At 42.1% G+C, this 144179-nt stretch overlaps 3 protein-coding genes across 4 annotated transcripts; 2 read left to right on the plus strand and 1 right to left on the minus strand.

Moving 5' to 3' along the window:
- Positions 1 to 23669: 23669 nt before the first annotated feature.
- On the plus strand, positions 23670 to 73705 carry OGT (O-linked N-acetylglucosamine (GlcNAc) transferase). Of its 2 annotated transcripts, none has more exons than XM_036411523.2 (22): positions 23670 to 23931; positions 26653 to 26833; positions 27677 to 27920; positions 39854 to 39922; positions 43187 to 43303; positions 45787 to 45866; positions 46875 to 47070; positions 47319 to 47459; positions 48034 to 48134; positions 48525 to 48678; positions 48764 to 48865; positions 49062 to 49241; positions 50289 to 50447; positions 50841 to 50930; positions 59224 to 59349; positions 59738 to 59908; positions 60023 to 60139; positions 60231 to 60401; positions 62096 to 62248; positions 67706 to 67958; positions 68201 to 68324; positions 71437 to 73705. In XM_036411523.2, exons 1-22 carry the CDS (start codon positions 23895 to 23897, stop codon positions 71609 to 71611), a joined length of 3141 nt encoding a protein of 1046 aa, XP_036267416.1. In that variant the 5' UTR covers positions 23670 to 23894; the 3' UTR covers positions 71612 to 73705. The 2 variants fall into 2 exon arrangements, with proteins under 2 accessions (XP_036267416.1, XP_036267417.1); XM_036411524.2 differs by having other exon boundaries at positions 26683 to 26833.
- Positions 73706 to 90044: 16339 nt separating this feature from the next.
- Positions 90045 to 107744, plus strand: GCNA (germ cell nuclear acidic peptidase). The gene is given in 8 exon segments (XM_036411534.2): positions 90045 to 90756; positions 93137 to 93460; positions 100644 to 100719; positions 103751 to 103895; positions 105288 to 105423; positions 106730 to 106934; positions 107227 to 107411; positions 107414 to 107744. Coding segments are annotated over 8 exon segments (1242 nt in total). The 5' UTR covers positions 90045 to 90647; the 3' UTR covers positions 107476 to 107744.
- Positions 107745 to 109988: 2244 nt separating this feature from the next.
- On the minus strand, positions 109989 to 112611 carry CXCR3 (C-X-C motif chemokine receptor 3). The gene is given in 3 exon segments (XM_045571926.1): positions 109989 to 111506; positions 112449 to 112581; positions 112583 to 112611. Coding segments are annotated over 3 exon segments (1236 nt in total). The 3' UTR covers positions 109989 to 110432.
- Between the last annotated feature and the right edge of the window lie 31568 nt (positions 112612 to 144179).

Here is a 144179-nt window from a genome sequence, read left to right on the forward strand (position 1 = left end):
TCTGATTTGCAGTTTAGGTTTTCTAAGGCCAAGTGTGGAAAATTAAAGTCAGAAAGGACTAGAGATCAGTTAGAGGGCTGTTGCAATTGCCCAGGCCAGTACCAGAGGAGTGACACTGACTATGGAGGTAGATTCCAAAACTATTTTATTTAAAGGGCTAGTATGATATATAATATGAAAGTTGAACTCGACATGGTAAAACTGACAGGCCCAGTTGGCAATCTCCCTTCTTTTTAAGGGTTACTTCACTACCATATGTGATAGGCAACTCTAACATGGCACCAAAGTTTTCTGCCTTCCAACCCATGAACACACACCTTCTCCCAGTTTTTATAAAACTAATCTGGACACAGCTGTGAAGGGATTTTGCAGGTATAATTAAAACCCCAAATCAATTAACTTTAAGAAATAGATATTATCCTAAGTGCACTGACCCAATCAGGCAAGCTCTAAAAGGAATTGGTCTCTTCATTTACAAAAGGACAAATACTGTATGATTCAACTTATTGGAGATAATCTAAAGTAGTCAATCTCATAGAAACAGAAAGTGAAATGGTGGTTACCAAGGGCTGGGGGATGGAGAAATGGGGATCTGTTGTGTAATGAATATTAAGTTTCACTTTTGCAAGATGAAAAGTTCTGGAAATTTGTTGCACAACAATGTGAATGTACTTAACACTACTGAAATAGTTAAGATAGTGGTGAATTTTGTGTTATGACTGTGTTTTTTTAAATCACAATCTTTATAAAAGTGGGGAGGACTGGGCCCTTTCTGGTGAGATTCAAAGTATGAGAGGAGTTTGACACGAGGAAGGTTCTCCATTGCTGATTCTAAAGATGGAAGGGGCCAAGTGCCTCTAAGAACTGAGGGTGGCCTCCAACTGACTACCATGAAGGATATGGGAACCTCAATCCTTTGACCTCAAGAAAGTAAATCCTGCCACAACCACATGAGTTTGGAAGAGGTCCCTAAGAGTCAGATGAGTTTATGGCCTATATGACACCTTAATTTTAGCCTGTGAGACCTTGAGCAGAGAACCCAGTTAACCTGGATTCCTAATCCATGGAAACTAAGAAAATAAGTGTTTTGTGCACACGTGTGTGTGTTTGTTTGTATATGTGTGTGTGTCTGTTATAATGAAACTTTTATTTATACACTGTATCTAGAAGCCGATACATAAATTATTATACAGTCTATTTCCAGAAATGTACAAAAAATTACTATTATTTGTTTATAAATCAAATGACATATTACAATCAATGGACTTGGAACAAATGGTACACACCTGCCTTGAAACATACAGGAAAAGTATAAACTATAGTAGTCTGAATTGCAAGGGTTAATTCCATCACACTTCTACATGACTTAAAAAACTTCCATAACCCAACATGCACACTTACTAAAAATTCTATACGAATTTTTTATCATCTGTAGATGTAGAGTTCGTAACACTTTTCAGAAATAGCAACTACATATTTTGCTATGCCATGGTTGCTTAATAAAAAAGGTGTTTACAAAAAACTCTCTTTGCAGGATTAAAAAGACACTAAATTTGTGATTACTAGTATACCAACACTTTATGAGAGAACTTTGGGAAACACTGTTCTAGGCCATGGCAATTCCATTTCATACTGGCTATCCTTCTTCCTCTTCTTAACGAATACCTTTTGGTATTTCATATAATACTGGTTTGGTGGTGATGAACTCCTTGAGTTTTTTCTTGTCTGTGAAGCTCTTTATGACCTTCCATTCTAAATGATAGCTTTGCTGGGTAGAGTAATCTTGGTTGTAGGTTCTTGCTATTCATCACTTTGAATATTTCTTGCCACTCCCTTCTGGCCTGCATGGTTTCTGTTGAGAAAACAGCTGACTGTTGTATGAGCACTCCCTTGTAGGTAACTATGTTTTTCTTGCTGCTTTTAAGATTCTTTGTTTTTTGCCCTTGGCCTTTTAATTATGATGTGTCTTGGTGTGGTCCTCTTTGGATTCCTTTTGTTTGGAGATCTCTGTGCTTCCTGGACTTGTAAGTCTATTTATTTCACCAGGTGGGAGAAGTTTTCAGTCATTATTTCTTCAAATTGGTTTTAAGTATCATGCTCTCTCTGGCACCCCCATAATTCAGATGTTGGTACACTTGAAGTTGTCCCAGAGGCTCCTTACACTATCTTCATATTTTTGGATTCTTTTTGCTTTTCCAGTTGGGTGTTTTTTGCTTCTTTGTATTTCAAAACTTTGACTTGATTCTTGTGATCCTCTAGTCTGCTGTTGGATCTCTGTATCTTATTTTTTATTTCAGCCAGTGTATGCTTAATTTCTCATTGGCCCTTTTTTATATCCTCTAGGGTCTTGCTAAATTTATTGACCTTTTCTAGAAAATTCTTAAACCTTATAACTGTGGTTTTGAACTCTATATCCAGGAGTTTGCTTTTCTCCATTTCTTTCATTTGTGATCTGTTTATTTCTCTCCGCATTTTGGCTGCTTCCCTTAGTTGATAGAGTTACTTTGTGTGCTAGGTGTCCTATAGGGCCCAGTGGCTCAGCCTCCCCAGTTAACTGAGGTGGACACCCTTGGTGAAACCCTGGGTGGGCAGTGTGCACAGTCTTGTTGTAGTTAAGACTTGATTGTTGTTGGGTTCACTGGGGGGATTTGACTTCCAGGCCAATTGGCTGTGAGGATCAGCTGTGTCTACGATGGGAGAACTTCTGTGCTGGAGACACCCTTATGAGACAAGAATTGCTTCAGTTGGGCTTTGGTCCTTACTGAGTCTGCCCCCTGGGTATGTCCCTTATGGATCTGAGGAGTTGTAATATGGATGGTCCCACTGTGACCCCTGGGTACACTGACTCTTGGATCTCCAAAGATGAGCTAATTTAGCCTTTGCCTGAAGCCACACAGCAGGAGCTATGGAGAGATCTGAAGATTCCTGTTCTTTTTAAAAAATATATATTTTATTGATATTTTACAGAGAGGAAGGGAGAGGGATAGAGAGCTAGAAACATCCATGAGAGAGAAACATCGATCAGCTGCCTCCTGCACACCCCCTACTGGGGATGTGCCCACAACCAAGGTACATGCCCCTGACCAGAATTGAACCTGGGACCCTACAGTCCGCAGGCCAACGATCTATCTACTGAGACAAACCAGTCTCGGCAGATTCCTGTTCTTTGTTTGGGTTTTGGAGGTGCCCAGATGAGGCCCAGCTGTGAGGCAATGCAAGCTTATGTGGGGCCTTGGGCCTTCTTTTGGATGTTCTGGGTCTCACTGATTCATTTGCAGTTTGTTAGGTAAGTTTAGAATTCAAAGGACTGGGCCATTCATATACAAATGCTTCTGCACTCAGCTTGAATTGGATGAAGTCAGGGCAGAGCAAACAACAATGGCTTCATGAGGTGGGATCTCAGGGCGGAGCAAACAATAATGGCTTCCCATCAGTCTTGTCCTTAGAGGCCTCTGGGTCTCAGTGTCCCTCAGTAATTGCTGCAAGCACCTCTAAGAGAAAGCCACCCTCGAGTTTCATCCATTGCCAGACTGTCCAGTTTCTCCCTGAATGAGTCTTGGTTCCCAGTGTCTCGCCCAGAACTGGAATTCAGAGCAGTCAGGAGCTTGTGTCTCCCTCTGGCTTGAAAAAGCCAGCTGTGTACTTAGTTGCCAGCCCTCTCTGCATGTCTCTCCATACCTCTGCCTTCCACAGCTCCTGTGAGTCTTAAGTGTGCTTTTCTCTTTCCTTGTAGTTGTAAAATTTCCACTCAGCCAGCCTTCCTGTGGTTCTGGATGATGTTTGTTTTGTCTTTTAGTTGTAGTTCTGAAATTGCTGTGCAGTTTAGGTGTTTACCTATGCCTCCATCATGCAGCAGAGGAGGTCAGCAGCCCTCCCAGCTCCCAGCTTGAAATCTATTTCTATGTCTTCTCTCTTTATTTCTAATATTTCTCAATCCCTGGGCACCTCCACTTAGAACCGGTTCATTCATCTCTCTTTCCATGCGGGACATGAAAAAGGGAGATCCCCGCAGCTTCAGGCTCCCTGCATTCTGGTGCCCAACGTGGGCCATGCGCCGAAAGAGGCAACAAGAGGTAAGGTAAGGGATCGCTCCCTAGAATTGCGCGCCACAGATTTAAGGAACTGTAAGGAAGAGGGAGTGTATTGTTGTGAAATTGAATTAGCTGGGAGTAAAACATGGGTAATCCTTCTAAATGTTTTAAACTACGCCCATGGCTCAAAGAGATTCTGTTAAGCGTAGTCAGATTCTTTATTTCTTTCTTAACGTTTGTTGATGAAACCTGGGAAAAGGCTAGAAAGCAGTTGCGTGACCAATACTCAGCAGAAAGTCCAGAGAAAATTCCTAATCCTACTTTATTTTTTGATTCAGCACAGGAGAGTTTAAGAATATTTAAGTGGGGTGCAGCCACAACCTTACAGCCTGGAGTGGAAGGGTGCGAATCTTTAAGAATACCATCTGCACCTCCACTGCCTCCACGTGTAAACTACTTGTAACCAAGTAAAAAAGATTAAAGGAATTTCTTAGCATCTGCCAATAATTCTTTATCTTAAAATCTTTTTATTTCCTTAAAAATAAAATAAATAAAAATTGAAAAAATAACAAAATAAAAAACAAGATAAACGACGCCATTCCCCAAAAAAGCCACTTTAAGAGGCCTCATATTCACCATCTTTTTTTCCAGCTAATGACTTAAAGCTTTTACGAATTCATAAATGCATTGGGGATTTCTGTGCACATGTAAAGGGGAAAAGCCAGCTTAAAATGAGTGCACATAGTTTTGAGCTGGGCTTAACCTCTTTGCTGGGTACAGAATAAAAACCCAAGAGGCTGTTTTTAGCCTTATAAGTGGTGGAGATGAATACAGGCTAGTTTCTCAAGGCATTTAAAGCAGCACTTGAGATTCCTGCCCAAAGGCAAGTAAACACGAGAAAGGAGATAGCAAGTTTACTATGAATGGCTGAGAGTTTATCTCTTGACTTCCCCAGCAGAAAAATTGTGACCATTTTGAAAATCAAAGGCTGGGCCAGACCAATTGGCTGGAAATTTAAAAGAATTTGGAAGTTACTAAATCAAATGATAAAAACTGAAATCTAAATTTATTGAATTGTTATAATTCTGAAATGTTGATCTAAGTATGCTTTGCATGAGGTCTAGAGAATTGAAGTTAGTCTATTAATTAAATATGCCTTATATTTTATTTGAAATGTATCTTTAAAAATATAGAAGTATTATTGATTTGCGAAATGTTAAGTATTTGATTTTGCTACCTGAAAAATTTTAAAGTTCTGAAAGTTTAAAGTCTTTTTTTTTTGCCATGATGCCTGAAACAAATCAGTTTCACTAAAAGAGATGTTGACAGGAAGCCAGAAAGGCTGGTCAGCAACCTTAATTGTTCTAACCACTCTCCCAGTAAGCTAAGGAAGATGGTAATTTGCATTGAATGGCTACAAACTTCCTCCAAACTCTTGTAGCAAAAAATCTTTTTTTGGAATTGGCTCTTAATTATATAAATAAAAAAGTAAAGTTTAAATTTGCCTCATAAAAAAAATCTAGAGAACAGAATTGAAGCTCTTAATTATGTCTTGTATTTTTCTTAGAAATGTAAAGTGTTATTAATCTAGGACATGCAAAATATATTTGACTTGCCAGCTTCAAAGTTCAAAGTGCAGCCGAGACCGGTTTGGCTCAATGGATAGAGCGTCGGCTTGGGGACTGAAGGGTCCTGGGTTCGATTCCGGTCAAGGGCATGTACCTTGGTTGCGGGCATATCCCCAGTAGGGGGTGTGCAAGAGGCAGCTGATCGATGACTCTCTCATCGATGTTTCTAACTCTCTATCTCTCTTCCTTCCTCTCTGTACAAAATCAATAAAATATATTTAAAAAAAAAAAAAAAAAAAGTTCAAAGTGCAAATTTAATGGGGAGAAATTATATAGTTAAAATATATTTTCTCTTATATAATTAGAAATTCAAAATATGTTACTTGTTTCGTCTGATTTAAAAGAAAGAGGATTATTTCATTGATCCAAATTAAATGTAATTGATATTCTCTAAGATAATTTAGGTATATAATCTTTAAATCATATATATATATATATATATATATATATATATATATATATAAATATATTGTATATTATATATTTAATCTTTCCAAGAGTATTTCAAGGTTTTTTAAGAATAACTTTTGCATATTTCATGGGCCCCGAAATGTTCAAAAGTCTATTCTCTCTTAAAATAAATATTTTTTAAGTAAGCAGATCGATACTTGAAATCACATGGAAAGCTTTATCAAATAAAAATTATATACTATATATTAAATGTTATGAAAGTTTTCGCCTGTAAGAAAAGCAAAAACAATATACTTCTTAAATATAACCAAAATTTTCAACAGCAGTAGAATTTCAAGAAAGACAAAAAGGCCTCATGCAGCCTGCATTTTTGAATTGGCTGTAGGTGGGACACTGTTTATTCTTTTGGATCAGACCAATAAAGTATCAAACCTACAAGTTTTACTGAATAAGTTCCTTTGCCTTTTTTAAAAAAAAAAATTAAAGATACCTACTTAAATTACTTTATAAATTAGCTTTTACAATATAATCAATGTCATATAAATTAAGTCACATGAAAAACCAATGTTTTTATAAGTAATTGAATCCTAACTTTATGTAGCCACCTGCATTTTTTAATTATGCTAGAGGCAGGGCAAAATTTGTGGCTTGTGAATTCAGAAGTAAATTTGCTTTATTTTTAAAATGAAGATACCTACTTTATTTTTTTTATTTTTATTTTTAGAGCTGTTTTTTCTTTTTATTTTTTTAAAATATATTTTATTGATTTTTAACAGAGAGAAAGGGAGAGAGATAGAGAGCTAGAAACGTTGATGTTTCTCTCTCATCGACCAGCTGCCTCTTGCACACCCCCTACTGGGGATGTGCCTGCAACCAAAGTACATGCCCTGGACTGGAATCGAACCTGGGACCTTTCAGTTCGCAGACCGACGCTCTACCACTGAGCCAAACTGGTTTCGGCTGAAGATACCTACTTTAATTACTTAAATAAATTAGATTATCAAATTATAATAAAAGTTTTCAGCTAAATGAAAATCCAATAATTTTATAAACAATTCTAATAAAGACCAGAAACAGCTAGTGATTTCTTTATCAAATATATACATATATTTTAAATTTTATGAAGATTTTGGCCTCTTTATAAGGGCAAAATGAAGTAACTAAATATTTCTTCCAGATTGAAATTGAATTATCATGGATTAAAGCAAAAAATATCCTTACATGATATTATTCTACAATATCATTATAATTTTGGTATTTCATAATAGCATATATCAAACAAACTTAAAACTAATTTTTTGAATATTTGGCAGCCATTTAAAAAGCACATGAAAGGATTTAATCCCTTCCACTGTGTGAAAGGCCCCTTGAGAAGGCACTTAAGCATTCTATATCGGCCCTTCTTGCTCTTTTTGCCAAGAGGGACCCTCTTCTCACAATCCAATTGCCCACAGCTGTTGCCTGAGTTTTCAGTTAATGCTGAGGTTGAAGCCTCGTGGTGGATGGTACCATGGATCTGTCTCTTGCCCAAGGGCATGAGCTGAGCCCTCCCTGGAGAAGAAATCTGGGTTCCCAAAAATATGTGATCAATGCCAGGGCCCCGCCAGCAGGCGAAGGGATCCCAAGGCACTTGGTGGGCATGGAGGCCATAGGGGCATAGGCTACCAAGGAGACAGAACTGAACCTCACATCACCCTGCTTGGCCCCGGAGGATGGCTGGTTAGCCAATGACGGGTAAGATTCCTCACGGGAGGGACAACCTAAGACAGATACAGCCGCAGAGGGCCATCAGGAGAGAACTTGGGGGTCAACAGAGGTGGGGCACAGATCCTCCCCCAGCTCCCCGCAACGTTGCAAGGGCTTGAACCTTCTCCCCTTCTGAGGGAGGTCTCCTGCCCCATGGCTGCTTCGTGCTTCCCATGCCCAGCTCAGATCGGACCCAGGCAACAAACAGAGACTTGTCCAGCTCAGATTGAGACCCAGGCAACAGAGAAGTGGCTGATGTCAGCTGCCCTATATCTAAGTCTAGCCTAAATACAAGAATACTTAGAGCTTTCTCAAGGATGCATATAATCCTTTTCATTAATATTTGCAGGGTAAACTAAGACTGTTGTTAAAGTATTAAATTTGACAGTGAAATAGTCAAGTTTTCAGATTAATTTAAATTGGCTAAATTGAAATAAATATTTAAGAAAATTTCATTGTGCAAAAGTTGTTTCTAAAGTATTAACTAAAATTTCTATTGGTAGTTCATTTCATGATAAAATTACTTAACATGCAATTAACCCTAAAGCAGTCATATTTTTTTTGCAAAAAAGGGTAAAATTATCAAAACTGTGTTATAAAAGTTTCCCAAAAGCATCCTAATAATTAAATAAAAAAGGGGGGATAGTGGAAAAATATTATGTAAGGAAACATATTCAGAAATTTTTTTCTTTAAAAAAACTAAGCAGAAATACACACATGATGTCAGAATAAGGCAAAGGAAAATCGTTTGGGCAAAAAATAAAAAGGATCCCAAGTCTAATTTATAGAAAAGGTTTCTTTATTAACCTTTGGTTGAGAATATGCTTATATTTCCAGAAAAACTCCAAGGCTGTATGGATTCCTGCAACAACGGATCCCAGAGAGGACCTGATAGGGCTGTTCCAGCCATAGAATAAGTAGGAGCTCACAAGAATGGAGGAGAAATAGTCCAGAAATAAAGATAGTGAAGATGCCTTGCCATGATAGCAGTCAGCACCTGTGCAATGCTGCAGGTTGCCCAGGACCAAGGGCAAGGAAGGACTGAGAGTTATCCGTTGACAGCAAAGTTGAAGGAGAAGAAAACTGAAAGCTATACAAGGGACTGTGGTGCCAACATATCGATAGAATCATTTGAAGAAGTTAAAGACTGAAGTGGAAGCTACTTCTTCAACCATGTATCTACCTGCTCATGCTAGCATGAATAGCTTCCAGTCTTCTGCAAAGTCTTGCACAGCCAAGTCCAAGGACTCTGAGTAAATATACACCACCAGCAAAAGAGACTTTCTTTTATTTGGTAGCTAAAAATGTTAATATGTCCATAGTTCTGATTTATCATATTGTTGTTTTGCATTGTTTTGTTATTATTTAATAGCCAGAGTTTTGCTCTTAACATTCAAGTTTTGAAAATGATAACATGTGTGTAGTTTAGTTTTGCATTGGCATTATTTGCAATTGTTTTAATTTAGAGTTTTATTCTTAATGTTTAAATTTAAAAAAAGAAAGGGTGAGATGTAGAGGGCCAAATGGGAAGACACCTGGACATTCTTTAGATTGTTGTGGACTGGCCCGGGATATTGACACAATCATGTCAGTTGCACTCCCGCCCTGGGAGTGCGCAGATGTTCTTAGTCCCTGACTATTGTGTTTGTTCAGGAGGAAGGAGTGGGTGGAACCTGGGCTCTCCCAGGCTCCTTGTTTTCCTGTGAAACCCCTTGTTGGATTGGAGTATAAATAGATGTGCTGCATGGCTTAGGAGGTTGTCAGTCTGTCTCTCCAGCAGAGGAGGTCAGCGGCCCTCCCAGCTCCCGGCTTGAAATCTATTTCTATGTCTTCTCTCTTTATTTCTAATATTTCTCAATCCTTGGGCACCTCCACTTAGAACCGGTTCATTCATCTCTCTTTCCATGCGGGACATGGAAAAGGGAGATCCCCGCAGCTTCAGGTCCCCCGCATAATAACATACTATTTAGCCTCCATGTGCTTGAATGGTTTGGGGTGTTTTTACTGTAGTTGATTTCTAATTTCATGCTACTATGATCTGAGAAGATGCTTGATATAATTTCAATCTTCTTGAACTTGTAGAGCCTTGTTTTGAGTCCTAACATGTGGTCTATCTTTGTAAATGATCCATGGCACTTGAGAAGAATGTATATTCTGAGACTTTGAGGTGAAATCTTCTATAAATGTCAATTAAATCCAGTGTGTCTTTAGAGTCACTGTTTCTTTTTTTTTCTTTTTTTAATTAAGGTATTATATGTGTACATATTTTACTATTGCCCCACCCACCCACTCCCATACATGTTCTCATCCCCCAGCATTTTGCATCCATTGGTTATGCTTATATGCATGCATACAAGTCCTTCAGTTGATCTCTTATCTCCCCCACCTCTCCCTAACCTTCCCGCTATAATTTGACAGTCTGTTTGATGCTTTACTGTCTATGTATCTAACTTTTTGGTCATCAGTTTATAATGTTCTATATTATCCATAAATGAGTGAGATCATGTGATATTTTTCTTTCATTGACTGGCTTATTTCACTTAGTATTATGTTCTCCAGTTCCATCCAGGTTGCTGCAAATGGTAAGAATTCCTCCTTTTTGTGGCAGCATAGTATTCTATTGTGTAGATGTACCATAGTTTTCTGATCCAGTCATCTGCTGATGGGCACCTACACTGTTTCCAAATCTTAGCTATTGTAGATTGTGCTGCTATGAACATAGGGGTGCATATATCCTTTCTGATTGGTGTTTCTAGTTTTTAGGATATATTCCGAGGAGTGGGTTTACTGGGTCAAATGGGAGTTCCATTTTCAGTTTTTTGAGGAAACTCCATATTGTTCTCCACAGTGGCTATACCTGTCTGCATTCCCACCAGCAGTGAATGATGGTTCCCTTTTCTCTGCATCCTCATCAACACTTGTCATTTGTTGATTTGTTGATGATAGCCATTCTGACAGGTGTGAGATGGTACTGCATTGTCATTTTGATTTGCATCTCTCAGATAATTAGTGACTTTGAGCATGTTTTCATGTGTCTCTTGGCCTTCCTTCTGTCTTCTTTTGAAAAGATTCAATTTATGTCCGTTGCCCATTTTTTTTATTGGATCATTTATCTTCCTTTTATTAAGTTGTATAAGGTGCCTGTAGATGTTGGAGATTAAACATTTATTAGTGATATCATTTGCAAATATGTTTTCCCATACAGTGAGCTTTCTTGTTGTTTTGTTGATGGTTTCTTTTGCTATAAAAAAGCTTTTTATTTTTATTTTGATGTAGTCCCATTTGTTTATTTTCTCTTTAGCTTCCATTGCCCTAGGGGCAGTGTCAGTGAAGAAGTTCTTTAGGCATATGTCAGATTTTGCTGCCTGTGGATTCCTCTAGTATTTTTATGATCTCCTGTCTTATGTTTAAGTCCTGTATCCATTTTGAGTTTATTTTTGTGTATGGTGTAAGTTGGTGATCTAGTTTCATTTTTTTTTTGCATGTATCTGTCCAATTTTCCCAACACCATTTGTTGAAGAGACTATCTTGACTCCATTGTATATTTCATGCCTCCTTTGTGAAATAGTAATTGAGCATAGTGGTTTGAGTTGATATCTAGATTCTCTAGTCTATCCCATTGATCTATGTCTGTTCTTGTGCCAGTACCAGACTGTTTTGAGAACAGTGGCTTTGTAATACAGTTTGAAATCTGGTATTGAGATCCCTCCTACTTTATTCTCCTTTCCCAGGATTTATGTGGCTATTCGGGGTCTTTTTTTATTCCAGATGAATTTTTGGAGAGTTTTCTCTAGGTCTGTGAAATATGCTGTTGGTATTTTAATGGGGAGTACATTGAATCTATAGATTGCTTTGGGTAGTATGGACATTTTAATGATGTTGATTCTACCAATCCATGAACATGGTATGTTCTTTCATCTGTTTATGTCTTTTTCTATCTCTTTTTTCAGTGTCCTATAGTTTTCTGTGTATAGGCCTTTTACCTTCTTAGTTAAGTTTATTCCTAGATATCTTAATTTTTTTGGTGCGATGGTAAATGGGATTTGTTTTTTAGTCTCTCTTTCTGTAAGTTCACTATTGGTGTATAGAAAGGCCATAGATTACTTGGAGTTAATTTTGTTTATTTATTTATTTATTTATTTATTTATATTTATTTTTTATTTTTTGGAGTTAATTTTGTATCCTGCCTCATTGTCAAATTCATTTATTAAGTCTATTAGTTTTTTTCATGGAGTCTTTCAGGTTTTTTATGTACAATATGATGTCATCTGCAAATAAGGACAGCTTTACTTCCTCTTTTCCAATTTGGATGCCTTTTATTTCTTCTTCTTGTCTAATTGCAATGGCTAATACTTCCAGTACTATGTCAAACAGGAGTGGTGAGAGTGGACATCCCTGTCTTGTTCTTGTTCATATGGGAAATGGTTTTACTTTTTGCCCATTGAGTATGATGTTTGCTGTGGGTTTATGATATATAGCTTTTATTATGTTGAGGTATGATCCTTCTATTCCCACCTTGTTGAGAGTTTTTATTATGAAAGGATGTTGGATTTTGTCAAATGCTTTTTCTGCATCAATTGATATGACTATGTGATTTTTATCTCTCAATTTGTTTATGTGATGTATCACATTTATTGAATTGCAGATTTTGTACCATCCTCGCATTCCTGGGAGAAATCCTTCTTGGTCATGGTATATGATCTTTCTGATGTGCTGCTGGAGCCGATTTGCTAGAATTTTGTTGAGGATTTTGGTATCTATGTTCATGAGGGGTATTGGCCTGCAATTCTCTTTCATTGTACTGTCTTTATCTGGTTTTGGTATTAGGGTGATGCTGGCTTCATAGAAAGAGCTTGGAAGTGTTCCTTCTTCTTAAATTTTTTGGAATAGTCTGAGGAGGATAGATTTTAATTCTTCCTTGAATGTTTGGTAAAACTCTCATGTGAAGCTGTTTGGTCCTGGGCTGTTGTTTACAGGAATCTTTTTGATGACTGCTTCAATTTATTCCATAATTACTGGCCTATTGAGCTATTTAGATTTTTCCTGATTGAGTTTTGGAAGGTTATATTTTTCCAGGAATCTGTCCATTTCCTCCAGGTTGTCCAGTTTGTTGGAATAGAGTTTTTTTTGTAGTATTTTTTTTAACCATCCTTTGTATTTCAGCGGGGTCTGTTGTTATTTCACCTCTTTCATTTCTGATTTTGTTCATTTGGGTACTCTCTCTTTGCTTCTTGGTGAACCTGGCTAGAGGTTCATCAATCTTGTTTATCCTGTCAAAGAACCAACTCTCGATTTTATTGATTTTTTTGTATTGTTTCTTTGGTCTCTATGTCATTTATCTCCACTCAGATATTTATTATTTCCTTCCTTCTCCTTGCACTGGGCTTTTCTTATTGCTCTTTTTCTAACTATTTGAGTTGTAGGTTTAGGTAATTTATTACCATTGTTTCTTGTTTTTTCCAGTAGGCTTGTAGACCTATGAACTTCCCTTTCAAGACTGCTTTCGCTGTGTCCCATAGATTTTGGATTGTTGTGTTTTCATTGTCATTTGTTGCCATGATGTTTTTTATTTCTTTTTTTAAAAAATATTTTTTGTATATTTTATTGATTTTTTACAGTGAGGAAGAGAGAGGGATAGAGAGTTAGAAACATTGATGAGAGAGAAACATAGATCAGCTGCCTCCTGCACACCCCCTACTGGGGATGTTGCCGCAACCAAGGTACATGACCCTGATTGGAATCGAACCCTGGACCTTTCAGTCTGCAGGCTGACGCTCTTATCCACTGAGCCAAACCAGTTTCAGCATGTTTTTTATTTTTTTCTTGATCTCTCTGGTAACCCAGTCATTGTTTAATAGCATGCTGTTTAGTCTCCATGTGTTTGATTTCTTTGGATTGTTTTTACTGTAGTTGATTTACAGTTTTATGCCACTGTGATCTGAGAAGATGCTTGGTATGATTTCTATCTTCTTAAATTGGAAGAGACTTTGCCTATGTCCCAACATATGGTCTGTCTTTGAAAATGACACATGTGCTCTTGAGAAGAATGTATATTCTGTGGCTTTTGGGTGCAATGTTCTGAAGATGTCAATTAATTCCATCTGGTCTAATGAGTCATTTAGGATTGATGTTTCTTTGCTGATTTTTTGTGTAGAGGATTTGTCCAATGGTGATCATGGGTATTAAAGTCTCCTGCTATGATCGTATTGCTATTAATCTCTCCTTTGATATCCTCCCGTATTTTTTAAAAAAATGTATTTGGGTGCTCCTGTATTGTGTGTATATATGTTTACCAGACTTATTTCTTCTTGTTGGATTGTTCCCTTTAGTAGTATGAAGTTGCCTTCCTTATCTCTTATGTCCTTTACTTTGAGAACTAATTTGTCAGATATCAGTATTGTTATCCCAGCTTTTTTTTTTTCTTCATTTCCATTCGCCTGGAAAACCTTTTTCCATCCCTTCACCCTCAGTATGTGTGTGTCTTTTTTTTCTGAGGTGGGTTTCTTGTAGACAGCAGATTTATGGGTCTTGTTTTCTTATCCAATCTGTTACCCTATGTCTTTTGATTGAGGCATTTAATCCATTTACATTTAAAGTTATTATTGATAGGTACTTATTTGTTGTCATTTTTATTCTTTATCCATGTGTTCCTTCTTTACTTCCTATTTCTTTTTTTTTCTTCTTTTTTTTTTTTTTTTTTTTTTTTTTTCATTTCTTGCATTGCTGGCTTGGTGGTGATAAATTCCCTTAATCCTTTTTTGTCTGTGAAGCTCCTGATTTCACCCTCAATTTTGATTGATAACCTTGCTGGATACAGTATTCTTTGATTCAGACTCTTCCTTTGCATTACTTTATATATTTTATTCAATTCCCTTCTGGCCTGATGAGTTTCTGTTGAGAAATCAGTTACTAGTCTGTTGGGGGGTTCCTTTGTATGTAACTTTCTGTCTGTCTCTGGCTGCTTTTAAGATTTTTACTTTTTTGTTGGTGTTTGCCAATTTAATTATAATGTGCCTTACAGACCCTTACCACCACCCGCCCCCTGCAATGTGGCAGGCTCCTGAACCTTCTCCCATTCTGAGGGAGGTCTCCTGCACCCATGGCTGCTTCGCTTTCCATGTACAGCTCAAAGTGGGACCCAGGTAACAGACAGAGACTTGGCTGATAGCAGCTGCCCTCTCACTGCAACAAGACTTATTTGAGAGGTCTTGTACCCATAGTGTGGGCAAATGGGTTTTTAATATTCAAGTCCAGCCTAGTAGCAGGAATGCTCAGGCCCTTCTCAAGAAGGCAAATAATCAATCCCACTAATACACACATGATAAATAAGAATGTTGCTAGAGTGTCGAGTTTGACAGATGAATAGTAGCCAATTTATCAGAGGAAATTAATGTGGCTAATGGAAATAAATGAATATTCTAGAAAAACTGATTGTTCTGTACAAAACGCTGTTCCTAAAGTGTTAACAAAAATTCTTATTGGCAGAGTGTCTCATGGTAAAATTGCATAACCATGAGATATGAACCTAAAGCAGTCATAGTGTAGCGCAAATAATTAAAATGTAAAAGCTATCAAGATTACATTATAAAATTTCCAAAAGTCTCCTATTATTTAAATTTAAAAAATGGGGGACAGTGTAAAAATATTATGTAAAGAAAAATATCCTGAGAATAATTTACATCTAAAAAATTTGTACTCTAGAAAATTAACCTTCATTCGAAACGCTAACAGCAAGATACCCATGAAAATAGACACATGGTGTAAAAAACAAGCCAGAGAAAAATTTTGGGGGGGGAAAAAATGAAAAATAACCCAAGTCAAATTTAAAGAAAATATCCCTTTATTAACTTTTCGTCGAGAATATGTTTGTATATTTTCAGAAAACAACTCTGAGACCATCTGGAATCCTGTAACAGAGAGGAATAGACAGAAGTGCTCCAGCCATGACGAAAGAGACACAATTCAGAGATGGAAGATGCTGACAACATCTCACCATACCAGCAGACAGCACTTGTGTGTTACTGAAGGATGCCCAGGACCAAACCAGAGACAGTCGGACCTGCATCACCACCATTTGCCCACCAACTAGATCTGAAATATCATGGCTGAGATGTACACATAAGGAACTGTTTGACATTGAAATTGGGACTCAAAAGAACTGTTGGACCAGAAAGGAACTCACTACAGACTGATTCATTGGCCTCTCAGCATAACCATTTTGGCTTGTTGCAGTTTAGGTTCTTACAAGGGTATTTCTTGAATCACATGATCTCACACATCTAGAGGAAATAATGAACAACATAAACTGATGAACAAAAACAGACCCAGAGAAAGAGAAGCAGCGATCAGACTCTCAAACCTCAGAGGGAAAGTATGGGAGGGTGGGGGTAAGGGGAAGAGATCCAACCAAAGGACTTGTGTGCATGCATATGGGCCTAGCCAGTGGCCATCGACAACAGGGGGGTGAGGGCATATGTAGGGAGGAGTTTGGGATGGGAATGGGAGGATGAGGACAATTATGTGATACCATAATCAATAAAAAAAAATAATTATAATGTGTGTCGGCATCAGTCTTTTGGGGTTCATTTTGCTTGGGACTCTGTGAGCTTCTTGGATTTGTGTGGGCTTTTCTTCCCTATATCAGGGAAGTATAAGGTCATTATTTCTTCAAAAAGTTTTTCTATTCCTTGCTCAGTTTTCTTTCCTTCTGGAACCCCTATTATGTGGAAGGTGTTTTGTTTTGTGTTGTCCCAAAATTCCCTTAGGCGCTCCTGCTTTTTAATTTTTTTTTTGCTAGAAGCTGCTCTACTTGGGTATTTCTTTCCATCTTGTCTTTTAGCTCACTGATGTGGTCCTCTGCTTCTTCTAGTCTACTCTTTATGCTTTTTAATGAGCTCTTTCAGCAGCAATGTCAGTTTTCATTTCTTCTTGGTTCTTCTTCATTTCCTCTTGGTTCTTACTCATATTGTCGAATTTGTCTTCCATTCTTTTCATCCACCTTATGAACATTTCTCTGAATTCGTGCTCTGATAGGTTGCTTGCCTCTATATCATTTACTTCCTTTTCTGGTGATGCCTGCTTTTCTTTCATATGTGAGCTGTTTCTTTGTCTCCTTATGGTCTCTCTTTTCAGGATGTCTGGTTATGTAGTTCTCTCTCTCCTCAGTGGGTCGGTGGGAGTTTCTAGCCTCCTCCTTTTTCTCGCTGATGCTTAGCAGCTGGAAGGGTAATCATGGAAGGGCTGGATAAGTGATGGCAAGCACAAGAGCAGCAGCTGCAGTAGATTCCTCCTGCTCCCCTCGCCAGCTTGGGTCTCCGCTTCCTTGAGTCACTGTTTGTTAAGTTTTTGCTGGAAGATCTATCCAGTGAAGTCAGCATGGTGTTAAAGTCCCCTACTATGACTCCATTAAAATCCTTGATGTTGATGTCTCCATTGTTGTTGATGTCTCCATTAAAATCCTCTCTCTATCTCTATCTCTATCTCTATCTCTATCTCTATCTCTATCTCTATCTCTATCTATATCTATATCTATATCTATATCATCTATATCTATATCATCTATATCTATATTTATCTGCTTCTATATTGGGTGCATATATATTTACCAGGGTTTATATCTTCTTGAATTGATTCCTTTAGTGTTATGTAGTGACTTTTGTTGTCTCTTGTGATGGCCTTCATTTTGAAGTCCATTTTGCTATAAATGGGTATTGCTACTCCAGATTTTTTTCTTTATATTGTAATTTGCATAGAAAAATTTTCCCCAACCCTTCACTCTCATCCTGTGTGTGTGTTTTGTTCTGAGGTGTGTCTCTTGTAGACAGCATATAGTTGAGTACTCTTTTTGTATCCATTCAGCTACCCTATGCTTTTTAATGGGAGCATTTAATTTTTAGGTTATTTACATTTAAGGTTATTTTAAATATGTTTTTTATTGATTTCAGAGAGGAAGGGAAAGTGAGAGAGATAGAGATAGAAACATCAATGATGATAATCATTGATTGGCTGCCTCTTACTGGGGATTGAGCCAGCAACCGAGGCATGTGCCCTTGGAATGAAATCTAGGACCCTTCAGTCCACAGGCAAACACTTTATCACTGAGCCAAATTAGCTAGGGCAAAAATCTTTGAAAAAAAATATACATTTTTTTATTTCATAAAGGAATGCGAGGGAGAGAGATAGAAATATCAATGATGAGAGAGATCATTGATTGGCTACCTCCTTCCCCTTACTGGGGATGGATCCCAGAACTTGGCCATGTGCCCTTGTTGGGAATGGAGGCTGTCATTCCTCAGTCCAACACTCTATCCACTGAGGCATACCAGCTAGTCTTAAGGTTATAATTGATAGGTACTTATCTCTTGCCATTTAAATTCTGTATGCCTATGCCAAAACCGGTTTGGCTCAGTGGATAGAGCGTCAGTCTGCAGGGTTCCAGGTTCAATTCCAGTCAAGGGCATGTACATTGTTTGCGGGCATATCCTTGGTAGGGGGTGTGCAGGAGGTGGCTGGTTGATGTTTCTCTCTCATAGATGTATGCCTAGTTTTCTGTATTTCTTCTCATTACAGCAGTCCCTTTAGCATTTCTTTTAATGCTGGCTTGGTGGTAATGTACTCCTTTAGCTTTTTTTTTTTTTTTTTTTCCCCAGGAAGCTCTTTATTTGACTGTCTATTTTGAATTATAGCCTTGCTGGATACAGTAATCTTGGTATCAGATCCTTGTTTTACATTACCTTGAGTACTTCTTGCCATTCCTTTCTGTCCTGTAGAGTTTCTGCTGAGAAATCAAGTATGAGCCTTATTGGAGCTCCTGTGTAGCTAAAGCGCTTTTCTCTTGCTGCCTTTAATAACCTTTCTTTGTCTTAATTCTTGGCATTTCATTATGATGTGTCTGGGAGTGTGCCTGTTTGGGTTCTTCTTGCTTGGGGCTCTCTGTGCTCTCTGGATTTTTCCTTTACCAGGTCAGGGAAGTTTTCTGCCATTATTTCTTCAAACACTTTCTCTACCCCATTTCCCTTTCTTTCTCTTCTGGCACACCTGCTATTTGAATATTGTTATGTTTCATTGTCCCACAGCTCCCTTAAGCTGTCCTCCTGTTTTTTAATTGTTTTTTTTTTTTCTTTTTGGTTCTCGGATTGAGTGATTTTTCTCAAGCCTGTCTTCTAATTTACTGATTTGATCCTCAGCTTCCCCTAATCTGTGATGTATTCCTTCCAATGTGTTCTTTATTTGTGCTATGTCATTCTTTATTTCTGTTTTCATAGTTACTATAACTTTTCTCACACTGTTGAGCATCTTTACCATCATTATTCTGAACTCTGTTATCAGATAAATGCCTCATCTCCATTTCATTTATTTCTTCTTCTGCAGAAATCTCTTGTTCTTTCATTTGCAGGTTGTTTTTTTGTCTCCTCATTTTGGCTGCCTATTTGGGTTTGTTGCTGTATTAGATCTACCATGCCTCTCAATCTCTAGTGCAGGGCAGTGCCGAATGCTGTTTCTTATTAATTAGATCAGGCAAAGATTCAAAGCCTCCAGACACCACCTGTTTCTACAGACTGATAGGATTTGTCTTGAATTGCCCTCAAGCAATCATCCACAGGTGTGGCAAGAGTTCTTTTCAACACGGTGGTGCAATTTCTTCTGCCTCAAATTCTTTTTTTATTTTTATTTTTAAAATATATTTTATTGATTTTTTACAGAGAGGAAGGGAGAGAGACAGAAAGTTAGAAACATCGATCAGCTGCCTCCTGAACAATCCCTACTGGGGATGTGCCCGCAACCAAGGCACATGCTCTTGACCGGAATCGAACCCAGGACCTTTCAGTCCGCAGGCCGATGTTCTATCCACTGAGCCAAACCGGTTTTGGCATGCCTCAAATTCTTATTCTCAGTCTCTTATTGGGCCTGAGCAACTCCACACAGTGTGGCTAGGTGTTTTCCAATTGGGTGGATCAATTATCTCCCCTCCAATTTACGTCGCCTGGATAGCAAATGCTTGCATGAGAAAGATGACACCTCAGTACAGGATACCTGGGTGTCTGCCTTCTGAGCTCTAACCCCAGAAACCCTGATCCTGCCTTCTGCTCACACAGCTCCAGTTCACTCTTCTCTCCCTCTGCAGGAGCACAAGGTGAGTGGGTAGCTTCATAGGGAATTTTGTGTGTTGGCCCTTTAAGAGGGTGCCTGAATTTCCAGCCACCTCTCCCTGGCAGACAGCAACCCTGCTGCTTTTCACAGCCAGATGTTATGTGGGTACCCTTCTCAGTTCTGGTGCTCTCCACTGGAGGGCCCAGCTTGAGGATTAGACCCCAGAGTTCTTAGTGGCCACCTCCACAGCTGAGATATCTTTCCATAACTTCAGTTGCTACCTGTGGGAGCCTGGCCAGCCCTTTTGTGCCTTTGTCCCTCCTACCAGTTTCTCTCCACTTTTGGTCCTAGGTTATCAGGTTTCTCTCCAGCGAGTCTTCTGTTGATTATTCAGGAAGTGTTTCTGTATTTTAGTTGTAATTCCAGTTGGTTCCTGGGAGCATGTCTGAGCAGCATCCACTTATTCCACAGTCACCATTTTTAATCTCAAAATCTCTTTCCTCTTTACTTTTATTCAGGTTCAAAGATTTCTGGAATGTTTGAAGACTAAATTCCTTTGTTAAGTCTAGTTATCTAATCGAAAGGTATGAATCTCTCTCTGGGATACTGTCTCCAAACATCTGGAGAGACTGGTGCTACAAGCACATATTTCTTCCAGCTTCATTTAACCTTCGGGGTCATTTTCGGGTGGTGGTGGTGACAGCGGCCAGAGCTTGTCTCTGCTCCCTGTCTTGCCCAGCAGGGCTGACTACTGACCAATCTGGTTTTTTTTTTTTAAATATATTTTTTATTGATTTTACACAGAGAGGAATTGAGAGGGATAGAGAGTTAGAAACGTCCATGAGAGAGAAACAGCGATCAGCTGCCTCCTGCCCACCCCCGACCAGGGATGTGCTCGCAACCAAGGTACATGCCCCCGACCGGAATCGAACCCGGGAACTTTCAGTCCGCAGGCTGAAGCTCTATTCATTGAGCCAAACCGGTTTTGGCCCATCTGCGTTGTTTTAAGCCACTACATTTGTGGTAATTCCTTATACCTTAACAGAAAGTGAATACACCACTGTGGTGGCAAGCTTTGGGACTGTAGTTGAAGCAATGGCTAATTTATTGCAGGTGAGTCTGAATTTTGAAAGGGGCTGGGGTGGGGGAATAGAATAGGTGGTAAAGAGAACACACAAAAGCATCTCCTTCAATGCTCAGGTCAGGTCTTCTTTGTCAAAGTTCCTCCAGCCTGAAAGGACTCTTCCCTCCCCAGATATTAATAGACAGTGATGTACTTTATCACTTAAATGATATTCTTCTATTTTATGCTCTAGTGGCTTTTTGAACCTAATTGATTTTGTGTCCTCCACAGTACCTTGCACATACAGAAGTGAATAGTACTGATTGGCTAAAGAAGGTGTATTGTCTTGATGAGTAAGTTCTTCAAATTACACGCTCTAGCCGAAGCCAGTTTGGCTCAGCGGTAGAGCATCGGTCTGTGGACTAAAAGGTCCACAGGTTTGATTCCAGTCAAAGGGATGTACATTGGTCGCGGGCACATCCCCGGTAGGGGGTGTGCAAGAGGCAGCTGGTCGAGGTTTCTCTCTCATCGATGTTTCTAGCTCTCTATCTCCCTTCCTCTCTGAAAAAAAAAAAATCAATAAAATATATATTTTTAAAAATTACACGCTCTTCAGGGGTCCTCAAACTTTTTAAAGTGGGGGCTAGATCACGGTCCCTCAGAGAGCTGGAGGGCCGGACTATATGAACTACTAATTCCTACTGTAACACCTCGGCTGCGCTCACTGCCCAAAAAACCTGGCGGGCCGGATCAGACTCCTCTGCGGGCCGCATGTGGCCCGCGGGCCATAGTTTTAAGACGCCTGCGAGTCTAGGTGCTATTCCTGGAAGGAAACTGGAGATGGTTCATGAGACTCCAACAGGGGCTTTTCCTTATTATCCACTCTGAGCTCCACCACCCAGATTTCCACAGCAGCAAAATGTGTCATAACATTCTCCAACTCTTCTCTCAGGACAAGGACCACAAATATGGATAACCCAAATAGCCTGCCTGACTGGGAACATCACCTGGTATTAAACCACAGTTTAACTTAATTAGCTAGCACCTATTAATCAATATGGCCTAAGCATCTGCCAGTGGAATCTGAGAAGCCTGTTCTAAAAGAAAAGCTGAGTTTATTCACCACAGATGGGGCGCTTGTGAGGAGGTGAGAGAGGGAATGCTTTACCAGTTAAATGAAATCAAGAGAAGAGGCTGGTGCCCAATTTCCAGGAGTTTGTGTACTGTATGTGATTGAAAAAAAAATCATTATTAGGAATTTTCTCTGTGCTCATATCCATTATTAACAGTTTGCGAACTGTCTCAAAGAAACTGAAGCAGAACTTAAGGACTTAGGTATTTTTTAATGTGGTCACATGGCTAGGTAATATAAACGTTTTGAATAATGTAACTGACTTTGCTTCCTAATCAAGGATTTTTTTTTTGAAACAAAAAGGCTCTGAGAAATCCAAGTTGTTGCCTCCCTTGGTTTATAATAATTTCTTTTTTAAAAATACGTTTATTGATTTCAGAGAGGAAGGAAGAAGGAGCGAGAGAGATAGAAACATCAACGACGAGAGAGAATCATTGATTGGCTGCCTCCTGCACACCCCACACTGGGACTGAGCCCACAACCTGGGCATGTGCCCTTGACCAGAATCAAACCCGGGACCCTTCAGTCCATAAGCTGACACTCTATCCAATGAGCCAAACTGGCTAGGGTGGTTTATAATAATTTCTTGCTGATCTGGCAAGTTATCAGAACAAGAGATGAGGCATAAATACTAATCTGACAAAATGTCACAGTAGACTTGAAACTGCAGGAGGATCATAAGAGCTAATTTGTTCAAGGAACTTGTGAGGGCAATTGCAATTCAACCTAGAGGTGTGGTTTAGGTAGATAAGCAAGTGAATTCATTTATCATTGTTGCACTGCCTTGAGCTAAATGAAATCATCAATTGTGAGGATTTGCAAAGCTATTTGATGGAAATGAAGTCACAACTCAGAAAAAAGTCATGAATTTTGAGGAATATGAATCACCCTTAATATTGTTATGATTGCCTTTGGAGTGCAAATTCTCAGCATGTCAGTGAGTTAGGAAGCAGTCTGCCTCAATACTGTGGGCAGAATTATCTAAATACCAAAATGACTTTGAAGTTTTGGGCTGAATGACCGAAATCTGAGATGTGTGCCTTCGTTTGGCCAGTGAAAGGACCAGTCTTTTTTTCAAGTACTTCAATCAATGGCTGAAATCAGAATTAAGACGTGTTCAAATATGAACCTTTACTCTCCATTGTTTTGAACAGTTCAGTCTTTGAAATATAATCAATTTTATATTGACTTGCTCTCTCAGGCTTGTAACTGTCCGTTTTTGTAGGAATCAAGTTGATTAAACTTTTGCAGATTCCTTTGGCATTCATGTTATCGTCTACATTCTCGGCTGAGTAAATAGACTAGACCGCTTTGGCCAAAATTTAGTCACGTGAATTGCTTCTTAACCTTCCGCCTCACGGTGAAAAAACTTGGGCACTCCTGCAGCAGACAGTGCCCTAACCCCTAGTCGAAACGAAAGGGTTACTCCATGGCGCCCTGGATACAATCTCGTTTGTCGCAATGGACTCCGCGCGGAAGGTTACCCGGGCTCTCACAGTTCGGTGAAGGTGCACTGCCGCCCGCTCCTTCCGCGCTGGCACTTGATTGTAACCAGAAAGTAGTTCCGGCCCGTGTTGTTTCGGTGGAGGAGCCGTCGCCGCCATTTCAAGACCGTGAGAGTAGATGGCTAGGCAGAGTTCCTAAGGTTCGGAGACTGGAAGTGCTGCCTCCGCTCGAGCCTCCCAGAGTACCGGTGCGGGAGCTGCTCCCTCACTCCTACCTCCAGAAACCTCGTAAGCAGTGGTGGCATTGCGGGACTCAGTCACACCCTGCTCGCTCTCCAGAAGCTCCAGATGGCGTCTTCTGTGGGCAACGTGGCCGACAGCACAGGTACCGGTGTCCGTCCTACCTCGGCAGACGCCCTGTTGTTGTCTCGCGCCGTTCTCTGCCTCTCATCCCCTCCCTTCCCTCCAGCCATCCCCATGACATCAGTGCATTGCCGAGCTTGCCGTCGTTTGCCGGCACCTAATGGGGGTTTCCGCCGTCTGCTCCGCAAACATTTCCTCTCGCTTCCCCGCTCTTTGCTTCCTTTCTTGCTTTTCAGTCTCACAAAGGTCCTAGCTTTCCGCTGTGTCGGGACGCTCCTGTCGGCCGTGCACGCTTAGAATATTTTGGAATGGACCGCGTTTGGAATCCCCGTCCTTTCACTCCCCGTCGCTACCGTTTTCTTCCCACATTTAGCTCACGGCCCTTCCTCTTCCCCCTTTTCACAGCCCTCTTCGCCCCCCTGCCGCCCTTTCTCCTTAGCCCGATTTGGTTCTCTTGTCAATCAATGGCGGGGGTACTGTTCTGTGTAATCACACCCCCACTTTGCATCACCCGAGGATGAGCAAAAGCTGCCCGGTGTGCTGCGCGTCACCTCGACAAGAGGGACGTGGAAAGCACCCCGCCGGCAGTGCCTTCCTGGTGTTCTTTCAGTCGAGCAGCCCCGATTTAGATTGGAAATTTCCAGGGGTTCCTTTTGCCAGCGCGCAATTCCACCAGCTGCCCCGGCCTGGATTTCCCACCCCGCGGGCCCCCCCCCCTCCCGCGGGGAGCCACACCCTTTTCCTTCGTGCGGAGGCCACCCCGCGCCCGCTTCCTACCCCGGGGACCCCCCGGGGAGAAACCCCCCGGGGCCGGCTCTCTGGCGATGACCACCCCGCGGGCCGAATTCTCGCTTTGTGTTACTTTCTCCGTGTATTCCTCCGCCGCCTCGGGGTCTTCCATTCCCATTCTTGAGCTCGGTACCTCTTTATTCATAGGGTGCGTGTTTTTTTTTTTGTTTTTTTTTTAAGTTTTCATCCTGCTTGAAGAGTTTGTAAAGCAACTGGAGTGTTAGCTGCACAAGTGCAAAGCGGTTGCCCTTCTCGACAATTCAGTCGAGTGCATTTGGTTCTAAAAATAAGAAAACAACCAAATTATAGGAGTGTCCTTCAGCTGCCTTTCCCTATTGAGGCTGTTTGGGGCGGGCGGGGGAGGGTGTGGGGATTGGGCTACAGTTAGAAGCTTTGCCATGAGGTTCTTTTTTATTTGTGTGGTTTTCTGTTTTTCTCAATTGAGATCTGTCCAGGACTTTAGGTAGTGAAATTAATAGTGTTCCCCTCCCTCCCAGGGATTTTTAAGATTTCAGGTTGTGCTGGTTTTTAATGTGTGTATTTTATTTGAGGGAGTTATCATTTTCAGTGTTAAGTGGCTTTGAAAAGTTGATAATTGTTGAAATAAGGAGCTGAGACTGAAATGTAATTTTCTAGTTTTGTTAGAGCTATAAGCTCCTCCAGATTTGGATGCAAGTTTCTGGTTTGTGTTGTGGTCAGCTGTATATTCTCTTCAGGAAATTGATTTTGCTTTCCTGTTTACAGATCACTTGTCAGCTCTAATCATTGGGAGAGCTTGTCTCTAATTTGAACTGGTTACTGTGACCTTGGTAAAATTTAAAGATTTTGTAAATGGTTTCCCATTGTAACCATCTAGTGAAATTCCAGCAGTGTGTCACTGTTTAAATTAAAGTATTAAGTTGAGACTTAGGTGTTTTTGTGGTATTTTGTTTTGTTTGTTTTTTTATCATCATCTGGGTTTTATCATTATATATCTGAATCCAGTCACTTAGGCACAGCAGAGTGCTTTAATTTATTATTCATTCTGTTGCACTTTGTCAAATGGTTTTATATTTTGTTTTCCCATTCTTTAAAAAAATCATTGCAGTGTTAGGTAACTACTTGATTTATATAGCGTTTTTTTTTGCAATGTATTAATCCTTTAATGTCAGGGCTCTTTGGAAAATGCCAGAGTTAAATCAGTGTGGATGGGATTTAGCTAATTTGGTTCCATCACGAGTATGGAATGGTAGAGGAGCAATATAATCTTGGTTTCTTTATTTAAAATGTTTGATGGCCCCTTTAAATATATTTGCTCTTGACAGATGAATTCCTCTTGTTTATCAGCTGTTTTAAAAATAGCACCTTGACTTTTAGGTTTTTCCCCCCCTTATGCTTGTTTCTGGTATTGCCCTTAATTTAAACAAATTAAGTTGTGAAGTATACAAAAACGTCAATAAAATTGTGAGTTTAAAACACATCTTGTGTCCCCCACCAAGTTAAGAGATAGAATGTTAGCAATACTACCTCCTCCCTGAAATCCCACCTAAAAAGTATTAAGTTTCCCAGTATGTTATTCTGACATAACTAAACGGTTGTGACCTTGCAAATCATGTTTTGTATTTGTTTCTATATGTTAACTGTAAGGAATAATGTTTAGTGAATCTTTAGATGCTATTTCTGATTTGTAACTTAAAAATGCAAAGTATTTATACCATTAAATTTAATCTTACTTGGAAGCAAATATTTCTATGCACTCTGGGAAAGAAAGTTAATAGATCAATTCTAAAATGTCACTTCTGCACCTGATGTTAATTCGGGAGTATAAATAATGTGCAGAACACTCTAGTGCTTTACATAGTTTCAAGCGTTTTCATCTTTAAGTTTAAAAGACCATATTTTTACATTTTTTGTTTGCATTTCTAACTTTTTGTTTTCCCCCCTCCTTCCCTCAAATGTTTTGATGATTCTCCAGAACCAACGAAACGTATGCTTTCCTTCCAAGGGTTAGCTGAGTTGGCACATCGAGAATATCAGGCAGGAGATTTTGAGGCAGCTGAGAGACACTGCATGCAGCTCTGGAGACAAGAGCCAGACAATACTGGTGTGCTTTTATTACTTTCGTCCATACACTTCCAGTGTCGAAGGCTGGACAGGTAGGAGATGTGGGGGTACCTTCTGGTGATTGCTGCCTCTAGGTTCTGAGCTTGAAAAATAATACTTAAATATTTGAACTTAAAATGTTTCCAATACTGGGTTTCAACTGAGCCACCAACGCACATCTGTCTTGTCCACTTGTGACATGCTCAGCTGCCAGTTTTTCTCCCTCCTTTTGTGGTGGTGGCTATATTATCAGTATGACTACAGACCTTTTCTAGATTTTTCCACCTAACTCTGCTGCTTTCTTAACCCTGTTCAAATAATAAATATTCTTAGTATACATCTGACCTTCAACTTTGTAAGAGGTATCATCTTGAGGGACAGAATACTACTCAGAAATGATGGTGTATATGCTGTGGTAGGAGGTTATTAGTTGTAAAGACAGTCATTAAGTTATGATATGCTACTTTAGATAATCAGTTGAATTAATCAGTTCTCATATCCTTTTAATAAATTGTCATTCTGGTTTATTTAGACATTAAAAGATGTGTACCAACAAATGGAAAGTGAGACTCATGCACATAGCATTTTCATTCTTGATCTCTTAATGATCATGGTTTACAATTCAGCAGTTTGGTAATACTCTAGTAAGAATTTTATCTTATAAGGAACAACAGCATTCCAATTTGAAATCTCGAATACCTTCACTTTAGAAAAAAGTTCATTTCCAAAAATTTTCCTGTGTGCTAGTTTAAAGATAATGTTTTTATTACATAACTAGCAATAGCACAGGGTCTTCAAAAACGGTGTTTTTTTTTTTTTTTTTTGAGTTGTGTATGGGCCATACCTTCTTTCTCTAACGTGCATACCCCTGCATCAATACTTTTCGCCTTTTTCAGATCTGCTCATTTTAGCACTCTGGCAATTAAACAGAACCCCCTTCTGGCTGAAGCCTATTCGAATTTGGGGAATGTGTACAAGGAAAGAGGACAGTTGCAGGAAGCAATTGAGCATTACCGGCATGCATTGCGCCTCAAGCCCGATTTCATCGATGGTTATATTAACCTGGCAGCCGCATTGGTAGCAGCAGGTGACATGGAAGGGGCAGTACAAGCTTACGTATCTGCTCTTCAGTACAATCCTGTGAGTACAATTTTAACACTTATTATTTTCCCTTCACAAAAGCCCAGAAAGAAATATCGTTTGATATCTCAGACACTAACATAGGTTTTTGTGTGGAATAAAATCAAGAGTTTAGAAATGTGTCTACTCAGAATGGTGAAATTGCTTTGATCAGATCTGCATCATGTTTTAAAAATTTTGTTTTATCTAGCAAATTATATTACAAAGCATAAAATTATCCCTATTGCAAGAAATTCTATTTTTATAGTGCCTGTAATAGTACAGAACATATGACATTGTTTTTGGGGTTGTTTTGATTAAATTTGGATAAATTCTGATAGGTAATTGGTTTTCAAGGAATAGTGAATGAAGGGTTTTAATCTGTAATATAAAATAGTTACAACAAGATGCCAATATATGGATCAGTGATATGAAAACTAGGCTGCAAAATTCGTTCCTCAATATCCTATACTCTTCTTTCAGCACAATAAGTGGTAGAGTTAAGGTGATAGTGTACATCCCAGGCTTTTGAATAGTTCTTAAATTCTTTTTTTTTTACAGAGAGGAAGGGAAAGGGATAGAGAGGTAGGTAGTTCTTAAATTCTTAAAAAAAAAAATTGCAGGTGTTTTCTGGGGACACAAGAGTAAGACTTGCCCTCAGAACTTTGGATGTGGTTAAGGATAGAAGATAGATAGAAACTTAAGAGGTAAGTGATAAAGAGAGGAATGGAAGGAATCCAGAAAATTTTAAGAATACATTTCCAAGCTATGTTGTCAGCATTTAGTTTAGCAGCAACCCTGGGAATGGTTTATAATGAACTGTTATAGCTACCATTTATTGAAATTCTACTCTGTGCTCAAGACACTACCAATTACTTCAGACATCAGACATTGTTGATCTTACATAATGCTCACAGTGAGTATTCAAAATAGGTTATGTTCAATTTTACCAATTTAAGAAATCCAGACTTGGGTTATGCAATTTTGGGGGAAGTACACAGCTAGTAGTGGTGAAGGGAATATTAAAACCTGAGCCTGAATAAAGCAAACATTCAAGAGAGAAGAAATAAAAGATAAAAAGGGGATGATGTGCCCAGAGGACATGCACCCCTCAAGGCAGCCCCAGTTGAGGACAGTTTAAAATTCATTGATTATATCCTGCTCTCCCTTAACCCCTATTTTACAGGTCAGGAAACTGAAGCTTGATTTAGTAGTTTGCACAAAAATCTGAAATCACTTTTTCTCATGACATCTATTAAGTTATTTTTTCAGTTTATTTTGAGTGTAAAATTACTTTTTTTTTTTTATTCGCCCAGCTGGTGTTAGTGGTTGAGCGTTGACCTATAAACCAGGAGGTCACAGATCAGTCAGGGCACATGCTGGAGTCATGGGCTCAGTGTTGTTCAGTAGTCAGCTGTTCAATGATTCTTATCATCGATGTTTTTCTCTCCCCCTTTCCTTCCTCTTTGAAATCAATAAAAATATGTCTTAAAAATTCATTGCTTTTTTTGTATGGATACAATGAAGTCTCTCAGCCTTCCCTTCTTGGAGGTAGCCAATGAAACCAATTTCTTACATATTCTTTCAGAGATATTCAGTGCATATATATGTAAATTTGAGTGCATTTTGTAATTTTTTAAAAGGATAATTCGCATTTTATTTGTCTGCCTTTGACACGTTCAAAAACTCTCAGCCCCCACCCCCTGCATTTTGTAATTTTTATTACAGTACTATCCAGCTAGTTACCCACCAAAAATGTTGGAGAACCCTGTTGTATATGCTGCTACTGAGGCTTGGACCCTGTTCTTGCCAAGGCTCAGAGCTCACTTGTGCACCTCGTTGTCACAGTTAAGTTCTTTATTAATCAGGGTTGGTTTCACCCTTCACTTGTTTATTGAGTGTAAGCTCACGTGTGCCCTCTACACAGCTGTGGCTCCAAACATCTTGAACTTTGATCTCCTTGGCTCCAGTTTCCAGTTACCTAAGTGTGTAGCAGAGCTTTGCTGCTCACAGAATACTAGACTGGAGTATGACGAGGAGGGAAAACTGAAGTGAGAGACAGAACCATGCTTTTCAATATCTAACTTGTTAATAGGGAGCTTATCATTATGCCCTTCCAAAGAAGTAAGATATAGCATTAAATCATGGGACTGCCCATTGAAGGATTGAAGGGGAAGGCATTGAATAGTTAAGCATTCCCATCTGGTCCAGTTTCTACTAGTGGGAAGTGTTGCTTTATTTCTGTCTTTGCCAGAAAGAATGAAAAAGAGATTGTGCAAAATGCCTTGATTTCACCTAAATATACCATAGTGATCGTGTTTTAATGCATTTCAAGATATCTAGTCTCAACTAGATTTACTGTCAAATGCCTTTGTCATTTCAGTACTGACAGAACCTTGAGTCTCTTCCTAAATTGTATTCTTATTGGCAGTGCATTGTTGGCCTGAGTCATAGATGTATTTGGCATTCTATGGAAAATATTTGAAGAAACTCAGGTTATTTTGGTTTGGAAAAGTAAAATGTTAAAAGTAGTAATCTTGGTAGCTTGTTTTCAGCAGTGTTTATCTTTTTTTTAAATTTTAATTTTGGTTAATTCACACCTGAGGGTATTTTTCCATACTTTTAAAATTTTAATTTAAAATTATTGATTTCAGAGAGGAAGGGAGAAGGAGAGGGAGAGGGAGAGAGGGAGAGAGGGAGAGAGGGAGAGAGGGAGAGAGGGAGAGGGAGAGAGAGAGAAACATCAGTGATGAAAGAGAATCATTGGTTGGTTGCCTCCTTGCTTGCCCCCTAATGGGGATTGAGCCCACAAGCCAGGCATGTACACGTGACTGGAATTGAACCAACTGTTCTATACACTAAGCCAAACCAGGTAGGGCTTCATTGCTTTTATTAGAGAGTAGAAGGGAGGGAGAAATGGAGGGAGAGATGGGGAGAGGGATAGAGGGGCAGGGAGAGAAACAGAGAAACATCGATGTGAGAGACACATCAATTGGTTGCCTACCACATGCAGCTCTGAGACCTGGCCTGGGATTGAACCTGCAACCCAGGTATGTGCCCTTGACTTGGAATTGAACTTAAAAAACCCTTTGTTATAAGGATTGACACTCTTAACCACTGAGAACACTGGCCAGGGCAGTGTTTATCTTTTTAAGTTAATAGTATGTCTGTTTAGAAGTTATTATGTGACTTGATTATCGAAATTAGTTTTAAGAAAGCTGTTTTATATTTTTGCAGTTTGAATTATCTCTTGTAATGTTGGATGATTGAATAATTTCACTAAAATTTTAGTCTATTGTATATGAAGGTGCTATTGTAGCTGATGACTTTTCACATGATGGCTCACTAAAGCTGCCCATACCTTGTGATCCTTTTTATGAATTATGTGTAAAATTGTCCGTTGTAACGTGACTATCTATAATCCTGAGTTGCTCTAAGTAGCTGTTTCCGAGTCTATTGGTTGTTAAACCATTGCTGCTTATTTGATTGTGGATGCATAACACCGAGAGCTACAAGCATACTGACCATCATATGTTACTAGCTACACTGTAGGAAACTATATATTTCTATTCCTCTCTGCTCTGCTGTTTAAATTTGCCATGCAAGTGTCATATTTAAACAGCAGTGTGGTGCATGCCAGAGGATTGGGGGTGAGGGGTGAAGGGGAACTAATATATGGTGATGGAAGATGATTTGACTTGGGTGGTGTGTGGAACACAGATTTTTGTAATATAGAAATCTGCACCTGAAACTTATATGATCCTATTAACCAATGTCACTCCAATAAATTTAATTAAAAAAATTAAGTATTTGAGTGCTTATTGTTTGTACAATGCTTTGTTAGGAATTGGGGAGATGTGTTGTGAGGAAAGTTGTGGATTATACTATAAGAGAATATCTGACCCATAAAAGATAAAAGGTGTGAGCTCCTTGAATGATTATCATTAGAGAGTACTAATCAGAAGATTTTCTTGAGTGGGTGCTTAATCCTAAGCATTCTGTAGGAAGGAAGGTAAAATAGCAGTAGACTTCCTTAGCTGAAGTGGTGAGTCAAATATTACGAAGTGAGTGAGGTAGAGGAAAGTCAATTGGAAGATTTAGAATGAGTAGAGAGGCGGAGGAGTTTGAATTTAATTTGATAGGCAGTTGAGAACTGTGGATTTTTATCAGCCTGATTTTACTTCATGTGTATATGTGTATATAAATGGTGGGGGTGGAGTGAGGTCCTAGGAGGAAATAGATGTTATCTTAGGAGGGGTGGATATGCAGGACATTTTTACTCATTTCCATTTCCTTAACATTCATACTATTTTCCCTTGATACAGTGCTCTCCTCCTTTGTCCATTAAAGTCCTACTCATTCATTCTTTAAGGCCCAGCTTAGATTTCTTTTTGAATTCATTTACTTCTCTAAAATTCTTTACCATCTTGTGGGTGTTTAATATGCCTTGTCTTTCCATATAAGATTGCAATCCTGTCTAGGGTAAAGATTCTATTTTATTTTCCCTACAATTCCAGGCATATTATTGAATTGAATAAAGATTTGCATAAGAGATAATAACCTGGGAATGGATAGAATTGGCTGGGTCTGAGAAATGTATTCTTTTAGCAGACACTTTTGATTTAATAAATGAAGCAGAATTGATGTCTTAGATTTTAAACATTTTGGAGAATAGTGGTATCCTTGACTTTTCTAGAAATTAACTGTTCTTGCATAAGGTTTAGATCCTCAAATAGGAGTATCAGATTTCACTGTTATATTTAATATGATATGTTTTACCTTTTTCTAAAACTGCCTTATAGTAATCTTGAAGATAATCTATTTTTAACTATGATTACTGTGCTAATGATTTAGTATGCTGCAATGAATCTAGATGATATTACTAAATATAGATAGATACACTTTCAGGACTTGGATGGCAATTATCCAAGAGTTAATAGAAACTAAAGGGTAAAATTATGCAACAGTTGGCTATAATATACAGCCCATTAGAGTCATTGTTAGAGAATTATTGCAAGACTTATTATTATTACTCAGAAAACACATAGGAATTGGTAAAAGTCCAAAGCTGTATATAACCATAATAATCTGGTGTAGTAGGAAACTGTATGAACAGATCAGATTGTTCAGTCATGGTTTGCAAAAACAGGATAACCTTAAAGTTTAGGGGGAAAATCATACAAAGTAGATAAAGGAAGTTATAGAATTTGTTACTTCTGAGAGTATACTAACTAGTAAATAGGGTTATAAATTCTTAGACTGGCCTTAACCAGTTTGGCTCAGTGGATAGCGTCAGCCTGTGGACTGAAGGGTCCCAGGTTCAATTCCGGTCATGGGCATGTACCTTTCGGGCACATCCCCAGTAGGGGGTGTGCAGGAGGCAGCTGATCAATGTTTCTCATTGATGCTTCTAACTCTCCCTCTCCCTTCCTCTCTAAAAAAATCAACAAAATATATTTTTTTAAAAAAAGTTCTTAGACTGCCCTGGTCAGGTTGCTCAGTTGGTTGGAACATTGTCCTCTACAGGAAAAAATTTTTTTTTTGCAGGTTTGATTTCTAGCCAGGGCACATACCTAGTTTGCAGGTTTGAGCCCTGGTCAGAGTACTTATGAGTGGTAACTGATGTGTGTTTCTCACATCAGTGTCTCTCCCCCTCCTCTCTTTTCTCTCCTCCCTCCCCCTCAAATCAGTAAAAATATGTCCTTGGGTGAAGATTTAAAAAAAGTGCTTAAACTCATTAGGGGAGGATAAGTCTGTAATAAGATCAATGATATGTATAATATTTTGAGAATTAGTATCTGCCTTTTTGTGCCTGAGGTCACTGGAGGCAATTCTCTTCCCAAACACCAATCATTGCTTGATGGGCAGATGGGTCAGGGCCGTGGTTGGCAAACTGTGGCTCCCAAGCCACATGCGGCTCTTTGGCCCCTTGAGTGTGGCTCTTCCACAAAATATCACGGCCAGAACGAGTCTTTTCGAAGAATTGGCATTAGAATAAGTTTAAGTCTAAAAAATTTGGCTCTCAAAAGAAATTTCATTCGTTGTACTGTTGATATTGGGCTCTGTTGACTAATGAGTTTGCAGACCATAAGAGTTTTGTAGCAAGCTATTCTTTGCTGGCTGATTTTTGGTTAACTTGATGGATGATAACAAACAACTGTTGGATGATAATAAACAACTGTATCAGTAAAATTAATCACTTTATTCTAATCATTTGCATATAGAATGATATATGTGATGATACTTTAACACAGTTGACAAAATTTCACTTTCTAGGATTTAATTTAAGGCTCTTCCACCCATGGAACAGTTTGGAATAATAAACCTACTTTCTATTGCCAGTGTCTCTGCTTATTGATGGATAGATTTGATTGACAAAGACAAACGAGGACATATAGAAATTTAAACTCACTGTTCTGATGTTTCCTTTCATACAATGAATGGACTGGTGAGGCAAATGACTAGCAACACAATTAATGCTGATAATAAAAAGCAGAGTCAACTGCTTTTCACTAATTCACCCATTCAACTCTGATGGCACTTAATACTAATGAGTAATCTAGTGGCAGGTGCTAGGATTGAAGCTTTGATTGGATGATAATCCTTTTTTTCTAACAGTGAAATGAAGGCAGGGTTTCAAAATATGTCTGATAGCATAGGGGTAGATTAGCTCAGCGTTTTTCAACCGCTGTTCCGCGGCACACTAGTGTGCCGCGAGATGTTGCCTGGTGTGCCTTAGGTGCAGACAAGACAAGAATTTTATAATTTTTCACTATTTTGTTTACTTAATATTTCATAATAAAGTAATTATAAAATACTTTCTTTGTGTTTATTTGATTCCTATTCAAGAGAATTACTTTATATATAGTCAATATAGGCACAGAGTTAAATTTTTTAACATTTTCTAATGGTGGTGTGCCTCGTGATTTTTTTCATGAAACAAGTGTGCCTTTGCCCAAAAAAGGTTGAAAAACACTGGATTAGCTGATAGCTAATCATGTCTAAAGACTCTTTTTACTAGGGAAAATTTTTGGTCTTTAATATACACTGAGTGGCCAGATTATTATGACCACCTGACATTTGTAGACAAATTAGCTATAATTCGTGGTGAAGTTGCTACTTAGTGCTCTGTATATAAAAATCTGTCTTAGAGCACTAGTTAAGTATACAATTTTACCTATATGTTCCCAAAAATTCTAGTTTAGCACTTCTTAGTTGGGATTCAGGAATCTGTATTTTAACAACTCCACCAGGTGATTCTCATCATGAGAGAAGGTTGGGAAACACTGTCTAAACCTTCATAATGTCTCGACCCTTTAATAACAGTTCCTCATGTTGTGGTGACCCCCTACCATAAAATTATTTTTGTTACTACTTCATAACTGTAATTTTGCTACTGCTAATATTTACATTACGATTCATAACAGTAGCAAAATTACAGTTATGAAGTAGCAACAAATAATTTTATGGTTGGGGGTCACCACAACATGAGGAGCTATATTAAAGGGTCGAGACATTAGGAAGGTTGAGAACCACTGTGTTAAATGTTCAATAGCAGCTGTTAAAGTATTTAAAGACTGGACTGTCAGCTGAAAATCTGGGCCTGAACGTGCAAATTGTGGCCGTCAGTGGCTAGTCAATGTTAGGGAAGTACAGAGAGTGGCAAGACTGGTACAAGACAACAGAAGGGCAACAGTGCATCAGATTACTGTAGATCTTTTTTTATTTTATTTAAAAAATATATTTTATTGATTTTTTACAGAGAGGAAGAGAGAGGGATAGAGAGTTAGAAACATCGATGAGAGAGAATCATTGATCAACTGCCTCTTGCACCCCCCACTGGGGATGTGCCCGCAACCAAGGTACATGCCCTTTGACTGGAATCGAACCCGGGACCTTTCAGTCCGCAGGCCAACGCTCTATCCACTGAGCCAAACCAGTTTCAGCAGATTACTGTAGATCTTAATCAGGGATCCTTTCAAATGATCTCTGAATGCACTGTTTGTCGTACATTGCATCGTATGGGATATGGAAGCCCAAGGCCTGTTCGAACATCTTTACTGTCTGCAGTTACCAAGGTAAAAGTCTCCAATTCTCACAGGAACACAAGGATTGGACAGTCGAGCTTTGGAAAAAAGTCATGTGGTCCAATGAATCACGTTTCCAGTTGCATCATGTAGATGGCAGAGTGAGAATTTGGAAGAAACAGTATGAAAGCATGCACCCCACATGCATGAGTACAACCCTTCAAGCTGGTGGGGACAGTGTTATGGTTTGGGGTATGTTTTCCTGGCATGATTTGGGCCCTTTAATTCATATGGAACAAGGTCTGAGTAGCACAACATACCTAAGTATTGTTGCTGATCAAGTTCATCCTTATCATGTTGATGGTGTATCTCAATGGAGATGGCTTCTTTCAACAAGACAATGCACCATGCCACAATGCTCATATTGTGTAGGAGTGGTTTCAAGAACATGAGGGAGACTTTACCTTGCTTAGGTGGCCCCCACAATTGCCAGATCTCAATCCAATTAAGCATTTGTGGTAAGAAGTAAATAGAACCATCAGGCAGCTGGTTCCACAACCATCAAATCTCACAGAATTGGACAGTGCTATTCATCAGGCATGGTGTCAGATCTTTCAACATCTCGTGGAGTCAATGCCAAGAAGAATCCCCGCAGTATTGAAGGCAAAAGGTGGCCCAACGAAGTACTGTGAGGTGGTCAAAATAATCTGGCGACTCAGTGTATAGGAGTGATTCATTATACCGTATTTTTCGGACCATAAGACGCACTTTTTCCCCCCCAGAAGTGGGGGGAAAAAGTCCCTACGTCTTATGGTCCAAATATAGCCTACACATATACTTTAAAAAAAAAGTTGTTTTTACTTGCCCGGCTCTGTGTGGTCTCTGTGTGCTTGCCCGGCTCTAAAATGGTTCTAAATGCTGCTGTTTACTTTACAGGGTTGATTATGACTGTGATGTTGGATTTTAATGCACATAAAATATTTTAGGACACTATTTGTTTCAGAATCTTTTTTTCTTCATTTCCCGTCTCTAAAAACTGGTGCGTCTTATGGTCTGGAGCGTCTTATGGTCCGAAAAATACGGTAACTGTGAATAAAATACTTGAGCAAACATTTGATTAAAAAATGTTTTTATTGATTTCAGAAAGAGAGAAGGAAAAGGGGGGAGATAGAAACAAAAATGAGAGAGAATTGGCTGCCTCCTGTACCCCCCTACTGGGGATTGAGCCTACAGCCCAGGCATATGCATGTGCTCTGACCGTGAATCAAACCATAACCTCCTTGTTTATAGGTCAACATTCAACCACTGAGCCACGTGGACCAGGCTGATTTTCTTTTTAACATGTCTGACATTTGGGGAGAGGAGAAGCTATATAATAAGGCCTACAATTTTTTATCTGAAACTGTTGGGATCAAATGTATTTCAAAAATCAGAATTTTTTGAGAAACTAAGATGGAAGCATAAGGTAAACACCTAAATGCAGCCTACCACAACAATTTTAAAATTACACCTGGAAAACAGAGCAGACATCACCCTGAACCACCAGAATTCTGGCTGAGTGGAAGCTCTACCAAACTAGGAAGGGAAGAGAAAGGACGCTGAGCCTCAGGAGCTGTGGAGGTGTGGAGATCTATGTGCGCGGAAAGGGCGGCTGCTGAATAGGCTGCTGGCTTACTTGTGGCTCGCGTGGAGAGGGTGGGCAGCTAACGCGCGGCTAGCTTCCTTGTTCAGGAGGAAAACAAAACCTCCCTATTGCACTGATAGCTAGTTCCAGTCAAGGAGAAATTGGACTGTCGGATAGTGGACAAAACTCAGGTGTGTGTGGCCAGCAGCCATTACTGTGGGACTCAGGAGCAGAACCCTCTTAGGCCGAGGCTGACAGGAAACCAAAGTTTGTCTGCGCCACCACAAGACTCCACCTCATCCAAGCGGAGCACAGAAGCCCTTCCAGTGGCTAGCTTTCTCGTTCGGGAGAAAAACAAAACCTCCCAAATGCACTGATAGCCAGCTCTGGTCCGAGAAACTTGACTGTCAGGGAGCAGGCTAACCTCGAGAACAGCTTTCCCCCAAGTAGTGCGCATGCTAACAGCCAGTGTTGTGGGACTTGGCGAATACGACTTTCTTAAGGCGGGGCTGATGGGAAACCAAAGCTTGTCTGTGCCACTCTGAGACTCGACCCCATCCAAGCTGAGCACAGAAGCCCTCCTAGCTGAGACATTGCTGATCCTCACAACCAATTGGCTTGGAGATCAACTCTCCCCAGTGAAACCAACAACAAGCAAGGCTTAGCAAGATTGCACACACAGCCCACAAAGGGTTGCACCAAGACTGTCCACCTCAGGTAACTGGGAAGGCTGAGCTACTAGGCCCTGCTAGGACACCTACCTCACAAAGCTACTCCATCAACTCAGGGAAGCAGCTAAAATGCAGAGAAGAGGCAGGCCACAAAGGAAGGAAATGGAGGAAAGCAAAAAAATGGACATAGAGTTCAAAACCACAGTTATAAGGTTTTTCAAGAATTTCCTAGAAGAGGCCGATAAAATAAATGAGACCTTTGAGGATATGAAAGGGATCAACTAGAAAATAAAGCAAACACTGACTGAAATAAATATTATACAGAGTCCGATTTGGAACACAAAAAGCCAGAGGACACTCCTCCACAGAAATAAGAAGAGAAGAGAATCTAGAAAGTTGAAGATAGTGTAAGAAGCCTCTGGGACAACTTCAAGCGAACCAACATCAGAATTATGGGGTCCCAGAAGAAGACAGAGAGCAAGATACTGAAAACATACTGGAAAAAATAGTGACAGAAAACTTCCCCTATCTGGTGAAAGAAATAGACTTACAAGTCCAGGAAGCACACAGAACCCCAAATAAAAGGAATCCAAAGAGGACCACACCAAGACACATCATAATGAAAATGCCAAGAGCAAAAGACAGAGAATATTAAAAGCAAGAGAAAAGCAGTTACTTCTAAGGGAGCACCCATACGATTGTCAGCTGATTTCTCAACAGAAACCATGCAGGCCAGACAGGAATGGCAAGAAATATTCAAAGTGATGAATAGCAAGAACCTCTACAACCAAGATTACTCTACCCAGCAAAGCTATCACTCAGAATTAAAGGCCAGATAAAGAGCTTCACAAATCAAAAGCTAAAGGAGTTCATCACCGCCAAACCAGTATTATATGAAATGCTGAAAGATACTCTTTAAGAAGAGGAGGAAGATAAAGATAAAAATTATGAACAACAAACATGTAACTATCAACAAGTGAATCTAAAAACCAAGGGAATTAAAAAATCTGATGAACAATATTAACTGGTGAATATAATAGAATTAGAGGTATGGAAGGGAAGTAGGCTGATGATTCTCAGGGAAAGGGGGTGTGCTGGAAGAGACTGAACAAAAATTGTACACCTATGGATGAGGAGAGTTGGGGGTGAGGAAAGGCCAGAGGGTGAGGTAGGAACCTGGTGGAGGGGAGCAATGGAGGGAAAAAAGAGGAACAATTGTAATAATCTGAACAGTAAAGATTTATTTAAAATAATAAAAAATAAAAAAACAGAATTTTTAGGATTTTAGAAAGATAATACCATACATAAACCTCCTAGGTGGGTCTGGAATAGCATCTTGTAGTAGTAAAACACATTTATATTTCTGCAGCAAAAGATATGAGTATTCACACTTAAGTGGGATCGATACATTCTGTAAATAAATTTGTGCCAATTTTTGTCAGGCTTAATAATCAAATGAGTTTTGGAAGGTCTTGGAATTTGAAATTGAGGATGAGGGATTGTGGTTCTGTACTTATATTTGTTAACCAGTAGATTTAGTTGACAATAGACTGGAAGCTAGATGCATAAAAGTTATTTCAAGATATTTTTTAGTTGAGCAAATATAATTAATTACTGTCTCTGGGTTTCTAGGATTTGTACTGTGTTCGCAGTGACCTGGGGAACCTGCTCAAAGCCCTGGGTCGCTTGGAAGAAGCCAAGGTAGGTGTTTGATAGAGCACATTTAAACATCAGTGTTATGAAAACTTGTACTTTTTGCCAAGTCTTCAACTCTTCATTGAGCTGTCTTCACAAAACAGTCCTAAGAAACTGAGGAAAACTGACGGCATGAATCGCCTCAGACTAGAGCAGGGCCAGGCTTTGGCATATCTGTTCTAAATCTGGGGGTAAAGCAAGAACCTGAACATCTTGGAGCCTTTCTGCTGAGCTAGATCATCTTTATAACAATGGGCTCCGACATGATCTTTTGTGGGAATAAATAACATTCCTTCAAATCTGAGGCTTGCCTGCTGGTGACAAGCAGAGCGCCTGTGATTTGGCTCAAGACTCCTTATGATGCAGGTGCCATTGAAAATGCTGCTCTTCTAAGTCCTTTGTGGCTTGTAAGTGGAGAAGAACTTCATCCAAATGTTACCCTGTAATACTGGCATTTAAAATCTTGTTTAACCTTCCTCCCTCCATCTTCCTCACCCTTTTTACAGTGGAAGAAAGGCTGTTAAGATGATTGCAAATTAGTAATTGGAACATCCTGCCCCTTCTTGTCCCCATTCCTTCCTCCAAGTTCCTTTTCCCTCTTTTCCAATCCTAGTTGTCTACCTTTTCCCCCCCTCTTTACTTCTTTTATTCCTCCCTACCTCACCTCCTTAAAAAACAACAACAACAACAACACAAAAAACAAAACACGTCAGGACAAAGCTGGTTTGTTTGGGAAATGGACTGATCGAAAGAAAACTTGCCGAAGTGGAAAGGTGGCTTTTAGCATTCTGTGTTACCAAATAATGAATTTGAACACCAGGTTGGGTTATTAAAGCATTTGGTATAATTTTAAATTAAATTTATAAATGAAATTGTCTTGTTACAAGCCACCTTACGCAACCGCGCTGCAGGGGTGAGGAGTGGGGAGAAACCAGAATGCTTCTGAAACTCCCACCTGTTGCTCTGAGCCCCACGCGCATGCTAATGCGTGGAGTGTATGCGCAGCGTAGCTGTCTGTTTGCCTGCTTTATCCAGGGAGGGCAAAGGCTTTTTAGTATCTCATGTTCAAAGGCACTAGTTTTAAGTGCATAGTTCATAAATTCTGCTGACACTTTGGATTAACCTTATGGAGGTTAATGAATTATAATTGATTTCAGTCTTAGCTGATAAATCCAATTGGTAATTTATATAACAAATTTTTGATAAGCTCCTATTAATTATTACACCACCAAGCGGACAGCTAACATGAATTGCACTTCACTGCAGCTTTAGAGATCGGTTTAGGCTGAGACATTGCGCCTGCCTTAGGTTGCTGACTTCTTTATTTCAGAGCTCTGGAGACACCTAGTTTGAAAAATGTTATTCTGTTTTTGTGAGAACTAGTGAACAAGAAAATACTCTTGAGTGAAATGCAATGTATTTCTTTTGTAATCAGTGCATTTGAAAATTCAAGCCAGCATATTCCTAGTAGATGGAAGCAAATTGAAGTGTCTTTGTAGAAAATGAAGAGCCTTTCTTCCAGTAAAAATCCCTGCCGTATGCAATAGCCCTGATTAACCCTCTCCCTTCTGCATGTTTCCCATGTTACAGACTTGAGACTGTCCTCATTCCCATATGTAATAGACATCCAAAGAATTTCAATTGCTTTGTTGAACTTTTACTAATGATCTTGTTTTTATTTTCTCTCTTGTTTTTGGTTTTTCACCATTGATATTGTATTTAGAAGGTTTCAGGTGGGTGAAACCTCCTATTCCATGCGTAAGGTGCCTCGCTGAAGGGAGCTCGAGGCCTGGATCTAGGGCAGACACACACCTCCTCCTCTTCCAGCAAGGAACGCACCGAAAAGTCACATGATGAGAAATATGGTAACGGGTTTGTAACTGCCACAGCAAAACAATTTGCCTCCATGCCTGAATCTTCTGTCTTGTGGCTTCAGAAACAGCTTAAAATAATTTTATTTACAAGCAAGTTATGTAAGAGAATGTTTTAAATTATAGCCACAATTCTGTCAAAGATAAGTAAAAGTTAATTGATATTAAAAATTATTAGATAATTTACTAGTAAAAGCTTCTAACTCTTCTTGTTGTTCATTTTTTTCCTTTTTTCTTCTTTGTTTGGATTGCAGCATTCTGCTCTTCTGATGATGCGCTGTGACCCTGCAGTAGCGCAAAGGCTGCGCAGCGTTAATGCGCAATGCGTGCAAATGAGCCCCTGTGAACGGTTGACTAGATGAGTAATCTGATTGACTGGCTCCCTCAGTCCTATTCTGTAGCCTTTTTGGATAAAATTGGGTTTTAACATATCTCAAGTCCAACTAATCACATTAAACAAATATTCTCCATGGGCCTGTCTAGTAGATTAATGGATCTGGTTGGCCGTTTGCTGCGTCTAGGGGTGTTCTATGTAGCGCAGCAGTTCGCAGCGATTGCGCAGTGCGATGCTGTTAGGTTGCGCAAGCGATGTTTGCGCTCGCATTACAGGGACCTCAACCTAGGTGCAATCCTGTCATATGAGGTTTCAGCTTCAGTCCCTCTTGGGAGATAGGGACATTGCAAGGATGTAACTTATACCCTGGGTTATAGCTAACTTGGCAGAAAAACATTTTTCTTCCCAGTAGCATAGCTTTAATGTTAGAGAAGAACATAATTGTTTAGAGCAGCATTTCCCAAATTGTGTTTTATAGTATACTAATAAAATGAAAGAAGAGGTCTAGGATCAGCTGAGATCAGGAAACCATGTATATATCCTACTAAAGGCTTAGGGAAGTCCTGTTGTAAAGAAACCTATTTTTCTAATTTATTTGATCATGAAATACTTTTTCCATTGAAACCTATTAAGACCTCAGAGAACTAACTTTGGGAAACGGATAGGGTTAGGGGCCTTGGCCTTAATTAAACGTGCCCTCTAGATATCTCTTGAAAAGATAACAAGCCCTTAGGTGCTCAGTTAAGAGAAGTCTAGCATAGATTCTTAAGGCAACTGACTTCCCGGATAAGTCCCATTGTAAGGGTTGGTCATGGTTGGCAGAACTGAACATGGTGGTTTGCACTTGGGTTCTGGTGGCGCAGGCGCAGGAGCAGCCAGCTGTGGCAGCGCATTAGTTTTGGCGCAAGCGAGCCTATGCTGCAGGGTCACTTTTGGCTGGTTAGAGAAGGAATAATGATATCACCTTCTTCCCTTCCCCCCCCAATCTTTTTTTTCCCTGTACAAATTTTCCCCTTTCCCTTTACCTCCTTTCCCTCCCATCTTCTTTCATTAACCCCTCCTAAGGCATGTTATTTGAAAGCAATTGAGACGCAACCGAACTTTGCAGTAGCTTGGAGTAATCTTGGCTGTGTTTTCAATGCACAAGGGGAAATTTGGCTTGCAATTCATCACTTTGAAAAGGTTAGTCATTAAATTAATAATTGGTATTTATGATGTGCTCATGTGCGCAAAGTGTTTTTAAATAGAACTACATAATATGCCTTTACTTAACCAATCACACAATATCTTTGTTCCCTGACAGTATTATAGCATTTGCTGGTATGCGATATGGTAGTTTCCAGTTTTGCATTGAAAATATATTTTTAGTAATAAAAAACCCTTAAAAAATACAAGCAGCTTTACTGTAAAGAAGCAGGGCTTCTTGGTAAAAAGGCTGATTCTCAATCCAGGGCAAGAAATGTACAAATTTACCTGGAGTGCCTTGTCATACCAGAAAGCAAGGAAACTTTGTGTCTAAAAAGACTCAGGAGGCTTTTTAGACACAAAGAGGAGAGTAGGACACAAAAAGACTGGAAGAGGCTCCTATTGGCTAAAGATGGGACTTGAGCATCAGTAGGAAAAATAACTGAAATATATTAAAACTTGTCAGATATGTTTAAATCCATGAATTCATAATTCTACTCAGAAGAAATTCATTGGTCACCTTTGAAAGATAAGGAGCAACTCATTTTGAAAACTGGTTGAAAAGGGAAGAATGAAACATAGATCCTTTCTCCATTGTGTGAACTGGACCTCAGGGTAACAGTAGTTGATATGGGAAAGTTTCTGTTTATAGAAATATTTCAGCTAATTAGTGAAGAAGGAATGATAGAATCAGAGTATCACCATTAATAGATTTAGGAATTTATCAGTGACATAAAAGAGACAGTCAGAGATTGTGTACTTTGTGATGGAAGTAAATAATTGCGCTAGGGAAGTAGCCTTGCAAAACAAGGAAAGAACCCAAATCTGATTAAGCTTCTAGTTTTAACTACCAATTTATAGGAAATACATTGGACAGAGAAACATGTTAAAGGACACTGTAGGGGTGCAATCAGCAAAATCCAATCCATGAGAAGCTGTATAGGACAGTGATCTGATTTCTTGAACCAATTACAGGAATAAAAATGGTTATTTAAATTAAATCTTTAAAAGATTAAAAGAACCTGACAAAGTCATGTTGACAAATTGGATGGGTCTTATTTGGATCCTGAATCAAAACTGATGAGGAATTGTACCAATGAATTGATATTTGATATTAAGGAATTAATGTCAGTTTTGTAGTTGTGATATTGATATTACAGTTATGTTGGGAGGAAAAAGTATTCCATCTAGTCCCTGAGGTACATTTTGGAATATTTTAAGATGGACTGATATGTCTTGGGTTAGCTTCAAAGTGATCTGGGAAGAGGGAAAGGTAGGTTGGAATCTAGACCAAATAAGAACATGATTAGCCGTGGCTAGATATCTCAGTTGTTGGAGCCTCGTCCTGATACACCAAGGTTGTGGGTTTGATCCCCTGTCAGGGTACATACAAGAAGCAACCAGTGAATGCATAAATAAGTGGAAGAACAAATTGATGTTTCTCTCTCCCCTCTCTGAAATCAATTTAAAAAGAGGATTGGACATGATTAATTGTTGAAGCTGGGTAATAGAGACCTGGGAGTTGGTTATATTCCTCTGCTTTTGTATATGTTTGAAATTTTTCATAGTAAAAAGTTAAGAGTTTTGGAGGTGAGCATCTTATCACTAGAGACAATCTTAAGTGCATCACTTTACTATATAGTTGGCATTTAAGTGAAAAGGAAGTGTTCTTTATGAATCTTTAATGTATTCACAGTTACTACCTTTTCAGTGTTTCAGTTAAGGTTTGCAATTAATTACGCCTCTCTTGCTCAGTGATTCCTACCTTGGTTGCACATGAGGAGCTTATAAAAGATATGGATGACCTGGCCCTATCCTCAGAGGGTCTGATTTAACTGGCCTGTGATGAACTCCAAACACCTTTTAGGTGAATTCTTAATATACTAGGAAAGGGAAATTATTCCCAGGTTGAGAATCACTGCTCTAGATATATAGGGCATATTTTAAGACAATTTCAGAATTATCTGGATGAAATGATTTAATGGTTTCTTCTTTAAGTAGTGTATCTTATTGAGTATACAACTCTAATTACATAGCTTGCTAAGGTCTTACTGAACACATAATTGCAGTTACTGAGATACATATATTCTTTTTCAGTTAGAGTTTGTTGCTTCTTCCTGCCTTTTTTTTTTTTTTTTTTTTTTTTTTAAGATTTAGGCTGATTAATCATTAATAAAATAGGGCCAACCATTAGAAGTATTCAGAAAAATGAAATCGGAGTAGTCCCAATTAAAAAATTTTCCCTTCAGGATATACTAGTATACCTTTTATATTACATGAGAAGTTATTTGATAACATTGAGATTTGTGAATAGTAGTAGGTAATGAGTAGGTACTAAAATAATTGGGTTTTAAAAATAAATAAGATTTAATGCACTAGAAAATATAGAGGTCTCACATGTTCTCAATAAAAATTCTTAATTGGGAAATGAATCTGAAATCCTAACTTGCTTTGAGTAACTACTGTCTTGTAACTTTCAGGCTGTCACCCTTGATCCCAATTTTCTGGATGCTTATATCAATTTAGGAAATGTCTTGAAAGAGGCACGGATTTTTGACAGGTGAGAGTATGTTCTATTTGATAATCTTGAGTTTTTGTAGTATTGACACTTGAGAGTTTAGACTGAAATTATGACAGTCTTCCATTGAAATAATTTTCCTTTCCTAGTATAATGTTTTTCCCTGATCAGGTCTGCTGATTACCTTCCTTTTTTTCCTTTAAAAAAAAAATATATATATATATATTTAAAAAAATATATATTTTATTGATTTTTCACAGAGAGGAAGGGAGAAAGATAGAGAGCTAGAAACATCGATGAGAGAGAAACATCGATCAGCTGCCTCTTGCACACCCCCTACCAGGGATGCTCCCGCAACCAACGTACATGCCCCTGACTGGAATCGAACCTGGGACCTTTCAGTCCGCAGACCGACGCTCTACCACTGAGCCAAACCGGTCTCGGCTAAAATATATTTTTTATTGATTTTTTACAGAGAGGAAGAGAAAGGGATAGAGAGTTAGAAACATCGATGAGAGAGAGTTATCGATCAGCTGCCTTTGGCACACCTTCTACTGGGAATGTGCCCTTGATCAGAATCTAATCCGGGACCTTTCAGTCCCCAAGCAGACGCTCTATCCATTGAGCCAAACTGGTCCGGCGGTTACCTTTCATTTATAGGTGTTGTTGCCTGACTTCATTGTTGGCTTTCCACAAAGCCATTATCCTCACTTTAGAGTTCAGTTGAAATTTTATTTATTGTAAAAATATTGAAATGGTTATCTAACTTAGTCCTTTGATCTGATTCAGAAAGCTAAGTAAATTCTGACTTTTTTGGTTGTCAAAGGAAAGCCTATTTCTTAGGTGGTTATAGAAAACTTTTCAGTGTAAAAATATATTTTATAAAGGTGCAGTTTTGATTTAAGGTTAATTATAGTATATAGCATGAATGAATTGTAACTAATTACAATTAATTGACATACTTATGTATAGTATAGCATGAATTAATTGTAACAAAGCATCCATTAAAAGTTAGTCGCATTTTGTGTGTGTGTGTGTTTTTATTTACAGAGCTGTGGCAGCTTACCTTCGTGCTCTAAGCTTGAGTCCAAATCATGCAGTGGTGCACGGCAACCTGGCTTGTGTATACTATGAGCAAGGCCTAATAGATCTGGCAATAGACACCTACAGGCGAGCTATTGAACTGCAACCACATTTCCCTGATGCTTACTGCAACCTAGCCAATGCTCTCAAAGAGAAGGGCAGTGTAAGGATTTTTATTCAGTCTATTTCTTTGTTATGTGGTATGATTATAAAAGTCTTTTTTTGTACATTGTATTAAGAATTGTGATAAATTGTTTTCATTCAGAGTTTTGGTTGAGAGGAAGAACAAAAAAAATATTTTCTGGAATCTTTACCAGCCATTAGGCTTAACTAAGCAATTGTTAGAATCATATCATTGGTAGTTCTGCGATTCCTCTGTATTGGTTTTGAATAGTTTGCTTTGTTTTCTAGGTTGCTGAAGCAGAAGATTGTTATAATACAGCTCTCCGGCTGTGTCCCACCCATGCAGACTCACTGAATAACTTAGCCAATATCAAACGAGAACAGGGAAATATCGAAGAGGCAGTTCGCTTGTATCGTAAAGCATTAGAAGTATGTTGAGGGTGTTGTGGCTGGGTATTTTGTCAATGTGATAGTAGAGGGAGGGCTGTTAAGTTTGCCATGTTAAACACCTCTTTTGTAAAAATAGTGGTGGAATCATTCATTGAACCAGTACTTGAAAACCTAAGGTATGAGTGAGGTACTGTGTGACATTTAAGAAAATCCCTACATTGAGTTTATTTTAGATGAAATCTGCACAGAAAAATAGAAGAGTAAGTTTCATTTCAAGAGGCATTACCACTTAAGTATATAATTTCAGTGCCTGATTGCTGTAATGGTGGTTAGTAGGTGTGGTAGGAGTTTGTAGCTGAGAAATTTTAGAAGAGAGAGATGCTGGAGTGATCATCATAAACTAAGATGAAGAAAGGCCTATCTCATGTTTTGAAACAAGGAGAGGTATAAAATAAAGGAAGAGGTAGAATTTGAGCTACTTGGCTTTAGAGTATGACAAGGCTTGGAGAAGCTGGAGAGAAGTGCAGGGATATAGACTTGAACAAAGTTCCTGTGGTAAGTCATCACTGTTTAAGCAGGTTTTTTGAACTTCAGTTTTCTTGCTTCTTTCTAGGTCTTCCCAGAGTTTGCTGCTGCCCATTCCAATTTAGCAAGTGTACTGCAGCAACAGGGAAAACTGCAGGAAGCTTTGATGCATTATAAGGAAGCCATTCGGTAAGATAACAGCCTTTTTTTTTTTTTTTTTTTAAAGAGGGATATTGTTTATGGAGGGTATTTGTCGTACCATTTTTTTTAAACTATATTTTATTGATTTTGTAAAGAGAGGAAGGGAGAGAGATAGAGAATTAGAAACATCGATGAGAGAGAGTCATCGATCAGCTGCCTCTTGCACACCCCCTACTGGGGATATGCCCGCAACCAAGGTACATGCCCTTGACTGGAATCGAACCCGGGACCCTTTAGTCCCCAAGCTGACGCTCTATCCATTGAGCCAAACCGGTCCCGAGTTTTGGCATTTGACTTGTGCTAAAATAAGAGACTAAATTCACATTACAGGGGATTATAGGGGTTTGTACCTGATAAAACCTGTATCCTCTTCTTTAGAATCAGTCCTACCTTTGCCGATGCCTACTCTAACATGGGAAACACCCTAAAGGAGATGCAGGATGTCCAGGGAGCCTTGCAGTGTTACACCCGTGCCATTCAGATTAACCCTGCATTTGCAGATGCCCACAGCAATCTGGCTTCCATTCACAAGGTACTCCTGTTTGTTGTAATATGTACATCTTGGCACGTAATGTTTGATTGTAGGACAAAATTTAGCCATTTCACTCTATTTGCAGGATTCGGGAAATATTCCAGAAGCAATAGCTTCTTACCGCACTGCTCTGAAACTTAAACCTGATTTTCCTGATGCTTATTGCAACTTGGCTCATTGCCTGCAGGTAAAGAATAACAAGCCAGTAATTGGCTTTCCATGTTGTAATCACTTTTGTATTGTTATGGACCATATTAATCAAAGCGTGCCTGGAGACTTTTTTTTTTTTCTTTTTTAAAGGTTATTTGCCATTAGGCTAAAGACATATAAAATGTTAAATCTTGGAAAAGGGTTTTCTGTATAACATTTTTTTTTGTCTCTAGATTGTCTGTGATTGGACAGACTATGATGAGCGAATGAAGAAGTTGGTCAGCATTGTGGCTGACCAGTTAGAGAAGAATAGGTTGCCTTCTGTGCATCCTCATCATAGTATGCTGTATCCTCTTTCTCATGGCTTTAGGAAGGCCATTGCTGAGAGGCATGGGAACCTCTGCTTGGATAAGGTGCGCCTCTTTTGTTTTAATCTTTTTGTTATAAAACACATACAGAAACTACATCAATCACACGTGTTGCTTGATGAGTTACCATAAGGTGAACACTACCCAAGTTGAGAAATGAAACTTTGTCAGCCACCCCAGAAGCCCCTTCTATTGTGTTCTGTTTCAGTTAGAACTCAGTCCATCCCACAAGGTGGGATTCTTAAATGAAATAGGTTCAATAAATTGTTGGTGTTTTCTTTAATTTGAAAATCGTAATGTTCATTAGATTTCACTTAGCATGATATTCTGCAATGGACAAAATAAACAAGCAAAATAGAAACAAGCTCATAGATACAGAGAACAGACTGACAGGTGTCAGAGGGGAGGGAGATTGGGGGATGGATGAAATAGGAGAAGGGATTAAGCAAAAGAAATCCAAACTAATAGGCAACAGTATGGTGATTACCAGAGGGTAAGGGGGTGTGGGGAAGGTAGAAGAAGGTAAAGGGGGGCATAAATGGTGACAGAAGGAGACTTGACTTTAGATGGTGAACACACAATACAATATACACTTGATGTGTACATTTGTACACTTGAAACCTATATAAATTTATTAAATGTCACCCAAATATTTCAGTAATAAAAGAAAAAGCCATAATGTTTAATAAAGTGTTGATATTTTATACTCACTTTTGAGAATTAGTGCACTACATACTTGATCAAAGGTGAGAATTTGCTTGGTAGAATATATTGGACTGCAAAGTATAATTCTGTTTGTTTTTTTAAAATACTTCCCTACGCAATTTTCTAAAATGCAGGGTTTGTCATGCTCTGTCTACACTGCCTCCTTCCTGTAAATTTTAGATTTCCTCGGGCTGTTTCTGAGGGAACAGCTGAAAGTATGAAGCATATTATATAAATGGGTAAGGTTGCATTAAACTAGCTATATGAGTTAAATGAAGTACTGTTTGTAAACCATTCCCAAAAGGAGGTGCAGATTTAGTGGTGTGTTTTTAGTCATTTTTTTCTAGATGAAAATTTCTAACAAGTATTATTGGATTCCATTGGTAGATTAATGTCCTTCATAAACCACCATATGAACATCCAAAAGATTTGAAGCTCAGTGATGGTCGACTGCGTGTAGGATATGTGAGTTCTGACTTTGGGAATCATCCTACTTCTCACCTTATGCAGTCTATTCCAGGCATGCACAATCCTGATAAATTTGAGGTAAGATGATTGCTTCCCTAGCGTCACTATCTATATAAAAGTCCAGCAACTGAACAGTGTAACAACCAGAACGACTGGTTGACCAGTCGCTATGATGTGCGCTGACCACCAAGGGGAAGTCGCTCAACACATAGGAGTGCCCCCCTGGTGGTCAGTGCGAGTCCACAGCTGCTCAGCTGACTGGGATGAGCTGAGCAGCGCTCCCACGGGGGCCAATCCCCGCAGGCCACGCCCCCCACTAATGCACGAATCCATGCACTGGGCCTCTAGTTTGTTTATAAAATAAATAAAACAAATCCCACAGTGGGCTTTGTTACCATTAGATGTTAAGCCCAGTGTTTTTTGGAAAAATTGGACACAAAGTTATTAAATATGCTGTGTGCTGTCTTTCAGGTATTCTGTTATGCCCTGAGCCCTGATGATGGCACAAACTTCCGAGTGAAGGTAATGGCAGAAGCCAATCACTTCATTGACCTTTCTCAGGTAGGTGAAATGCTTACACTTCTTTTTGTCTTGAGTAAATAGTGAATAAAACTATTGGCAGATAGCTTGTATTTTTCATGACAAGTATTTAACCTCAGCTACTACCTATGGGCAATTGCTTTCATCTTTTTAAAAAAATATATTTTATTAATTTTTTACAGAGAGGAAGGGAGAGGGAAAAAGGGTTAAAATCATTGATCAGCTGCCTCCTGTACACCCCTACTGGGGATGTGCCCATAACCAAGGTACATGCCCTTGACCAGAATTGAACTTGGGACCCTTAGTCTGCAGGCTGATGCTCTATCCACTGAGCAAACCAGTCAGGGCAATTGCTTTGATCTTATTTCCTTAACCTGTTAACCGAGCGGGACCTATAAATACGTCAAACATAAACACTATCGGGAACAGGTAGGACATATGAATACGTCTTTGAAACATATGTTGTGCCTTGAGAGGGATGGTATATATTTTTTGTAATTTAAAAAAAATATATATTTTATTGATTTTCTTACAGAGAGGAAGGGAGAGAGAGAGAGAGCTAGAAACATCGATGAGAGAGAAACATCGATCAGCTGCCTCCTGCACACCCCCCACCAGGGATGTGCCCGCAACCAATGTACATGCCCTTGTCCGGAATCGAACCTGGGACCTTTCAGTCCGCAGACCGACGCTCTACCGCTGAGCCAAACCGGCTTCGGCTGTAATCTTTATAATAGTTTGTAAAATTTATAGTTTTTTAATTCGATGATTCCATTTTTTTGTTGGTATTCTTTTCTATTTGTTTGTAATTTTGTATTTTCCTTTGTGCTTTATATATAAACGAAAAAATATATATTTCATTTATTTTAATTAAGTATAAATAAAAAAAATATATATAAAATTACGTCCGCTGGGTGTGATGTACTGACACGTACTAGTGAAAGAGTATGCGCCCGTTGTACGTTGCGTAATTAAAAAGGGAACTCCCCAGTTAACAGGTTAATCTTATTTCCTTTTAATCAACATGTATTTTGCTGAGGTTGCAAATGAAATGTAGGATATTTGTGCTTGGACATAAAACTTTTCTGGGGATTCAGTCAGCACTTGTGACAGTAAATACTTAATAACTGAATGAATTGAACATAATGGTGGCTTGGAAGAAGAATAAATAGGTCATTTTAAAAATGGTTCATTTGGCCTTGGCCGGTGTTCTCTGTGGTTAGAACGTTGGCCCTTGTACCAAAGGATCACAGGTTCAATTCCCAGACAAGCGCAAGTACCTGGGTTGCAGGTTAGATTTCTGAGCCCCCCAGGTCGGAATCATAGGAAGCAATTCTCACATTGTTGTTTGTTTCTTCTCTTTTTCTCCCTTCACCTTCCTCCTCCCTTCTATTCTCTAAAATCAATGGAAAAAATATCCTTATCCTTAGGTGAGGATTAACAACCACAAAAAAAGATTGAAACCTGTGAGGGAATTAATTTACCGAGGTGTAGACAAGAGTTATTTTTTATTTATTTATTTTAAAAATATATTTTATTGATTTTTCACAGGAAGAGAGAGGGATAGAGAGAAACACCGATGAGAGAGAATCATCGATCAGCTGCCCTTGCACACCCCCTAATGGGGAGTGCCCGCAACCAAGGTACATGCCCTCAACCGGAATCGAACCCGGGACCTTTCAGTCTGCAGGCCGACGTTCTATCCACTGAGCCAAACCGGTCCCGGCAAGAGTTATTTTTTTATAGACTTTATTGACCACATTGGTGACTAAAAGTGATACCCAATATATAGTATATGTAGTAATTTGTATATGAGTCTTTTAAGTCTTAGCAAGAGGGTTGTGAGACCTGTCATTTAATACATAATATTTACTAACATCTTTCGCAAGATAGCTGTTGCTTTGAAAGTGACTGAAAATCATACTGCCCTCCACCTCGATGAGTTCTAAAGAGACTCACTGCTTATTCTGAAGTCTGAACTCTTCAACGTGGCCTTCACAACCTTGTTTGCCAATACTTTTCACCCGCCATTCACCCTTATGTATACCCTATATCCGTGGTTGGCAAACTGCGGCTTGCGAGCCACATGTGGCTCTTTGACCCCTGAAGTGTGGCTCTTCCATAAAATATCACGGCCTGGACGAGTCTATTTTGAAGAAGTGGCATTAGAAGAAGTTTAAGTTTAAAAAATTTGGCTCTCAAAAGAAATTTCAATTGTCGTACTGCTTATATATATTTGTCTCTGTTGACTAATGAGTTTGCCGACCACTGTCCTATACCAATTGGAAGTGATCTACTCACTATTAAAATTTTTTCCCCTCACCCAAGGCTATTTCACCCCCCCCCATTGCTTTTTAGAGAGTGTGTAAGGGGTGAGAGAGAGAGAAACATCAATGTGAGAGAGACACATTGATTGGTTGCCTCCTGCTGGATCCCAACTGTAGCTGGGAATCTTAACTGCAACCCAGGTATATGCCCTTGACAGAATTGAACCTATGACCTTTTGGTGTGCGGCCGATGCTCTGACCACTGAACAGCACTGGCAAGGGCTCACCATTTTTTAAATTTGCCATACACTTTACTCTGGTTCTTAATTCATCCTGTTCTCTATTGAGATTGTATTCTATCCAGCTTTTTCAAGCTCCTATCCAACTTTTAAGTCCCATTTTAAATACCATCTTCTCTATGGAGCCTTGTTATTCATACATTCAATCTATAAGTAAACTCTTTTTCCTCTGTTCAGTTCACCTTTGAACAGTGCAGGGGTTAGGGATGCTGACCTCATGCAGTTGAAAGCTGTGTAACTTTTGACTCCCTCAAAACTTAACTCCTAATAGCCTACTGTTGACAGGAAGTGTTATTGATAACAGATATGACAGTTAATATATTTTGTATGTCATATGTACTGTATTCTTTCAATAACTAAGCTAGAGAAGATAAAATGTTAATATCATAATGGAGACAAAATACATTTATAGTACTGTACTATACTGTATATCAGTACCATAACATTTTCTGTTTATAAGGTGAATCATCTGTCTGTCAGAACCTACGTCAGTATTGTTTGACTTGATGGAAAACACTGTTCTATGTATTACTAACACTAGACATCAAAAATGAAAAAAATGTGAAAAAGAAATATACACTTATTTACAGGTATAATGATTCATGCATTGATAATGAAGAAGTAGTGTGATTGTTTTATTTTAGCCTAGTGTATTCAACATGATTGCTTCATGGTAGCTTAGCCTGTCCTATCTAATAAAAGAGAAACATGCAAAACAACCATCACTCTACTACGCCCACCAGCCAATCAGAGTGAGTATGCAAATTAACCAAAGATGGCAGTTAATTTGCATATGCAGGTGCTGAGCAGCCTGAGTCCCGGGAACATCCTCCAGACCCAGGTAGCTCCTAGCCTGTAGGCCCACGCATAGGCCCTGAGTGGCAGGGGTCTCAGAACACCCCCTGGCCACTCCAAGCCTATGGGTGCAGTTGCCAAGTGGTGGCGGTTTAGGTCCATGCCCCTAGCCCAGCGCCCTCAACTGTGTGTGTGTGTGGGTGGGGGGGATAGTTGTTGGTCTCTGGGCTGTGTGGAGACCCTGGCAGCCACCACTAGGTGGCAGGGACATGCCCCTAGCATGAGCTGCTGAGGAAACACCTTCTTTAAAAACTAATAGATTTTGATTTTTTTTTTTACAGAGAAGAGGGGAGCGGGGTTGGACAGTCGGAAATATCAATGACAGGGAAACATTGATTAGCTGCCTCCTGCACACTCCCCACTGGGGATGTGCCTCCAACCAAGGTACATATCCACGGGAATCCAACCTGGAACCCTTCAGTCAGGTCTATCCACTGAGTCAAACCAGTTTGAGAGTAAATACTTTTTCTGACAGCTCATTGGCTAAGCTCTGTAGGCCGCCACTTCCAATGTTCTTGGTAACTTGGGTAATAAAAATTCAAGAAGGTGATCTAGGGTATTTCTACCACACTCCTGAAGGAAAAAACAAAGGTCTGCTATTGCCCTAGCTGGTTTGGCTCAGTGTATAGAGCCTTGGCCTGTAGACAGCAGAGTCCATGTTGGATTCTGGTCAGGGGCATGTACCTAGGTTGAAGGCTCTTCCCTGGCCGGGGCCCAGGGCAGGGCTCATGCAGGAGGCAACCAAAGTGTCCCTCTCACATTGATGTTTCTGTCTCTCCCCCTCTCTTCCACACACTCTAAAATAATCAATGGAAACATATCCTCAGGTGAGGATAATAAAAAGAGAAATGGCATATCCTATGAAAGATACATCTTGAAAATGCCTAAAGGAAGTTGTCATTTTTTCACAGTGAAGAGTCCGTGTTGATGAAAACACCTTGGCAGCTGCAGTGGCTGGCAATGGCTGTAGCAGCTGGGTAATGGGGCTGGTGCCTTCCCTTGATCAGCCTGGTCGTCTGAGATCCATCAAGGGGCCCCAAATTGGGGAGAGTGCAGGCTGGGTTGAGGGGGACCCCCCCCCCCTTGTGCATGAATTTCGTGCATCGGGCCTCTAGTGTATGCATAAATGAATAGTTACAAAATTTTTGTGGTATGCAGTATTAAAGTCATATATCAAGATTGGAAACATTTACATTGTTAAAAAACCACTTACCTGAATTATAGACTGCTAGGCATATGGTAATGTAATTCTTTGAAAGCAAAGTTATAAAACAGTAAAAAAAACATACATTTTTTTTTAAATTATAGTCTATTGATTTTTACAGAGAGGAAGGGGGAGGGATAGAGAGTTAGAAACATCGATCAGAAACATGATCAGCTGCCTCCTGCACACCTCCTACTGGGCATGTGCTTGCAACCAAGGTACATACCCTTGGCCGGAATCGAACCTGGGACCCTTGAGTCTGCAGGCCGTCGCCCTAACCACTGAACAAAACCCGTCAGTGCGAAAACATACATTCTTAATATTAAATATTTGTGGATAGACTATCCACTTCCATACAAATCTTGCACACCATGTTCTACGTTGATGGATATGTAGGTGATAATGACACAAAAATATCTCATGCAGTTTTTGCCATTATTAACTATATGGCAAGATAATTTACTATTCATTAAGTGGAAGTGGAACCATAAAGGCCTTCATCCTCATATTCACATTGAGTGGGCGCTGGTGGAGGAGGAACAGGATGGGTTGGTTTCTCTGTCTCCAGGGGTAGAGGTAGAAGCGGTAGTAGGAGAGGCAGGCATACTTGTAATTTTTGAGAAATATATTTGTAATTTCTATTTACAGTTTTCCTTTTTCATTTTGCTAAAAATGTGTTACATTTACATGGTGCCCAACCCTTCCACTGTTTGCTTTAGTTTTAGTGCCTGTATCATAAAAGGGCTAATGTAAAAAGTCAAAAGCAGTCCTGAATAAGTAGAACCCAGATTGCCTGATGTCAATTTGTTTACTGGCACTGGTTTGGAAGCACTCATATCTATCAGATCATCTTTTATTTATTCTGGTTTGGTGCCTGTTAGCTGATTAATTTCTCTAATATCCATATCTTGAAATCTTTCAGTTCCCTGTCCCCCCCCCCCCTTTTTTTTTTTTTTTTGCCATATTCACAATCTTTTATGATTTCCTTGATTGGCTCTGTCATGAATCCTGGTAAGTCATGCACAACATCTGAACTCAGTTTTCTCCAGCAGGGATTTATTGTTTCAGGCTTGATGGCTTTATGGCTTTTTCTGTGGCAGTGGCATTTTAATGATGTAATCCTTCCAGGCATTCACAGTGTTCTCTCAATCAGGGTCTCTTCCACAGAGTTGATAAATTTTTCCGTAGAGTACCATGTTTAATGAGCCTTAAAGGTCTTCATGACTCCCTTATTTAGAGGCTGAATTAGAGACATTATGTTTGGGGGCAAGTGGTCCATTTTGATGCCTTTGGTATTGAATTTATGGGGTTCTGCATGGCCAGGGGCATTGTCCATATCAAAAGAACCTAAAAGGGAGTCCCATACTGAGCAATGTACTTAGGATTCTCATTATTCAGGTCTTCTTGTAAAACCAAAACACTGGCAGCTAGTGTTTTATCTTTTTGCTTCAGGCTTGGGGTAAAGGGGTGGGGATGGGTGGGAGGGTAGCAGCTTTATAGATAAGGGCATTCCTGATCTTATACACTACTACATTTGCACAAAACAGAGTTAGCCTATCCCTTCGTGCTTTTTAAATTCTGGTACTCGCTTTTCTTTCTTACTAATAAATGTCCTTTGTAGTACCCCCAAATAAATAAATGAATGAATGAATGAATGAATGAACCTTCATCTGCATTATAAATCTGTTCAGGCAGCCGTCTTTTCCCCCCAATGATTTTAATGGCACCTGGGAAATTCTGGTACTCCCTTTTTTTCCTTACTAATAAATGTCCTTTGTGTTTCCCCCAAATAAATAAATAAATAAATAAATAAATAAATAAATGTACCTTCATCTGCATTATAAATCTGTTCAGGCAGCTGTCTTTTTTCCTCCAATGATTTTAATGGCACCTGGGAACTTATCTGTTGCCTCTTGGTTGACAGAAGCTACTTCTCCCATTGTTTTGACAATTTTTAATTTTTTTAAATTGATTTTAGAGAGGAAAGGAGGGGGAGAGAGAGATAGAAACATCAATGATGAGAAAGAACCATTGATCGGCTGCCTCCTGCACACCCCACAATGGGGATGGAGTCTTCAAGCTAGGCATGTGCCTAGACTGGAAATTGAACTGTGACCTCCTGGTTTATAGGTCAGTGCTCAACCACTGAGCAACACAGGGTGGGCTGTTTTGACATTTTTAAGCCAAACCTCTTTCTAAAATTATCAAACCATCCTTTGTTAGCATTACTTTCTTCTACTTTAGACCCTTCACCTTCCTTTTGCTTTAAGTTGTCATAGAATGACTTCTTTTTCTTGAGTCATATAAGTCTATAAGTATGCCTTTCTTACAGCAGTTTGGCACCCACATCAAAGCTGCATTTGCAGTACAAAATAGAAAGGTACTTCACAAAAGTGCAAGATTTTTGAGTCTGCTGGTATAGCTACAGATATGCTTCACGAATTTTCCTTTTTTTATAATGGAACTTACACTGGATTCAATTATCTTGAAACTACCGCTCTAAACCTCAATATATGGTGGAATATACCAAGCAGTTCAACTTTTTCTTGTAGTGTCATGACTGCTTCTTGGGAGCACTTTCAGTATCACTAGTGGCACTTTCTGTGGGTCCCATGTGTTATTCAAGGTTTATGGCATTGTATTAAACACCATGAAAAGTATGGAAGGACCATGAGAGATCACTTTTGACTGCCATACACTGTTTACTGGAGAGATGAACTCGCACAGAGATGATTAACATCACATGGCATTTTAAGCAGATACAGCAGTTGATCTCACTGCAATAGCAACAGGAGGGGGCTATGAAATTATTACAGTAGTACAGTATGTACTACAGTTAATTTTATGAAGTTATAATATAATACCACATCTTTATGTTTATTTACATTTCTCTCAACTGCAAATGGAGTCATACACTGAGTGTCCAGATTATTATGATCTTTGAACACATTAATCTGGCCACTCAATGTATATCCTATATAATAAAAGGCTAATATGCAAATTGTCCCTTCGACCAGGAGTTAGACCAGCAGGCAGGCTGGCTAACCCCCCATGTCCCCTCCCCCTGGCCAGGCTGGCCAGACCCCACCCATGCACAAATTCATGCACTGGGCCTCTAATACGCGTGAGAACACACACACACACACACACACTCACTCTCACACTCTGAGTGGCCAGATTATTATGCGTTCAGAGGTCATAATTATCTGGCCACTCAGTGTATGGTCTGGAAATATTACAGTTTTGATCCATTTTAACTTTTATACTAGATTTTTGTACATTTTTTATGGTAGTAAATGATGAAAAAGAATAGCTAGTATCTGTATATGTTTTATGGATTCATAGCATAACTTTTTTGTGGCATGTTTTTTTTTCAATAGTTCTAGGCTATGTAATTCATTTGTGAGTATTTTCAAACTGTCACGGGAAATTTTTGTCTCCAAAAAATTTTGCAGTATATTTATTGGAAAAAAACTGCACTGTCAAACTTGTATTGTGCAAGAGTTAAATATATTCTGTTTCTGTAATGCTTTGGGCCCATTTTAATGACACTTAATCATATTTTTACCTTGCATTAATATGTGTTCTTACTTTTGCATCTAGGAATCTGAATTGTATTTAATGCCAATAAAATGAATTGAATTAATCTGAGATTATACCTAATGAGTTCTTATATTTTTATTCCACAGATTCCATGCAATGGAAAAGCAGCTGATCGCATCCATCAGGATGGTATACACATCCTTGTAAATATGAATGGTTATACCAAGGGTGCTCGAAATGAACTCTTTGCTCTCAGGCCAGCTCCTATTCAGGTAAAGGAATTAATAATTGCTCACAATGTTTATTGGGCTAAAAAGATAGTAATGTCATTTTCCCCCCTCTGGTTACCTGGCATTGGAAACAATATTGCAGACATACCTGACTTAAGGGAAAAAAAGTATAGTTCTCGAAAGGCCCAGGGACAACGAATTTTGAGTGTAGAATACAATGCCCACAGTACATGTATACAGAGATATGCATTTCATAGTTGAGTATAAATAGTTCTTTTGTCTTGTAAATTGGAAAAACACTTCAGCACTTACGTTAGTCTAAAATACTATTTGATTGCTCTTGGCTGAGTCAATCCTCCCTGTTTGTTTGTTTACTTAATTTTGGACCCTTTGGAGGAAGGTTCTCAGTCTGTTTTTTCCCCCCCCTTAGGCAATGTGGCTCGGATACCCTGGGACTAGTGGGGCGCTTTTCATGGATTATATCATCACTGATCAGGAAACTTCACCAGCTGAAGTTGCTGAACAGTATTCTGAAAAACTGGCTTATATGCCACATACCTTCTTCATTGGTGATCATGCTAATATGTTTCCTCATCTGAAGGTAGGTAGAAAAACAGTGCTATGGGGAATTGCAAAGAACTGTAGTCATTTATTTTCTTGCTAGTGTCCTTATGCATCCTAAAAGACATGTCTGAAACTTTTTTCTTCTGATTAGAAAAAGGCAGTCATCGATTTTAAGTCCAATGGGCACATTTATGACAATCGGATTGTTCTGAATGGCATCGACCTGAAAGCATTTCTTGATAGTTTACCGGATGTGAAAATTGTCAAGGTCAGAACCTGGTCAATATTGTCATTGAAATAAAGTTATCTGCGTTTGGAATCTTTTCCCTAATGATATATTTTGTGCCATTTTTTTAAAGATGAAATGTCCTGATGGAGGAGATAATGCAGACAGCAGTAATACAGCTCTTAATATGCCAGTTATTCCTATGAATACTATTGCAGAAGCAGTCATTGAAATGATTAACAGAGGACAAATTCAGATAACAATTAATGGATTCAGTATTAGCAACGGACTGGCAACTACCCAGGTGAGAAGAGATTAATAGTGCATAATATGTACTACTAGGTATACATTCACCTCATTGAAATCTCATAACTCTACCAGGTAAGTATAATTATCTCTATTTTATAGATGAGGAGATGAATTCAGTGGAAATTGGCATTTTAAATAGGTTTGTTCGATTTTAAAATTGTCTGGATTCAGCCAGTAGGTTATACTAGTGAGAATCTGTTGTGTTCATATCTTGTTATATCCTTCTGTGGCTTTATTCTTTAAGAATGATAAACTTGGTTCTATAACTAATTTATCCTTTCCCTTTGGAGGAAGGTTAATTCTTACTCCTCTTTTAAGACTTTCAGTTCAAAGAGCTCCAAGAATCTGTTCCTGTCTTTATCCTCAGATTTCTTTGGATAAATATCCAGAAGAAGGATTGCTGGGTCTTATGGTAGTTCTATTTTTAATTTTTTGAGGGGCCTCCATACTGTTTTCCACAGTGGGTACACAAATTTCCAATTCTACCAACAGTGTATGCGTGTTCCCTTTTCTCTACATCTTCGCCCACACTTGTTTATTTATTGATACTAGCCCTCTGGCAGGTGTGAGGTGATCTCTCATTTTGGTTTTAATTTGTACTTCCCTGATCCCATGGTATACTGTAACTTCTGTAATATCTGGATATATCTTTATATATCCAATGTGACACCTAATTCCCTAGTTTTGTGTTCTCCACTGAATTGAAGACTTGTGTCTTAGCACAATAATGCAATATGTGCTCAATAAATATATAATGCATACTTGAATAAGGGAATATGGAGTTCTGTCACAAGATCATAAGCAAAGATCTCTGACCTCTTAGTTCAAAATTTTATTTGTACATCATTTTATACCAAGGTTGCTCAAAATGAACTCTTTGCTTATAGGCCAGCTCCTTAATAGGAAGTAAAGAAATTAATAATCACTCACTGTGGAAAACAGTATGGAGGATCCTCAGAAAGTTAAAAATATTGGGCTAAAAAGACAGTGTTGTGTTCTTTTTCCCTCTGGTTACCTGATATTGGAAACACTGGAGCAGACATGTTTGACTTAAAGTATAGGGTTGTTTTTTTTTGTATTTCATTTCCCCCCATAACCATTTATCCCTTCTAATCACTCTTCCATCTCCATCCCCCTTGCAGTCACCACACTAAAATGCACAGAGAAGAGTTTTGAGTATAGAACACAATGCCCATATGTATGAAATGACCTTACACACAAGGAATAAGTTACATAACAACGTCAGTAACTCACATGTGGGAATTCAAGATAAGATGATAGTTGGGTATATAGGTACCCAGTAATGATCAATGTGGGGAGAGGCAGTCTTAGTAGAAAATGTTTGGAGGAATTATTTAAGTTTAGTCTTAAAGGGAATATTTCATTTAGAAAAGGACATTTCATTCATGAAGAAAAAAAATAAGCAAAAATGGTTGTTGGATTAATAGGGCTTTGAAGGTAACTTTTTAACCAGAATGAAAAGTTTTTATAGTGCATTACTCCCCCACCCCCACACACAGACCAAATTAAGATAATGTTATAACTTTTTTCTTTTTAACTTAATATGTCCTGAATATTTTGTAGTTCTTGACTGCTATACCATTTTCCACATTAATTCTTCATTGATTAAAAAAATATCGGTCTGTGTTGACTTTAAGTATAATCATTGTATTCTTTTTCTTGTCCTAGATCAACAATAAGGCTGCCACTGGAGAGGAGGTTCCCCGTACCATTATTGTAACTACACGTTCTCAATATGGTTTACCAGAAGATGCCATTGTCTATTGTAACTTCAATCAGTTATATAAAATTGACCCTTCTACTTTGCAAATGTGGGCAAATGTGAGTTTATGTAGATTTGTCATTAATATGTAGAGACTGGGAAAAATTTGGTATACAGGTCATCTTGCTGAGACTGCCTCTGACCCCCATTCATGAATTGGTGTGCTCATTTCTTCTTTAAAAAAAAAATTATTTCCAGTTACAGTTGGCATGCAATATTATTTCAGGTGTAAAACATGGTAATAAGTTGTTTATATACTTTACAAAGTGATTTCCCCAATAAGTTGAGTACTCATCTATTGACTATATTCCCTGTGCTGTGATTTACACCCACATGGCTATTTTTGTAACTGGCAATTTGTACTACTTAACGCCTTTCACAATTAATTTTTCACCCATTCCCCAACCCCCATCTGGGGGAATATCTGGTGACCATCAACTTGTTCTCTGTATCTATGAGTTTGTTTCTGTTTTCATTTATTTTGTTCTTTAGATTCCACATATAAGTGAAGTCATATGAAATTCCCTGACTTATTTTACTTAGCATAATACTCTCTAGTTCTAGCAATGTTGTCACAAATGGTAAGATTGCATTCCTTTTTAATGGCTGGGTAACATTCCATTTTAGATATGTATGGTGTCTTTATCCAGTCATCATTGATGGGCACTTAGGCTGATTCCATATCTTGGATATTAGTGCTGCAGTGAACATAGGGGTACATATATATTTTCAAGTTAGTGTTTTGGATTTCTTCTAATAAATACCCAGAAGTGGAATTGCTGAGTCATATGATAAAAATTTTTAAGGAACCTCCATGCTATTTTTTATTTATTTATTTATTTATTTTTAAAATATATTTTATTGATTTTTATTTATTTTTAATATCTTTTACTGATTTTACATAGAGAGGAATTGAGAGGGATAGAGCTAGAAACGTTGATGAGAGAGAAACATCGACCAGCTGCCTCTTGCACACCCCACACTGGGGATGTGCCACCAACCAAGGTACATGCCCTTAACCGAATTGAACCCGGGACCCTTCAGTCCGCAGGCCGATGCTCTATCCACTGAGCCAAACCGGTTTCGGCCATGCTATTTTTTATAATGACTGCACACCAATTTGTAATCCTACCACAGTGCACCAGGGTTCCCTTTTCTCCACATCTTGCCAACACTTGTTAGTTGATCTATTGATGTAGCCATTATAACAGGTGTAAGATGATAACTCATTGTGGTTTTAATTTGCATTTCCCCAATGATTAATGATGTTGAGCATCTTTATGTGTTTGTTGGCCATCTGTATGTTCTCTTTGAAGAAATACCTGTTTAGGTTCAGTTTTCAATTGGATTTCTTGTTTTTTGGTGTTAAATTATATGAGTTCCTTATATATTTTAGATATTAACTTTTTAAAAAAATATATTTTATTGTTTTTTACAGAGAGGAAGAGAGGAATAGAGAGTTAGAAACATTGATGAGAGAGAATCATTGATCAGCTGCCTCTTGCACACCCCCTACTGGGGATGTGCCCGCAACCAAGGTACATGCTCTTGACCGGAATCAAACCTGGGACCTTTCAGTCTGCAGACCGATGCTCTACCGCTGAGCCAAACCAGCTTCAGCTGTAATCTTTATAATTGTTTATAAAATTTATAATTTTTTAATTTGATGTTTCCATTTTTTTGTTGGTATTCTTTTCTATTTGTAATTTTGTATTTTCCTTTGTGCTTTATATATAAATAAATGAAAAAATATATATTTCATTTATTTTAATTAAGTATAAATAAAAAAATAATAATATAAAATTACGTCCGCTGGGTGTGACATACTGACACGTCCTAGTGAAAGAGTATGCGCCCGTTGTACGTTGCGTAATTAAAAATGGAACTTCCCGGTTAACAGGTTAAAAAAAAAAATACAAGCCTTACCCGGTTTGGCTCAATGGATAGAGCATCTGCTCACAGATTGATGGGTCCTGGGTTAGATTCCCGTCAAGGGCACGTACCTTGATTGCAGGTTCCCAGCCCTTGTTAGGGTGGGTGTGGGGGACAACCAATCATTGTGTGTCTCTCACATCAATGTTTCACTCTGTCTCTCCCTCTCCCTTCCACTCTCTCTCAAAATCAATGGGAAACATATCCTTGGGTGAGAATTAACAAAAAATACAACAACAAAAAAGTTTATTCCTAGGTATTGTATTCTTTATGCAATTGTAAATGGGATTATCTTAATTTCTCCTTCTGATAGTTTGTTATTGGTGCATGAAAATGCAACTGATTTCTGAATATTAACTTTTGTATCCTGCTATTTTACTGCATTCATCAATTCCAATAGTTTTTTGGTGGACTCTTTAGGGATCTCTCCATATAGTATCATCTTATCTGAAAGTAATGAGTTTTGCATCTTCCTTTGCAATTTGGATGCCTTTATTTTTTTTTCTTACGCTGAATGCAGGAGCTGCCCCCTGGTGGTCATTGCGCTCCCACAGGGGGAGCACCACTCAGCCAGAAGCAGGGCTCATGGCTGGAGAGCACAGTGGTGGTAGCGGGAGCTTCTCTTGCCTCCTCAGCAGTCAGACATCCTTAGAGGGCTCCTGGACTGCAAGAGGGTGCAGGCTGGGCTGAGGGACACTCTCCCCCACCATGCATGAATTTTGTGCACTGGGCCTCTAGTATTGAATAAAAGTGGTGAAACTGGGCATTCTTGTCTTGTTCTTGATCTTAAAGAAAAAGCTTTCAGCTTTTTACCTTTGAGTATAATGTTATCTGTGGCTTTGTCATATATGCCTTTGTTATGTTGAGGAATGTTCACTCTATTCCTACCTTGTATCTATTGATATGATCGTATAATTTTTACCTTTATTTTATGTGTTGTGTCGCAATTGATTTGTAGTATTGTATCAACTTCGTGTACTGGGAATAAATCCCATTTGATCATGGACTTTGATCTTTTTAATGGATCATTGAATTCAGTTGCTAATATTTTGTCAAAGATTTTTACATCTATGTTCATCAGGGATATTGGCCCATTATTTTTTTTTGTAGTATCTTTGTTTGGTTTTGATATTAGAGTAATGCTGGCCTTGTAAAAATTGTGGGAAGCCATCCTTTCTTTAGAATAGTTTGAGAAGCATAGGTGTTAAGAAATGTTTAGTAAAATTTACATCCAAAGTCATCTGGTCTAGGGTTTTGTTTGCGGAGAGGTTTTTTGAGATACTTAACTTTGTTTTGTTAGTAGTTATTGGTATGCTCAGATTTTCTGTTTATTCTGGATTCAGCCTTGGACGATTTTATGTTTCTAGGAATTTATCCATTTCTTCCAGGTTATCCAATTTGTTGGCATTTATATATTTAAAAGCCTAAGCGACTATCCGACTGTTTAACCTGCTATGATGTGCACTGACACCAGGGGGCAGATGCTTAACGTACAGGCATGGATGAATCTCAGGGGGGAGGGCGGGAAAAGGTTAACTAAAGATCTTATATGCATACTAGAGGCCCGTGCACCGGTAGGGTCCCTTTAATACAGTTCCTCGTGTTGTGGTGACCCCCAATCATAAAATTATTTTCGTTGCTACTTCATAACTCTAATTTTGCTACTGTTATGAATCGTAATGTAAATATCTGTGTTTTCAGGAGATGGAACAGATTGACCTCATACATAGGAACAAACACAAGGAGGCGGCCAAAGTGAGGATTAAAGATAAAGAGAGAACCTTAAAAGTAGCAAGAGAAAATGAGTAATGTAAATATCTTAGGCTCTTCAACAGCGGTTCTCAACCGCTAGCAGGGTCACCTAAGACCATTGGAAAACACAGATATTTACATGAAAATTCATAACAGTAGCAAAATTATAGTTATGAAGTAGCAATGAAAATAATTTTATGGTCTAAATGAATAACAGACTTCATGCTTATTCACCCATGTCAAACATTCTTGCAATATTGTAGAGATATAACCAGGAAGGAATCAGTTTAGGCCATTACCTTTTAGTCAACTTATCAGACCAGTTTGCATAAGGAGGGTTTCTGAAGGTTCCAACCTTTGTTATCTATAATTCGATATATTTTTTTCTTCTTTTTTGTTAATCCTCACCCAAGGATATTATAAGGGAGAGGGAGAGACAGAGAGAAACATTGATGTGAGAGAGACACATTGATGGATTGCCTCCTGCACGCTCCCCGACCAGGGCTGAGGGTCAAGCCTGCAACCAAGGTATGTGTCCTTGACTGGAATAGAACCCAGGACCCTTCAGTCTGCAGCTGACGTTCTATCCACTGAGTCAAACCAGCTAGGGCATTTTATTATTATTTTTTAAATTAACTTTGAGAGAGGAGAGAGATATATATACTGATTTGTTGTTCTATTTATTTATGCATTCATTAGTTAATTCTTAAATGTGCTTGTGGGGATGGAGCTCACAACCTTGGCATATTGGACAACGTTCTAACCAACTGAGCTACTCGACCAGGGCCTTTCATAATTTGTTCTTATTCCATGGAGCTAAAATGGAGATGATTCTTGGTTGCTTTCTTTTCTGATTAATATCTATTTTTCCTCCCTTTGGAGAGGGGAGGGTGGAGGAGAAGAGGAAGCAGATGAGTACAGGTTTACTATTCCTTAATCTTCACTTCCCAATATTAAAAAAAAAATAAGTTTTGTCATATGTTTGTGGTAAATTTATTTGGCATCACATTTACCTGAACTACTCTATTAATGGTCTCTTACCCATTTAATGTGAATATTCTGACATCTTGATGCAGAGATGCTGGTGTGTTTACAGGAAGTTGCTGCTGAGACTAATGTACAAGCATTGTACACTTTTTAAAATTTGTAATACTCTGAATTCTGAAACTCATCTCTTCCTATGGCATTCAGAGAGGGGATGGTCAACTAGTAAGGTACATTGAGTAGATGCAGATTTAAATCGGGCATTGGCAAATTGGCCTGTGGGTAAATTCAACCCACTGCCTGCTTTTGTAAATAAAATTTTATCAACACACAGTCATATCTACTTATTTACATATTGTCTGTGGCTGCTTTCCAGTGACGAGGGAGAATTGAGCCTAAAGTTAGGACAGAGTCCATGTGGTTGCAAAGTCCAAAATATTTGCTCTCTGAACCTTTACAAAAAGTCTGCTGACATCTGATCTAGATTAGGTAAATAAAGTTAGGCAAGTGTGAATTAACTGTTGTGTCATGGTGGGAGATTTAAAATTTGAAGTGGGAAATTGTTATCTCTACAAAATCACTGCCTGAAATTTTGCCAGTTAGTATCTTGTTTTGTATCTTCTAACATCAGTCTCCTCTTTAAACTCTCCTTGGGGACAGCTTAGCAGAACAGGAACCTATAGTTCAGTTGATCTAATTCATCTATGTGAAGGAAAGACTTATAAGTTCACAGTAGGCTGTTATCTGGATGAAAAGGGTAGAGTGTGGTTGAATTATTAGAGCTCTACAGGAACCTTTCTGGAGAAGGGAGGAGCTGCTATTAATAATTACTATTTTCCCTATTTTAGATTCTGAAGCGTGTTCCCAATAGTGTGCTGTGGCTGTTGCGTTTTCCAGCAGTAGGAGAACCTAATATTCAACAGTATGCACAAAACATGGGTCTTCCCCAGAACCGTATAATTTTTTCACCTGTTGCTCCTAAAGAAGAACATGTCAGGAGAGGCCAGCTGGCTGATGTCTGTCTGGACACTCCACTCTGTAATGGACACACCACAGGAATGGATGTCCTGTGGGCTGGGACACCAATGGTGACTATGCCAGGTAAGCTACTTATAAATCATTGGATTCTTGTTCTTTTTAAGATCCCTTTTATGGAAGATAATTCCGGGTGAAATTGTGTATACTAGAAGCAACATTTAGGGGAGGGTGGTAAAAAAACAGGACTTGTTCTGAGCACTTATCTCTATTCTCTGTCTGTGTAGTGTAGATACTTAACATAAATAACATTAATAACCTGATGCTAGTTGCATTCTTGTGAGTAATTGTTATCTTTCTTATTACAGGAGAGACTCTTGCTTCTCGAGTTGCGGCCTCCCAGCTCACTTGTTTAGGTTGTCTTGAGCTTATTGCTAAAAATAGACAGGAATATGAAGATATAGCTGTGAAACTGGGAACTGATCTAGAATAGTAAGTAAACTTTTCTATGAATAAATCATGATAGAGTGAAAGGAATCAGGAAAATTTAGAGAGAATACTGGTATAGGTGCTATAAAATGAAATAATACAATAAGGGTATTATAAAATAGGTGGATTAGTTGTATTATCTCTGGAATGGAGAGGAACTTTCTAAACTTTCATAAATGAAGTGGTTGATAGATTTTATTACGCAGAGAGTAAATGGCTGAATGAAAGTAAGTAAAATAAATTAAAAGACGAATAAGAGGGGAAAAATCCTAATATTAATAGCCTGGCTATATAAAGACTGAAGCATATTTACATTTTAAGTCCCTTAATAAAGACATAAACTGGGAAATGACCAGACAACTCACTGAAGTAGAATTAAAATGGTTAATAAGACAAAGTTTCAACCTCCGTAGTAGAAATATAAATTAAAATAACGAGGCATAACCATTATTTGCCTATAAAACAAAAGACCTTTTTTTTTTAACCTTACTCTACTTTCTTTAAAAAATATATATACTTTTATTGATTTCAGAGAGAAAGGGAGAGGGAGAGAGAGAGAAACATCAATGATGAGAGAGGATCATTGATTGACTGCCTCCTGCGGATTGAGCCCACAACCCAGGCATGTGCCCTTGAACAAATTGGAACCTGGGGCCCTTCAGTCTACAGGCTGACACTCTATCCACTGAGGCAAACCGGCTAGGGCTAAAACAAAAGCTTTTAAAAACACATTTTTATTGGTTTCAGAGAGGAAGGGAGAGGAAGAGAGAGAGAGAGAAATATCAATGATAAGAGTGAACAATCATTTATCAGCTGTCTCCTGCACACCCCATACTGGGGATCGAGCTTGCAGGCTGGGCATGTGCCCTGACCCGGAATCGAATCCTGACCAGGTTCATAGGTCGATGCTCAACCACTGAGCCACGCAGGTGGGGCAAACAAAAGATTTATATGATACCCATGATGAGGGAGTATTGAGGTGCTGGCCTTTTCATATATTGGTGAGTAAATTGGTACAACCATTCCTCAAAGTTATAAGATCCTTAAAAACAACAATACCCAGAGCTTTGACCCTAATGCCACATCTTCACTAGAGCATAAGAAAAAGACAACACCATAACTTAAATGTCCCAATAGGTGGGAATTAGAGGAGTGATGCTTAGATAAGTGATTCTTACAATGAAAAAGTGTTTATCTCTTAACTGTGGTTTTTCTTTGTGCATTATGGGATATTTTTTTTTCCTTTGTATTTTTCTAAGAAGTAGCATTAAATGGAAGTTTAAAGAGGCTACCTCTTTGAGTCAGATTGCCTGGGTTTGAATCCAGGCTCTCCTGTGACTTTAGGCAAATTAGTTTCTATGTGCCTTGGTTTTTCCATTGGCAAAAACAGGGATGACTGATAGTGCTTACTTTGCAGAGCTGTTGTGAAAATTAAAAATAGGTGTTCTGGCCCTGACCAGTTTGGCTCAGTGGATAGATAGTGCATCGGCCTACAGACTCAAGGGTCCCAGGTTCGATTCTGGTTAAAGGCATGTACCTTGGTTGTGGGCACATCCCCAGTAGGGGGTGTGCAGGAGGCAGCTGATTATTGTTTTTCTCTCATCGATGTTTCTAATTCTCTATCCCTCTCCCTTTCGCTCTATAAAAAAATCAATAAGATATATTTAAAAGAAAAAAAGGTGTTCTGGCCTGTCCAGCATGGCTCAGTGGTTGAGCAACAACCTATGAACCAGAAGGTCATGGTTCAATTCCTGATTGGGACACATTTCCAGGTTTGAGGCTAGGTCCCCACTGTAGGGCGTGCAGGTGGCAGCCAATCAATGATTCTCATCATTGATGTTTTTATTTCTCTCTCCCTCTTCCTTCTCCTTTGAAATCAATAAAAGTATATTTTTAAAAAAAGGAAAAGAAAGGTGTTCTGTGTAAAACACAACAGTTCTTGGTATATAGTAAGCATTCAACAGTGGTTAAGTATTTTCATAATTTTATCCATTAAATATCATATATATCTAAGGAAAATGAGTGAAAATTTTTAGTCCTGGCATTAAAAAAATTAATATTCATGTCCATCATCCCAGAGATAACCACAGCAAATAATTTAGTGTCTTTTTTCTTTTTTTTACTCTTTGGAACTTAGTTGATTTCTTACAGTGTATTGTAATGAAAACTTAATTTTATAATGAACACTTACATACCTGTGATCTAGATTTCACCACTAAATTTATTATGCTTGATATCTGTCCATCTGTTTATTCCTCTAGCATCTAGCAATTCATCTTATTTGATAAATTTTGAAGTAAATTGCAGATATCCGTACTCTTCTCCTTAAACACTTTAGATGTGGACATTATTAATTAGTTTAATGTTTCTTATTTTTTATTTTTCTTAAATATTTGTATTTCAGAGAGGAAGAGAGAGGGATATATATATATAGAGAGAAACATCAATGCTAGAGAATCATTGATCTGCTGCCTCCTGCATTGGCAATTGAGCCTGCAACCTGGGCATGCGCCCTGACTGGGAATTGAACTGAGACCTCCTGGTTCCTAGGTTGATACTCGACCACTGAGTCAAGCCGGCTGGGCCTGTTGGTTCTTTAAAAACATTTTTTTCAATTATAGTTTACATTTAGTATTATGTATGTGCCTTAGCTATTGTAAGTGGTGCTTCAATGAATGAATATCTTTGCATGATTAGGTTTGCCTGCATCTCTGATTTCTTTTGAATAGATTTTAAAGTGTTTCTGATTGCCAGAGGGTAATAAACATTTAAAGTTCTTAATGTACACATTGCTAAATAAGCAGTTTATATTCTAACCAGTGGTATGTAGGAATATACAGGTGTCATATTTTAAAGGTGAAAATGAGATGGAATGGAGAAAGCATGGTATCTTGGATATATTTGTTTAAGAACTAATTTTTTTTAAAGGATGTGAATTTGATTATAAGTGTTAGCGTTATGTTAGATGTGACCTTTTTTAGCATTGAGGGAAGGTGAAGTTTCATCATGTGTTTTATCAAAGATGACTAGGTATTTAGGTAGGGGGGGAGGCTAGTTCTGAGTTCCTGCTCTGTTTGTAAACTTAGCTCTCTTTTTCTCTTTTTTTAAAAATTAGCTTGAAGAAAATTCGTGGCAAAGTCTGGAAGCAGAGAATATCTAGCCCTCTGTTCAACACCAAACAATACACAATGGAACTAGAGCGGCTCTATCTACAGATGTGGGAGCATTATGCAGCTGGCAACAAACCTGATCACATGATTAAGCCTGTAGAAGTCACTGAGTCAGCCTAAATAAAGACTCTGCATAGGAGGATTACCCCTGTACCTGAGCCTCAACCTTCAGGGGAAAGGGAACTAGATAATGTACTTTTTACTTATCTGTATAGTGTCATATTACAGATGGGTGACAAATAAGGATAATAGAATAAATAGCACAGCCAGAGTTGCTTTGTGCATGATAGGAAGAGACACAAGAGAAGGGAAACTGCTGTTCTACAAGGAATCTCCATAGGATTTTACAAGGAATCTCCATAGGATTTTGCAGCAACCAGGTGGTGCATAGATTTGGAAGGTCTGCTCTCCCTTGGTCTTCCGTTAGTGGAGGGGAGATCTAGATTGTCCAGCCGTTTTGTGATTCCATTGCTTGATAGTCTTCTGAATTAATTTTTTCTTTATATTTTTGGTATTGGAGCTTTTAAAAATGTTTGGTTTCAGGTGATTTTATTCATGTGAAGTGTGTATGATTCTCTTGCGATAAGGTTTTAAACTAAAATGTTGCTTGTTTTAGTTTCTGAACTCTACAGATTAATGGGAACTTTGCTGGTGTAGTCTTTTTATAGGTTTTATAAACCACTTAAGCCTATATCAGTCATTTGAGTGTCTGACCTAATGAATGGAGCTATCAGTGCTTTTTGATTTAGGTGATTCAGAATTTTCTTTTTCTGGCCCATTTCCCTTTCCCCCTACTTTAAATTTTCTCCTGTAACTCAACTAACAAAACTAAGTCTGTTTCAAAACATCCCAGAGTGTTTTCTCTAAAACACATCATCTAGTGCCAAATGAAACTTCTTAGGAATGATTATTAATTATGAAGGGCACAGTTGTGATACTATCATTGATGATGATATTGATTTTTTTTTGGCCTAGTTTTCATCTATTTCATCAGTGTTTTATCTTCAACTGCTCCTCTATGCTGCTTCCCGAAGTAATAGTGTGTGATAAGATTTTTACCTTCCTTTCTAAGGTTTTTTTTTTAGTCCTGTTCTTCCTATTTCTGTCAGCAGAGATGAAATCCCAGGTAAGTATAAGTATTCAAATATTTGATCACTAAGTTAAACTTATTACGAATACATTAAATAACTTTCATCAAAAACATGTTATGGGTGAAAAGCTCTGAAGGACCAGCTATGTATATGAGTAATTATTTTTCAGACCTTTTAGGGTATTATGTAGGAACTGTCTTCTGGACTTGAAGTCTCTGTGGATTCAGCCATAGTAGCAAACTGTACTGCTATTTGGTTTGGAGTTACAAATTAGACTTTAGGCCACCTGGAGCTTGAGTTCTTGGTATTAAAAACCATAGGAATAAAATTATTGAATTTCAACAAATGATTGAGGACTTGAGGCTTAAACCAACCAACATATGAATATATGTTTTTGTCTTGCTATACTGCACTTATGCTATTCAGTAACAGTAACAGATAATTTTTTGTCTGCTAGTAGTGTTCTAGATTATTGTGTCTTTTCAAAGCACTAAGGCAGTGTACCTATTCTGTAGTTGCAGCTGATGCCTGAATGTATCCTAGCTGACAAATTATTGATTAATAAGAACTTGAATTCCTGAAAGTCTTACTGTTAACCAAAATCTGAGCAGTCTCAAATATAATTTTTAGCCAGGTTACATGTGAATGAACTGTATCTTTTAACAGTGTAAATCAAGGAACATCAGTTTAGGGATTTCTTAATTTATTTTTTACATGATTGAAATATTAAAGGTTGCCAGCATGGTTGCAGATAAACTGATGTTTGAAATTCACCAAACTACTTAATGTGGAATAAGATGATATACTTCTAGTGCCCTCAAGGTTGTGACCTTACAGTCATTTTACATAGCACATCATTTCTCCTATAGGGATGAACTTTCTCCTGGCACGACAGTAGCCGCTCTGGTTAAAGCTTTGCTTATTGTAACAGGCTTTGGTTTCCAGGTAATATGTCTGTGGAAGACTTAATTATGAATAGAGATATAGAGATCACTGGAAACAAATTGTTTTTTCTATTATGCTCTGCTTTATGAAAAAAGTAAAACATTGAAATTGTGCTACAGAACTCAGATGTTGTCTTGTGATCTTTAAAATAATTAATAAATGAATGATTTGTCCTTAATATGGCTGATGTAGTTCGTGTTCTGTTAGATTGAGTGTTGGACAGAATAATTTGGTCATCCAATGATGAAACCTAAATTTGAACAGATGACAAAGCATTCATCTCCCAGCACATCCATTCATATTTGTTCCTGTTTTGCTTAGGACTGCTGTGGCTTCAGTACACTTGTGGTTCATTCTTTTTGTGGACTCTTCCTTTCTGCTCTGAAGGGTGGTATGAGGGAGGGACCAAAACAAATAGCAATGCATCAGGGACCAGAACATGTTGCTTAGCTGCCGGCTTTCTCAGAGATATAAATGAGAATCTTTTGCAATAAGATTTCAGGTAATTTACCTCATAACTTCTGTGGGTTGTGACCCTCAAAGCCCTAATGTGGATTAGTTTGTTTCCTAAAAGATAGTGGGGGAAGAAGCCTCCTCATAAAAGTTCTCATTCCCACCCTTTCCTATTTGTTAGAAATACACATCAATTATTAAAAGAAGTGCTTGTGCACCTCGAATAAACTTGTGTAACTTAACATTTGATTCCACTTCTAACCCACTTGTCAACTTGAAGCATATGGCTTTTAATATTAACTACAGCTAACATTCAGGTTCTTCTCCCAGACCAGTGGTCGGCAAACTCATTAGTCAACAGAGCCAAATATCAACAATACGACGATTGAAATTTCTTTTGAGAGCCAATTTTTTAAAAACAAACTGTGTAGGTAGGTACATTGTTACTAACTTAATTGGGGTACTCCGAAGCTGGCCTTTGCTAAAAACTCAAGGGGCCAAAAGAGCCGCATGTGGCTCTCAAGCCACAATTTCCCGACCACCGCCCCAAACCTGAGGCACCCAGTTCCATAACTACACCCCCATTTAAAAAAAAAAGAGGCTTGTAAAGCAGTAAACTTACAGTTTGTTATAGAGATAAGACTATAATGATAAATGTCTTTTATCCAATTCCCTATCAACTCAAAGTACCTTTATAGACAGATGAGCAAAAGTAGGTTTGCAGTTGTGAGTACTCAAAATAGTTTATTCTTATATTTTAATTATTGCATTTTCATATGAACAACTGTAAACCTACTTTTTAAAAAAAAAAAGATATTTTATTGATTTTTCACAGAGAGGAAGGAAGAGAGCCAGAAACATCGATGAGAGAGAAACATTGACCAGCCGCCTCCTGCACACCCCCCACCGGGGATGTGCTCACAACCAAGATACATGCCCTTGACCGGAATCGAACCCGGGACTCTCCAGTCCGCAGACTGACGCTCTACCATTGAGCCAAACCAGCTTTGGCTGTAAACCTACTTTTGCTTATCCTTGTATGTAGACAGTTTGGTGCTTAAGAGTTTAGGTTTTGGAACTAGTGCTTCTGGAGTTTAATCCCAGTTCTGCCACTTTATAGCCACGTATGTGATCGCTGTTCAGTGAGTGCCAACATTGCCTACTTTTTAAAGTGTTATAAGGAATAAATGTACATAAAACAATTGGAACAGTGCCTTGCATGAAATAAACTTAGTGCTATTAATATATTTACACGCAGGGACGTGTTATTTGTATTGTTTGCCAAATAGTTAAATTATGTATAGAGAAATAGGCACAATCTAGAAAGCATTTGTTTCCCCCATTTTTCTCGGGGTGTTTGGAGTGAGTGCCAAAAAGCTTCAAGTAACCAGCCCCTTTTATCTCCCTGGTTTGAAGGGTTTTGGAAGCGAACGTCAGTCAGTGTTGCCAAGCACTATCTGGTTGCTGCTTCGCTCTTATCTAGGGGACTAGGTGCCGCCCTCCCCTTTGGAGGGCAGGGAAATAGCCTTAGAGGATTGGGCAGTTTAAATCAAGGAATGCACAGGGAACAGAGCTCGCTTATCCAAGTCCTTACAAGGATGGAGCATTGGGAGGATTCAGCTCAGTTTTTGTCCGGTCACCCAAAAAGTTAATTTAGGGATTGCTAAACTATGAATTCTGCAGGAAATGGTGCTTTCAGGACAGATAAGCAATGCACCGTGGAAGCGATTTGATTCCAGAAGCACTAAGGCTGGACGCTAAGTTTCGGTTCATACCTGCAAAATATAAATCCTCCTCTCAACCAAGCTGTGATAGGTGGGTATAGAGAGGGCTGGAACACTTTAGGTCCCACCTTCCACTGAGCCTGGACTCTGTAAAAGCTGGTCCGTACCTACCAGCGAACCTCACAGTTGCTCAGGATCTCGCCTTCCAACCTTCGTGGAGCTGAGCGGCGGCTTTCAGCTGCTACAGAAGCAGGTAGGTTACTGAAGGGGCTGTGATGGGTTCTGAAGTGGGCACAGTTTTGAAAGCTCATTCTAGTTGAGCAGACAATTCAGGACGCTCTATGCCCTGGATACTTGTCCACGAACTTTGGGACTGAGATTCTGGTAAAATATTTTGCCTGTTTCCACTTTTCAAAAAGGACTTTTCAGAAGAAAGGATTTTTGTTTTGTTTTGTTAGTGATATTAACTGCTAAATCAAAGATGGGGAATGAAGGTGGGGCATGGAGGTTTCAGTGGGAGTATGAGGGAGTCGAGGTTAGGGAGGTGGCATGAGTTTTTGGGGAGGGTCTAGGGCTGAATGGTGGAAGAACAGCTGGGGGAGTGAGGCGTGAGTGAGGGTGAAGGAGGGTGTGTGTGGGGGGTGTGTGATTGATGCCTGATCTGTGGAAGGCTGGCTGGCTGGTTAAGGGGACTAGGGGATAGAAGTGGAGATGGGGGTTGATGCCTGATTTGGTTGGGGATAAGAGGTTGAGTGTGAGGAGGAGGATAAGTGCAGGAGTCAAGGCCTGAATGGTGCAAGACTAGCTGGAGGCTGGAGGCAGGATGTGGGTATGGGGGAAAGGGGTGTTGGTCTGCTGGAGTAAGACATCTTGAGAAGAGGTGGCAGCAGGAGCAGGAGGGGTGTGTGTGTGTGGGGGGGGGGGGGTTAGTGGAAGAGTTGAGGCCTGATTGGCTGGAGGCCAGGTTGGAGGCAGGAAGCAGTTGTGGTGGGAAGGATGTAGACCTGCTGGAATAAGACATTCTGAGGAGAATACGGAGTGGGGTGGTGAGGAGAGGAGTCGAAGCCTGATTAGTTGGAGGCAGGAAGTGGGAGTGGGGGAGGGGGACGCCTGCCAGAATAAGACATCCTGAGAAGAGGTAGTAGTGGGGGCAATGAGAAGAGGAATGGAGGCCCGATTGGCTGGAGGCAGGAAGTGGGGGAGGGGTATAGGCCTGGAGGCAGGAAGCCGGAGTGCAGGGAGGGATGTAGACCTGCTGGAAAAAGATATCCTGAGAAGAGGGTGCAGGAAGTAGGTGTGGGGGAAGGCGTGTAGGCCTGCCTGTGTTAAGACCTGAGGAGAAGAGGCGAAAGTGGGAGAGGGGGTGAGTGGTGACCTCGAGGCCTGATTGGCTGAAAGTGGGTGTGTGTGGAGGAATGTAGACCTGCCAGTGAATAAGACATCCTGAGGAGAAGAGGGGGCAAGGGGAATGAAGGGTGGGTGGAGGATTAGTGACCTGATTGGATGGAAGCAGGAAGCGGAAGTCTGAGGAAAAGGGGGGGGGTGAGTAGAGGAGTCGAGGCCTGATTGGCTGTAGGCAGAAAGTGGGAGTGGGGACAGGGCTTTAGGCCTGCTGGTATAAGACCTCCTAAGGAGAAGAAGCTGTAAGATCTGAGAAAAAGAGGAGTGAGGCCCATAGGACATGCATGGTGTGTGTGTGTATGAATGAATGGAGTTCAGGCCAGATTGGTTGAAGTTGGAGTGTGGGGAGGGATATAGGCCTGCTTGAGTAAGACCTGAGAAGAGGAGGGAGGGGAATGGAGGGTGAATGAAGGAGTTGAGGCCTGATTGACTGGAGGTGGGAAGCAGGAATAGAGGGAGGGCTTTATGCCTGCTGGTATAACACCTCCTGAGAAGAGGCTGTAAGATCTCCTGAGGAGAAGAGGTGGGATTGGGGGCACAGGACATGGGGGACATGTGTGAGTGGAGGAGTCCAGGCCTAATTGCCTGGAGGTGGGAAGCAGGTATAGGGAGGGGTGTAGGCCTACCAGAGTAAGACATCCTGAAGAGAAGAGGGGGCAGGGGGAATAGGAGGTGATTGGAGTCGAGCCCTGATTGGCTGGAGGCAGGAAGCAGGAGTGGTGGGAAGGGTATAGGCCTGCTGGTGTAAGTCCTGAGGAAGAGAGAAGGTTGAGTGGAAGAGTTGAGGCCTGATTGGCTGGAGGCTGGAAGCTGGTGTGGGGGGAGTGGAATAACCCTGCTGGAAGTAGGAAGCTGGTGTGGGGCCTGATGGATGCCAGCCAATATAAGACCTCCTGAGGAGAAGAGGGAGGGGGGGGATGAGTGGAGGAGCCACGATCTGATTTGCTGCAGAAGAGGTGGGAGGAGGGTACAGGGGTATGGAAGGGATGGATGTTGGGTGCAGATGTGAGTGGACAAGTTGAACCTTGATTGGCTGGAGGTGGGAGAGGGGGGCAAGGGTATAGGTCAGCCAGTGTAAGACCTGAGGAGGAGAGGCAGAGGGAGAAGGAGTGGCATGGGCCGGGCAAGTGAAGGAGTAGTGGCCTGATTGGCTGGAGGAAGCAGGAGTAGGGGGAGGGCTCTAGGCTTGTCAGTGTAAAGACTTGAGGAGGAGTGGTGAGATGGGGAAAAGGGGGCAAGAGTGGAGTCAGTGGAAGAGTGGAGGCCTGACTGGTTGGGGCAGAAGGCAGGAAGATGGAAGTGTGGAGTGAGGGTGGCCTGATTGGTATAAGACCAGCAGGAGGTGGGGTGGGGGATTGGGAGGGTGGTGGTTGGATAGAGGTATGTGGTGGCCTGGTCTGTGTAAGACTGGCAGGGAGCAGCAGTAGAGAGGTGGAGAGATCTGGGGAGACAGAGGGTTTGAAGCCTGGTAGGTAGACTACCTTGAGATGTGAGGTGGAAGTAAGGTGCTTTGGGTTTTCTGACTCATCAGGGCAAAGTGGGAATAGTTTTCTACATCGAAGCAGTATGCAATAAGGAAATTTAAATACTTCTCATTTCACAGCACTTCTCATTGCCTTTAAATTAGGGTGAAGAAGCTGCTGCAAAATTAATGCACAATGAAGAAATGTGTTATTGGTTCTGGCTTCTTGTTTTCTTAAAATGCATATCTTTGTCTTGACTATAGGTGAGGACATGTCCAAAGAAAAGGCTGGCCAATCGAAGAAGATTCATGATGATGATTGGTGAGATTTGAAAAATTCTATTTTCTCTTAGGTTAGCCCTACTTTGTTGGCAAAACAACTTTCTCCAAAAGTCCATTTGCTTTATTTAGAGTCTTCAGAGTGCTTAACTTGGTTAGTTATAAAATAAGTATAAAAATGGATCTTAGAATCATTGGAGTCCAGCCTCCTACCCAATACACTTATCCTCTATATAACATCTCTGGTAGTGGCCAGGAACATACAAGCCCTACACAATTGTATTGTTGAATATGTGTATATGGTAATTACTAGAATGTTCTGCATTCTGAAGGACTTCAAACCTATCTTTACTTCCACCCGGTTTATAGTGCTGCCCTCTAGAAGTAACACATGTATTTTTCTTCTCCGTGATGAGGTACTTTAAGGTAGTTCTCTTATCTCTCAGTCTTTCTTGGGACACTGCCCTGATTTCCTCCTTCACAGACAAGCATGTACAAAGTGGATATGGAAGAGTGTAGAAACCATAGAACACAAAGTTTGGAAATAGACCTGAGTACATAAAAAAAAATTAGTTCATGATTAAAAACAACATTTCAAATCAGTGTGAAACAGATATACTACCAAATCCTTGCATAGCTTACCATCCGGGATGGAAGGTAGAAACATAAACAGTCAATTACAGTATAGTGTGATAAGTGCTGTGATGGGGAAGAAGTACACGATCCTATAGGAAGGCAGACATTATCTTGTTTAATTTTCACAATAGTCCTATGGGATAAATAGTTCTTTTACAACAAAGGCATGAGAACTAGATTTGCAGAAGTTTGGTGAGAAGTGATGATAACTTAGAATAGGGTAGTAATAGTGCAGTGGGAGAGAGTTGGATGAATATTGTAGAATATAAATTCTTTTTTTAATTCTAAATTTTTTTTATTAATGTATTATATGTGTACATATCTTACCATTGACCCCTCCCCACTGACATCCATGACCTCACCCCCCAGAATTTTACATCCATTGGTTATTCTTATATGCATGCATACAAGTCCTTAGGTTGATCTCTTATCTCGCCCACCTCTCCCTAACCTTCCTGCTATAATTTGACAGTCTGTTTGATGCTTTACTGTCTCTGTATCTATCTTTTTGTTAATCAGTCTATAATGTTCTTTATTATCCATAAATGAGTAAGGTCATGTGGTATTTTTCTTTTATTGCCTGGCTTATTTCACTTAGCATAACGTTCTCAAATTCCATCCAGGTTGCTGCAAATGATGAGAATTCCTTCTTTTTTATGGCAGCATAGTATTCCATTGTGTAGATGTACTATAGTTTTCTGATCCACTCATCTGCTGATGGGCACCTAGGCTGTTTCCAAATCTTAGCTATTATAAATTGTGCTGCTATGAACATAGGGGTGCATATAACCTTTCTGATAGGTGTTTCAAGTTTCTTGAGATATATTCCTAGAAGTGGGATTACTGGGTCAAAAGTGGGAGTTCCATTTTCAGTTTTTTTGAGGAAACTCCATACTGTTCTCCACAGTGGCTTCACCAGTCTGCATTCCCATTAGCAGTGCATGAGTGTTCCCTTTTCTCCACATCCTCGCCAGCACTTGTCATTTATTGATTTGATGATAGCTATTCTGATGGTACTGCATTGTCATTTTGATTTGCATCTCTCGGATAATTAGTGACTTAAAGCATGTTTTCATGTGTCTCTTGGCCTTCCTTCTGTCTTCTTTTGAAAAGATTCTATGTAGATCCCTTGCTCATTTTTTTTATTGGATCATTTATCTTCCGTTTATTAATGTCTAAGATTTTGCTGCCTGTAGATTTCTCTACTGTATTTATGTTTTCCTGTCTTATGTTTAAGTCCTGTATTTTTGTGTATGATGTAAGTTGGTGATCTAGTTTCATTTTTTTTTTTTTTTTTTGTATCTGTTCAGTTTTCCCAACACCATTTGTTGAAGAGACTGTCTTGACTCCATTGTATGTTCATGACTCCTTTGTCAAATAGTAATTGAGCATAGTGGTTTGGGTCGATATCTGGATTCTCTATTCTATTCCATTGATCTATATGTCTGTTCTTGTGCCAGTACCAGGCTGTTTTGAGAACAGTGGCTTTGTAATACAGCTTTAAATCTGGTATTGAGATCCCTTCTACTTTATTTTTCTTTCTCAGGATTGCTGTGGCTATTCGGGGTCTTTTTTTTTTTATTTCAGATGAATTTTTGGAGAGTTTTTCTAGGTCTGTGAAATATGCTGTTGGTATTTTAATGGGGAGTACATTGAATCTATAGATTGCTTTGGGTAGTATGGACATTTTAATGATGTTGATTCTACCAATCCATGATGAACATGGTATGTCCTTCCATCTGTTTACATTAGGGGTGTCGAACTCAATCAGAGAAGGGGCCAAAATCTAAAATCCAGCCTAAATTGCGGGCCGAATGGTTTACTGAACGGTCATAAACTGTCATTGTGATGGAAACGCAGCGGAGTGCAGTGATGACAGCGCGGTGCGGGCCACATTGCAAGGCCTGGCGGGACGGATTTGGCCCACGGGCCTTGTGTTTGACACATGTGGTTTACATCTTCCTTTATCTTTTTTTTCAGTTTCCTGTAGTTTTCTGCATATAGTTCTTTTACCTCCTTAGTTTATTTCTAGATATCTTAATTTTTTTGGTGCAATGGAAAATGGGATTGCTTTTTTAGTCTCTCTTTCTGTAAGTTCACTATTGGTGTATAGAAAGGCCATAGGTTTCTTGGCATTAATTTGAATCCTGCTACATTGCTGAATTCATTTATTAAGTCAATTAGGTTTTTCATGGAGTCTTTCGGTGTTTTTTATGTACAATATCATGTCATCTGCAAATAAGGATAGCTTTACTTCCTCTTTTCCAGTTTGGATGCCTTTTATTTCTTCTTGTTGTCTAATTGCAATGGCTAATACTTCCAGTACTATGTCAAACGGGAGTAGGCATCCCTGTCTTGTTCCTATTCTTAGGGGAAATGGTTTTAGTTTTTGCTCATTGAGTATGATGTTTGCTGTGGGTTTATCATATACTACAGGCCCAGTGCAAGAAATTCGTGCATGAGGGAGTTGGGGGGTCCATCATCCCAGCCTGCACCCTCTCCAATCTGGGACCCCTTGTGGGATGTCCAACTGCCCATTTAGGCCAGTTGGACATCCCTCTCACCATTCAGGACAGATGGCTCCAAACTGCTCGCTTGCCTGCCTTCCTGATTGCCCCTAACCACTTTTGCGTGCCAGCCTGATTGCCCCCTAACCACTTCCATGTCAGCCTAATTGATGTCTAAGTGCTCCCCTGCCAGCCTGTTTGCCCCTATCTGCCCTCCCCTACGGGCCTGGTCACCCCTAACTGCCCACCCCTGCAGGCCTGGTCCCCCTAACTGCTCTCCCCTGCAGGCCCAGTTGCCCCCTACTTTCCTCCTCTGCCAGCCTGGTCACCCCTAACTGCCCTCCCCTGAGGCTTGATCACCTCAACTGCCCTCCCTTGCAGGGCCAGTCCTTCCCAACTGCCCTTTCCTGATCCCCCACAACTGCCCTCTCATGCAGGTTTGGTCCCTCCCAACTGCCCTCTTCTCCTGGCCATCTTGTGGTGGCTATCTTGTGTCCACATGGGGGCAGCCATCTTTGACCACATGGGCGAAGCCATTTTGTGTATTGAAGTGATGGTCAATTTGCATATTACTCTCTTATTAGATAGGATAGCTTTTATTATGTTGGGGTATGTTCCTTCTATTTCCACCTTGTTGAGAGATTTTATCAAGAAAGAGTGTTGGGGGAGTGGCAGTGACCAGACCTGGAGCAGCGACTGCCAGGCTGGGAGCGGCCAGGCCCGGAGCAGCCGGGTCTGGTGCGGCCAGGCCCGGAGCAGTGGCTGCCAGGCTGGGAGTGGCCAGGCTCGGAGCAGCGGCTGCCAGGCTGGGAGCGGCCAGGCCCGGAGCAGCCGGGTCTGGTGCGGCCAGGCCAGGAGCAGCGGCTGACAGGCTGGGAGCAGCCAGGCCCGGAGTGGCCGGGCCCGGAGCAACCGGGCCCAGAGCAGCCGGGTCGGGTGTGGCCAGGTCTGTAGCAGCAACAGCCAAGTCCAGAGCAACTAGGTCGGGAGTGGCAGTGACCAGGCCCGGAGCAGCAACTGCCAGGCTGGGAGCGGCCAGGCCCGGAGCAGCCGGGTCTGGTGCGGCCAGGCCCGGAGCAGTGGCTGCCAGGCTGGGAGTGGCCAGGCTCGGAGCAGCGGCTGACAGGCTGGGAGCAGCCAGGCCCGGAACGGCCGGGCCCGGAGCAACCGGGCCCAGAGCAGCCGGGTCGGGTGTGGCCAGGCCTGTAGCAGTAACAGCCAAGTCCAGAGCAACTAGGTGGGGAGTGGCAGTGACCAGACCCGGAGCAGCGACTGCCAGGCTGGGAGCGGCCAGGCCCGGAGCAGCCGGGTCTGGTGCGGCCAGGCCCGGAGCAGTGGCTGCCAGGCTGGGAGTGGCCAGGCTCGAAGCAGCGGCTGCCAGGCTGGGAGCGGCCAGGCCCGGAGCAGACGGGTCTGGTGCGGCCAGGCCAGGAGCAGCGGCTGACAGGCTGGGAGCAGCCAGGCCCGGAGTGGCCGGGCCCGGAGCAACCGGGCCCAGAGCAGCCGGGTCGGGGGTGGCCAGGTCTGTAGCAGCAACAGCCAAGTCCAGAGCAACTAGGTCGGGAGTGGCAGTGACCAGACCCGGAGCAGCAACTGCCAGGCTGGGAGCGGCCAGGCCCGGAGCAGCCGGGTCTGGTGCGGCCAGGCCCGGAGCAGTGGCTGCCAGGCTGGGAGTGGCCAGGCTCGGAGCAGCGGCTGACAGGCTGGGAGCAGCCAGGCCCGGAACGGCCGGGCCCGGAGCAACCGGGCCCAGAGCAGCCGGGTCGGGTGTGGCCAGGCCTGTAGCAGTAACAGCCAAGTCCAGAGCAACTAGGTGGGGAGTGGCAGTGACCAGACCCAGAGCAGCGACTGCCAGGCTGGGAGCGGCCAGGCCCGGAGCAGCCGGGTCTGGTGCGGCCAGGCCCGGAGCAGTGGCTGCCAGGCTGGGAGTGGCCAGGCCCGGAGCAGCGGCTGCCAGGCTGGGAGCGGCCAGGCCCGGAACAGCCGGGTCTGGTGCGGCCAGGCCAGGAGCAGCGGCTGACAGGCTGGGAGCAGCCAGGCCCGGAGTGGCCGGGCCCGGAGCAACCGGGCCCAGAGCAGCCGGGTCGGGTGTGGCCAGGTCTGTAGCAGCAACAGCCAAGTCCAGAGCAACTAGGTCGGGAGTGGCAGTGACCAGACCCGGAGCAGCAACTGCCAGGCTGGGAGCGGCCAGGCCCGGAGCAGCCGGGTCTGGTGCGGCCAGGCCCAGAGCAGTGGCTGCCAGGCTGGGAGTGGCCAGGCTCGGAGCAGCGGCTGACAGGCTGGGAGCAGCCAGGCCCGGAGCGGCCGGGCCCGGAGCAATTGGGCCCAGAGCAGCCGAGTCGGGTGTGGCCAGGCCTATAGCAGCAACAGCCAAGTCCAGAGCAACTGGGTCAGGAGCGGCAGTGACCAGACACGGAGCAGCTGGTTGTGGAACAAACCAGAGCAACAGAGGCCAGGCCCGGAGCAGCCTGGCCCAAAACAGCTCGCTCCTCACCTGCCCCTGCCCCACGGCTGCCTCTCAGACATGGCTGGAAACTTTTGCGGGAACTTGAGGGTCTGCTGAATCAAGTGATGAAGGCTTATATCTGGATGTGTTGAGTTAGTATAGTCCTGGGGTGTTGATCTGTGAGTGCCTTGAGTGGGGCCTGGATGAGGCTGGTTGTCCTATTAGGAAATGTCTTTTGTGTGAAGTGTATCATTGGGCATGTGGAGGTATTATTGATATGAGAGAATGCTAAGTAACAGATTTGCTATCTGAAAAGGGATTTACTATCGGGGAAAGGGAGGGAGGAAGAGACTGAACATAAACTGTGCACCAATGGATGAGGATGAGGGGGCAGAGGGTGGGGTGGGAACCTGGTGGAGGGGGGAAGAAACGAGGAACCTGTGTAATAATATGAACAATAAAGATTGATTTAAAAAAAAAAAATCAATGGAAAAAAAAAAAATTAAAAAAAAGAAAAAAAAAAAGAAAGAGTGTTGGATTTTGTCAAATGCTTTCTCTGCATCAATTGATATGACTGTGATTTTTATCTCTCAATTTGTTTACGTGATGTATCATGTTTATTGACTTGCAGATATTGTACCATCCTTGTATCCCAGGGATAAATCCTACTTGGTGATGATGTATGATCTTTCTGATGTACTGCTGGAGCCAATTTGCTAGAATTTTATTGAGGATTTTGGCATCTATGTTCATGAGGGATATTGGCCTGTAATTCTCTTTCACTGTGTTATCTTTATCTGGTTTTGGTATTAGGGTGATGCTGGTTTCATAGAATGAGCTTGGAAGTGTTTCTTCCTCTTGAATTTTTTGGAATAGTCTGAGAAGGATAGGTTTTAGTTCTTCCTTGAATGTTTGATAAAACTTCCCTGTGAACCCATCTGGCCCCAGGCTTTTGTTTGCTGGAAGCTTTTTGATGACTGCTTCAATTTCTTCCATAGTTATTGGCCTAATGAGCTGTTCAGATTCTTCATGACTGAGTTTTGGAAGGTTGTATTTTTTCTAGGAATATGTCCATTTCCTCCAGGTTGTCCAGTTTGTTGGGATAGAGTTGTTCATAGTATTTTTTTAAACAATCCTTTGTGTTTCTGAGGGGTCTGTTATTATTTCACCTCTTTTGTTTCTGATTTTGTTTATTTGAGTCCTCTCTCTTTGCTTCTTGGTGAGCCTGGCAAGAGGCTCATAAATCTTGTTTATCCTTTCTGAGAACCAGCACTTTGTTTTGTTGAACTTTTGTAGTGTTATTTTGGTCTCTATGTTGCTTATCTCTGCTCTGATCTTGATTATTTTCTTCCTTCTGCTTATACTGGGATTTTCGTTTTGCTTTTTTATAACTCTTTGAGTTGTAGGGTTAGGTAATTTATTACCATTGTTTCTTGTTTCTGTTTTTTTTTTTTTTTCCTCTTTTCTTTTTTTTTCTTTCATTAAGCTTGTAGAGCTTTGAATTTCCCTCAAAACTGCTTTTGCTGTGTCCCAAAGATTTTGGATTGTGTATTCATTGTCATATTTTTCCAGGATGTTTTTTTTTTAGTTCTTCTTTGATCTCTCTAGTAACCCAGTCAATATTTAATAGCATGCTATTTAGTCTCCACGTGTTTGATTTTTTTTGGATTGTTTTTATTGTAGTTGATTTCTAGTTTTATGCCACTGTGATATAAGAAGATGCTTGATATGATTTCTATCTTCTTGAGTTTGAAGAGACTTTGCCTGTGACCCAATATATGGTCTATTTTTGAAAATAATCCATGTGCACTTGAGTAGAATGTATATTCTGTAACTTTGGGGTGCAATGTTCTAAAGATGTCAATTAATTCCATCTGGTCTAGTGAGTCATTTAGGGTTGATGTTTCTTTGCTGATTTTTTTTTAAATATATTTTATTGATTTTGTACAGAGAGGAAGAGAGAGAGAGAGTTAGAAACATTGATGAGAGTCATCGATCAGCTGCCTCTTGCACACCCCCTACTGGGGATGTGCCCACTACCAAGGTACATGCTCTTGACCGGAATCGAACCCGGGACCCTTCAGTCCCCAAGCCAACGCTCTATCCATTGAACCAAACCGGTCCCGGCTCTTTGCTGATTTTTTGTTTAGAGGATTTGTTCAATGGTAATAGTGGGGTATTAAAGTCCCCTACTATGACTGTATTGCTGTCAATCTCTCCATTGATATCCTCCAGAAGTTTTTTTATTTTTTTATTTTTTTTAATGTATTTGGGTGCTCCTGTATTGGGTGCATATATGTTTACCAGAGTTATTTCTTCTTGTTGGATCACTCCCTTTAGTGTTATGGAGTGGACTTCCTTATCTCTTTTTATGTCCTTCTCTTTGAGATCTTATTTGTCATATAAAAGTATTGCTACCCCAGCTTTTCTTTCATTACCATTGGCTTGAAAGACCTTTTTCCATCCCTTCACCATCAGTCTGTGTGCATCTTTTTTTTCTGAGGTGAGTTTTCTGTAGACAGCAGATATATAGGTCATGTTTTCTTATTCAATCCGTTACCCTATGTCTTTTGATTGGGGCATTTATTCCATTTAAATGTAATGTTATTATTGATTGGTACTTGTTTGTCGCCATTTTTATTCTTTACCCCTGTGTTCCTTCTTTGCTTCCTATTTCTTCTTTTTACAGCAGACCCTTTAGCATTTCTTACATTGCTGGTTTGTTGGTAATAATATTCCTTAGTCCATTTTTGTCTGTGAAGCTCCTGATTTTACCTTCAATTTTGATTGATAGCCTTGCTGGGTACAGTATTCTTGGATTCAGACCCTTCCTTTGCATGACTTTGTATATTTCATTTCATTCCCTTCTGGCCTAATGTGTTTCTGTTGAGAAATAAGTCGCTAGTCTGATGGGTGATTCTTTGTAGGTAACTTTCTGTCTGTCTCTGGCCGCTTTTAAGATTCTTACTTTGTTGTTGGTGTTTGCCAATGTAATTATAATGTGCCTTGAACTTTTGGGGTTCATTTTGCTTGGGTCTCTGTGAGCTTCTTGGATTTGTGTGAGTTTTTTCTTCACTATATCAGGGAAGTTTTCTGTCATTATTTTTTCAAACAGGTTTTCTATTCCTTGCTCAGTTTCATTTCCTTCTGGCACCCCTATTATGTGGATTTTGTTTCGTTTCGTGTTGTCCCAAAATTCCCTTAGACTCTCCTTATGTTTAAAAAATTTTTTTTTCTATAATAGATGCTGTTCTCCTTGGGTATTTTTTCCTACCTTGTCTTATAGCTCACTGATGCGATCCTCTGCTTCTTCTATTAGGAGGAGGAGGAGGAGGAGGAGGAGGAGGAGGAGAAGAGGAAGAGGAGAAGGAGAAGGAGAAGGAGAAGAAGAAGAAGAAGAGGAGGAGAAGAAGGAGAAGGAGAAGAAGAAGAAAAGGAGGAGGAGGAGAAGGAGAGGAGGAGGAGGAGGAGGAGAAGGAGGAGAAGGAGGAGAAGAAGGAGGAGGAGGAGGAGGAGATGAGGAGGAGGAGAAGAATGGGGAAAGGACAAAGGGTGGGGTGGGAACCTGGTGGAGGGGTGCAATTGAGGGGGGGCGGGAGAAGAGGAACATATTTGTAATAATCTGAACAATAAAGATTTATTAAAAAAATAGAGAATTCAGACAAACTAAAAGAAAAGAAAAGAAAGGAAAATATTAGATTCCTTAATTCTGGTCCATTATCTAATTAGTCAAATTCTTCTTCAGAATGTCACTGTGTACCATCTCTTAACTTCCCGTATCCACTTCACAGTCCCTGATCAGTTTTCACTGTTGTGTTAGTGTAAGAGTGTTTTTTAAGTGGCTCATCCTCTTATCCAGTATGCATCCCACTTCCAGATTCATCTCCAGAGATATTGTTTTGGCCATATTGATCCCCTATTTCAATTGCTTGTCATAGGAAAATCAAGCTGTCCAGTTGAGTAGTTAAAAGACCTCTGTGGTCCGACCCTCTTCCATCTTTCAGCATTATCTTCTATTTCTATTAAGGAGTCTTCTAATCTAGCCAGAGCTAGATGAACAGGTGATGCCATTGTGCCAAACTATAGGAGATGTTACAATTATTGTAATAAATCTGAAATATTGTACTAGTTGACTATGGTTTCCACATATACTCCTTACACCTCTGTAGAAATGCCAATTAGTCATTTCTGCCTCTTTCTCCCCCCCACCCCATCCAAATATTAATAGTTCTGTCAAGTGGGAAATTTTTTTCTAGTTATCTCTGATTTATCTCTGTTGATTATTTTGCAATATGTAAACCATAAAGCCTGCCACCAGTGTGTGAAAAGTGATTTAAAGTCAGCAGTTGCAGTCAGATTTAATTCTGGAACCAAATAATGCATTATATAAAGCTATTTATTGGAAACAATCAGTTTTATTATTTATACTTAAGGCAGGTTTTTGAGGTTTGATTTACACACAGAAAAATTCACACTTTTTCAATGTACAGTTTGATGAATTTTGACAAAACTCATATACTGTTGTGTAACCATCACCACAATCAAAGATGCAGAATATTTCCATTACTGTAATTTTCATTTTAAATGGTTTATCATGGATTCTTAAAAGTAGTCTGGTCTATAATCCTAATATATAAAAACCTTCGGTCTTAACAACCAGTAAAGACTGAGGCTCAACTAACCAGAAGTTAGTTTTGCAGTCAGCTCTGAGTTGCTACCAACCCAGTGCTGACTGCCGCTACAGGTGTGGTGCCCCAGCACTGACTGCTGTGGGGGCTGCGAATCAGGGCCAGAGAAAGGCCTAAAGAGAGAAGCAGGGACTGATTCGTTGCCTCTGTGGCAGCTTTTGATCATCACTTGCCTCTCTCTTTCTCTCCCAGTCTAGCCAGCAGCCGTGCCTCCATTTCTCTCCAGACCTCCACTGGGGCTGCTGATCAGCCCCACTTTTCTGATCAGGCCCCATTGATAGGCCCAGAGATGCTGACTGGCATAGGAAGTGACCAATCAGAAACAAATATGGGTGCTGTGGGGAGCCAATGGCTGCCTAGGAGGTAGAGTTTCTGATGCTGACTGGCATAGAAACTGACCAATCAGAAACAAATTGGCAAGCAGAGGAGGGCAGTTGGGGGCAAGATCAGGCGAGCAGGGGAGGGCATTGGACGTGAGATCAGGCTTGCAGGGGGGGGCTGTTGGGGATGAGATCCAACTGGCAGGGGTGGGCAGTTGGGGCAAGCAGTCTGAAAGGGGAGGGCAGTTAGGGGTGATCAGGCAGGCAGGCAGAGGCAGTTAGTGGCAACCAGGCTGGCACGGGAGTACAGTTAGGGGTGATCAGCCTGGCAGGCAGAGGCAATTAGGGGCAATCAGGCAGGCAGGCAGGCAGGCAGATGAGCAGTTAGGAGCTAGCATTCCCAGATTGTGGGATCGGGCCTATACTGGCAGTCAGACATCCCCCAAGGGGTCCCCAATTGGAGAGGGTGCAGCCTGGGCTGAGGGAACCCCCCCTGCTTCTATGCACAAATTTCATGTACCGGGCCCCTAATATTATACATAATAAAATCTTTATTTGATAAATTAAAACTGTTTAATTTTTAAATATAAAAATCAGTTTCTTCCTGCCTCTGATAGACTGAACATGTAAAGAAAATCCATTTTAAGGGGCCTGTCAGGAGTGCTCATAGATCCTGGTTCAGTGCCAGGTGGTCTCTCTCTGTGGGATACTGTAGGTAGGGTGGATTTGGGGACGAAAGTGATAAGTTTAGTTTGGGGCATGTTGAAATTAAGGGGCCAGTAACCAGGGCTGATATTTAAAACATTTAACGACCATTTGAGTACAGATAGGAATTAGCATGGCTGCCTATTTTTATGCATGCTGACTAAAAATTGGCTCTCCACACAGGACATTCAGGCAGGAATTTGGAATTGAGGAGACAGAAATCAGAGGCAAAATCAGACTGGATAGAATGGATTGGGTGGGCAGATAGATAATGCTTACTCAGTCCCAAGGAATTGATTAGATTGGTAGGAAAGGGCTATTAGATAAACTCTGGGAACGTGATGAGGTTAAGTAGTGAGTGAGGAGTAGATGGAAAAGTTAGAAGAGAATGGAAACAGAACAGTATCCTGGAAATCAAGAAACAAGATAATTTTAAGGATGGAATGGTCAAGGGGATAACAAAGTGAACCTGTTCATTGTAGAAAAGATCGAAAATGTCATGGAAATAATGTGTTCACACTTTTCTTTGGTGTTTCCCTATCTTACATTCAGTTACGTAGTGATTTACTCGGATTCTGATGACGAATACTTCCCTGAGAAAGATGGAAGTAAGGACTCCAAAAGTGGCAGAGGCAAGTATACCACAAACTTAGAGAAGCAGCTGAGCTCTGCAAGCTCATCACACAAGCATTGCAGGTAAGTCAGCCAAAGTTCTATTCTGAGTTACTAGTAGTGAATGCTACCATTTCTTTCCTAATATGTGCCAGATGTGGATATGGCTGGATTCCCTACACCTCTTGGTAGGGTTCCTAACACAGCAACTGCTCCTGCTGCTGCCTGAGACTCTAGGCATTTCTCTCAATGGAGTTCTCACCTACGTAGCACTGCTTTAAGGGAGCAGAGGGAAGCAAGCCAAAGACACCCTTCTTCCTTCTCGCTATGTGGGAGTAACAAAGAGGAATAAGAGAGGCATGGGCTCCTTCTTTCTGCCTGATGGAGTGGGTGATGATCATGAGCCTGCAGGGGAATCAGTGCTTTCTTCATCTAGCTCTTTGCCTTTGCCTTTTGCTGCTCTCTGTATGTTTTCTAGAGATTCCTGTTTTTCTTACCACCTATTTCCTGCAGTAAGACCTTACCTCTTTAGAATCAGAGGCCCTTTTAACCTTGTGGGAGGGTGGAGCTTTACTCCCAGGTTAGAACCTGCTCAGTGGGTGTGAAATGCAGGAAGACTAGGAGCTTCTTAAGATCTGGGGTGGTATTTTTTTATTTTTGTTTGCTTAGTACAAGGTGTAGGGCATGATACATAGGTGCTTAGTTAAGGTACTGGTTACTAGCATTTCCTAGCTAACATGGGATATGAGAGCAGGGAAAAGAGGTGGCTTAGAGTCCTAGTCTCCTGTTCCACCACCTGTCCACAGGGGTCCAGGTACTGTAATGCAAAGGGGTCCCTGGGAGGTAGCTGCAGAGTAGAGAATGAGTGACAGAGCCCATAGGCCACTAGCTGCTGACTACTTGAGTCAGAAGATCTGTAGTCTTTTGAGGGTGAACTTTCAACTCAGGCTGCTCTTACCTGACCTATGGCTGTAACTATGGGCATCCATTTTAGTCATGGAGGGATGAAGAAGTCTCCAAAGGACTGGCTTTGTCTCTTTACTATTCTCCACATGAATCTTGGTAATTTTACAGAAAAATAGGCCAGAGGAATTTTAAAACTCTTCCAACCTCACTTCTAACCTTTGTCAATGGACGGGGTCATGCTTTATGGATTTTGAGCAGTGTGTCCCCACTGTTTTGTTTTAAAAATTTTAATTGAAGTGGGAAATCTTCAAATTTTCTGGGAAACATGCTTTTTACAATAGGAATGTCTACTCCTTTCTCTTTCCTTATTGCACATCTAAAGTTCTTTGGGCCAAAGCCGGTTTGGCTCAGTGGTAGAGCGTCGGTCTGCGGACTGAAAGGTCCCGGGTTCGATTCCGGTCAGGGGCATGTACATTGGTTGCAGGCTCATCCCCGGTAGGGGATGTGCAGGAGGCAGCCGGTCGATGTTTCTCTCTCATCGACTTTTCTAGCTCTCTGTCTTTCTCCCTTCCTCTCTGTAAAAAATCAATAAAATATATTTTAAAAAAAGTTGTTTGGTAATTAATTGAAATAATAGATGAGAGTCTCAATATACATTCTCCCAAATCTAAAATTTTATGATAAAGATTTTTTTTGTGCCATGAATTTGTTTCACATCCTGCCTCTGCTCTGGTTTACATTTTTACATCCAGAATCAGAAACCAGAAGCTGAGCTCTGAACAGACTGCAGAGAGCATGTGGTGTTAGACATGCCATCCTTCAAATCAGGTGAAGGTCTCCTTCAACTGAAGGTGATGACATTCCGAATGCTCACAAGGCCTCTCAGTGCTGACATCAGGACTTAACTCCTCACTCTTACATCAGTGGATAGAAAATTAAATTTTGGTGGCTAGTATAGAATTGCCAATTTTTAATTTGTCTGGTGATGGAAATACACTCCAACTACTATCTGCTATCACCATATTTCATAAAGTAAAAAGTCCCAAAAGTTTAGTGAGAACATAATTTCAAAATAAAGGACAGTCTTTTAAATTATAGAAATTGAACTTGATGGGAAAAAACCAACTGTATTATTCTATTGTCTCTTATTTGTCTATGGACCAGTGAGAATAAACAAGTCTATAGACCTGTATTTGGGAACTGCTGATCTCCTACATCATGTTATTTAGAGAATGTGATTTGAAGATTTCCACTGGACTTGGATTGGTTTTATCTGTAACTGTTCTCTATAAAGTAAAAAAGTAATAGAGGGAAAATAATCTAGAATAACTGATTCTTAACTGTGATTCATAATGTCACAGTTTCCTGCTTGCTTAATTTCTGCTCAATAATTGGAAGTTGAGTGTCTCAGGGTGGGAGCATAGGGTGGAGAAAGTCTGCTTATATGTGAATGTGCCTCTTGAATTTCAGATGAGATTCTGGAAGTGTTATCTGATATTGATGACATTATGATCCACGAGTTTCCAATAATTATCAGTGATGATGATGATAGTAATGTGGAGGGCCCTGTGACAACAGAAGAGGATGCAGCTGATGAAATGGCCTCAATTGAAAAGAAGATGGACCAGTGTGCTCTCTCTCCATGCAATTCATCTCATGAAAATCTCTGCCAACTACCAAATGCTGCCAAGGTTGAAGTAGACATTTCAGATATAAATATGTTAACTGATGGAGAGCTTGTACCTGTACCAAGGAAAAGGAAATGTAAAACCAAAAATATATGTGTGACACCTGGTAAGCCAGTCAAGCCAAGTACTCCCTATTCCCCCAAGTGGCTCTTCAAGTGTGCCAGCCGTGCCTGCCCTGCCCTTTCCCCTGGATATATGGATATATGTCTTGTTGGGTCTGCCTTTCCTACCTGCAAACCCTGTGCCTTCTTTCTTTCTTTCTTTCTTTCTTTCTTTCTTTCTTTCTTTCTTTCTTTCTTTCTTTCTTTCTTTCTTTCGTCCTTCCTTCCTTCCTTCCTTCCTTCCTTCCTTCCTTCCTTCCTTCCTTCCTTCCTTCCTCCCTCCCTCCCTCCCTCCCTCCCTCCCTCCCTTCCTTTCTTTTTTTATCTCTACCCTTTAAAAAAACTTCATTGTTCAGATTATTACAGATGGTCCTCTTTTTCCCCCACCATAGCACCCCTCCACCCAGTTCTAACCTCACTATAGGCTTCCCTCCTGCTGACCTCATCTATAGGTGTAAACTCTTTGTCCAATCTCTTCCCGTACCCCTCACATCCCCTTCCTGATGAGAATTGTCATTCTGCTCGCTTTCCATACCCCTTATTCTATTACATTCACCAGTCTGTTTTGTTCATCAGGGTTTTTATTCATTTGACTTTTAGATTCACTTGTTGATAGATTTGTATTTGATGTCACTTTGTTGTTCATAATATTTTTATCTTTACCTTTTCTTCATCCTCTTCTTAGAGAATACCCTAGCATTTCATATAATACAGCTTTGGTGGTAATGAAATCCTTTAGCTTTTTCTTGTCTGTGAAGCTCTTTATCTGACCTTCAATTCTAAATGATAGCTTTTCTTGGTAAAGTAATCTTGGTTGTAGGTTCTTGCTATTCATCACTTTGAATATTTCTTGCCACTCCTATCTGGCCTGCATAATTTCTGTTGTGAAATCGGTTGACAGTACTCCCTTGTAAGTAACTAACTTTTTCTCTTGCTGCTTTTAAGATTCTCTCTTTGTCTTTTGCCCTTGGTATTTTAATTATTATATGATGTGTCTTGGTGTGGTCCTCTTTAGATTCCTTTTGTTTGGGGATCCCTGGGCTTCATGGACTTATAAGTCTATTTCTTTCACCAGGTGGGGGAAGTTTCCAGTCATTATTTCTTCAAATAGGTTTCCAGTGTCTTGCTCTCTCTCTCTTCTTCTGAAACCCCCATAATTCAGATGTTGGTACGCTTGAAATTGTCCCAAAGGCTATTTACACCATCTTTATATTTTGGATTCTTTTTTCTTTTTGCTTTTCTAGTTGGGTGTTTTTTGCTTCCTCGTATTTCAATTTTTTTACTTGATTGTTGGGAATCCTCTAGTCTGCTGTGGATCTCTATATTATTCTTTATTCCAGTCAATGTATGCTTCATTTCTGATTGGTCCTTTTCCATATCCTTGAAGGTCTCACTAAATTTCTCAGAGGTTTCTAGAAGATTCTTGAGTGACCTTATAACCGTGGTTTTGAACTCTATATCCAGTATTTTGCTTTCATCCATTCTTTAATTTGTGGCTTGTTTCTTTGTCTCCGCATTTTGGTTGCTTCCCTGTGTTTGTTTCTATGTACTGGGTAGCTGATAAGTTGCCTTGAGTTGATAGAGTGGCCTTGTGTGGTAGGTGTCCTATAGGGTCCAGTGGCTTAGCTTCCCCAGGCACCTGAGGTGGATGCTCTTGGTGGGCTGTGTTCACAGTCTTGTTGTAGTTAACCCTTGATTGCTGTTAGTATCCCTGGAAGGATTTGACCTCTAGGCCAACTGGCTGTGATGACCAGCTGTGTCTACACTGGAAGATCTGCTGTGCAGGAGACACCCTTATGGGGCAGGAGTTGATTCAGTGGGGCTTTGGTGCTCACTGAGTCTGCTCTTTGAGTGTGTCACTTATGGATATAAAGAGTTTTAATCCGGTATGGTCTCATTCTGTCCTCTGGCTACACTGGTTCTTGGGTCTCCAAGGAAGTACAAGATCAGCCACTGTCTGGGGTCACCCAGCAGGAGCTATAGAGAGATCTTCAGATTCCTCCTCTTTGTATGGAGTTTGAAAGTGCCAGACAAGGCCCAGCTGTGAAGCAAGACAGGCTGCTGTTGCCAGGCCTTGGGCATTTTATTGATAGCTTTGGGGCTCTCTGACCCAGCTACAGCTTGTTTGACAGGTTTTAAGCTGATAAAGGACAGGTCATTCATATGCAAAATTCACACTGCACAGCTTGGGCGGGGTTGTAAATTGGGTGGGGCGGGATCTCTGGGAATCACCAGGGGAGAGCAAATAGCAATGGCTGCCAGTCAGCCCTGTACCAGAGAGGTTCCTGGGTCTGTGAATCCCACACCCCTGTCTAGGAACAATGATTGCTGTGAGCACTTTTCAGAGAAAACCTTCCTCATGTTCCTGTCCCAATGCCAGACAGTCTAGTTTCTCTCCATATGTGTCTGGGTCCCCCAGAGTCTCACCTGGAACTGGAGTTCAGAGCAAGTGGAAGCTTGTATCTGCCTCCCAATTAAAAGAGCACAAGGGAGAAACCAAGATGACAGCATAGGTAAACACCTAAACTGCTGCCTCGCACAATTTCAAAACTACAACTAAAAGACAAAACGTCTATCACCCAGAACCATGGGAAAGCTGGCTGAATGGAAGTTCTACAACTAGAAGGAAAGAGAAAAGAGCATTGAGACGTGCACAAGCACTGAAAAGCTGAGGTATGGAGACATGCAAATAGGGCTGGCAGCAGGCGACTACGTGCCCTGCTGTTTTCAACCCAAAGGGAGACATGCTCCCAATTATTCTGAACTCCAGTTTCTGGGGAGCCCCTGGGGACCTAAACTCCTACTGGGAGAAGCTGGGCTGTCTGATATTGGGTCAGAAAGTGAGGGTGACTTTCTTGCAGAGGTTCACCCAGCAATCATTGTTTACTGTGCTGGGGCACAGAACACAGGGACTTGGAAATGCAGAAACACAGAGATGGCTGACTGGCAGCCATCACTGTTTGCCACGCCCTAGCCTACTGACTCCCTAAGACCCCACCCCACACAATCTACAAACCCACCCAAGTTCCACGCAGCAGCTTTTGCATATAAATGGCCTGCCCTATCACAACTTAACCTAACAAACTGCAGATCTGGTCAGACGGCTCCAAAACCTCCAAACTCCAAGCAAAGAGGAGAAAACTGTAGTTCTTGCTGTAGCTCCTGCTGGGTGGACTCAGACAGTAGCTGACCTGCACCCCATTGGAGATCCAGAAGCTAGTGTATCTAGTGGTCAGTGTGAGACAACACCAGATTTCCACTACTCACATCCATAATTGACACATTCAAGAGGCAGAATCAGTGAGCACCAAAGCCCCACTGAAACAAGTCCTGCCCCATAAGCATGTCTCCAGCACAGCAGTTCTTCCATTATAGACACAGCAGGTCCTCATAGCCAATTGGCCTGGAGGTCAATTCCTCCCAGTGACACCAATAACAATCAAGACTTAACTATTGATACAACAAGGCTGTACACAGTGTCCATAAAGGGGTGCACCAAGAGTGTCCACCTCAGCCCAAACCGGTTTGGCCCAGTGGATAGAGCATTGGCCTGTGGACTGGGGGGTCCTGGATTTGATTCTGATAAAGGGAATGTATGTTGGTTGCAGGCAGGCAACTGTGGGGGGTGTGCAGGAGGCAACTGACTGATGTTTCTAATTCTCTATCCCTCTCTCTTCCTTTTTGTAAAAAATAAATAAAATATATATATTTTTAAAAAGAGTGTCTACCTCTGGTAACTGGGAGGCCTACCCACTGGCCCATACAGGACACCTAGCACACAAAGCCACCATACCAACTCAGGGAAGCAGTGAAAATGCAGAGACAAAGAATCAGATCACTAATGAAACAAATGGAGGAAAACAAATGACTGGATATAGAGTTCAAAAGCACGGTTATAAGGTTCTTCAAGAATTTCCTAGAAAAGGCCGATAAATTTAGCAAGACCCTCGAGGATATGAAAAAGGACCAACTAGAAATTAAATATATACTGACTGAAATAAAAATATTATACAGAAACCCAACAGCAGACTAAAGGAATGCAAGAATCAAGTCAAAGATTTGAAATACAAAGAAGCAAAAAACACTCAACCAGGAAAGCAAAACAAAAAGAGAAGCCAAAAATTTGAAGATAGTATAAGAAGCCTCTGGGACAACTTCAAGTATACCAACATCAGAATTATGGGGGTGCCAGAAAAAGAGAGAGCTCAAGATACTGAAAACCTATTGGAAGAAATAGTGACAGAAAACTTCCCCCACCTGGTGAAAGAAATAGATTTACAAGTCTAGGAAATGCACAGAATCCCAAACAAAAGAAAACCAAAGAGGATCACACTGAAACACAACATAATGAAAACGCCAAGGGCAAAGACAAAGAGAGAATATTAAAAGCAGCAAGAGGAAAATGGTTAATTACCTACAAGGGAGCACCCATACAATTGTCAGCAGATTTCTCAACAGAAACTATGCAGGCCAGGCAAGAATGGCAAGAAATATTCAAAGTGATGAATAGCAAGAACCTACAACCAAGATTATTCTACCCAGCAAAGTTATCATTCAGAATTGAAGGTCAAATAAAGAGCTTCACAGATAAGAAAAAGCTAAAGGAGTTCGTCACCACCAAACCAGTATTATCTAATATATGAAATGCTGAAAGGTATTCTTAAGAAGAGGAGGAAGAAGAAAAAGGTAAAGATAAAAATTATGAGCAACAAATACATATCTATCAACAAGTGAATCTAAAAATCAAGTGAATTAAAAATCTGAGGAACAGAATAAACTGGTGAATATAATAGAATCAGGGGCATAGAATGGGAGTGGATTGATAATTCTCAGAGAGAAAGAGGTGTGGGGGGTATGGGAAGAGACTGGACTAAAATGGTACACCTATGGATGAGGACAGTGGTGGGGGAGGTAAGGGAAGAGGGTGGGGTAGGAACTGGGTAGAGGGGAGCTATGGAGGGGAAAAGGAGAAACAATTGTAATAATCTGAAGTATTTATTAAATTAAAAAAAGAAAAAAGAGCAGTGCATCCAGGTGTCAGCACATTCCATGCCCATGCACATCCTACCAGTCTCAATGTGCTTTCTTCACCTCTTTAGTTGTGGAACTTATGGTCAACCAGCTTTCCCGCCATTCCTGATGGTAGTTGTTATGCCTTTTAGTTGTAATTTTTATGTGGTTGCGAAAGGCAGCAAGTATAGGTGTTTACCTATGCCTAAGGTGACCGGATTTCAACATTGGTAAAGCAGGACACCATTGATTGGGGAGGAGGGGTGTTCTTGATTAAAAATTTGGTCTATATAGAGCAACAAAAATTTTCATAGAACGCAAAAATAGTATTGTAATATATATATATATATATATATATATATATATATATATATATTTAATTTCAACATAAGTACAATTTACAAATGTAATAAATAAATAATTAATTATGTATAGTTGTAAGTGTCAGGCTGGCACTAGACTTATTGCTGCCACTATAAAATATAAATAATACAAGTACTGTCTGCTAAATTTAAGAAAATTTATGTATTTATGAAATAAATAAATTACTTACCTAAATTATCTGAATAGCTGATTTGTAATGACATCACTTGTTTAACTAGCTTACTAGCACGCATCGTCTGACAGTTACAAAATGTTTTCGTCGTTGCCAATCCCAAAAAATGCCATTGTTCATTAAGTCCAAACAATGGTGGTTGAATCCTTACAACTGATCAACAATGCAAACTTTGATAAACAGTTTTCTATAATCAGTTCTCAACAATTATTTGTTATTATTAAAGTTTAACATTATAAAATTAACAAAAATAATATAAAACTCATATCCTGGCTAAATAGTCATATGGCTGCCAAAAAACCGTATATTTCCTTCCCATTCTCCCACCGTTCCCTAGCTTGTCGTGCATTCTTTCCAAAAATCGGGACTTTTTTAAAAAGCCTCGGGATGCGGGACAAATTGTTAAAAATCGGGACTGTCCTGTCAAAAGCGGGACGTCTGGTCACCTTACCTATGTTGCAGCCTTAGTTCTCTGATCAACCCTGAGCCATTTCAACAGCTGCTTGGTGGCTGAGGGAGGTCACCATCCTTTGGCCACTAAGCCTAAAATCCCAATGAACTGGATCTTTCCAGGAATGCAGGAGGAGTACCCAAGTCTTAACGTTCACAATCCTATCTGCCTGGAGTGCTTTCTCCCTGAGCTTTTTTGTTATTAATCCTCACCTGAGGCTATCTTGCCCCCACCATTGATTTTTAAAGAGAGTGGAAGGGAGGGGGAGAGAGAGAGAGAAACATCCATATGAGAGAGACAGATTGATTGGTTTTGTTCCACCCACAGCCCCATCAGGGCTGGGGATCAGGGATTGAACCTGCAACCAGAATCAAACTCGGGACCCTGCAGTACAGGGGCCAACACTCTAACCCCTGAGTCAGACCAACTAGAGCTGTCCCTGAGCTTTTTGTCCTGAGGCTATCTGATTTTTCTCAGAACCCAGCCCAGTTGTCACTTCTAGGAAGCTATAAATCACAGTTGCTCCTCCTCATGGGTTCCCAGATTTTTAGACCCCACCTCTGTTAAAGCACTCACATCTGTATCTGTTCCCTCAGTAGACACTGAGCCTATTTATTGGAGGACTCTTACTTTTTAGTCTCTCCCAGGTTCTAACCAGGTGTTTGGCACATAACAGATGCTTAATAAATATTTTAAGTGACTGAATGACACTCCTGATACATAAGTCTCTGGCTAGAGCCACCAGCAGTATGGGAGCTAGACAATGGTGGAAAGATTGGCTTTCATATAGAGTGAAGGTGCTTCCTGAGATATAGCATATCTCACACATATTCCTTAGAGCAAGTGTGTGAGATATGCTATGCCACTCCTTGTACTCCTACAATAACACCTCAGTTGCCCTCACAGTCCAACCTCATCACTAGCTCCTGTGACCTCATTATAAGTCTCAGTGCTTGTGACAGAGTCATATACAGCTTTTTCTGCGGGCAGTTCTGAGTCAGTATGTAAATATTTCATGCTGATTTATGGAGCAGTATTCAGCCTTCAGGCAGACAGTTGTTGCTTATAGATGCTGATCTGGGCATGACTATGGGGGGTGGTCCTTCTAGGTTTCTGCCAGTTGCTTGATGGTACCAGTTTTCGGGGTACAAATGAACTATTATCTTTTCAGCTATTAGAGGACAAAAGCGGGTACAGCCTTCAAAGAAGAAATGCAGAGCAGCGTGACCCAAGAAGCATGAGCCTAGGTACGTACTGCTCAAGTTCAAACAACCAGGAATTGATTGAATAAATATCAGATGTTAAGTAGCCCACTGGTTACGTGTTGGGAGATTCAAGGTGGGTGAAGGAGACTGGTGAAGGAGAGGGACAAAAGTTTCCATCCCTGAACTGGGAAGGCATAAGCAGGAGGGAGAGGCCCAGGTTCTAGCCATTCCTCTCCTCCCTTTCCCCCAACAGAACTGGGGTGGCACTTTGCAGAGACCCCTGCAGTTTGCAGGCAACTAGGAAGCCTTTGCCCCTGTAGCAACTCTGGCCTCTGAGGTTTCCTTTGCCCTTTAACTCAGATGAAAAAATGATATGTAGCCAAACAAGATACTATTTTTTCCGCCAGCCTCATGGCCATTAGTTTGCACTAAACCAAGCAAATGCAGTGGAAATGGTGAGAAGGCAGTACTGACATGTTGCAGTCCGTTGGTATCAGGGGGAGGGCAGGCAGGATTGTCTTCCAGGTTTTTTATGAACTCGGTTACTCTTACTACTTCTATATATTCTTGCATAATTTTCAAGCTTTATTAAACATTGGGGTGAAATAGATTGCTTATAGTTCCTTTATTTTTATTGATAATCGAAAGCAATAGGCCATTTTGACCAAAGACATGCTACTACTTAAAGGAAGCAAAGAATGAATACAGTTTTTCATTTAGATTCTGGGACTTCTCACTTTTTTCTTTAATAATATGATGCAGTGTGCATAATGTCTTTGTTTTTACTTGCATTCAGGAGCAGTATATACTTACATCTGAATTATGATAGAAAGCATATATTCGAAGGATTGTATGTTTATTTTTTTTACTTGTGTTCTGGGCCAGTAAGTGCATCTTAAGGGGAGAAGAGGAGTGATGTATCAGGCATTGGGCCTGAGGAGAAAGGTTCTGTTTCTGCACTTCTCACCGGGTGAGGCAGCTGACAGCAGCCTGGCTTGTTCTGTACTAGAAGGCCCCCTTCCAGCAAAGTTTCTTCTTTGGATTCCTAGATACACATTCAAGCTGCTTTGCCTATAGGAACGGGTGTTTTTGTTTGCTTCAAGGTTGCTTGGCTGGACAGTGTGACAAAAGAAGAAAGAAGCTGCCCCTTTGTCATTGTCTTCTGCTTCATGCAAAGGAGACTAGTCTGTTTAGGCTCCTCAGTGTTGCCTTGGTACTTCCTGTTTCAGTCTGTAGGCTTCCTGTTGTGCTTAGCATTGTTCCTGTGAATGCTGCTTACTGGTCATGGTGTCTAATGTACCCATTTTGGGTCTTGTTAACTCCTTTGATGTAGTGACACCTAGCCTGCAGTAAAATGGCACAGGCATTGAGGTGAAGGTATGCTAAGCCACAAGGCCTGCTTGCTGTGAGCACAAATACATGGTTCACAGTCTCTGCTGAGGTCTGCAGATGGTTCTGGTCTTCATCTGCCACCTTTACTGATATAAATTTGCTTTCAGAACTAAGTAATTTGAGGCAGGAATGTTAGTCATATCAGGCTTTGTGATGAAGATCCTTACTTTAGCTGCATTTGCCTGGTCTGGTACTTTATCCCCTCTCCCTAACCCCAGCCACATCACATAGGGTTTATTTTGTGACTTAAGAGTTAATGAGTGCCCTGGTAAGTCAGAAACTCACTTCCCTGTGTTTGCTCCTGTTTTATCTTTCCAGCTCTGTGGGCTTGTCTTTTTGGACTTGTGGATTGTTCCAGCCAAGATAAAAATGCTTTTGTTTCAATAAATAGTTATCACAAGGGTGAGGCCTTTATGTGTTCAGCACTGTTGTTTGTGCATTTGAATTAGGCCTTTAAAGATGGGGCGGCAATACTGGTCATGTGATTTCGTTCTCTGTGAATTTTGGGTAAGTTAAAACCTTTGAGGTTCAGTTTTCTTATCTGCAAAGTGGAGATCATAAGACTAGTAATAGTTTGTGTTTTTTTTTTTGAAGGGTAGTTGTGAGAATGAGCTATGATAATGCAAAAGGAAGTTCTTGGCAAATTATAAAGTGTTACCCAGGAGGTTGTTCTCAGTGGAGATGTGGCCATTCTAAGCCATGGGCAAATAGGTCATACTGAGGCATGAATGAACTGGGAAATCACAGTTTCCATCAAGGGAATATTTAAGTTGCTCACTTTGACCAGAATGGGAATGGAAGTTAGAAATAGAAGTCAGGAGCTCTGGCTGGTGTGGCTCAGTTGGTTGAAAGCCCTCCCATGCACTGTAAGGTTGCCAGTTGGATTCCTGGTCAGGGCACATGTCCAGCTTGTGGGTTTGATCCCCAGTAGGGGGCATGCAGGAAGCAGCTTATTGATGTTTCTCTCTTTCCCTTCCACTTTCTCTAAAAATCAGTTTTAAAAATCTTAAAAAAAAGCAATACAAGTCAGGGCTAGATTGACCTCGGCCAAGAAGTCAGTGGGACATAATTGGAACATGGCCTAGAAAATTAATCTGGAGGTATGCTTGTGAGTTACATTAGAAAAAAGAGCTTGGAGGCAAGGAACACAAAGGGATGCTGTAATAGCAATGTATAAAGGGGAGGTGAGGAACTAGGGTGGTGACAGTGAGGTGGAAAGGACAGAAGAGGTGGTACGAAAGAGATAGCGGTCTACCATTGTGCCTAACCCTAACCCTAAGAGACAAATGATCAAGAAATGTCTTTGAGGTTTGCAGCTTGTATATAACAGAAGTTGGATAATTAAACACATTGAGCTGGAGACATGCTCATGTGAGCCAGTTGGTAATTTGCATTGGACAATTAATAGTAAACTCAGAACTAGATCTTAGGAGAGAAATTGAGACTGAAGATATAGGTATAGGATCATTCCTGTTGAGATTGAAACCATGGGCTTCACAAATCTGAGGATATGCAAAGAGTGAAGAGGAAAAGGCTATGAATGGAACCTTGAGAATTGCCCTCATATAAGGAGCTGGAAAGAGAAGGAACCAGCAAGTTTTCCAAGTCTCTCTTTACATGTATGTATTTCTTCAATTTATTTTTTTAGCTATACAAGACTCAGTTGAATTTCCTTTTGCAGGAACACTGACTGCAATATAGCTGGATGTTTCTTGGGTGACACTGAAAAGTTAAAGCAGTATTCTGGAAGGAAATTCAAGAGAAATAAGGATGAACTGGTTCAGAAATTATATGCCCTGATGAACAACACTGTCTTTGAGAACAAGGTAAAATCAATGAAGAAGCACTGATTGAAAACCTGCTGTATGCCTGGCACTCTTGGGTGCTGTGAGGTGTGCAGTTGTGCTAATGGTATATTTCCTGTCCTAAAGAAGTGTCAATTTAGATGGGGAGATGAGACATGCTTATGTGAAAGAAATAGAGAATGTTTGTGGATTATAATATATGGTACAGACTGTTACTACCACAGGAGATCAAAAGAGGGAGAAATCACTAAGACCTCAATGGACAGGAAATAGGATTGCCTAGAAGAAGTGAGACTTGTTCTGGTTAATGAAGGATGGTAAGTAGAGATAAATCAGTGATGGGAGAGAGGACATATTTTGAGGCTGAACTGTCTGGAAGAGAGTATTTGTGTTAAAGAATAATGTGACCTCGGGCAAGTTACTTGAGTTCTCTTTGCCTCTGTTTCCTCATCTATAAAATGGGGACAATCATAGTACTGTTCCTCCTACTTCATGGAATTATTGTTTGGCCTAGGTAAGTTAATACACCTGAAGTGTATTAGAACAAGACTTATAGCATAGTCAGTAATACATGTTAGCTCTTTTTTGATAGTGTAGGACCAGATAATGGACAGCCTTGGGAATCAGGTTGGGAGAGCTTAAATTGAAATTAGTAGGCACCACTGCACAGGGATATGCTATGAAGCGGCTGCTAAAAGAAAGAAATCAGAAGCATGGGTTCAGACTAGATTGGGAGGAATCTGGGGGCAGAGAGACAGACCCATTGGCCATTAGGTTTCTCAGACTTTATTGTCTCTGCAGTGAAAGTTCTGTCATTTTAACGGTTCCCCATTTTTTGGTGTCCTTCTTGATGCCACATCAGATGACTGATTAGCGGAACTTTAAGTTCTGAGTTGTGTTTTCAATTGTGCCTCACCCTCTTACACAGGTCACATCTACCTCAGCTGGTTTGTCCTCTCCTGGCTACCCCTGACTTGGTCTCCATGCGAGGGAGCACAGCCCCTGCACTACCATGCTCTCAGAGTCTCCCTTGCATCCTGATGGCCTGTTAATGGTCTTTGTCTGAGTTTTGACTTGCCTTTTATTCTCCCCAGAATGTTTAGATTTGCAAAAACTTTTTTTTAATAAATATATTTTATTGATTTTTTACAGAGAAAGAGAGAGGGATAGAGAGTTAGAAACATCGATGAGAGAGAATCATCGATCAGCTGCCTCTTGCACACCCCCCACTGGGGATGTGCCTGCAACCAAGGTACATGCCCTTGACTGGAATCGAACCTGGGACCTTTCAGTCCCCAGGCCGACGCTCTAGCCACTGAGCCAAACCGGTTTCGGCTGCAAAAACTTTTGAGTTAATATTTTCCGGTCTGCTTAGAATTGCTTTCTGCTTCACTGTTTGCTTGTCTTTCTCAGCTGCCAGAGAGACTGGATATCCACTGGAATAATAAGATGCTGAGAACTGCTGGCTTGTGCAGCTCTGGCCTGTTTCATTACCGGAAGGAGCACTATACTAAGATTGAGATTTCTCTGAAAGTCTGCGATTCTGCAGGTGACAGCAGCAGCATGGCAGCTTTCCTTCTGGGCTTTTGTCTTCTGACACAGTGCCTGTTAAGTTACTTTTAGGTGCTGATATTCTCTGGCATACTATGTCACAGCCTTACCTGTCATTTTAGGGTGGACAGACCTACTGTGTGTTGCTTAGAGGAGATTATTATTGGATGTCTCACCATCTTGAGAGTCCCACTTGCCCATCTTTCTAGTAAGCCTAGCTTTCTCTCTGCAGCTTCCTGTTGGCAGCAGCAGCATATTTTTCATTTATTTATTTATTTATTTATTTATTTATTTATTTATTTATTGTTTAAAGTATTACAAATAGTAATACATATGTTTCCTTTTTTCCCCATTGACCTTCCCCCAGCCTCCCCTACCCCCTAGCACATGCCCCCACCCCCCCCCCCCCCCAGTGTCTGTGTCCATCGGTTATGCTTATTTGCATGCATACAAGTCCTTCGGTTGATCTCTTACCCCTCACAACTCTCCCCAGCCTTCCTACTGTAGTTTGACAGTCTGTTGGATGCTTCTCTGCCTCTAAATCCATCACCAGCAGCAGCTTTATTCTCCCCGTACCTGAGGGTCAAGGCTCTCTACATCTAGCCGATCACCAGATCTTCATAATCACTCTCCTGTTATTCCTTCTCTATCTTTGCTTCTGCCCAGGTATGGACCCTCATCACCTCACTCTTCTCTCTGCTAAGAAACCTGGGGCTTGCCAGTGCCTGAAGCCTGGCTTTCAAGGCTGTTGTTGTCTTGGCTCCCACTGCTCCACCACTAGCCTGCGCTCCAGCAAGGCTGGTTTCCCACTGGCTTTCAGAATGGACCCCAGGCTTTCCTGGACTCAATCTTTGTGCATTTTTCACACCTAGAATGGCTTTTCTAATTTTGCAAATCCAATCAATTGTTAAGGGCCTAGCTCAGATCCCAGTTTCTCCATGGTGCTTTTCTGACCAAATGGCATAGCTCTGGTGATTGTTCCCCACCTTGTCCACTTATCTACCTGGAGGGCAGAAACCAGGTCTTGGCCAGGTGTATTTCTGGCAGCGCCCCACGGAAAGATAAGCAAGATTGAGCTGCTCCAAAAGATTCATCATTCAAGGTTCTGCCATTTACCATATCGGGTTGAAATGGGTAGAAATTTCCCTTTCAGAATCCTGGGAAGATAACACTCATGCTCACCTGCCTATGTTTATATAAGGTGGTATTTTGTGTGGTGGGGATGAGAGTCCAGGGCTGCTTGGATAGTGATCAGAAGGGAATTGGGTTAAGTGCTCATGGTTTCTTTTTATTCCTTTTCTAAGACTGAATCCGGGATACTTTGATCCATGAGCTATGCCATGCAGCCTCCTGGCTGCTTGATGGCATCCGTGATTCTCATGGTCAAGCATGGAGAAATTATGCCAGAAAATGTAATATAGTGCACCCAGAGCTGCCCTTGGTCACCCGTTGCCATAACTACAAGATTAACTACAAGATTTATTATGAGTGTGCTCGATGCAAAACCAGGTAAGATCCTTTTTCCAATTATGTTTTTACTAAGGCTTCCAAGTGGTTCTTCAGTGATTACATTAGTAAGTACATGGCTGTCTGACTTGAGGAGTAAAACCTCTTTACTCCTTTCTGTGTCCTCTTTTCTCCAGTCTTCCCTACTTTGAGCCAGTCTGACCACTGCTGCTTCTTGGTGTTTCACTCTCTGAGAATCCCCAGAAAATCTGGCTTTGGGCCCAAAGCTAGCTCAAAGAAGAGGCTGAGTTATAGTAACCAACCCTTTGTTGTGTGATATGTCTTTCCTTCTTAGGATTGGCCGCTACACCAGATCGTTGGATGTTGGGCGCTTTGTCCGTGTTGAATGCAAGGGACCTCTGGTCCTGCTGCCGTTAACTCGGAAAGATGGGACCCCCATAAAGCCCCATGTGAGACCCTTTGACAAATATGTGAAGCTGCATTACAGATTAGTCAGGGAGCAGATGGCAGGCATCACCCATGGGATGTGATGAGAACGCTCAGCAAAGATTACTTTATCTGTAAAGAAAAGAAAAACCTTTGAGGTTATGTGAGAGGGTATCTGTGTGAGCCGAGTCCTCTACTGTGAAGAAGTTTTAGAAAAATACCTTTATTTCTATAAAGTTATGAATAATATAATTTAAATCCTTTTTATAAAGCTTTTATTGTTGATAATTGTTCTTTAACCAAAGATTATATTACCCAGCACTTTGTGCCCTTGACAGTGCGCAGAAGCCCTTTGGGCCCACCTTGTGTCTTACTTACACTCCAGAGTTGTAACTTGTAGAATCAAATGCGAAATCAAAATACATTTTTGAGAGTGGCCAGCAGAGAGAATGTGAGTAATGCTGGAAAGGGAACACATTTAAAAATATATATATTTTTTACTGATTTTTCACAGAGAGGAAGGGAGAGGAATAGAGCGAAACATTGATGAGAGAGAAACATCGACCAGCTGCCTCCTGCACACCCCTACTGGGGATGTGCCCATAATCAATGTACATGCCCTTGTCCAGAATCGAACCTGGAACCCTCCAGTCCGCAGACTGATGCTCTATCCACTGAGCCAGACCAGTTTCAGCAGGGAACACATTTTAAAGGTATCAAGGACTGCTGGCAGATATAACCAGTAACACCTACCCAGAAATAAAAAGCATGTTTCATGAATTTAGTTTCTCTTGCCAATTGTTCATAAAAATAAATAAAATGTTTTCTGAAATTCACTTGTTAACGAAGTCTGTTTATTGACAACCTGTGCCAAGAGCAGAACAAGCTCCCGATACCTGAAGCTCTCCTGGATGTGCCAGAAAGAGCATTCTCTGTTCCGGGTTTTTCTCTGATTCTTGTGACTGCTCACAAGTATGTCAGCAGCCTCCCCACATCTGGGAGCTATATGGGATATAGATGGAACCAATGTATTTGTTTCAGATTGCTGCTATAACAAATTACCACAAGCTTAGTGACATTGTTATCTTACCACTCTGTAGGTTGGAAGTGTGGCACAGGCCTCACTGAACTGTAATTCAGGTATCGGTGGAGCTGCATTCCCCTCTGGAGGCTCAGGGAACCATTTCTTTGTCTTTCCCCAGCTTCTGGAGGCTGTTGCAATCCCAAATTTAAGTCTTCCTCCAACTTCAAGTCTTTAAAGCTGTCAGTGTCTGCTTTTCTGACTCCCCTTTTACCTCCCTCTTTCACTTTTAAGGACCCAGGTGATGACAGTGGGCCCACCTGGATAATCCAGGAGAAGCTTATTTTAAGGTCAACTGATTAACTGCCTCAGTTCCCTTTGCCATGTAAGGTAACATATTCCAAAAGAATGTGGCCATCTCTGGGGACTCATTATTCAATGTCACTAAGCTTGTGGGAATTTGCCACACACATCTTCACTAGTCTGGCATCACTGTTCCGGTTTAGAGGCTGCTTGTGCTGTCATTCCTTCATTCAGCAGGTACTTAGTGTTCTTTCAGTGGCCATAGACGGAAGCCTCGCCACCAGTCTAGATGGGATTGGTTGTGTACAAAGCATGGCATGACCTTCCCCAGCTATATCCTTCAGTCCCTTCTCTCCATTCCTACCTCCAGCCATATCTGTGGTCTCAGTAAAGGCCCTGCTGGCCTGTAAGACTGGATCATGACACTCCGGGGATTTAGGGGGAGCTGACTGTGGCGATTCTGCCCTACAAAGGGAGGGTTCTGGCCTCTCCCTTAACTCAGTAACCCAGTCAGCAACCATTTTGGGTAGCCCTGGTCATTTCTCCCTAGCTATAGCGTGGGACAAAGCTCCTCACAGCCCACCCGTGCCTCCAGATGGCCTTTGTGCTAATGACTGTCAGCTAATCATCTGCCATTTCCCAAGGAAAAGCCTGGCTCACCTGACTAACCATGACAGCCTTCTCCACTGGTCTCTAGAATACCACCACCTGACCCCAAACTAACTTGGTCTTATTTTCAACTCTTTTCCTAGATGAATCCTTAACTCTAGCCAGATGAGACCACTTATAATTCCTCCAATAAGCATTGCTGTTTTTAGCCTTCCCAGTTTTGCTTTGGCCCTCCCTTCCTGGAAATGCCCTTTTTCCTTCTTGTCCCAGGAAATACTACTAGCTCTTTAAGGTCTGCTCATTTCTGTCTTCACGAAGCCATCCCAAATGGCCCTAGCCACAGTGCTTTGAGCCCCAGGTTCACCGTGTGTGCCACATGTTTGCTTTATGGCCTAGACTGCTTGGTATTGTTAATTCTCATCATATCTTCCCTGATGGCCTAAGCTTTTGGAGTTCAGGACTGTGTCTTATTTATGTCTGAAGGCCCTTTCCCTAAAGTATACCTATACAGTGTCCAGCCAGCCAGTTGGCTGCTTATCCTGCACCCATGTACCTAGGTGCTTCCCTGAAAGTGACAGGAGTGCCCAGGAGGGCGGAGAAGAAGCCAGACATAAACATGAACAGGCAGCATTGGTTGGCCCAGTCCCAGGGATAGGGAAGGAGAAGCAGGAAGTGCATCCCAGAGCCGGGACAGGGCTGGCTGGAATGAGGCACTACTACCACACTTTGATCCTCATTATCTTGTTTATTGAAAAATTTTAAGCAGAATTTTAGACATAAAAATGAGCAAATAGATAGGTGTTGGGGACAATAGCTAGTGACCGCTGGGCTGGAGGCCTGGGCTAAGACCCCATAGGGACAGCTTCCACCATGCTTGCTTGCTTCATGCTCTTTGCACATGGGGAAGGCCAAAGTCTAGTTACTGAATTAAGAGGGTGGTGGGGTTTCATGCAGCCAAAGAAAGAAGGGCATGAAGGCAGCCAACTCTGAATCGGCAGGATAAGGCTTGGTAACTAAGGAGCAGCGATGGCGAAGTCCCAAGAGTCAGGAGGGTGGCTCCCAGGAAATCCCAGGAGTGTGCACCTGGGGAGCCAGGACCAGGGAAGAGAGAGGGAGAAAGGAACCTAAAATGTGGGAGGGAATCAGGCTGCATGGCAAAGGGGTCACCCTCAAGCCCAGCCTCACAAGCCCGAGTAGGAGGCCTCTGTGGTCTCAGACCAGGATGAATCCCGGCGGGAAGATGGCAGCTGCCGCTGGTGCCCACTCTGGCCAGGGCAGCCCAGGCGCAGAAGTAGCGTCCACATTCGCTCTCGGAACTTGACACCCACGAAGGCATAGAGCAATGGGTTGAGGCAGCAGTGCATATAGCCAAGACCTGAGGTGACAGACTTGGCCACGTCCACACGGCTTTCTCGGGCACAGTCGCGGGCCAGAGCCCCCATGTCCATGAGGGTGTCTACCATCACCACCAAGTGGTAGGGGGTCCAGCAGAGGGCAAAGGCGACCACTACCACTACCACCAGCCGCATGGCTCGCAGTCGCCTCTGGCCCCTGGAGACCAGCAGCACAGCTAGGATGCGGGCATAACAGTAGGCCATGACCATCAGTGGCAGCAGGAAGCCAGCCACTAGTTGCAGTAGGCGCAGTGCCGTGCGGCCCCCCTGTTGGAAGTTGTACTGGCAGTGGGTGGCATTGAGGCGTGCGTCATGGTGGGCTGACAGGAAAATGAAGTCAGGGATGACAAAGAGTAGACATTGCCCCCAGATAACTACACAAGTAAAGGTCACACGAGCTGGGGGCCCCCGGCGGTAGAGCTGAGTAGCATGCACTATGCTCAGGTACCGGTCAAAGCTGATGCAGGCCAGCAGGAGGGCCCCTGCATAGAAGTTGATGTTGAAGAGGGCACCTGCCACTTTGCAGAGCCCAGAGCCAAAAACCCACTGGATCGCAGCGTCCACTGCCCAGAGGGGGAGGGTTAGCACCAGCAGGGCGTCAGCCACGGCCAGGTGAAGCAGGAAGGTGTCGGTGCTACTCAGGGCTGCTCGTTGGCTCAGCAGCACAGCCACCACAGCGCCATTGCCCAGCAGCCCCAGCACAAAGAGGAGGCCATAGAGGGCTGGCAGGAAGGCGCGGTCAAAGTTCAGGCTGACGTCTTGTGGGCAGGGTGGGGAATTACAGCAGAGGTCACTCTCGTTTTCTCCTCCATAGTCAAAGGAAGAGCTATAGTTTGCCAGGAAATAGTCAGGGTCAGTGATCTGTGGAGGGAGGGAGAAGAAGGAACAGACCATGTAAACCGACTCCTTCAGAGATGTAGCCTTTCTGGGAGCCTCTCTGCGGTAAGGCAGGTCTTGAGGCATGGGCCACACCCTGTAATTGTCCCCACATTTCTTCCAAGGCCACACCTCCTGAACTGCACCTGCCCAGCCTTGGTGCTGGTATGTAATTTTCCTTCTCAAAGGCTGATTCTAACGCACCCTTTGGGGCCATCCCTTCAGCCCAGGGATTATGGGCTGGAGGAAATTTGCCCTGTGCCAAGAGCCTTCCCTGCCCCTCTCTATTTTCACCTTTCTCTTCCTTCAAGGCTTGCTGTTCTCTGTGTCCTGGCCACACCTAATTCTACCACCTTCCTCCGCAGGCAGCACCTCACCATCCCCTCTCCCGGTTACTGGCCCTCCTCTTCACTACTCACCCCCATGGGGGTGCCTCTGCAAATCACTGTGCCCCCTATGCATGCTTTCTGCCATTCTTTTCCTCCCTTACACCAAGGATGCCACCAATGGGGGCTCCTCTACCAAGCTGTAGCAGAAATAGTTCTTCCAGCCTTCTCCCATGAACCACCCCAGAGCTGCAGGCCTCCCCAGTGCCAATTCAGTCCAGCACAGAGGAGCCAAAGTTCCAAGTCAGAGCCGAAGGGAGCCTTGCAAGCTCTTGATGGTGAGCTACCACCTCCTGCATTTTGCAGATGAGGCACCAGCCAGAGAAGGGAAGTGACTCGCCAGTGGTCATTCACACTAATCAAGGGTCAAGGTGGGTTCTCAATTCCCCATCCAGTGACCCTTCTACACAACCCCTGCATTCTCTACCTATTCACCCAACCCTCTGGTGGTGCTGGCTCATGGGCCAGCCCTGCCGGTCCCCTAGTGTCCTGGGCTCTCCACTCAAAGAGTGGTCTGGTCTGGCTGGACAACAGCACTTACCTCAGTGACCATGGCTGGGTTGGTGCTCCGGCTGCCTGGCGCGTGCTGTCTGCCCCTCTGCTTTGGCGCTTGTGGTTGCGAACTTGCACTATACAGAGGAAGTAAGGGTTTCATGTGGTTCTTGACAGCTGCCTATACCAGACGTTCCTAGACCCAACGCCATTCCCCTGACCAGGGAAGCTGCTCTGAAGTATCTGACACAAGCCTGGGGCCAGAATGGCTGAGTCCTAGGGAAGGGTAGAGGCCGGAAGGGGAGATGCCTGAAGGAGAAGCAGGGAAGGTGGGGAGTGAAGCCCTGCCTGGTGCCAGGGAAAGAACTGCTTCTCTTGCACCGGTATTTCAACACTCAAATAAATGAGAATGTGTGGTCATCTGTCCTGGTCGGGAGTCAATTTTTGCCTGATTATAGACTGATTCGCTAAACATGTTATGTCTATAAAAGGAGATTAAACCTCTTTTAAAAATAAAAATATTTTAAAGAAATTGACTACACTGCTAGTAAATCTAATCCTTTACTATTGCTTCTATGTGCTAATCAATGGGGGGGGGGGGGGGGGTCGGGGATGGGCAAGGAAAAGGAATTGCTATGTGCCAGAAGTTGTTTTAGGTGTTTTCTTTGTCACCACCTCATTCCAATCACACAACTCCCTCATCAAGTGGGGATTATCCTTATGACTAACCTAGAAAGGAGAAAGGTCTTCAGCAGACACAGCAAGTAAGGGTGGGTGCTAAGGATAGACTCATGGCTGTCTGACTCTCCTTTTGCCACATATCACACCACCTTCAATTTTTATAAAGAAACTATGATATATAATGCTGTTAAAACCAAGTGAACTAGAGTTCTATATCTTAATGTGGGTGTATCTGGAAAAGCCATTGATCACATGATGGAAGAGGCAAGTTACAGAAAATGTGTATAGTTTGTCACCACTTAGGTAAATTCTGAAAACCACACACACACACACACACACACACACACACACACACAAAACACCCCAAAACAACAACAGCAAAAAAACACCAAAAAAAACCAAAAAACAAAAACACTGTATCACCCTGGATACAGATGTTTGTTCTAGAGTTTGGAGGGACTGGAGATGTCACAAATTCGTGAGAGCAGTTGCTCCTGGGGCAAGCAGAAGGAGAATAGAGTTGTGGAAGAGTACCTGGGGTCTGATTTTAAGGAACATCTATAAACAGCATTTGCGGAGTCAATCAGTCCTTTTTGGCTGTCCACTGTGGGGGAGTTCCACACCCACCCTGCCCTCAGCTCTCTCCTGTCCTCTGCTCCCCTCCCTGTCACTTTGTTCTCATTAGCAGCTGGCAAAGGTGGCCATTAACTTGCCTTTCCCAAGCATTTCCTCTTTTCCTCTCTTGCCCCAGATGAAAAGGACACAGACAATGCTAGCCCATGGTCTTGGGGTCCAGTTTTCAGCCAGAGGACTTCACAAGAGCCTTCCTCCTAGGGCCTGAGATTCAGTACACACTGATTGACAAGATGCACACTTGATAAGCCCCAAGGCCCTTCCCTCCTCCTGTGGATAGAAGATGTGACTATACCTGCTCCAAGCATCTTGTCACCTGGAAGCTCCAGGCCAGAAGGAACTGAGAGCCAGGAGGAGGTCAGGAGCAGTGTAAGTAGAGGGGACTGGGAGGGTTACAGAAGACATGGAAGTAGGATGAACTTGGTAAGGAACTGCCTGCCAGGTGAGGAAGAGAAGTGGGGGCCAGGACCAGTTTCATGATGCTGGTGCAGGAAGAATTTCCATTCAGTGGGCTTCTACACATGAGAGAAATGAGGACAATGAAAAGGGACAACAAAAACGCTGTTTACAGATTTTCTTTAAAGCCAGGAAATCCCCAGGTACTCTTTCTCCAACTCTATTCCACTTCTGTTTGCCCCAGGAGCAACTGCTCTCACACATTTGTGGCATCTCCAGTCCTCTTTATTTGTTCAACTTAATGGAAGGTCTTCTATTCTGCAAGTTTGTCCTTAATCACCTTTGTGGTATTAAAATAATTTTTTCTTTCTTTATGAGATGATGGTAGAAATAGCTGATGGTTTTGGAAGTATCTCCTGTTGTCAGAAGTTGACAACCTACTGTGGGTCCGCTAAATATATATTGGAATGTTACTGGTCCATGGGGAATTTCAAAGTCTAGGGACCCTGGTGTCCTTCCTGTGCCCCAGTCTCCTAATCTGTCACATGGGGACGATGTTCCTCACCTTCTTGGACTACTGGGATGAAGAAACGACAGCACAAGCATGTTAGATAAGAGCTTTGCAAAAGTGCAGCTAGCTTTCCTTTCTGAGTTTCAGGGCCGCATCCTGATAGGCCAGCCTGGGGGCAGGCTGCTCTTCCTGCTCCCTGTGTGGTCGAGAACATTGAACTTGTCTGGTTCCAGCTCTAAATCCACCCTGTTCAAGCTGTATGACCTTGGACAAATGACGTAACTATTTTGAGCTGGTCTTAGCAGGGTTGTTACAAGATAAACTGAGATAACCAAGGCTGTAAGGCCCTGGGAATAGGGCCCCGCACTTTGTAGGCACATAGTTGAGAATGCTGAGTGGGAGGCAGTGGCTACAGACCTAGAGTTACTGGGAGTCTTCGTGTTGGGGGAGCCCTCGGAGACAGTGTGCTACCTCATGGGGTGGGCAGGCGAGTGTTTGTCAAAGGGTTGCTCCTCCAGAAAGGCTGCTACTCCCCTTAGGTGGGAATGTTTGGCCAGCCCTAAACTAATGCTCTGGCTTCCCCGCTGTGTAATTTCAGGTAAGTCATTTCACCTCTCTGCCTCAGTTTCCCAATCTGAAAAAAGGGATAAAGATAGTACATGTGTGATTGGCTTGCTCTGTGGACTGCAAGTGCTACTGTGGAATGCGTCTGACACAGGGGAGGTCCCAGTGAGCAGCAGTTTCATGCCTTCCCAGGCCTCAAAACAGCAAGTGTGTGCTGGGCTTCTGTGGTCTTTCATGCCCAGGTGCCTTGGAAGGTGCCTGTGTCATGGTACTGAGCCAAGCCCTTGTTTGGCCCTCTAATTTGGTCCTTTCCTGTCCCAAGTAGCCTCCAGACCAGGTCAAAGGAAGGGCCAGTCCTTGGGGAGACACACTAGCGGGGAACCTTTGCTCTGAGTTCTGGTCTCCCAAGTGGCAAGTGGGGAAGCTTGAGGAGGAAGTTAGTCAGAGTGAAGCTGCTCTGGGCCCCACCTGTGGTCAAGGTGTGAAATGTGCACCTGTCTCTTCTCCGCCACCCCTCCCCCTGTTTTTTTTCTTTCTTTCACACCTTTGGGCTGTGGTTTGGGGAGATGGGAGATTCGGAGGTCTGAGCTCTGGGCCCAGTCCCTCACAGGAAGGAGGGCCTCCACAGCTGTCTGTCAGAGCAGCCAGGGAAGGGGGCCATTTCCTCCTCCTCCCTCTCAGTGTCTGCTGCCTCACAGCCCTTCAGAATGTCTCTCAGAGCCTGCTCTAAAACCACTGGGACTCAGCCACCAGCTCCAGGCTGTCCGAGGAGCAGGCTCAGTGAGGCCCAAGCTTCCGTGGGCTCAGGCAGTGACCCCAGCTGAGGCAGAACCTTTCTTTCATGAAATCAACAAGAGTCCTAGCCCCCAGAAGGAGCAGGGGTCTGCCCCACACTATGCTGGGACTCCAGGCCTCCTTCTATCTGTCCTGAATTTCCCAAGGGAAGGAGAAGGGAGGCCCAGGAGCTGGGGACCTCTCCCTCCTCTGCCCCTCCTTTTGCAGCTCTGAGCCCTACTGGGAGACAAGCCCTTTCTAAGTGCTGGGATCATGGGGTGGACCTAGCTAGTCCAGACCTGTGAGGGTGAGTTCTCAAGCTATGGGGTACTTATTCTTTTGGGACCAGGGAAGGTGGATGTTGCTGCCATATGTCAGGTGGCAAAGGGAAACAAGGCAATTCAGGCTGTGGGACCAGCAGATGTCAAGGCAAAGAAGTATGGAGTAGCTTGTCAGCCCAGGGGCAGCCAGTTTGTTGGAAAAGAAGGTACATGTGAGAGCAGGAGGGTAGGGGGGTTGGAGAGTAGTTCAGGACCCCAAGCACGATAACCTTCCTGTCATTCTGTCCCCAGAAGGGCCGAGAAACTGCTAAATAAAAAAATAGCTTTCATCCAGCAAGCCCTAACTTTTAAACTCTTCAGCTACTTGGGGAGGCAGAGAGTACTGTATACATTTTGCAGAATGGAGATAGAAGTTCAGAGTGCTGAAGTGACTTGTCCCAGGCTAGTCAGCCAGTAGGATTTCTGCCAAGATTCCTATCCAGGTTGCTTTCTAATGTGCTATAACTCACTGCTAAGGTGGGAGATCCGTGTCTCACCCGCTCACAAAAACACCGTGGCCCAAGGACTGGTTCTTTCAGGCGCCACACGTGACTCACCACAGGGCCCAACGGGGCATCTTATGTAAGGGTAGGTGCTCACCCAGCATTAATGCCATAGCTGGAGCTTTGGTAAACCTCACCACATCCCCATTTTTCTTGCCTTGCTCTTTCCCTCTCATGGATGTTTCTAACTCTCTATCTTTCTCCCTTACTTTCTGTAAAAAAATCAATAAAACATATTTTAAAAAATCTGTCAGGTGCCAGAGCCCTTTTGCAATGCCCCCAGGAGAGTCTGTAAATGCGCCCAGCCATCTCCAGCCCAGCGCAGGCTGGCTCCTGCAGGCCTGACTGGGGAGCTGTTCCACCTCTATTCCCAGTCTACCTTGTACCTGGGACTCCATCTCAGCTCAAGCCTGTCCAGACTCTCCAGAGGTGGAGGTGGCAACATTGCCAATGCATGAAAATCTGATTATGGAAGCCTGACCTTGATGGATTCCCAGTTGCTCCCTCAGTGAACAGGTGGAAGCTGTCCCCCTGCATTGCTCAGCTGGGCCGCCCCTTGAAATGAAGTCATCATCAGGCCCAACGTTCACTTCTTGCTTTCCCTTGAGTTGCCCCACAGACTGAAGTCAAAGAGGATAATAACAGCTGACGTTGATTACTTAACTATCAATATGTGCTGGGCATTACTCTAAGAGCTTTACTGGGATGAATTAATTTAATACCCACAACTATGTAGTGGCTATGACTTGTTACTATTATCTTTCATTCCTATTTTATAGATGACAGAAACACAGGAAGTTTAAGGAACTTGCTAAAAGCCACACAGCCAGCAAGTGGCAGAGACCTCATATTTTCCCGAGTGCACTGCAATGACTGTTAACGTTAGAGGGACCAGGGTGGAGGGCGGTGTTCAGAGAGGATTAGTTTGACCTTATGTGTAATGTTTTACATGGAGACTGTATTTATGTATTCATTGTATGATTAAAAAGCCATAAAAAAACTAAATGAAAATTAAGCTAAAAACTGGGACAGCCCTGACCGGTGGCTCAGTTGGTTGGACTTTGTCCTGTGCACCGCAATGTTACTGGTTCAATTCCTTATCAGGGCACATGCCTGGAGTGAATTCCTGGGGTGTGTGTGTGTGTGTGTGTGTGTGTGTAAGGCATGCATGATATTTCACTCTCAACATCAATGTTTCTCTCTCTTTCTCTCCCTCTCCCTTCCTCTTGCTCTAAAAATTAATTTAAAAATCTTAAAAATAAAAACCCGTGACAACTGATGAAATTTGAGTATAGTCTGGGAATTGATTAAAAAAAAAACCTAACCTATATCAATGCTATTTTGCTAATTTTGACAACGTAAAAGAATGTGTTTCTTTGTGGAAAATACACACTGAGGTACTTAGTGGTAAATGGCTATCACATTGGCAACTTTCATATGACTAGGAAAATCTGCAGTGGGAGGGTGTGCAAAGAATAAAGTAAATGGGAAAACATGCTAATAGTTGATGATAGGAAAAAATAGTTGATGATATGGTAAAAGGGCATAACTATTCTTGCAACTTTTCTGTGAATTTGGAATTACATAAAAATAAAAGTTACTGAAAGAATATCTCTCACACACAAGCACAATGTATTTGTTGTCAGATGCTATTTCCAGGACCAGCTTAGAGGCCTTGTGAGACAAGCACCTGGGGTCAAAGCTGCCTGGAACACTTAGTCCCCTCTGTAGCCTCTGGGGACAGTTCAGTCTCTACCCCTCCTCCCAGCAGGCTCACTGTTTCTAGATTCCAGGGCTGATTTACTTTTCCCACTCTATAGTTACCCCCATCCTCTCAGCCTTGAGTTTCTCCTGATTCTCTTTGCAGATTTTGTGTGTGGTTTTTTTTTGAGTGACTAATTATAATTTTCTTTTAAAAAATAAATGTTTTGAGGGCCTTTCTTAGAAACCCAGCAACACCACCACCAGCTGCAGACTCCCGGACCTCCACATCCAAAGGTACGCTGATCGCGGCAGCTGTAAGTGCACTCCCCGCCGCCCCCAACCACAAAACCCTGTTTGCTTGTCTGCCCCCCCCCCACCCATTCTCGCGCCAGCCCCCCCCCCCCCCCCCCCCCCCCCCCCCCCCCCCCCCCCCCCGCCCAGCCTCTGCTTGTGCCACATAACAAAACCCTGGATTGCCGGTATTCCGGATTTGCTCCTGAGCCAGACCCTGGTTAGCGTGCTGTGAGCTCGCGCCCGCCTCCCCTTTAACCCCCTCGCCTCCGCTTGTGCCTGGATTCTGCGTTCGCCGCCCCTCACCCGGACTCCCAGGTTCGCCACCCCCCACCCGGACTCCCAGGTTCGCCGCCCCTCACCCGGACTCGTGCTTTCGCCTCCTGTCACCACCCCCCACCTCGCCTCTGCTCGTGCCCAGATTCGCGGGTTCGCACCTGATTTGCCCATTTGTGCCCCCACGTGTCCACTCCTGCCTGACAACAAAATCTTGGATTCACTCCTTAACAGGCTTGCGCAGGCTAAGACTAGCAAGAACACCCCATCCCAAGGTTGCGCGCCTATCCTGGGGCACTCGTTACTTCAACCCCATAGACTAGGGGTGTCGAACTCAATCAGAGAAGGGGCCAAAATCTAAAATCCAGCCTAAATCGCGGGCCGAATGGTTTACTGAACAGTCATAAACTGTCATTGTGATGGAAACGCAGCGGAGTGCAGTGATGACAGCGAGGTGCGGGCCACATTGCAAGGCCTGGCGGGACGGATTTGGCCCGCGGGCCTTGTGTTTGACACATGTGCCATAGACAATAGGACATCCCAATCCGGGCTTGCATGTCTCTCCTGGGGCAGTGTGGTGGAGACACCCGAGAGTGGATTCTGTACAGATGAGGGCTCGAGGCCCTGCAGTGGAAATTCTGAACGCCCCCTTCCTAAAGGTTAGCCCAGCTGCTCAAGTGAGTGCTGGGATCCCTAGGTGTACATGGGAGCTCAGAGCCCTGAGAGTGTGCATCTGGCAGACCTCTGTAAGCCACTAGTGGGAGCCACAGTGAGCTTGCCTTGGATGCGATCTTGAACAAGCAGGAGGCGCACACCCATTCAGCAGTAGAAGCTTTGAATTCATTTTGCCTGGATACTGACACACAGGCACCTCAACTGTGCGACTACACTGCTAGGGCCCTTTAGAGTCATTTAGCGCACCTCACTGGCAATCTAAAGTGGGTTTTCCAGTGAACCACCACTGGGAGTAAGCACCTATTCACCACAAGTGCAACAACAAAAGCTGGAACCACCCATCACACGACTGCATATCTCTGGGCACTTCAGCCACACCTTTCCAATAGCAAGTCCCCTGAACCACAACACCCCAACAGACAGTTCCTGGGGACCACTGCAAGTCCCTTCAGGGCATGTGTGATTACAATGAAGGGTACAAGATAGCAAAAATTAAGAAACTCCCCTCCACATCAGCTGACTTGTAGACACCACGGTTGTACATCCCAAGTTTACAGATCTACATCAAGAGAACCCAAATAGCTTGAGAAGGGAGCTACACTAGATTAACAAGCCCAGGGGAACTGAGAAATTATACCAGTAGCACCATCCCCAAAGGAACCTGGGAAGTAAGGCAATTGGACCTACAATTAAAACACTACAGCAAAACATGGGAAGACAAAGAAGCAATCAACAAAAGAAAGGGAAAGAGGAATCACCAGGAAGGGAGTTAAATGAATTCGAAATTAGCAGTCTATCAGAGACAGAATTCAGAGTAATGGTTATAAAGATGTTTAAACGGCTAGAGGATAAATGCACACAACTCAATGACAATTACACACAACTCAATGATAATTACAAGGAGCTGAATGAGAATGTCACCAACATGAAAAAATACCAAGAGGAAATGAAGAACAACATAGCTGCAATAAAAAACACAGTGGAAGGCTTAAAAAAGTAGAATAGAAGAGGCCGAGGACCGCATCAGCGAAGTAGAAGACAAGGTAGAAAACACACACAAACGCAGCAGCAACTGGAAAGAAGACTTAAAAAGGGAGAGGAGAGCCTAAGGGAGCTATGGGACAACTCAAAACGAATCAACATTAGAATAATAGGGATACAAGAAGGAGAAGAAGAAAAGCAAGAAAACCTCCTGGAAGAAATAATGACAGAAAACTTCCCTGATATTGGCAAGAAAAAAACTATCCAAGTCCAAGAAGTACAGAGAGTCCCAAACAAATTGAACCCCAAAAGACCGACACCAAGACACATCATAATTAAATTGACAAACACCAGCGACAAAGCAAGAATCTTAAAGGCTGCAAGAGAGAGACAGAAAGTTACATACAAGGAATCTCCTATTAGAATAGCAACTGATTTCTCAACAGAAACACACCAGGCCAGGAGGGACTGGAATGAAATATACAAAGTGATGTGAAACAAGGGACTGAATCCAAGAATACTATACCCAGCAAGGCTATCATTCAAAATTGATGGTGGGATCAGAAGCTTCACAGACAAAAAAGGGCTAAGAGAATTCATCACTACCAAGCCAGCAATGCAAGAAATGCTAAAGGGACTGCTGTAAAAAGAAGAAAGAGAAAGGCAAGGAGAAACAAAAACACTAAGGGTAAATATGACAACAAATAGGTACTTATCCATTGCAACATTAAACGTAAATGGATTAAATGTACCAGTAAAAAGACATAGGGTAGCTGATTGGATAAGAAAACATGACCCATGTATCTGCTGTCTTCAAGAAACCCACCTTAGAGCAAAGGACTCACACAGACTGAGAGTGAAGGGATGGAAAAACATTTTTCAGGTAAACAGAAATGAGAAAAAAGCTGGGGTTGCAATACTTATATTAGATAAAATAGACCTCAAAGCAAAGGCTGTAAGGTAGTAGCCTGCCTTATCTCTTGTTACAGGGAGATAAGGGAGCAATTCAGCAAGAAGATACAACTCTGGTAAACATATATGCACCCAATGCAGGAGCACCAAAATACATAAAAAATCTTCTGGAAGATATCAAGGGAGAGATAGACATCAATACAATCATAGTAGGAGACTTTAATACACCACTGACATCAATGGATAAATCCTATGGACACAAAATCAGCAAAGAAACAGCAACCTTAAATGACATACTGGACTAGAATGACCTAATTGACATCTTCAGAGAATTTCACCCCAAAGCCAAGGAATATACATTCTTCTCAAGTGCTCATGAACATTCTCAAAAATAGATCACATATTGGGTAACAAGCAAAGTCTCCCCAAATTCAAAAAGATTGTATCAAGCATTTTCTCAGATAACAATGGCATAATATTAGAAATAAACTACAATAAAACATTCCAAAACATTCAAACACCTGGAAGCTGAATAGGATGCTACTAAACAATGATTAGGTTATCAATGAGATCAAAGAAGAAATAAAAAGCATCCTGGAGACTAATGACAATAAAAACACAACACTGCAAATCCTATGGGATACAATGAAAGCAGTCCTAAGAGGGAAGTGTATAGCTCTACAGGCCTACCTCAAAAAACTACAAAAAGGCTTAATAAATAATCTAACTCAACAACTCAAAGAATTAGGAAGAGAGCAATAAGAAAAGCCCACAGTGAAAGAAGGAAAGAAATAATAAAGATCAGAGAAGAACTGGATGACATAGAGACCAAAGAAACAATACAAAAGATCAATACAACCAAGAGCTGGTTCTTTGAAAAAATAAATAAGATTGATGAACCTCTAGCCAGGCTCACCAAAAAGCAAAGAGAGAGGACCCAAATAAACAAAATCAGAAACAAAAGAGGTGAAATAACAACAGACCCCACAGAAATACAAAGGATTGTTACAAAATACTATGAATAACTCTATTCTAATAAACTAGACAACCTGGAGGAAATGGACACATTCCTAGAAAAATACAACCTTCTAAAACTTAATCAAGAAGATACTAAAAATCTCAATAAGCAGATAACTATGGATGAAATTGAAGCAGTCATCAAAAAGCTTCCAGCAAACAAAAGCCCAGGGCCAGATGGCTTCACAGGGGAGTTTTACCAAACATTCAAGGAAGAATTAAAACCTATTCTCAGACTATTCTAAAAAATGCAAGAGGGAGGAACACTTCCAAGCTCCTTCTATGAAGCCAGCATCACCCCAATATCAAAACCAGATAAAGATGACACAATGGAAGAGAATTACAGGCCAATATCTCTCATGAACATAGATGCCAAAATACTCAATAAAATTCTAGCAAATCAGATCCAGCAGTACATAAGAAAGATCATACATCATGACCAAATAGGATTTATCCCAGGGATGCAAGGATGGTACAATATCCACGAATCAATAAATGTGATACATCACATAAACAAATTGAGAGATAAAAATCATATAGTTATATCAATCGATGCAGAAAAAGCATTTGACAAAATCCAACATCCTTTCTTGATAAAAACGCTTAGCAAGGTAGGAATAGAAGGACAATACCTCAACATAATAAAAGCCATATATGAGAAACCCACAGCCAACATCATACTCAATGGGCAAAAACTAAAACCATTTTCCCTAAGAACAGGAACAAGACAGGGATGCCCACTCTCACCACTCCTGTTCAACATACAATAGTACTATTATAGAAGTACTAGCCATCGTGATCAGACAAGAAGAAGAAATAAAAGGAATCCAAATTGGAAAAGAAGAAGTAAAACTGTTCTTATTTGCAGATGACATGATACTGTACATAGAAAACCCTGAAGACTCATAAAAAATTTATTAGACTTAATAAATGAATTCGGCAAGGTAGCAGGATACAAAATTAATGCCAAGAAATCTATGGCATTTCTATACACCAATAATGAACTTACAGAAACAGAGACTAAAAAAGCAATCCCATTTACCATCGCATCAAAAAATTAAAATACCTAGGAATAAACTTAACTAAAGAGGTAAAAGATCTATATGCAGAAAACTACATGACACTGAGAAAAGAGATAGAGGAAGATGTAAATAGATGGAAGATCATACCATGTTCATGGATTGGTAGAATCAACATCATTAAAATGTCCATACTACCCAAAGCAATCTATAGATTTAATGCACTCCTTATTAAAATATCAACAGCCTACTTCACAGACCTAGAAAGAGCACTCCAAAAATTCATCTGGAATAAAAAAAGACCCCGAATAGCCACAGCAATCCTGAGAAAGAAGAATAAAGTAGGAGATAGCTCAATACCAGGTTTCAAGCTGTATTATAAAGCCACTGTTCTCAAAACACCCTGGTACTGGCACAAGAACAGACATACAGACCAATGGAATAGAATAGAGAACCCAGATATCGACCCAAACCACTATGCTCAATTACTATTTGACAAAGGAGGCATGAACATACAATGGAGTCAAGACAGTCTATTCAACAAATGGTGCTGGGAAAATTGGACAGATACATGTAAAAAAATGAAACTAGACCTCCAACTTACACCATACACAAAAATAAACTCTTAAACGTAAGACGGGAAACCATAAAAATACTGGAGGAATCCACAGTAGGAAAATCTCAGACACATGCCGAAAGAACTTCTTCACTGATATTGCTCCTAGGGCAATGGAAGCTAAAAATAAAATAAACAAATGGGACTACATCAAAATAAAAAGCTTTTTCACAGCAAAGGAAACCATCAATAAAACAACAAGAAACCCCACTACATGGGAGAACATATTTGCCAACGATATCAATGATAAGGGTTTAATCTAAAAAATTTATAGAGAACTCATACAACTCAACAAAAAGAAGATAAACAACCCAATCAAAAAATGGGCAACTGAGCTAAATAGACACTTTTCAAAAGAAGACAGAAGGAAGGCCAAGAGACATATGAAAACATGCTCAAAGTCATTAATCATCAGAGAGATGCAAATCAAAACAACAATGCGGTACCATCTTACACCAGTCAGAATGGCTATCATCAACAAATCAGCAAACGACAAGTGTTGGTGAGGATGCAGAGAAAAAGGAACTCTTTTACACTGCTGGTGGGAATGCAGACTGGTGCAGCCACTGTGGAGAACAGTATGGAGTTTCCTTAAAAAAACTAAAAATGGAACTCCCATTTGACCCAATGATCCCACTTCTAGGAATATATCCAAGAAACTATCAATAGAAACACGAATTAGAAAGGATATATGCACCCCTATGTTCATAGCAGCTCAATTTACCATAGCTAAAATTTGGAAACAGCCTAAATGCCCATCAGCAGATGAATGGATTAAAAAACCGTGGTACATCTATTCAATGGAATACTATGCTATGCTAAAAAAGAAAGAGTTCCAACCCTTTGCAGCAACATGGATGGAGGTGGAGACCATTATGCTAAGTGAAATAAGCCAGGCAGAGAAAGATAAACACCACATGATCTCACTCATTTGTGGAATATAGTGAGTGGCATAGACTGACAAACAAGAACAGACCCAGAGACTGACTAACATTGATCAGAACCTCAAACCCCAGGGAAGGAGGGGATCGCTGGGAGTAAGGGGGAGAAATCAACCAAGGGACTTGTGGGCATACATATGAGCCTCATGAATGGACACAGATAACATGGGGGTGGAGAGTGAAGGGTAGAGGATAAGGGAGGGATAAGAACACATAATATTATTATGAGAAAGAGAGAGAGAGAGAGAGAGAGAGAGAAGTGTGAGGTAACCAGAACCCCAAGAACACCCGAGAATGCCTTTACTGCCATGCTAACAGGCATCAGCTGTATGGTAATATAACCTAGGGCTATTGGGTAAGTATTTCTGGACTTAAACTCCTAATCCTTCACTGGTGGGAGCCCTTACCTGGGCTTATCCTCCTGCCCAAAGTAGTCACTGATGACACCAAACACCTTGGTCATCCAGGAGGACCATAGGCGGGACAAAAAAGTATAATTACATAGGGGTCACCATCCATCTCCCCTTCTGTATGACACAAAATTAAACCATTGTTCCTTTGTGTGTAAAATTAAACAGAGGTTTCTAGCTGGTGAGGGCACCAAAGGAAGGGATCATCACTCCTTCCTCCTGGGAGAGGTGTAGAAAATGAAACAAAGGCCGAAACCAGTTTGGCTCAGTGGTAGAGCATCGGTCTGCGGACTGAAAGGTCCCAGGTTCGATTCCGGACAGGGGCATGTACATTGGTTGCAGGCACATCCCCGGTAGGGGGTGTGCAAGAGGCAGCTGGTCGAGGTTTCTCTCTCATCGACGTTTCTAGCTCTCTATCTCTCTCCCTTCCTCTCTGTAAAAAATCAATAAAAATTATATTAAAAAAAAGAAAGAAAATGAAACAAAGACCTTGTTTATACAAAAAGAAATTGACAGCCAGTTTAAAATGGAATTTCCATGGCCTAGAGCACATGTGTCAAACACAAGGCCCGCGGGCCAAATCCATCCCACCAGGCCTTGCAATGTGGCCCGCACCGCGCTGTCATCACTGCACTCCGCTGCATTTCCATCACAATGACAGTTTATGACTGTTCAGTAAACCATTCAGCCCGCGATTTAGGCTGGATTTTAGATTTTGGCCCCTTCTCTGATTGAGTTCGACACCCCTAGCCTAGAGCAAAGAATATCCGTACATGATATTATTCCACAAGGTCACTATATATTTTTTTCCCACATCTGGGTTATCCCCATTACCTATAATAGTATAATAGTACCTTGCACCATGGGGTATCAATAAAAAATTATTTACTTTATTTTATTATATATATATATATATATATATATATATATATATATATATATATATATATTTGTTGCTGGTTCTTGGAGACAAAGGTAACACAGCTCTAGATATTTTAGAATTACAACAGCACATTGTACAATTTTCCCAAACAAACATACAAACCAATCCTTTGAATGTCTGGCAGCAATTTAAAAATGACATCAAAGGACTTCATCCCTTCCACTATGCAGAGGGCCCCCTGGGAAGGCACCTGAGCATTCTATATTGGCCCATCTTGCCCTTTGGCCAAAAATGAACCTCTTCTTGTGGTCCAGGTGCCCACAGCTGTTGCCTGACCTTTCAGTTCATGCCAAGGCTGAAGCACCATGGTGGCTGGTACCACGGATCTCTTGCCCGGCCAGTTGGGGGAGCTGGGCCCTCTCTGGAAAAGAAACATGGGTTCCCAAAAATGTGAGATCAATGCCTGGGCCCCGCCAGCAGGTGAGGGGTTCCCGAAGCAGGTGCTGGGCATGGAGGCCATGGGGGCATAGGCTACCAAGGAGACAGAACTGAATCTCACATCACCCTGCTTGGCCCCGGAGGATGGCTGGTTAGCCAGAGACGGGTAAGATTCCTCAAGGAAGGAACAACCTAAGACAGGCACAGTTGCAGAGGGGCCATCAGGAGAGAACTTGGGGGTCCACAGAGGTGGGGCACAGACCATTACCAACCCCCCTGCAACATGGCAGGCGCCTGAACCTTCTCCCATTCTGAGGGAGGTCTCCTGCCCCCTTGGCTGCTTCGCTTCCCATGCACAGCTCAAAGTGGGACCCAGGTAACAGACAGAGACCTAGCTGACAGCAGCTGCCCTCTCACTGCAACAAGACTTATTTGAGAGGTCTCATACCCATGGTGTGGGAAAGTGGGTTTTTAATATCCAAGTCCAGCCTAGCAGCAGGAATGCTCAGGCCCTTCTCAAGAAGGGAAATAATTAACTCCATTAATACACACATGGTAAATGAGATTGATGCTAGAGTGTTGAGTATGACAGATGAATGGTAGCCAATTTCTCAGAGGAAACTAATGTGGCTAATGGAAATAAATGAATATTCTAAAAAAACAAACAAACAAAAAAAAAACCTGATTGTACTGTTCAAAAAGCTGTTCCTAAAGGGTTAACAAAAATTCTTATTGGCAGAGTGTCCCACGGTAAAATTGCACATGTTATGAACCTAAAGTAGTCATAGTGTAGGGCAAATAAGTTAAAATGTAAAAGCTATCAAGACTACAGTATAAAATTTCCAAAAGTTTCCTATTATTTAAAATAAAAAAGGGGGTGACAGTGGAAGAATATCATGTAAGGAAAAATATCCTGAGAATAATTTACATCTAAAAAATTTGTACTTTAGAAACGCTAATAGCAAGATTCCCATGAAAATACACACATGGTGACAAAACAAGCCAGGGGAAAATCATTTGGGGGGAAAAAATGGAAAAAAAATCCCAAATCAAATTTAAAGAAAATATCCTTTTATTAACTTTTGGTTGAAAATATGTTTGTATATTTTCAGAAAACAACTCCAAGACCATCTGGAAACCTGTAACAGAGAGGAAAAGACAGAAGTGCTCCAGCCATGAAGACAGAAGAGACACAATTCAGAGATGGAAGATGCTGATGACGCCTCAGCACACCAGCAGACAGCAGCTGCGGGTTGCTGAAGGATGCCCAGGACCAAACCAGAGACAGGCGGGCCTGCATTACTGCCATTTGTCCACCAACCAGATCTGAAATATCATGGCTGGCATGTACACATAAGGAACTATCTGGCATTGAAATTGGGACCCAAAAGAACTGTTGGCCCAGAAAGGAACTCACTACAGATTGATTCATTTGCCTCTCAGCATAACCATTATGGCTTGTTGCAGTTTAGGTTCTTACAAGGGTATTTCTTGGGTCACATGACCTCACACATCTAGAGGAAATAATGAACAACATAAACAGACCCAGAGGAAGAGAACCAGCGATCAGACTCTCAAACCTCAGAGGGAAAGTAAGGGAGGATGGGAGTAAGGGGAAGAGATCAACCAAAGAACTTGTGTGCATACATATGGGCCTAGCCAGTGGCCATGGACAACGGGGGTTGGGGGGGGGGCATAACTAGGGAGGGGTTTGGGATGGGAATGGGAGAATAAGGACAATTATGTGAGACCATAATCAATAAAAAAAAAAACCAAAACACGTTTTATTGTTGATAGTGTTACAGATGTCTCCCCTTTATTTCCCCTTTACGCCCCTCCTCCTAGCCCCTACCCACCCTCCATGTATTCACTACCCTATTGCCCATGTCCATGGGCTATGCATATCTTCTATATATATAAAAGGCTAATATCCAACGTGTTCCCTTGAAAGTTCGACTGGGAGACCTGGAGTTGGATCACTTGCTATGATGTGCACTGACCACCAGGGGAAGCGCTGAATGAAGGAAGGCCTTGGCCAGCAGCCAGAAGGCCCCAATTGGCCCTGATCTCTGGCCGGGCCTAGGGACCCTACTCATGCATGAGTTTCATGCACCAGGCCTCTAGTAAGTATATAAGTTCTCAGCTTTATCTCTTCTCCTCCCCCAAACCCCACATTGAGGTATGTCTGTCTGTTCCATGCTTCTATGCTTTAGTTCTTATTTTGTTGGTCAATTCATTCTGCTCATTAGATTCCACAAATAAGTGAGATAATATCTATTTGTCTTTCTCAGATTGGCTTGTTTCACTCCCTGCAGACTTTGAACCTGGATGCAAAGTGCTGCCTGCTCACCAGGTAGAAAGCATTAGCAGCTCAAGAGCTTCTCAGAGCCACACTGAGCCCCTGAGAGAATATACACTGTGTCCGAGGCTGTTAGAAAGACACTATCGTTGGCCCAGACTGGCTGAAAAGAAGAGATTGAGGCTTGTGTCCTTTAGAGGGTGTCACCAGCTGAGAGCCTGAAGGTTTTTTTTGTGTGTTTTTTTTTTCCCCCCAAGCAGAAGTGGGCCTACAGAGCTGGAGAGGCAGGCAGTTTGCACCGCGGTCCTTGGCTGCAGCTGGGTTCCTATGGAGGAAAAAAAGGCAGATCTTGAAAAGCATGGTGCCCACCCCATAGGTACTCCACTTAGCAAAAGCTGCTGGAAAGTGTCCCTCTATGGGTCCTTACTTGGGAGGTACCCAGTTGTGCTCTAAGCTTCCCCCCGGGGACTCTGCATGAGGCCCCTTGGTGATGATAGGCTTGACTCCAGTCCACCTTCCTGGACTCTCCAGCCTTCTGGAAAATTTCTCTGCCAGCAAAGCACATTGCCTAAAATCCTACCAGCATGAGATGTTGGCCTTGAGGGCTGTTTGTTTGTTTATTTGTTTATTTAATTGTTTAAAGTATTACATGTCTCCTTTTTCCCCCTGATTGACACCCCCACCACCACTACTGACCCCAGGTCAAGTCTCCACTGCCCCAGTGTCCATGTCCATTGATTATGCTTATATGCAATCATACAGGTCCTTTGCTTGACCTCTTACCCTCCCCCTTCCCCTGCTTTCTCTCTGAGATTGGACTGTTTTATCAGTGTTTCTTAGGCTCTGGATCTGTTTTTGTTCATCAGTTTATGTTGTTCATTATGCCTCACATGTGAGTGAGGTCCTGTGATATTTATCTTTCTCCGACTGGCTTATTTTGCTTAGCATAATGCTCTCCAGGTTTATTCATGCTGTTTGTTGCAGATGGTAAAAGTTCCTTCTTTTTTATAGCAGAATAGATTTCATTGTGTAGATGCACCACAGTTTTTTAATCAACTCATCTGCTGATGGGCATTTAGGCTATTTCCAAATCTTAGCTATTATAAATTGTGCTTCTATGAACATAGAAGTGCATATGTCCTTTCTGATTGGTGTTTCTCATTTCTTGAGATATAATCCCAGAAGTGGGATTACTGGGTCGAATGGGAGTTCCATTTTTAATTTTTTGAGGAAACTCCATACTGTTCTCCACAGTGGCTGCACCAGTCTGCATTCCCAGCAGCAGTGCATGAGGGTTCCATTTGTTGATTTGTTGATGATAGCCATCCTGACAGGTGTGAGATGGTACTGCATTATCGTTTTGATTTGCATTTCTCGGGTGATTAGTGACGTTGAGAATGTTTTCATATGTCTCTCAGCCTTCTGTATGTCCACTTTCAAAAAGTGCCTATTTAGGTCCTTTGCCCATTTTTGGATTGGATTATCTTCCTTTTGTTAAGTTGTATGAGTTCCCTGTAAATGTTGGAGATTAAACCCTTATCTGAGGTATTATTGGCAAATATGTTTTTCTTGTTGTTTTGTTGATAAATTTTTTTTGCTGTGCAGAAGCTTTTTATTTTGATGTAGTCCCATTTGTTTATTTTCTCCTTGGTTTCCATTGCCCTAGGAGCTGTATTGGTAAAGATATTGCTACAACATATGTCTAATATTTTGCTGCTTATGGAATCTTCTAAGATTTTTTATGGTTTCCCATCTTACATTTAAATCCTTTAACCATTTTGAGTTTATTTTTTGTATGGTGTAAGTTGGTGATCTAGTTTCATTTTTTTTTTTTGTGCATGTATCTAACCAATTTTCACAGTACCATTTATTTATTTATTTATTTTAAAATATATTTTATTTATTTTTTTACAGAGAGGAAGGGTGAGGGATAGAGTTAGAAACAGCGATGAGAGAGAAACATTGATCAGCTGCCTCCTGCACTTCCCCCACTGGGAATATGTGTGCAACCAAGGTACATGCCCTTGACCGGAATTGAACCTAAGATCCTTTAGTCCGCAGGCGGACACTCTATCCACTGAGCCAAATCGGTTAGGGCTCAGCACCATTTATTGAAGAGATTGTCTCTTGCCATCTTTGTCAAATGTTAATTGAGCATAATGGCTTGGGTCGATTTCTGGGTTCTGTAATATACTAGCTTGATATCTGGTATTGTGATCCGTCCAACTTTGTTTTCTTTCTCAGGATTGCTGTGGCTATTCGGAGTCTTTATTTTTTATTTTTTATTCCAGATGAGTTTTTGGAGAGTTTGTTCTATGTGAAATATTACATTGGTATTTTAATGGGTATTGCATTTAATCTATAAATTTCTTTGAGTAATATGAACATTTTTAATGTTGATTCTACCAATCCGTGAACACATCATGTTCTTCCATTTGTTTATGTCTTCCTCTACCTCGTTTTTCAGTGTCCTATAGTTTTCCGCGTATAGGTCTTTTACCTCCTTAGTTAAGTTTATTCCTAGGTACCTTAAATTTTTTTTGGTGCAATAGTAAATGAGATTTTTTTTTAGTTTCTCTTTTTGTGAGTTAATTATTGGTGTATAAAAAAGCCATGCTATAGACTTCTGGTTGTTAATTTTGTATCCTATTACATTGCTGAGTTCATTTATTAATTTTAGTAGTTTTTTGATAGAGGCTTAAAGTTTTCTATGTACAATATCATGTCATCTGCAAATAATGACAGTTTTACTTCTTCTTTTTCAGTTTGAATGCCTTTTATTTCTTCTTGTCTGATCGCTATGGCTAGCACTTCCAGCACTATATTGAAAAGGAGTGGTGAAAGTGGGCATCCCTGTCTTGTTCCTGTTCTTAGGGAAAATGATTTTAGTTATGCTCATTGAGTATGATGTTGGCTGTGGGTTTGTCATATAGGGCTTTTATTATGTTGAGGTATGATCCCTCTATTCCCATTTTGCTGAGAGTTTTTATCAAGAAAGGGTGTTGGATTGGCTTTGGAGGCTTTGTCCACATGTCTTGCGCTGGGCTGCCATGGTTAAGCCCTGCTTTCTGTTCATGTCGAGCCCACATTTCCCCAACTAGGCACTGTGTCAACTGCACCTGTCCGGCCAGAGCTGAGCTGGGCCATGCAGAACAGCAGCACAGAGGAGAAGCACATGGACTCTGCAGCAGGCTGTTCAGATAGCATCCATGACTCTGAAATGTCACTAGCTGTTTGACAGTGCCCAGGTGATGTCTCCCTCTCTGAATGAAGAGTCAATATACCATATATGTAAAGGTGTTCAGCTACCCTCTTCATTGTGGCTGTTGAGGTCCTCCCAAGGTTGGGCCCTGAGGGAACACACCTTGACTGGAGAGCCTGAACCCTGCCTGAGTGGTAGAATTCATTAAAGCACTGCTGCCTTTGGCTGTGGGGCCTGATTGCCAGTTTGATTCCTGTGCCAGATGGTCAGGAGTAATGGGTGTGTGTGTAGGATCCCTTACAGATGCTGAGCCCAGCTGGCTGGGCGGTACCCTCTGTGCTGCAGTTGCCAAAGAGTCTGGTATGAGCTTGAGGAGACTCCGAATTGAAAACATGCTTTCCTCTGTGATACCCATAGGTTTCTCACTCAGAGAATACCATAGTGACTGCTGACTCAGCCAGAATGTCTGTTGATGATCTGTCAGATGGGCAACAACAATAATAATCTTAATCAGTAACATGTAAGCACTCACTATGTACCAGGTGGCCTTGGAAGCATATTTACACATACATATACCCCTAGCAAGTCTTTGAGATAGGCTCTATTTTTATTCCTTTTTTAAAGGACAGACTTAAATAGGTTAAGTAGCTTGTCCACAGTTAAACAGCTAATACGTGACAGTCCGGTTCAAATTAAGCAGTCTGGCTTAAAGTCCACACTCTTAACCACCCTCTCTACTGTGTGGGTTTGAAAAGGCAATCATGTGAATTTAAGAGGAACAGAGGAATGTGAAACTATCCCCCTCCACGCCCTGGCACGGTGCTGCTCATTATGCAAATCCCCAAGCCAGGCTCAGAGGAGCTGAAGTGCATGCTGTTTATTTGCTTATTTGCTTATTTGTTTATTGACTATGCCATTAGAGTATCCAAGGAGATGGAGCAGGACAGAAAGGAGATGTGAGAAGACCTAAAAGAAGAAGCAGAAAGTTTCAGTACCCTATGGCTACCTTCCCAAATAGGTTGGAATAATTCTGCAGGGCAGGTCTCTGCCTACAAGTATCTTTTGGCATCTGATCTCCTGCCTTCAACCTTCTCACCCTTGGAACTCTTCATTCCACTGAGAAAGGCCAAGACAGGACCTCAATGGGAGTGACTGAGTGCAGAAACTGTGTAGTATGGTAGTAAATGGGCTTTGCTTGGTGCCTGACAGGGCTAGGTTTCAATCCTATGTTAGCCACTTAATAGCTGTATAATTTGGGCAAATCACTTTGATTCTATGAGCCCCAGTTTCCTCATCTGCCAAGTGGAAATATGATAAGGATGGGATTGTTATTGGAAGGATTACATGAGATTAATTTAGGTAAATTGCCTGGTGCAACGCTTGGCCTTTGCTGACACCCACTTGAATGTAGCCATCCCCATCCTTCTCTATACCTTTAGCTTGTTTTGTATTCTTCAGACTATGCTGTTTATTTGCTTATTTGTTTATTGACTATGCCATTAGAGCACATGTGTCAAACACAAGGCCCGCGGGCCAAATCCGTCCCGCCAGGCCTTGCAATGTGGCCCGCACCGCACTGTCATCACTGCACTCCGCTGCGTTTCCATCACAATGACAGTTTATGACTGTTCAGTAAACCATTCGGCCCGCGATTTAGGCTGGATTTTAGATTTTGGCCCCTTCTCGGATTGAGTTCGACACCCCTACAGAGTATACTTTTCACAAGAAATATGATTTTAGTTTTTTAAATCACTCTATACCCAATGCATTGAATAATTTCTGATACATAGTAGGTACTCATAAATATTTACTGAATGAGTTAATAAATAAATTGATAGTAAGTTCTGAAGGGGTAGATACATGACATATATATATATATATATATATATATATATATATATATATATTTTTTTTTTTTTTTTTTTTCACACACACACACACACACACACACACACACACACACACACATATAGGCCCTGTGCATGAAATTCGTGCACAGAGGGGGGGTTTGTCCCTCAGCCCAGCCTGCACCCTCTCCAATCTGGGACCCCTTGAGGGATGTCCGACTGTCCATTTAGGCACAATCCCACCAGGATTGGGCCTAAGTGGGCAGTTGGACATCCCTCTCACAATCCAGGACTGCTGGCTCCCAACTGCTCACCTGACTGCCTTCCTGATTGCCCCTAACTGCTTTTGCCTGCCAGCCTGATTGATACCTAACTGCTCTCCTGTCAGCTTGTTTGCCCCCAACTGACCTCCTCTTCATGCCTGGTCATCCCTAACTGCCCTCCCCTGCAGGCCTGGTCATCCCTAACTGCCCTCCCCTGCAGGCCTGGTCCCCCCCAACTGCTCTCCCCTGCAGGTCTGGGTCCCGCCCAACTGCCCTTCCCTGCAAGCCCAGTCACCCCCAAATTTCACATGGGGGTGGCGGAGAGTGTCCTTCAGCCCAGCTTGCACCCTCTCCAATTTGGGGCCCCTCTCAAAATCCAGGACTGCTGGCTCCCAACTGCTTGCTTGCCTCCCTTCCTGATTGCCCCTAACCGCTTCTGCCTGCCAGCCTGATCACCCCCTAACCACTCCTATGCCAGCCTGAATGATGTCTAACTGCTCCCCTGCAGCCTGTTTGCCCCCAACTTCCCTCCTCTGCCAGCCTGATCACCCCTAACTTCCCTCCCCTGCAGGGTTGATTGCCTCCAACTGCCCTCTCTTGCATACCTGGTCCCTCTCAACTGCCCTCCCTTGCAGGCCATCTTGTGGTGGCTATCTTGTGTCCACATTGGGGCAGAGTCTTTGACCACATGGGGGAAGCCATCTTGTGATTGAAATTTCGTGGCCCATGTGCAGAAGTTGGTTTTTGGCTCTCAGAAGAAGTTTCAATCGTTGTACTGTTGATATTTGGCTCTGTTGACTAGTGAGTTTGCCAACCACTGGGCTAGATCTTTGGGATCCATTATCAGCCAACCACAATCACTACCCTATTTTTCACACACCCCTACTATCACTACAGAGTATACTTTGAAAAATGGTGATTTGAGAAAAACGAGCTTTTAGAAAGAATGGGGGTGGACATAGGAGTAGAGTATAGAAAGAAACAACTTCTTGAAAATTTAAAAGGCGCAACATTTGTCAGGCCTTCCTCAAGATGGGATGAATATTGACTAAACTCTCCTGTTGATTCTTTTTTTTTTTTTTTAATGGTTGCAGAGAACTTTATTCCAAGAAATAATATGTCTGAAAACAGAAAAAAATACAATATGTCAAATTTATATTAACTTAGAAGTGATTCTGTATAAATTAGTAACAATAATTAGAGAACAATTTGTAAATATTTCATAAAATTTAAATAGTTAAAATAACTGACAAGCAACGTGAATTTTGAGGTATATCACCAAAAACCACTTTAACAATTTTCTAATATACATTTGTACTGGGAAAGACTATAGGGCCTTAACCAGTTTGGCTCAGTGGATAGAGCGTTGACCTGCAGACTCCAGGGCCCCAGGTTCAATTCCGGTCAAGGGCATGTACCTTGGTTGCAGGCACATCCCCAGTATCCTGCTGATTCTTTTTGTGTCAAGACTGGGCTCCACTGGTACAAAGACATGGAGAGGTAATTACACTTGATGGAGAGTAGTGACTGCTCTGTGCTTCTCATTTAATTAGGCCAGAGAGGGTGTCTGGGTAGGGATGGTTTTCAAGAGCTCTCCAGGTAATTGTAATGCATAGTAAGTGGAAAACCACTAGTAATAGTGTTGAGGCAATGAGAATTTCAAAATACAGCTGTTAATGAACATTATCTTTCAGAGTAGCAACGAAGTTCATAATGCTGACATCAATAATTAACCCTCTTGACTTGTATACATGCATATAAGTACAACCAATGGACATAAAACTATGGGGAGGGAGGGGATATGGGGGAGGGAGGGAGGGGGGCAAAAAAAATCATTAAAATATGTAAAAAATAAATAAATTAATTAATTAAAAAAAAAAAAGGAAAATACCAGCCGAGGACATGACTATCCACCATTAAAAAAAAAAAAAAAAAAATTAACCCTCTTGACCAACTCAGTGAGATGAAAATAAATGTAGAAGAGTCAGGAACACTGGTTACCTACAGGAGCTGGGGTGGGGGATGCTTAGCAAGTGGGAGGTGCAGAGAGAAAGCAGAAAGCATCTCTGGAGCCAGTGATGTACAAGAGCCTCAGCCCACAGAAGGAAGCTGCAGGGCCGGAGCTGGAGGTCATAGGGCTGCCAAGAATTGCCAGGAAGAAAGAGAAGGTGTTGTTCATTGAATAAAAAAGGGAAAAGCCCTTGGTCTTGGCCCATTGGCCAGTGGCATCTACTCCCTTCTGGCCCAGAAGGATGGGACAACCCTGCCTTGAGTGCTGAGGCCAGAGTGTGGCCAGACGGAGGGGTGCTTTTGGAAACTTTATTCTCTGATGGATAGAGAAGTTGGCCTTTAGGATGGGTTGAATGTTTTTATGCCAAAGTATTAAATGTACATGCGAGGTTCAAGCTAACTGGTATGAGATTTCACAAAGGGTGCACTAAACCTTTTTCTTTTTTTGAGGTTGGAGCTTCCAAAAAGGAATCCTCATTTCTTTCTCTATGGGGTCTTATCTAGGGCTTCCTTATCCATGTCTCCTGAAGCCCCTTAGCTCCCTGGGGAGATAAGCCAGGCAGGCATTATTGTTATTTTTTCCTCATTAAAAAATGGTGGCAAATACATGTAACATAAAACTTACCATTTTAACCATTTTTTTTGGGGGGGCAATGAATCATAGATACATGTTTATGATAAGCAATGTACTCTTCACATATAGAACATCACATTAATCTCAAAATCCCAAATCATTTCAATATACTGAAAGGATAAAATGGGATATGTCTTTGAAACTGTTTTGTGTAAACTTTAAAGTTGTAGATTACTTAGAATAATTATAAATCAGGAAGAATACAGTATTTGTTACATTTTATGTCTGACTCTCATCCTTCTTCCCCACAAATATGGGGTGGAGTAGGAACTATATGTCAACATGGAATCAGATCCTTTGTTTCAGGTCATTTAATTTAAACTCATTATTTTTTATTTTCTTTACTAGAGGCCCAGTGCACAAAATTCATGCATGGGGCGAGGAGGGTGTCCTTCAGCCAAGCCTGCACCCTGTCCAACCTGGGATATCCCTCTCACAATCCAGGACTGCTGGTTCCCAACTGCTCGCCTGCCTCTGCCTGATTGCCCCTAACTGCTTCTGCCTGCCAGCCTGATCACCCCCTAACCACTCCACTTCCAGCCTGATTTACACCTATCTACTCCCCAGCCGGCCCAATTGCCCCTAATTGCCCTCTACTGCCAGCCTGGTCACCTCTAACTACCCTCCCCTGCCAGTCTGGTTGCCCCTAACTACCATCACCTGCAGACCTGGTGGCCCCCAATGCCCTCCCCTGCTGGCCAGGTCACCACTAACTGCCCTCCACTGCCAGCCTGGTCACCCCTAACTGCCCTACCTGCTTGCCAGATCACCCACAATTGCCCCCACATGCAGGCATGGTCCCGCCCAACTGCCCTCCCCTACAGTGCTGGTCCCCACCAACTGCCCTCCCCTGCAGACCTGGTCTCCCCCAATAGCCCTCCTCAGCCAGACCAGTCACTACTAACTACTCTCCCTGCTAGCCCAATTGCCCACAACTGCCCTCCCCTGCAGGCCTGATTCCCCCCCCCCCCCAACTGTCCTACCCTGAAGACCTGGACCCCCCAACTGCCCTCCCATGCTGGCCTGGTCCCTCCCGACCAGCTCACCCCTGCAGGCCTGGGAACCCCCCGACTGTCCTACACTGCAGGCCTGGTCCCCTAAACTGCCCTCCCCTGCAGGCCTGGTCCCCCCCAACTGCCCTCCCCTGCAGTCCTAGTTCCCCCGAACTACACTCCCCTGCAGACCTGGTCTCTTCCAACTGCCCTCCTCTGCCAGACAAGTAACCCCTAACTAAGCTTCCTGCTAGCCCGATTGCCCACAACTGCCCTCCCCTGCTGGCCTGATTCCTCCCAACTGCTCTCCCCTGAGGGCCTGATCACCTCCCCCAACTGCCATCCCCTGCTGGCCTGGTCCCCTCCATGAGCCCTCTCCTGAAGGCCTGGGAACCCCCAAAATGTCCTACCCTGCAGGCCTCATCCCAAAACTGCCCTTCCCTGCAGGCCTGGTCCCCCAACTGTCCTCCACTGCAGGGCTGGTGCCCCCACAAACTTCCCTTCCCTGCAGGCCTGGTTCTCCCCAACTGCCCTCCTCTGCCGGCCCAGTCACCCCTAACTGCCCTCTCTGCTTGCCTGATCGCCCACAACTGCCCTCACCTGCACTCCTGGTCCCCTCCAAATACTCTCTGCAGGCCTGCCCCCTGCCAACTACCCTTTCCTACAGGCCTGGTCGCTCCCAATTGCCCTCCTCTTCTGACCTGGACTCCACCAACTGCCCCCCGCTGCTGGTCTGGTCACCAAAAACTGCCTTCCCTGCTGGCCCGATGGCCCACAACTGCCCTCCCCTGAAGACATGATCTCCTCCAACTGCCCTCCTCTGCCACACCGGTCACCACTAACTACCCTCCCTGCTAGCCCGAATGCCCCCAACTGCCCTTCCCTGCAATCCTGTTCACCCCGAACTGCCCTCCCCTGCTGACCTGGTCTCCCACAACTGCCCTTCTCTGCCGGCCCAATCACCCCTAACTGCTCTCCCTGCTTGCCTAATCTCCCACAACTGACCCCACTTGCAGGCATGGTCCTGCCCAATTTCCCTCCCTTGCAGTCCTAGTCCCCAACTACACTCCCCTGCAGACCTCATCTTCCCAACAGCCCTCATCTGCTGGACCAGTCACCCCTAACTGTGTTTCCTGATAGCCTGATTGCCCACAACTGCCCTCCCTGCAGGCCTGATCCCCTGCAATTGCCCTCTCCTGAAGGCCTGGTCCCCGCTCCCAACTACCCTCCACTGCTGGCCTGGTCCCCCCCACCAGCCCTCCCCTGCAGGCCTGGGAACCCCCCAACTGTCCTATCCTGCAGGCTTGATCCCCCAAACTGCCCTTCCCTGCAGGCCTGGTCCCCCGAAACTGCCCTTTCCTGCACACCTGGTCCCCCCCAACTGCCCTCCCCTGTAGACCTGGTCTCCCGCAACTGCCTCCCTCTGCCAGAATGGTCACCACTAACTACCCTCCTAGCTAGCCCGATTGCCCCCAATTGCCCTTCTGTGCAGTCCTATTCACCCTGAACTGCCCTCCCCTGCTGACCTGGTCTCCCACAACTGCCTTCCTCTGTCAGCCCAGTCACCCCTAACTGCTCTCCCTGCTTGCCTGATCGCCCACAACTGCCCTCTCCTGCAAGCCTGGTCCCACCCAACTGCCCTCCCCTGCAGTCCTAGTCCCCCCTACTCAACTATACTTCCCTATAGACCTGATCTCCCCCAACTGCCCTCCTCTGCCCAACCAGTCACCCCTAATTACACTTCCTGCTAGTCTGATTGCCCACAACTGCCCCACCCTGCAGGCCTGATTCTGCCCCTGTCCCCCCCCCCCCCCACCCGCCCCAGCCTTCCCCTGCAGACCTGGGAACCTCCAGCTGTCCTATCCTGCAGGCCTGGTCCCCCAAACTTCCCTTCCCTGAAGGGCTGGTCCTCCCCAATTGCCCTCCCTTATAGGCCTTGCCTTCCACCAACTGCCCTTTCCCGCAGGCATGGTCCCCCCAACTGGCCTCCCCTGCTGGCCTGGTCTCCCCCATTGCCTCCTCTGCTGTGGTCACACCTAACTGCCCTCCCTGCTGACCTGATTGCCCACAACTGCCCTCTCCTGCAAGCCTGGTCCCCCACAACTGCCCTCTCCTGCAGGCCTGGTCCTCCCCAACCGCCCACCTTTGCAGGCTTGGTTTCCCCACAACTGTCCTCCACTGTAGCCCTGGTGCCCCCTCCTACTGCTCTTCCTTGCAGTTCTATTCCTCCCCAACTGCCCTCTTCTGCTGACCTGGTCTCCCCCAACTGCCCTCCTCTGCTGGCCAGGTCACCCCTAACTGCCCTCTCTGCTTGCCTAATTGTCCACAACTGCCCCCATGTGCAGGCCTGGTCCCCCCAACTGTCCTCCCCTGCTGGTCTGGTAGCCCCAACTACCCTACCTGCTGGCCTGATCGCCCACAACTTACTTCCTCTGCATGTCTGATCCCCCCCCCCATCCGCCCTCCCCAGAAGGCCTGTTTCCCCCCATCTGCCCTCCCCTGCAGGCCTGGGAACCCCCAACTGTCCTCCCTTGCAGACCTGGTCTTCCCCAACTGCCCTCCTCTGCCGGCCCTGTCAGCTCTTAACTGCTCTCCCTGCTTGCCTGATCATCCACAACTGCCCCCATGTTCAGGCATGGTACCGCCCAACTGCCCTCCCCTGCAGGCCTGGTCTCCCCGAAGAGCCCTTACCTGCACTCCGGGTCCCCCCAAATGCCTTCCCCTGCAGGCCTCTCCCCCGCCAACTACCCTTTTCTACAGGCCTGGTCTCCCCCAACTGTCCTCCTCTGATGGCATGGTCATCCCTAACTGCTCTCCCAGTTTGCCTGATCATCCACAACTGCCCCCATGTGCAGGCCTGGTCCCCCCAACTGTCCTCCCCTGCTGGTCTGGTAGCCCCAACTACCCTACCTGCTGGCCTGATCGCCCACAACTTACTTCCTCTGCATGTCTGATCCCCCCCCCCCCCATCCGCCCTCCCCAGAAGGCCTGTTTCCCCCCATCTGCCCTCCCCTGCAGGCCTGGGAACCCCCAACTGTCCTCCCTTGCAGACCTGGTCTTCCCCAACTGCCCTCCTCTGCCGGCCCTGTCAGCTCTTAACTGCTCTCCCTGCTTGCCTGATCATCCACAACTGCCCCCATGTTCAGGCATGGTACCGCCCAACTGCCCTCCCCTGCAGGCCTGGTCTCCCCGAAGAGCCCTTACCTGCACTCCGGGTCCCCCCAAATGCCTTCCCCTGCAGGCCTCTCCCCCGCCAACTACCCTTTTCTACAGGCCTGGTCTCCCCCAACTGTCCTCCTCTGATGGCATGGTCATCCCTAACTGCTCTCCCAGTTTGCCTGATCATCCACAACTGCCCCCATGTGCAGGCATGGTCCTGCCCAACTGCCCTCCCCTGCAGTCCTGATCCCCCCCAACTGCCCTCCCCGGCAGGCCTGGTCCCCCCAACTGCCCTCCCCTGCTGGCCTGGTCTCTTCCAACTGCCCTCCTCTGCTAATCTGGTCACCCCTAACTGCCCTCCCTGCTTGCCTGATCTCCACAACTGCCCTCACCTGCAGGCCGCCCCCCCCCCAAGTGCCTTCTGGCCTGGTTCCCCCCACCTGCCCTCTCCTGCAGGCCACGAACCCCCCAACTGTCCTCCCTTGCAGGTCTGGTTCCCCCAAACTGCCCTTCCCTGCAGGCATGATCCCCCCAATTGCCCTCACCTGCAGTACTGGTCCCCCCCCCCACCCCGCAAGTGCCCTCCCCTGCTGTACTGGTCCCCCCAACTGCCCTTCCCTGCAGGCTTGACCTTCCCCCAAATTTCCCTTTCTTGCAGGCCCGGTACCCCCCCCCCCCCCCCCCCGACCTTCCCCAACTGCCCTCCCCTTCTGGTCTGGTATCCTTCAATTTCCCTCCTCTGCTTTGATAACTCCTAACTGCCCTACCTAATGGCCTGATCGCTCACAATTGCCCTTCCCTGCAGGCATGGGAACCACCCAACTGCCCTCCCCTGCAGACCTGGTACCGCAAACTACCCTTCCCTGCAGGCCTGGCCCTCCAAATTGCACTCCCCTTCAGGCCTGGTCCCCCCCAACTGCCCTTCTCTCCAGGCCTGGTCCCCACAACTGTCCTCCACTGCCATCCTGGTGCCCCCAACTGCCCTTCCCTGAAGTCCTGTTCTCCCCGAAGTGCCTTCCCCTGCAGACCTGGTCTCCCCCAATTGCCCTCCTCTGCCGGCCTGGTCACCTCTAAATGCCCTCCCTGCTTGCCTGATTGCCCACAATTGCCCTCACCTGCAGGCCTGGTGCCCCCCAACTGCTCTCCCCTGCAGGCCTGGTGCCCCAATTTCCCTCCACTGCAGGTCTGGTTCCCCCCAACTGCCCTTTGTTGCTGCCCTGGTCTCCCCCAACTGCTCTCCCTACTGGCCTGATCTCCCCCAACTACCCTCTTCTGCCAGCCCATCACCCCCAACTCCCCACAATTGCCTTCCCCTGTCAGCCATCTTGTGGCAGCCATTCGTGTTTACATGGGGACAAGCCATTTTGACCACAAGTTGGTGCCCATCTTGTGTCTTGGAATGATGGTCAATTTGCATATTACCTATTTATTAGATAGAATTAAGGTTTTACATATGTTCTTATCTCCTCATTGCCCCCCCCCCCCACACTTATGCCCTTTATCTGTGTCCATTGGCCAGGCTTATATGCATGCATACAAATCCTTTGCTTGATCTCTCCCTCATACCCCCACCCTACCTTCCCTTCCCTCTGAGGTTTGACAGTCTGATCGATGTTTCTCTGTCTCTGGATCTGTTTTTGTTCATCAATGTATGTTGTTCATTATATTCCACAAATGAATGAGATCATGTGATATTTATCTTTCTCTGACTGGCTTATTTCGCTTAGCATAATGCTCTCCAGGTTCATCCATACTGTTGCAAATGGTGGGAGTTCCTTTCCTGCAGTGTAGTATTCCATTGTGTACCCCAGTTTTTTAATCCACTCTGCTGATGGGCACCTAGGCTGTTTCCAAATCTTAGCTATTGTAAATTGTGCTGCTATGAACATATGGGTGCATATATCCTTTCTGATTGGTGTTTCTAGCTTCGTGGGGTATATTCCTAGAAGTGGTATCACTAGGTCAAATGGAATTTCCATTTTTAGTTTTTTGAGGAAACTCCATACTGTTCTCCACAATGGCTGCACCAGTCTGCATTCCCACCAACAGTGCACAAGGGTTCCTTTTTCTCTGCATCCTTGCTAGCACTTGCTGTTTGTTGATGATAGTCATTCTGACAGGTGTGAGATGGTACCCCATTGTTGTTTGGATTTGCATCTCTTGGATGATTAGTGACTTTGAGCATGTCTCTTGGCCTTCTTTATGTCCTCTTTCGAAAAGTATCTATTTAGGTTTGACACTCAGTATTTTAATGTAAGTGCTTTTACTTAGGTGGCTGGAACCCAATTTTACAAAAAATTGTAGCAAAATATGTATAACTTAAACTTTCACATCTTAACCATTTTTATGTGTACAGTTCAGTGGCATTAAGTATATTCACAAGTTTGTGCAACCATCGTCACCATCCATCTCCAGAATTCTGTTCATTTTCCTCAACTAAACCTCTGTACTCACTCTCTTTCTATGCAGTTGACTACTCCAGGGACCTCATATAAGTGGAATCACATAGTATTTGTCCTTTTGTGACTGGTTTACTTCACATAGCGTAATATCTTCAAGGTTCTTCACATGGTAGCATGTGATAAGATTTCCTTTCTTTTTAAGGCTGAATAATATTTCCTTGTATAGATATACTATACTTTATCTATTTATCCTTCAGTGGACATTTGGTTGCTTCCACCTTTTGGCTATTGTGAATAATTTTGCTATAACAGGGATTATTATTTTGCAGGAGAGGCAAGTGAGGTTCAGAATGGATCACACAGCAAATCGTGGCAGGGCCAGGATTCAAAGGCTGGCTTGACACAAGTCCTACTCATTAGCTGGGCT

The sequence above is a fragment of the Pipistrellus kuhlii genome, unplaced genomic scaffold (genome assembly GCF_014108245.1).
Source record: "Pipistrellus kuhlii isolate mPipKuh1 unplaced genomic scaffold, mPipKuh1.p scaffold_m20_p_40, whole genome shotgun sequence".
Lineage (NCBI taxonomy): Eukaryota > Metazoa > Chordata > Mammalia > Chiroptera > Vespertilionidae > Pipistrellus > Pipistrellus kuhlii.

What these genes read in the sequence shown, in the direction of transcription:
- OGT (XM_036411523.2), top strand. Translation starts at nt 23,895, where the DNA reads ATGGCGTCTTCTGTGGGCAACGTGGCCGACAGCACAG. An exon ending in ACTTCATTGACCTTTCTCAG is followed by an intron (nt 50,931 to 59,223) that starts GTAGGTGAAATG and finishes TTTATTCCACAG; the next exon opens with ATTCCATGCAATGGAAAAGC. An exon ending in ACCAATGGTGACTATGCCAG is followed by an intron (nt 67,959 to 68,200) that starts GTAAGCTACTTA and finishes TTCTTATTACAG; the next exon opens with GAGAGACTCTTGCTTCTCGA.